The 141,022-nt window shown below is 42.3% G+C and overlaps 14 protein-coding genes and 1 pseudogene across 16 annotated transcripts; all 15 read right to left on the bottom strand.

The window, feature by feature from the left end:
* Window positions 1–10,395: 10,395 nt before the first annotated feature.
* KRT23 (keratin 23) lies at window positions 10,396–22,419 on the bottom strand. Its single transcript, XM_054593894.1, has 8 exons — window positions 22,024–22,419; window positions 17,162–17,244; window positions 16,340–16,496; window positions 15,117–15,278; window positions 14,910–15,032; window positions 12,990–13,210; window positions 12,154–12,185; window positions 10,396–10,762 (listed from the first exon to the last, which is right to left on the bottom strand). Exons 1-8 carry the CDS (start codon window positions 22,417–22,419, stop codon window positions 10,668–10,670), a joined length of 1,269 nt encoding a protein of 422 aa, XP_054449869.1. The 3' UTR covers window positions 10,396–10,667.
* A 16,928-nt stretch (window positions 22,420–39,347) lies between these two features.
* On the bottom strand, window positions 39,348–46,097 carry KRT39 (keratin 39). The gene is made up of 7 exons (XM_054593696.1): window positions 45,630–46,097; window positions 44,502–44,584; window positions 43,692–43,848; window positions 42,665–42,826; window positions 42,427–42,552; window positions 40,921–41,141; window positions 39,348–39,609 (listed from the first exon to the last, which is right to left on the bottom strand). Exons 1-7 carry the CDS (start codon window positions 46,095–46,097, stop codon window positions 39,348–39,350), a joined length of 1,479 nt encoding a protein of 492 aa, XP_054449671.1.
* Window positions 46,098–53,937: 7,840 nt separating this feature from the next.
* Window positions 53,938–58,596, bottom strand: KRT40 (keratin 40). The gene is made up of 7 exons (XM_054593609.1): window positions 58,150–58,596; window positions 57,455–57,537; window positions 57,016–57,172; window positions 56,081–56,242; window positions 55,876–56,001; window positions 54,544–54,764; window positions 53,938–54,037 (listed from the first exon to the last, which is right to left on the bottom strand). Exons 1-7 carry the CDS (start codon window positions 58,594–58,596, stop codon window positions 53,938–53,940), a joined length of 1,296 nt encoding a protein of 431 aa, XP_054449584.1.
* A 5,012-nt stretch (window positions 58,597–63,608) lies between these two features.
* On the bottom strand, window positions 63,609–63,903 carry LOC129086895 (keratin-associated protein 3-3-like). The gene is given in 2 exon segments (XM_054593632.1): window positions 63,609–63,749; window positions 63,751–63,903. Coding segments are annotated over 2 exon segments (294 nt in total).
* Window positions 63,904–71,135: 7,232 nt separating this feature from the next.
* LOC129086894 (keratin-associated protein 3-3) lies at window positions 71,136–71,429 on the bottom strand. Its single transcript, XM_054593631.1, has one exon. It carries the CDS (start codon window positions 71,427–71,429, stop codon window positions 71,136–71,138), a length of 294 nt encoding a protein of 97 aa, XP_054449606.1.
* Window positions 71,430–76,332: 4,903 nt separating this feature from the next.
* Window positions 76,333–76,629, bottom strand: LOC129086897 (keratin-associated protein 3-1). Its single transcript, XM_054593634.1, has one exon. It carries the CDS (start codon window positions 76,627–76,629, stop codon window positions 76,333–76,335), a length of 297 nt encoding a protein of 98 aa, XP_054449609.1.
* Window positions 76,630–84,718: 8,089 nt separating this feature from the next.
* On the bottom strand, window positions 84,719–85,077 carry LOC129086906 (keratin-associated protein 9-3-like; annotated as a pseudogene).
* Window positions 85,078–87,229: 2,152 nt separating this feature from the next.
* Window positions 87,230–87,643, bottom strand: LOC129086902 (keratin-associated protein 9-3-like). The gene has a single exon (XM_054593641.1). The coding sequence runs from the start codon at window positions 87,641–87,643 to the stop codon at window positions 87,230–87,232; it is 414 nt and encodes a 137-aa protein (XP_054449616.1).
* Window positions 87,644–94,740: 7,097 nt separating this feature from the next.
* LOC129086979 (keratin-associated protein 9-3-like) lies at window positions 94,741–95,163 on the bottom strand. The gene has a single exon (XM_054593739.1). It carries the CDS (start codon window positions 95,161–95,163, stop codon window positions 94,741–94,743), a length of 423 nt encoding a protein of 140 aa, XP_054449714.1.
* A 5,879-nt stretch (window positions 95,164–101,042) lies between these two features.
* On the bottom strand, window positions 101,043–101,402 carry LOC129086985 (keratin-associated protein 9-3-like). Its single transcript, XM_054593744.1, has one exon. The coding sequence runs from the start codon at window positions 101,400–101,402 to the stop codon at window positions 101,043–101,045; it is 360 nt and encodes a 119-aa protein (XP_054449719.1).
* A 2,992-nt stretch (window positions 101,403–104,394) lies between these two features.
* Window positions 104,395–104,811, bottom strand: LOC129086980 (keratin-associated protein 2-3-like). The gene has a single exon (XM_054593740.1). It carries the CDS (start codon window positions 104,809–104,811, stop codon window positions 104,395–104,397), a length of 417 nt encoding a protein of 138 aa, XP_054449715.1.
* Window positions 104,812–110,487: 5,676 nt separating this feature from the next.
* On the bottom strand, window positions 110,488–110,892 carry LOC129086984 (keratin-associated protein 2-3-like). Its single transcript, XM_054593743.1, has one exon. The coding sequence runs from the start codon at window positions 110,890–110,892 to the stop codon at window positions 110,488–110,490; it is 405 nt and encodes a 134-aa protein (XP_054449718.1).
* Window positions 110,893–114,554: 3,662 nt separating this feature from the next.
* On the bottom strand, window positions 114,555–115,055 carry LOC129086983 (keratin-associated protein 2-3). The gene is made up of 2 exons (XM_054593742.1): window positions 114,824–115,055; window positions 114,555–114,730 (listed from the first exon to the last, which is right to left on the bottom strand). The coding sequence occupies exons 1-2, from the start codon at window positions 115,053–115,055 to the stop codon at window positions 114,555–114,557; spliced, it is 408 nt and encodes a 135-aa protein (XP_054449717.1).
* Window positions 115,056–119,577: 4,522 nt separating this feature from the next.
* LOC129086981 (keratin-associated protein 2-3-like) lies at window positions 119,578–119,985 on the bottom strand. Its single transcript, XM_054593741.1, has one exon. It carries the CDS (start codon window positions 119,983–119,985, stop codon window positions 119,578–119,580), a length of 408 nt encoding a protein of 135 aa, XP_054449716.1.
* A 5,595-nt stretch (window positions 119,986–125,580) lies between these two features.
* LOC129086978 (keratin-associated protein 4-12-like) lies at window positions 125,581–129,636 on the bottom strand. 3 transcript variants are annotated; one of them, XM_054593738.1, is made up of 4 exons: window positions 129,501–129,636; window positions 129,233–129,454; window positions 125,849–125,962; window positions 125,581–125,702 (listed from the first exon to the last, which is right to left on the bottom strand). In XM_054593738.1, the coding sequence occupies exons 1-4, from the start codon at window positions 129,634–129,636 to the stop codon at window positions 125,581–125,583; spliced, it is 594 nt and encodes a 197-aa protein (XP_054449713.1). The 3 variants fall into 3 exon arrangements, with proteins under 3 accessions (XP_054449713.1, XP_054449711.1, XP_054449712.1); XM_054593736.1 differs by having other exon boundaries at window positions 125,581–125,779; window positions 125,812–125,962; window positions 129,266–129,463; window positions 129,507–129,636; XM_054593737.1 differs by having other exon boundaries at window positions 125,581–125,770; window positions 125,815–125,962; window positions 129,296–129,463; window positions 129,507–129,636.
* Window positions 129,637–141,022: the final 11,386 nt, after the last annotated feature.

Here is a 141,022-nt window from a genome sequence, read left to right as displayed (position 1 = left end):
TAGGAAGGCAGGTGTAAGGGAGAGAAGTGAAAACCTGGTGATTTCATTTTGGTGGTCATTCTTTGCTGCCATACATGTTATATAAACTGTGTACTGAGATTCAGAGTTGCTACTATGGCTTGGGCATGAATTATGAATGTCTGACATTCCTTTATTTCTTCACAAGGCTCTGCTGATCCTTGTCTAACCTGAGCCGTTACCAGAAAAAAATATCGAGTTCAGGCTGAAGTTGCCTCTTCTGGGCAGCAGGGGGAGCTCGTTCTCTTCATGTCTAATAAGGGCTCCTTCAGTTTGGTTGGTGGGTACATAATGAGATCTAAAGGTCATCTGTCTTAGAAATCTGCACATGAAACCTATGTAATCTTATTAACCAACGTCATTCCAATAAATTTAATAGAAAAAAGAAACCCAACTTTGTGAGTCTCTATTACCACCCTTTTTACTCTCTTCAAGTTGGCGTTTTGCAAAAGACAGCATTACTTCTTGGTGAGCAAGGGTTGACCAATCATCTTGCAAAGCATTTGGGAAACTCTACAATTTTAAAAGTAAAAAGCAAAATATATTCTTTATCTGATTTTTTTTCTCTACGCAGGAGTCATCTGGGAAGAAGCAGATCCTTTTCAACCTTTTAAGTGTTTTATTTTACTTTTGATTTTAGAGAGAAGGAAAGGGAGGGAAGAAGAGAGGGCAAGAAACATCAATGTGAGAGAGAAACATTGATTTCCTAAGGATGCCTTTCCTAAGTGCCCCAAGGGACCGAGCCTGCAATCCAGGCATGTGCCCCAACCAACAGTCAAACTGGTGACCTTTCCGTTCATGGGAAGATGCCCAATCAGCTGAACCCCCCCCCCCTCCGCTGGGGCACTTTTTAATCGCTTAAATTATTGCGCCAGCTCTAAACTACCCAAGTGTTCTTGAAATCAGTCATGTTCATGTTTCATGTGCACAAGGGGCCAAAGACCCTTTCCATTCCAGCAGTGGCGTGAAGCCTGGTCCCCTTTCCCTGGCAGAGAGGTTGCTACAGGCGGGCCTTCCTCTTCCTGCTGCGATTTCAGCTCACTTCCTCCCACCCCAGTGGGCAGAGCAGGGGTTGGCAATTTTTTTCTAAGAAGCCCAGATGGAAAATGTTTCAGGTTTTGTGGGTCAGAGTGACCCTGTTACGACTACTCGGCTCTGCTCCTGTAACCCCAAAAGCAGCCACAGAAAACACGGTGGCCGCGTCCTAATGGAACTTTATTTATGGTTTGGCTCTCCTATAAACATCTACAGATACTGAAAAACCAGTTAATACCTTCCACATAGCTGTTATTTTATATTCTTTATAAACGCAAACTCTTTTCTTTTTGTAAGCTCCTTTCTAATTAACAAGGAAATAATCCAATCTTAATGCCCCCTCTGGCTCCACTCGTACTTGGAATGGTTGCCTGGTATCCCTTTCAACTTTCCTGCCGCGCACCACTGACCCCCGATTGGCAGGTGCGGGCTTCCTGTTTTCCCTGTAGGAAAGGCCGTGGCCTCAAGGAGCAGAGCAGGTGATAAAAATCCACAGGCGTTTTTAAGTAGATAATGGCAATTCAGAAGCCACTGTTGCTGGAATTATGAACTTTTAATCTTTTCATTTATAATATTCCTTAATCCATATTTCAAAAGAAAGGTGCCACAGTACAAAATCACAAGCACTGACTGGCCTGAAATATCTCAGGAAAATCTGGTTTCAGATTTTTCTAGGAGTTGATCCAAGAACATTTTTCTTTCTGCCTTTTAATCTGCTGAAAGATACATGAGATGCGTGGAAGCCTGGAAGGCATAGATGCCAATATGCAAAGAAACTCTGAGAAGCCATCTTGTCAAGGGAGCCAGCGCTCAAAGAAGGGGCCATTGTAAGAGCAGCAACTTGAACTTTTTTGTCTACTGCCTGACCTCAAATCCACCTTTGTCCTTTCTCTGTAAATGGGTTCTGTTTCTTACAAGTTTAAGTGGGTTTGGGGGAAACTGAGGTAGCATAATCGCTGCCTACAGTTTTAGTCCCTCTTCATCTCTCTTATCTTCCCCTTCCCCTCTCCACCTCGGAGAGCAAGGGGTTACACACCCCTTTCCGGTCCTTCACAGAACCCCGAGCTGGGGCTGACATAGAGGAGCGGGACAAGAAGTGACTAGGAGGAGCAGTGCTGAAGGTGCTCTTTTCTATTGAGACAGTTTCCTATAAACGTACAACTGGCAGAGGTCACTAGGAGGCGCCAGAGCAAAGCTGGCAGGAAGTGAATTTCTGAGAGGCCCCCAAGCCTCCCCTGCTAGGGGACCCACACAAGCACAGGAGCACCTTTCAGGTACCACCTGGATCCTTTAGTGTGGCAGAGTCCACTTAGAGAGATTTATTGCCAAAGGATTATGGGAGTCTGCTCTGAATCCTCTCTCTGACACTCTATGGAGGTGGGAACAGGGTGGGTCAGCTTCCCTCTACCAGGACAATCCTGGAAGAACATATTTGTGTATCACAGCCTTGGACTCCCTGCCTTGGACTCCAGTCTTCATTGCTCCCCCACTTCAGGTGTCTGTGGGCCCCTCTGACGCAGCCTGCCCCGTGTCTGGACCCCTAGGTGGGTACCTGGCTTGCCTAGCGGTGCAGGCTCCCAGCCGCCGTCTGCCCGCTGCCTGAGGACTCCTCAGGGGCCTCTCCGGGGGCCCTGGTTTTCTTTGCCTGCTGCAGAAGCCGTTGGCAGGGCTGTGCTTGCCATCGGGGTCTTATCTCTCCCTCCTGCTTCCTGTGGCGGGGGAGGGAGCTTTCTCTGGACCTTTTGCGTTTCAAAGGCAGCCTCAGTGTGGTTTGGCACGGAACCCTGGTCTGCTCGCTTTGACCTCTGGTTGGCCCAGGGACAGTGTGACTGAGGTGGAAGGGAGAAGACACATGTGCTGTCATCTCCCTTGGGCCATATTGACCTTAGGTGCAGCCACTCTGGAGGTGGGGGTAGAGGAGGAAGCCAGGGGACACTTTGTTTCCTGTGGAGAGGCCTCTTCTTTCAGAACCTTCCAAGCACCTAACATCGTAGAAGAAAGAAGAAGGGACAGAGTGCGGAGTGGAGTCCCCAAATCCCTACAATAAGGCTCAGCCCTCTGTACAGGCAGGAATGACAGTTAAAGACACCACTTCCTTCCCCAGAGCTACCAACCCATAGGTGTGTAACCTCTTCAACTCACCACGGTAGCAAGTATAGTTCATAAACTCTGAGACGATTATCCTTGTGTGTAGGTTAGCTCTTTCTTTGAATAACTAAACTATAAATGAACTTAGATTTTCCATGGCTTCCCCAAACACTTCCATTAATGAGTTTTCTTGGAATGCCCTTTTTTAGCCTGCCAGCTGATTATTATTTTCAGAGGACACTAATGACACCCCAGGCGCGATGTCTACAAAACCCCACATTAAGGCAGCTTGCAACGCAAACCTGCCATTCAGGTAATGACTGCGCCCTCTGGAAAAACAAGCTGGGGCCTCCCAGGGGAGGCTGCGCGGTGCTGACACTGGAGAAGGGAGTGAGGCCAGTCCTCGGGCTTGGCTTGGGAGAGCCGGGGGAGAGGGCCATGAAGGCTTTTTGAAGTTTTTGTTGGGTGTGGAAGACAATTTCAACAAGGTAGAAGAGCTTCACTGAAGAGACAGGCTTCCTTTTTTGTCTCTCAGCCCAAATCAATTTCCTTATCATAACACCAGCAAAGGTAATAATGATTATGATTACTTACCATGATTATGGGTGACAGGAATTGCAGTTAGGCAAAAGGACTGTTTTGTATAATTAGTTTCCTTCTCTGAAGTTCTGACTTCATGAACTTCCTTATTTTGTCTTCCTAATAGGAACTGGCTCCATCGTAGGCAGGAGCTTATAGACACCTTGAGCGGCCCTTAATTCCAATTCATATGTGCCTTTCTTGAACTCGAAAGAATAATGTCAACAACAGGAATGAAAGCAACCAGTCTGAGCTGGCTTAGCTTAGCGTGGAATAGGATATAACTTTGCAGAATTATTGTTGTTTTTCTTAAAACTTCAGCCATCGTTTGGCCCACTGAATAAAGAAATGGTGCTTCCGGAGAACTTAGGAAGCATTTTATAAGCGAAGATGCAGATGTAAACTCGGCGTGCTTTGTCGTGCTGTTAGCTGGCACAATAGATAACACTGGATGGGCGTTTTTCATTCTCCCCAGTGAGTCTGGCAGCAGGGAGCTCTTCACGGCTTGTGCTAAGGCATGGAGGCCTGGAAGAATTTGGGACATGGTGATCAATCTCCTTAGTTTCCAGACTTCATTCTGTTTTCTACCCTTGACCAGAACGAAGAAACACCTTCTTTCAAGGCCTGGTTTAATCCCGTGTTCTTGTGAGCTTCGCTTGCTCGGAGCAAGGCGGCACTGCGGGGATTGTAGTGACGCCGCCCCTCCTGCCGTGCTTTCCGTCCAGTTCAGCCTGTATGGAGTCTGTCGAGGCTATAGCTTTTCAATGAGACTTCTCATCTCAGGGATATATATCAAATAGCTGGTGGGTTGAACTCATCTATAATCCTGCTGCTCACCTGGTCTGGGGATTGGCAGCCTCAGCATCATCTGGGCGCTTGTTAGAAATGCAGAATCTTAGGTCTCCAAGCCAGGCCTACCAAAAAGCCAGAATATGCATTTTTAAGAAGCTCTTCAGATTATATGTATGCACATTATGTATTGAGAAGCACGGATATATTTATGAGATGGGATTAGATGTCGACCTCAGACTGCGGCTTCCTCAAGTGTTGGAAATGGTAAATGGAAACCTTCACAGTATGTTTTTGTGATGAGACTCTGGATAATATATTTCCAGTGATGACTCTGGAACACTTTGTGTGACTATGGTCCATCTATCATTACCACCTTTTGTTTGTTTTTTTCCTTGTTTATTCTCTAAAGGCATGGGGAGAGAGAATTTTGATAGAAACTAGGCATGAGTATAAGGTCTAATTGGACAGGTTCAGGGGTGAGGTCTTCTGGTTTTGGAACTTGCTCACTCTCCCCTGGTGTTAACTGGCAGAGTTTTAGGCGAAGGCAATGGCAAGTTCAGAGACTGCTTCTGTGCACAGAGGATTGAATTGAAGGCTTGGGTTTGGGTCATGAGCAGGTGGCAGCCGGGTTTGTGTCATAGCTCTTATTGGTAAAAACCTGTGTCTTCCTCGTCCTGAGTATGTTTCTCACTCCCTATCATGTATAGGTATCATGTATATTCAGATGTTTCATTCCTAGACTCTCACCTTAAGGTGAAAACCATTAGCAAGAGTTCATCAAGACGTGTTACCTGGAAGAGAACGGAGAGCCCAGGAAGAGACCCACGCCTTCACGGCCGATTAATATTTGACAAGAGCAAGGAGGCAAGAGCACACAGCGGAGCAAAGACAGTTTTCAATAAGTGGTACTGGGAAAACTGAACTGGTAGATGCAAAAAAATGAAACTAAACCACCAAGTTACACCATATACAAGAATAAACTCAAAATGGATAAAAGACTTAAGTGTGAGTCACAAAACCATAAAAATCCTAGAAGAAAACATAGGCAGTAAAATCTCAGATACCTTGTGCAGCAATATTTTTGCTGATACATTTCCTAGGGCAAGGGAAACAAAGGAAAAAATGAACAAACGGGACTTCATCAAATTGAAAAACTTCTGCACAGCTAAAGAAACCATCATCAAAATGAAAAGGGAACCTACTCTATGGGAGAACATACTTGACAATGATACATCTGATAAGGTTTAAGTTCCAAAATATATAAAGAACTTACAGAACTCCATACCAGGAATACGGACAATCCAATTAAAAAATGGGCAAAGGACCTGCATAGACACTTCTCCAAAGAAGATATACAGAGGGCCCACAGACATATAAAAATGCTCAACATCACTAATCATCAGAGAGATGCAAATTAAAACCACAGTGAGATATCACCTCACACCTGTCAGAATGGCTGTCATCAGTAAATCAACAAACAGGAAGTGCTAGTGAGGGTGCGGAGGAAAGGGAACCCTCGTACCTTGTTGGTGGGAATGCGATTTGTGCAGCCACTGTGGAAAACAGTATGGAGTTTCCTTAAAAAATCAAAAAAATGGAACTGCATTTTGACCCAGCAATTCAGCTTCTGGGAATATATCCTAAGAATCCCAAAGCATCAATTCAAAAAAGCACATGCAAAAGAGCCCATGTTTCTAGCAGTGTTTTTTACCATAGCCAAGATCTGGAAACTGCCTAAGTGCCCATCAGTAGACAAATGGATAAAAAAGCTGTGGTACATTTATGCAATGGAATACTACACAGCATTAAAAAAAGGAAGAATTCTTACCTTTTGTGACAGCATGGATGGACCTGGAGACTATTATGCTAAGTGAAATAAGCCAGTCAGTGAAAGACAAAGACGATGTGATCTCACTTATACGTGGAATCTAATGAACAAAATAAACTTCAGAACGAAATAGAAACAAGCATGGACACATGAAACAGACTGACAGCTGTCAGAGGGGAGAGGGAAGGGAGGTACTGGATGAAAGACAGTGAAGAGATTAGCCAAAGTAAACAGATGCGTGACCCATGGACACGGACCACGGGAGGGTGATTGCCTGAGGGAGGGGGGCTGGGTAGGACTGGGCAAAGGGGAAAAAAGGTGGGGAACGACTCTAACAGCTTAAAGAATTACAAAAGATGTGTTGCCTGTGCTTAGGTTCTGTAAAGCAACTTAGCGAGCGTTTTTGACTTTGTGTGACACAGTAGAAAGAACAGGTACGTTGCGTACAAACTCTGGTTTCACCAGAGTTTTTAAGGTACATGATCAGAGGTCAATTAATTCCCTCTATTTGAGCCCCAGTTTCCTCAACTGTAAAATGAAAATAATAATAATAGTAATACCTTGTGGTGACAAATGTTAAATGAGATTTGGAATGCAAATATTAGTAAAGAAATATTTACTGTTAAAATTTCCTCCAGTATCTGTGTGTATGTATGTCACATGCATGAGTGTAATAGTGTGTATGCATACTCTAAAAATCAGCATAAATTGACTTGTAGTTTTTGTTAGATGACATAATTTTATGAGCTGGCTCCTGATTTAAATTTGAAAGAGCAGTTTTGGCGAGTAGGACAATCCAGGCATTGGTACAACACACACACACACACACACACACACACACACACACACACACACTCTTCAGTAAAACCCCTGAGTGTGGTTAGGTCATCAGATTGTGAACTATGTCAGAGACACTGCCTTTTTTTCCTTTTTGCGTGACTAACTGCAAATATATTTCAGAAACTCTTTAATCCTCTTTAGAAAGATGGTGACATGTAGATGTTGTAATGGAATGAATGAGACGGGGAATGAGTCACACACATGGGAATGATCTCAGATACATAGTGTGTCAGAGACACCAACATTGTTATGATACACAAATAACCAACACAACAGCACTTAGGGGGTATCTATAAATGCCAAAAATCTTAAAAGTATCTATGGACTAAAGACCATACGCGAGCACAGCATTTAAAGTACCCCATTGTGAAGAAACATACCTAGAGTGAAGGGACAATATTCAAGAGCCTTAATGACTTAACAATTTAAACATTACAACTAAGAGCTACCTGTCAGTCATGGCTCTCTTCACCCGTAAAGGCCTTTTCGTTTATTGGGAAGGAGAGCATCGCTTATCTCCTTCACTGCAAACAGATCACCTTTCAGTGAAACTCTTGATCTGTGTGATACTGTGGGCATAAATATTTATAGAGAAGTTGCTAATGTCCCTGGAATGAGGAACTTAAAGACAGAGTCAAAAGGAATCGAAACTCCAAGATAAGAAGGAGAAGATTTACCTGGGCATCCTAGCATGCTCTGGTTAAGAGCAAGGGGCGTCTCTGTTCTCCGAGCTGGAGTTAACACGACTTGCTCCCCGCTGGCTAAAATCCTGGGTGGAAGTTCAGCGGGATGTTCATGGACTAGCCTTAAATCAGCTATTGTCACTGAGCAAATAATAGATTCTAGTATTGTAAATACTTTGTTTTGTTTATTCATTGCCGCATGAAAAATGACCCCAAAACTTACTGGCTTAAAACAACAACATATTTTATTTGTTCATAATTCTATGGGTCAGACATTTAGATCGAGAACTCTGAGGCTGGCTTGTCTCTGCTCTATGATGTCTGGTACCTCAGCTGGGTTGGCCCGACTGGCTGTGTCCCCGCTGGAATGGCTTTGTCAGGGGCATGTCCTGGGCTCCGGTGACGGCTGTTGGCTGGTTCCTCAGTTTTCCTTCAGGTGGCCTCTCCACGAGGCTGGCGTAGACTTGCCCATGTCACGGTTGTCTCCGGGTAAACAAACTGACATGGTAGTTGCTTCCTAGAGGGAGCATTCTGAGAGGATGAGCCTCTGTGTATAAGCGTTTGTTAAACCTCTGCTTGTGTCTTACTTGCTGATATTCCATTGGCCAAATCAAGCCTCGTGGCCAAGCCCAGAGTAAATGGGGGAGAGAAAACCGAGAGGCGAGTCCTGCTGGTATGGATTCATTGGGCCCACCAATAATCACTGCATGCTCAGAAGATACTACTATCTGGTATTGATTTTTTTTTTTTTTTTATTGTGAGCGGCTGAATAGGTATAGTGTAACTATGCTACAATATTGCTCATGTACACAAAAGGTACTTTTGGAATTATGTTACCTTTATCACAAAGAAATGGTATGCTGTATTATTTGAAACAATCTAAACTGTTAAAAAAATCTCCTTGCTATATAAAGTCTGTGTTAAATAATTTATTTAAGACCACCTGTAAAGAAAAGAAAACTATCCCACCAAAGAAAATAAATGGTTATTTTCTGGGTCTAGTATTGTAACTTACCTTTCAGCTTGTCATATTCTTTTTGAATATTCTCTGAAAGACTTTGCTAGCGATGCTCACATTTCACCTTGAGAAAACATGTATATTTTTATGCATAATTTCTAGATTTCAAGACAGATAATAATATCTAAAATAGCAGAGTGAATTGGTGTTGAAATAGAGAAAAAATTTATTTTTAGATATGTTTTGAGTCTGTAGTATCTTATTGACATGAAGTTTGCATAGTAAAGTGAAATAGAAAAAGAGAAGTAATGAAGTTTGATATGGATCCACTCTTTTGCCCCCCACCCCCAAAACATCAAAAGTCTCCACAAAGAAAACTCATTGAAGATGTTGGGGTATTGATTATTTTTGAGATTCTTTGTCGAGATAAAGTTATAATTTTACCCCAGAGAATTAATGTATTTCAGTTAAATCTATAACACATTTTGCAACGATGTGAACATCCTTTGTTCCTTTTGTCTAACTTTAGATTCTTTGGGCATTAAGAATCAGAAACATCAATTATTTCTTAAAGGGGAGACTAATCCAGTTTTTATAGAAGCTCAGTTCAGAAAATATAAAAAGCAGTCCTTTCCAAAAGAGCATCAAAACATAGAGGCAACAAATACATGGGGCACTGCCGGCCTGTTAGATGACAGCGGCATGAAGTTACCGCACTTTTAGTTTAACAATAGTTTCCGGAGCCATGAGAGCTGGAGCTAGACCCGGCCACAGCGATCCAGGGAGCGATCCAGTGTGTGAAAATATATGCCTTCATTGCTCTGGGCCTCAGCCTATTTGTAAACTGGGGGAGTTAGACTAGCCTGTGCCTATGGTCCCTTAAATGGTACTATCCTGCAAGTCCATGTGCAACATCCTGATACGTTAGCAGATATGCCGATTCCTCGCTTCCTGTTCTCCAGCATTGCCGCTCTGCACCAGCGTTGGGACAATGGCTCACACATGTACAATCTGAGAAAATGACATCTTCCTCAGAGGACAGAGGCACATAGTCCCTGCGCTTTGTTCCCTATGCCACCTCAGTATACTACTCTAGGTCCCGATGTTTGTAATCAGATATTGGACAAGTCGCTTCCCCTTTTTGGGTCTTAGTATCATCTGTAATAAGAATTTTTTTTTCTCCTGAATTTCCTTTTCTAGCTTTAACTTCTTTAGGCCCTTAAACTTTTAAATTAATTAAATAATATTTTTTATGTGAGATTAAATAATTTTTGGTCATCTCACATTCTTAACGAGGCCGGCTGAGTCGCCCTTTCGCTGTCCCCTCCCCCCCACTCCCGCCTTCCTGCTGACAAACGTCTAGAGGAGCTCATGAGCCACACCTTGTCCCTAAGTTGTATAGCAGCTGGGTGACAATTCTACCAGGTGTCTGGCTGCTGTGGGCAAGTTCAAAGCATTAAGCTCCCTCTGGATCTTTTATGGACAATGCTCTAGGATCCCTTGTTAGGAGGAGACCACGGGGTCTTGTCTTGCCTTAGGATATAAAAAAAGACATGGTACAGCAGGTATGGAGGTTTATTGGCTGCAAAACAGATACACAATGATGGGACTCTGAAGATCGCAGTAGGAAAGTAAAGCTTTAAGTTCATGAACTCATACTCTGATTCAAAAAGGTCAGCGGTACATTAAGATCATTATGGAACCTCTGGTGAGAGTGTTAGAGAAAAAAGGCTGCTGAGTTTGACAGCTCTAAGGACACCTCCTGGGACTCACCCATTTGTGTCTGGGCAAGGACTTTCCATTGCGGAAACCGAGTTTTTACAACAGGCAGAAACTTCTATTAGCCTCATGCACACTTCTGGATCTCATTCACTTGGGAATAAATTATTCTTCCATTGATGCTCTCCTGTGTGATGGCCTTGATCTTTGGAGCTGCAGACGCTGAGGAAGAGAGCAACGAGGAGGTCACGGCCCTGCTCCTCCCACCACCCCAAGGGCGCTGCGCTCAGCTCCCCTGCGCTCCCTGTGCCTCCCACATGACCGCTAGGCAATATGGCTGTCTCTGCTGGATGCGAAGGACCTCTCCAAGGACGTTATTCTCCCCACCCTCCAGGAGATGAGGGCGTCTTGACAGTGCCATGTTTTAGAGGTCAAGACCTGCACCCTAGGCGTGCCTGATACAGAATCTAGTCACCGAGCACAAGCGCTCAGGGGGTCCTTCCTGCTCACGTGGGCCTTGTAGCACTTGCATGACAGACAGACTCTGCGAGTCTAGAGATGCCCCTCTGGGCACCTTGCTTTAAGATCTGGCCAGCGTGCCATATGAGGGGTGGCAAGACGGCAGTCATGTTTATTATGATCACACTATTCAAAGATATGATTTATTTGAATAAGTGCTTTGTTGACACATCAATCAACTGATTCTAAACCAGAGGGAAGAATTGAAACCATTAACAGAGATACAGGGAGAACTTTCATAAAATCAAACTCTTCAACAGTAGACCGGGCCACCTCACCAGGAATGGGTTCCCCCTCCCTGGGCATGGGTAAGGAGAGGCTGAAGGCCACCTGCGGGGTCTTGCGGAGGGGTAGCAGTCAGCCCAGCTGTTCTGTGTGGGCACTTGAACTTTGCTTCTCCGGATCTCTAATGCCTTAGGGCATTTTTACCACAAACTAATCGGGACATGCCCCATGTTCCAGGCTGGTTTCTTGAGATTTTTCTGTGAGATGTTAAAGGTAATCTGAGAACGTTGAGTTCCCAAGTCAAAGATGTTTGGGAACACTGGGTTAAAGCAAGTAGAACTATATCATTGTTTCTTCCCCCTTCTTGTTCCTTTTATTCACTGAGAAGTGCCTTTTCAATACTTTTTTTTTCTTGAACATACTGAAACACAACATGGCTCTTCATAAAGAGGATAAGCCCTGTCTGGTCACAGAACACAACTTTCATAACACACAACTAAAATTTCACGGGACGCTAATGTTCAAAAGAATATAGCTGGGAAATTATGTGAAACTATTTCCTTGTATTTTCCTAGGAGCTTAGTAAACAGATTCCATTATTTGACAAAGATATAATATTAATGATTATTTTTATCTACTGCTTGCAAAGAATTTTCATATATATTTTTGAGGACAATATTCAGAGCTCACTTAGTTCTGCTTTATCTAATCTGTTAATTTAATTAAAATTCCTTGCTATTTGGGAGTAAAAGAAAAACTGAACACAGGACATTTGGGAGAACACTAAAGATTATGAATACTACAGAGTGGATAAATATGCTCATTTATTTTTAAAAAGTAGGTTCAAACAATGAAAGAAAGTTTTTTACCTTCCACATTCAGCTTAGATTCCTCTGTTGTCCTATAAAAGTCATAAAGATTAGTGTTCACTTTAGCATTAGCAATAATCATAAAAACTTCTTACACTGAACTCATTTTCTTTGCCTGCTTGTCAATTCATACCTCTTTAATGAGGATAATTGTCCGAATTAGTCTCAAGGTCATGAGGTCATGGAAGAGCCCTCCTGGACCCCGAAGGCAGAGAGCAGCACCTTCCGCTAATCCCGGGGTCAGCGGAGTCTCGTGAACCACTTCCATCCTCTTAGCCACCTGAGGCTTTGCCTTCATTGGGATCCTTTCCAGGGTCTGCGTCTGAACCCCTGGGCCTCCTGATAACTTTACGTGTTTTTAAAAAACTTACAACCTTTTTTCTTAGGCATACAATGAATGTGTCCTTTTTGTGGATGGCTATTGTTATTTCCCCAGGTAGTCAGAAGTACCATTGAAACTCTAGATACTCCGATCTCTTATGAACCTCTTCCTGCTGTGGGACTAAAATATTCCCCCAACCTTCTTTTTTTTTTTCGGAGCTTGAATTGTGTGCATTCCCCCTGGGAAACACGAGAGCCATACCTTCTTGGTTCTTTCTTTCCAGAGATTTTAATATATTAGTTTCAACTTTTGACCTCAACTCTCAGCGTCCTGGGAGTAAACCCTGACTAATTCACGCTTGCTGCTTAACAAAATAGGACCTGATCTAAGTATCTTCAGGAGACACTCAACATAACCCTTTTAGCTCTATGGTTGCCAGCAGAACCAAAGGGTAGGTGAATGTCCACACGAGAGCTGGATGCCTTTGCATCCCCCTCTGCCAGCCCTGCCTTACCCTTGGCTCTCTCCCTCCAGCAGCTGGCGGTAGGTGGAGATTTCCTTTTCCAGGTGGGTTTTGATGCCCAGAAGGACCTTGTGTTCGCAGTTCTGCCGCTCCAGGTCGTGGTGCAGCTGCATGAGTTCCTCCTCGTAGTGCAAGATGATCTGTTGCATGTCCTGGAGCTGGCAGGAGCACCGAGACCGCGTCTCTGCCAACATGTTTTCTAAAGCAGATTTCTGAAAGAGGAAATGGTGTTTCTAACATTAATTGGCTGACAGCTTCAATCAGTCAATAATGCATGCTTGCCGAGCAGTTAGGATACGCCAGCCACTCTGCGAGGTGTCTCGGTGGCTGCTGACGATGCAAAGATGAGAAACAGCCTGACTCGTAGGTCCGGGACTCAGGTAGTCAGGGGTTGGTCAGAGTCTGGACTTTTGAAGCCCGTTTTCTTGGCATGAAACCTTTGTGGCCGGATTCCCTTGGCAACTCCACTGCAACCCTGTAGCATTTACTGTTTATGCTACTCATTTGGGTTTGGGCGAATGCTGCCTGCCCTGACTTCTTCCTTACCTCCTTAGGCTGACCTTGGTCTCTGGCCGGATCGAGAACTCCTAGCGGGAAACAGAAACTGGGACTGCTGTCTCTTTGTATCTTCAGAGAATGGTCTCGAGTAGGAATGTCAGATAAAATAGAGGGCACCTCTGTTTTAAATTTGAATTTTAGATGCACAACGAGTACTTTTTTAGTACCAGTATGACTTAAATATTGCCTCAATATTGCATGGGACATACTTATACTAAAAGCACTCTGTAATTTATCTGAAATTCAAATTTTACTGGGTGTCCTATATTTTAATTTGGTAAATCTGGCACCCCTCGTTGCAAACGATGCTTTTTGATTGTAACAATGGTAACGCATCGTCGTTACTGAGGAAGTTCTAAAGGCTGCAGAATGAAGTTGCTGGGCCAGGATACAGAGCCCTGAGTTGAAGTCCCTGCTGGGTTTGGGTTTACCACCTGCTTTGCAGGAGCACATAACTTTGACCTTAAAGAGGAACTCGTAACAGTCCTAGGTGCCCTCGCTTTATCATGGCTGCCAACACTCGGGGGCCCTCAGTGCTCCTGGCCATTAAACCAAATGTCCCTGGTCTAGTCACTCTCCTATTCTCCCAGAGGAGAATTCTCCTGTGTCCTCAAACCTTCCTCTTCCCCATCCCTTCTCTCAGCCCACGCCCTTGCTTCTTAGGTCACTGAGGACATGAAAGCAATGAGGAGGAAAGGCCCCCAAACGCTCCCACCGTCAGTCCCACCCACACCCTTGGATCTGAGTCCAGGCTCGCGTTCCCCTCCTGTCATTAGGCACAAGTTACCTTGACAGTGCAGACTTAGGTGTCTGTTCATCATGCTGATCCCTAAAACGCAACAGTAATAAACCATGTGCGCCCGCAACAGAATGAACTTCTCCCCAAGACCAAACGCAGAGGTGCGCTCAGGAATGATATTCATGTATGATTAGAAGACTCAGATATATTTTTCTTAATGAATTTTGAGTGCTTATAACATTGATGCGCAGCTTCCCTGCCCCCAAAAGATCACGTGGGATTACCACTTAGCTGTGTGACCTTGGCCAATCTATTTAACTGTTTGGAGCTTGGTTTCCTCATCTCTAAAGTGGGGACACTAAGACCAACCTGGGAAGGTTAATGTGAGGATTGATGACATTTAATGCAATGAACTCCCTAGTGCACCACCTGATGCCGCGTGGACATTCAACTACTGATACCTCTTATTATCGTCCTCTTCATGGATATTTTGGATGCTAAGTGGGCAGTGAAAGACGTCTCGAGGGAGTTGGGGAGCTGGGCCCAAGGGAGAGGATAGGAAGGCTTTGTGGAGGGGGCGGTGCCTGACTCAGGGTTTACGAGCGCAGACTCACCCTGTTATGCTGGGCCTGCAGGTCGATCTCCAGGGCCTGGAAGGTGCGCTTCAGCTCGTGGATGTTACTTTGGTTGCTCTGCACAGCTGGTGGTCCGGCAGCGTCCTGGGCCATGGCTGCGGACTGGGAGACCAAGCAAAGAGCGGGGCGTGGGCGTTGGGCCACAGGATAGGGAAGCTTTGGGGAGTTTGGGCACCTTCCTTTTACCTGCTCTTTATACCAAGCATCCAATTCTTGATGCTTCTTCTTTATCATAAACTCGTATTCCTGCCTCATATCTTCCAGGATCTTAACCAGATCTTCCCCTGGCGTTTTATCCACTTTCACATTGACCTTGAAGTCATTTGGCACGTGCTGTTCCTCCATCTCCTGTTTAACACCAGAGAAAGAAAGCGAATTGGCTGTGATAATCAGAAGGAAGTATGTTGATCGGCAGCAGTTAAAAGGATGTTTTAAAAATTCAGCCCATGTTGTTGCCACTGTTTCACTGGTTTGGTTTGGCTTCTCAGTTATTAGTTATTGATGACAAAACATATGAACTTTTTCCTGTTATACTTTTAATATAAAATAAAGAATAGGATCAGGCAGGTAATTGAATGGTCCCTATGATTACTGACTTAATCCTTGGTCGAAAATGTTTTAGCAAGGATTATGCTTACACAGCGTATAAAGTACTCCTTAGCAAATGTTCATGGGTGAAGCGATGACACAGTGAAGAAGCTGAACATTTTGGGATATAGGCTAAAGCTCTTGGGAAGCAGCCCAGTAATCCAAAGCCAAAAGGCATAGAGGCCCTTAAAAATCTCATCGGTGCATTAGGATTGTAGGGCTGACAGCCACTGGATATCATGAAAACCAAGAAACCACAGCAAAGGCTTAATTAACAGGCATTTTTGAATCAGGTTTGATATTTATAATCAATTCTGTTTGCCTAAAATAGGGATTGTTTTTCTATCATTTTATCAAAGCCTTAGGGACTTTAGATGTATGATAACTTCTCAAAAGTTGGTTAAATGTTTCTGAAAATTAGAATTCTTAATTTTTGCCACTAGTGATACACAGCTTGGTTAGTAACCGATTCCCTTTATTCTCTTGTCCCTCAATTTGCTGCACAATAGGTCAATGAAGGGAGTTCAGCCTCATACATTTATTCCTACAGTATCATATTAACAAACAAATCTAGGTAAAGACTGCATGGTAAAATCGTTGACGCAGCTGTTGTTAATTGTGATTGTATTCTGGCTGTTGTATTTGACATTTAAGTAGATAACTTTGGAATTGGAAAAATTAGATGTTCATATGGTGTCTTATGATTATTTCGGTTGAAGGACAATAGAACTGGCAGAGAGATGGTAGTTTTTTCGGTAGCTGTTGAATCACCTAAAAGGTGCAAAGGAAGAGCTGTGCTGGAGGTTCCTGGGGAGTCCTACCTGCTCATGGCGCTTCTTCATGAGGATGAGCTCTTTTCTCATCCCCTCGACTTCTTGTTCCAGGTCTGTTGTGACAATGGTCAGGTCATCCAAGGTCTTTCGGAGACCCTCAACTTCAATTTCCAAGTCTTTCTTAAAGGAGCATTCGTTTTCATACCTTTGGTGAGAAGGAAGGAAAGAGTATACTTGTTGTTGGAAGACTGTGATCTTTGTAAGGATTCACCTTTGCTTAGGGGTGACTTTTTAGGTTTAATGGTAACAAATTAATACATGCTATTTATTCTTTGTATGTCTGTTTCATGCACATTTTTCTATGATGGTGACTCAGTGCTATTAAAAAATAATAACCAGCCACGTGTCCATCACCTAAACTTAGCAACCATTAACATTTTGCCATATTTGCTTCATCTATATTCCATTTTCTATTTTAAAGTAAATTGTAGACATGACATTTCACCCTTAAATGCTTCAGAATGCATGTGTTAAGAAAAAGACATTTTTCTAAGTAAGCATAATAATGTTATTGTTAGTTAAAACATTAAAAACAGCTCTTTAAAATCATCTCATTCTTGGTTCGCATTCAAATTTTCTTACAGCAAAAACTGTGTTTTACTCTCTGATTCGTTTAAACTAGGATTCAGTGAAATATTTATTCTTGTTAGGCCTTTTCATTATATTTTGTAGGACTTTCACATGTGGTTAACGGTAAGCTAAGTTTTCCTTCTGCAAAACTAAAACAAAAACGAGAACAACCCAAAAAACAAAACAAAAACAAACTACCTCCCCCCCCCCAGCTCCCTGGCACCGCGAAGCGGAACTCACTTGAGGCTGAAGTCGTCCACCGCCATCCTGGCATTGTCGATGAGAAGGACGATCCGCGCGTTGCTCAGCTTGCCGTCCACCACCTGTGAAACATGTGCCCAGAGTCACTTCAGCGGAACGCGCTCCACGGGGAGGTGCATTCCTGCCCTCTCGTCTCCCGGGCGCATGGTTTGTTAGCACAGATGACTTGTTTTTCTGGCAGTGGAACGATCAAGTCAATAAATATTTATTGAACTCTTACTAGGTACAAAGCATGCGACTGAGGTCATAGTAAGGATAGATCTGAGATGTCTTTTTTTTCCACATGGAGCTTCGACAGGCTAGGACTGATGCAAATGCTGAAAGGGTGGTGCGGGAAGGGGAAGGGGAGCCATTGTGCAAAATGCCTTTTAACTGTCAATACCATAAATATATTTTACTGTTTTGCTTAAGCTTGTCTGCATTGAAGATGGTAAAAGTGGTTTAGGTTCTGGTGCTTTTCTTATGGTGCCTATGAGTTTGGCTCCTCTAAAGTGAAATAATTATTTTAGATAAACGTAATTCTTCATTGTGATAGCATTCGTGTTTCTGACCTGTGATACCGAGCAAAGTGTCACTTGAAACAAAATATCACTGATGTTAGTTTGTGAAACTGATTGTAAATGTGTTTTATACATTTAAAGTAATTTGAAATATATTTTACAGTATTATGGTCATCACACACCATACTTATTTTTTGTCCAAATAATTACAGTCACATACTTGTAGGTATGTGTTTGTCAATTATGCCATGATGAGAATGCCCTGATTGTAGCTATGAAAATTTTAAGTGAAATAATTCTTTACCATCTAATGAAGCAGCTTAATACACTTTGTATTAGAGCCTCCTGTCAGAGACTTTCACTAGATGTTTATATGCTTTTTTACTTTAAAAAGAAAAATGTTCCAAGTGGCTACCTGAGCAATTGTATATACATATAGGCTTTGTAAATACTTCTCGGGAGTTGTAATCAGAAAAAAAGAGCACGTTTGATATATGTCAATGTCTTCAGGAAAATTTGGTGGAAGATGTCTCAGTCTCCAAAGTATAGTTCTACTTTTGTACCAAATATTGTGCTGCAGTGGAACTGGGAGATTTTCCGTTTACTTCCTGTTACTGACCAAGGGCGTGAACTCGGGTCGGCCTCTCCCCTCCCTGGGCTCCATCCAGCTCCATCAGCTGTTAGATAAGGAGTTTGTGCTAGACACAGGTGACCTTCCAGGCCATAGCTACAAACCTTTGTGATTTTTTTGGAGCTGGAGAATCCTGTGACATTCCATTGTATGTATACAAATAGTTTCTTTATTTAGAAATAATCTTCTTAGGACAAAGTCATACTTGAATACAAAGGCACCTTTTAAAAATCCAGTCTTATTCAAAGCTTCACTGACTGTGTGGAATTTGGCATCACGAACGCACAGTCGCAGGATCCAGGGGCAGCGGTGGCAGTGAGCCCGGGAGGGAACAGCAGGGCCTGGGACCCCGCTCCAGCATCCACGAACCGAGCGAGCCTGCCAGGTGTCAGCTCTTCATTCGTAAAATGGCGAGGACAAAAATTATAATAGCCACTTCTCAAAGGTTTACAAGAATTAGATTAGAAGAGATAAAATAATGTAAAACCCTTAGCATTGTTTAGGCATACTGCAGACACTCTGAAAAATTAGTTGAAACCCAGTTAGCTCAGAATTTTCTTCTTTAAAATCTAGCACTTTAGTAACTAGAGCCAATGCCTGCACTGGATAATCTCCTATTTATATGTTGAGATGCATCCTCAAACTCGGCCTGGTAGGAGAGAGCCAGCCCCTGTCCAACTTCTTCCCTCGGTGGATTCCAAATGGAATTACGACTACTTCCTTTGCTCTAAAAGAGAATCTGTGGTCATTTCCTTGTCTTCCCTCTGCAGCGCTTCTTAGGGACTTGCTTACCAAATGCTTTCCTCTTTTTGCATTATCTGAGCTCATGGGAAATGAAAAGTACCTTCATTCACAAAGGCCCAGGGACCCCGAGGGGTGGTCGCCTTAGTTGTGCACTGAGGTGCTGATTGACATCCAGAGAAACCATTCCCTATACACTCCACAGAATAAAAAGTACCATAATTAATGAGTTACATGGATAATTTACCCATTGCAAAGCCCACATCAACACTGATTCCCCCAGCCAGCATTCTCATAGTCCATGAACAATGAGTTCTGAAATGTACCCGATATGGACCACATTTAAAAACTGAAACTATTTCCCATTGTCGGGGTCACCGATTCAGTGTTAGGACCCAGTCGCAATTCCTGAGATGGACTGAGAAATAATATATGGGGCATAGTTTTTGCACCGTGTCTTATAATTAATCACCCAGGGTCTCCCTATGGCCTGGAGTTCATTCTTTTCTTTAGAAGACTCTAGTTGGTGTATCAATACAGCATCATTTCTCCAGGGTGTGTAATCTCCAACCAGGAAGAGGAAAATAGAATTTTATCATAATCCAAAATGCCAAATAGAGTTCTATTATGAGCCATTTTAATATCTCTTTATGTCCAACTCTGTGCTCCAAAAGGAATGGACTCATTTTTGAACTCATTTACTTACGGACCTTTCAAATAATATTTCATGTCCCTAAGGTGGGGGCAGGAGAGTGCTGTGTCCACTCAGAAAGTTTCACCAAGGCCCGGGAAGGGGTCAGCCCTGGGTTGGGCCTCTGCTTTCTCACCTGCACACAGGGGAGACTGGGATAGAGAGATGACCTGAACTTCAAAGAGTTATTTTCTTCAAACATAGAGAAAATGTAACAACTAGGGTAAGAAATCCAGAAAAAGAGTAGAATTCGAAGTTGAAGAAGCTTGTGCTTCCTATTTAACGTCAGAACCCAGAGTCCAGGGCCGCCTGAAGGACGGGCAAGCTGCTCTCTCCTCGCCATTGGCCCCGTTCCGTTTTCTCGGTCCTGCTGTAATGAATTTAGGCAACCACTTGGTTCAGTCTGCCCGTCTATATATTAGGAATACAAATACCTGCTTCACAGAATGAAACGATGTGTATGAAATATGTGCTGTATAATCAACAGTGCAAATGCAATGCATTATCTTTATTAATGAACAGTATCATTGTTGTATGAGGTGGGCTAGTCAGCACCAAACTGTATGGAAATCGAGGCCTTTGGAAACAGGCTTGGGTTGGAGTCCCACCTCTGGCTCTTTCTAGAGCCTTTGTTTTTCCTTTTTTTTTTTTTTTTATCCTCACCTGAGGATATTTATTATTGATTTTATAGAGGAAGGATGCGGGGGGAGAGAGAGAGAGAGAGACAGAGAGAGAGAGAGAGAGAGAAATATTGATGCAAGAGAGAAACATCGATCGGTTGCCTCCTCTGCACCCCGGCTGGGGATCTAACCTGCAACCCAGGCATGTGCCTTGACTGGAAATCGAACCTGCAACCTTTTGGTGCGCAGGACAACCCTTCAACCAGCTGAGCCACCTGGCCAGGGCTAGAGCCTTTGGATTGCTGCTTCACTCCTCTGAGCTTCGGGTTTTTTCCCCCCAGGGTTGTTGTGAGAATTAAATCAGATGCTATAGAATGTTGCCATCATCGCAGAGAACTTTGGGATGGTACTGATAAGTGTATGAGACACCCAACATGATGCCTGGCATACAATAAGTGCTTATTAAATGTTTCCTTCCTCTCTTCTGTCAGCTAATACATGATTTCACCAGGTCTAATCTCACATTTCTTTTGGGAGTTATAATTCAGCTGTCCATTTGCAAAAGTTCTTCTACTCTCTCTGTTCTAAAACCAAAGCAACTTTATTCATGGAAAAAAAAATATGATGAGGTTTGTTGAGTCACCTTGTTGTTTTTGTACAGACAACCATGTACTATATAGTTAAGGTAATTACACAGTCAGTTATTAGGTTGATTATTCAATAATTAGGGTTTATTATGAAGACTGATTTATTTTATCTTGATTGGTTCTTCCTATGTTCACTCAAGGGTGACTGAGTGTTGAGAAATAATATTGTATAAATATCGGAAACCTGTGATGCCCTTTCTAGATTAGGTTAAGTCATGGTCTTGCAGGGAATATTCTGGGATTGCTTTTCAAAGACAGAAGTTATGTAGCTTTAAAAAATAACCTATGAGTTGACCGGACTCCCTCTATTTCTAGCCAATGTTACGAGATGTCCCAGAAAGTATAAGCTTAACTTTTAAAATATGTGGTTGAAAAGTTATTTATTTTTTGAAGACGTCTCCGCAACACATCCTAACTCTAAGATTCCAAAAGTGATACTCATTTTATTATTTTTTTCTAGCAATACGCCATTTCACAACTGTTACACCGAGAAACGCAGAACGTCTAGCAGACCCCAGGGAGAAGTATTCTGGATGTCACAATGACAGATCTGCTCGTGGAGGGACAGCTTAGAGAGGTGATCTCCAGAAGAGTATGACTCAGCCTTTCTTTGCCAGATAATCACATTGTTGCCAGTTCTCTGAGGCGGAGCTGAACTGCTGCAGTGAGAGAGCCAATGCGCTTCAGCACCTCGTGCACTGAGCATGAGGAATGGATGCCAGCCTTTATCACTACTATCCCATCGCTGGGTCACAAGTGACGCTGGGCAGCAGCTGGTTCCTTAGATTTTCTCCACGTAATTTATGGACAGCAGATTAAATAAATCAAACACTTTCCTAAGTCCAAATTTAAGGTGTAATAAGAAAATACCCTCAGATACCTTTTTTATTCACAACTACTTTGAGCTCTTCTGCCCTTTTCCTGGCAATTGTCTTCTACACTGATTTCCCCTCGCTCGGTTCCCTGGAAATGCACCCCCCGATCGAGCTCCAGGGTCACCCGGGGCCTCACCTGTTCTTGCAGGCTGCTGATGTTCTCCTCGTGCCGGGAATAATCTTGCTTCCTGCCGGGATCTCTCTGTTGATGCCATTTCAGGATGCGACTTTCCAGCTTCTCGTTGGCCTCCTCCAGGGCGCGCACCTTGTCCAGATAGGAGGCCAGGCGGTCGTTGAGGTTCTGCATCATCACCTTCCCGTTTCCGCCTGGGAGGGAGCTGCCTTTTCCAGACCCCCAAGACCCTCCAGGGGACAGGCAGCCTGGCGAGGCGAAGGAAAGGGAGATGCGGACACCCCCTGCACCCCCGTGGACGCTGGGAGCCCGGGGGAAGCCCCCTGGCCAGCTCCAGCCGCCTCCTGCGCCATGGAGGGAGCCCGAGGGGATGTGGCTGAAGTGGTGGCTGGAGCTCATGGTCCCATCTGCGTGTGGGGCGGGGCTCTGCTCTGCTCCCTGGCACCACAGAACTGAGCCGCCCCAGACTGCCCCGGATGGTTTTATGCCCTTTGCTGTGGGAGTTCCCTTCTCTGACAACTGTACCAACAAGATCGTATCATTGTGCAACATGTGTTTCCTCTTGGTCAATCCCAGAGCGCCCCGGGCCTTCACACACACTGTTGTTGTTTAGAGCCACATTGATATACCAGTTTGTTTCTCCCTTCCACTTGTAACCCGGAGGTGTGGCCCATGACATTAGGTGGGTATTAGTCTCAGGTGTCTTTTTAATCTTCTGTGGAGTTTTTCCATTGCCTGTTTATTTGAAAAGGGCAGGTTAGACTCCACGGAAGGGTTCTTTGGTATAGGATAGATTTTCCTTGAAAAAGTAGACATTACACACACAGACATATGTTCTCCTCCCCTCCAAATAAATCCCTGCTCTAAAGGAAGGGTGGGAGAGACTCCCAGCGAAGAGGCAGATCGGAACAGAATCTCAGGCCCCAGAGTAAAGGCACTCGTGCCGAGGAAACGGAGGACGCTCTGAGCATCTGATGCCTTTGTGGCAGTCACTGTTGGATGGAAAGTAATTTCAAAGGAATCATTCTTAAGAGCAAACCCGCAATTATAATTAATTAATAAATGACCGAGCCTTCCACTTTCCAGGTGCCTTTCATCCCCAGCACACCTCAAAACCACACAGCCCTCATCTGCACTCAGGACTTCCCTTGGCTGCGGGGAGGGGTGCGCCCTTGTCCCCAGCCAGCAGCCCTGTCCTGGTGAGCCCAGAAAGCCTGGGTTCTGCGTGCCTGTGACCGGTAGAGAGGATGGAGGGAAACAGGAAATGAGCCATGGGTTGTCTAACATACTTGATGAATCTCACGCTTTGCCTGCCAAGGTAAAGGTTAGGAATGAACAAAGAAATAGTCTGGGGGCAGGGAGCCACGTGCTGGTTATTGGCAACTAGATTTAAAGGGGATTTGGAAATGAAGTGGCAGCAACGGAAGGGATTTCCATTCCTTGGTTCAAGGCAGTAGTGTTACGGAGGAGGAAAACTGAGGCTTACGGGGGGCGGGGGCGGTATGGCAGAGGGCAGATTGTGGGTTAGTAGCAAAGCCAGGGCAGGATTCTTTCTGCCTCACGGTGCTCAAGCATTGAGTTGAATCTTAACAGAATCCTGTACAACATTTCTCTTTGATAAGGGTGATAATGGAACTTCCCAGTTTACATAGCCCTTTGATATATTCTTAACTCAATTCCTACAACTCCTGATGTAGCCAGGCAGGGTTATTGTCCCCATTTTACAGATAAGGAAGCAGGTGGATGAGTCAGAGCTGATTCGCACGTGCGCTATAATTCAATATGTGAATTTGCAGGTCTGCCAGCCTTAGCCTGTGCTGTTTCCCCTGCTTGGAAAATTACTGCCTGCCCTACGCAGGCCTGCTCTTCTGCCTTCGAGATATACTTCAAAGGTGACTTCCTTCCACAATGATTTCCTGAATTTTCCTGCATGAGTTGGGTGTTTCTTCTGCGAGGAAACCCCCGCTTCCGGGTCCCAAGGCCCCCCAGAGGGGCAGGTTGCGTGGTATCCCTACTCCACCAAGGCGGCCGGGGGCTCCCCCCTGGACCCTGCCACCCCTGGATATGCGTCCATTCCTGCTCTTTCACTCAACACATTAGAAACATTTCTAGGAGTTTATTTGAGTCAAGCTGACAACACATGCTGGGGAGCAAGATCCCAAATGCCCCTCACTGACCACACGGTACTGCATTTGTTACACTCCTTTGGGACAGCAGACTTCTTGAGAACGTGGATTATGTCTTCCTTCTTTCAAGAACCGAGCTCTGGCTGCTTATACGTATTTCCTACATCTGTGGTAGCTCAGGAACGAACTTTTCAGAGTCATGACTTCAACTCAGGTTCTCTGGCACCATCACCGGCTGCCCTTTTTAGGAGTGTGAGCTATAAAACCAGAGAGTAGAAAAGGCTCTCCCAGGGGCGAACTAGCCAGCCACCAAGGCAAAATCATTCGTGGTTGCCAATACTGCCTCTAAAGCACACCCAGCTCTGCTTGTCGGCCCTGGCAGCCAAACCTTGAACAAGTCCCCTGGACTTTCCTCATCTCCCCATGTGCAAGATGGAACAATCTTGCCAAGGCTTAAGGAAGCCTTGGGGGTGCTTAGCGGTAGTGCCCCTTTGACGGGTTCCACAGTCACTGACATCTGAGAACAGGAAAAAGAAGGGAGAAAGACAAAAAGAGCAAATGAGAGAAACAGGCTTATTTAGACACGGGGTGGCAAGCAGGGTTCTGATGGACGTAGACGGTTCCTGACTCCGGGCAGGATCGGTTTGTGCTCACATGGACCCCGGCTCACAAATGGGAACATCCGTCTGCAGGATGCGCCAGGGCCAGGCCGCACTCAGTTTCCCATTTGGCTCCTCTTCCTGCTAAAGTGGGATGTTGCCAGTAAAAGGGGATGGATATTTTGCGGGAGAGGTTGGGTAGTGATTGAATGAATGGGGTTGCGTGTGGGTGTATCAGGGATCAGAAGGGAGCCCTGTCAACAGCTGGCTGTCATTAACTGGGAGCACCGGGTGTCTGTGCCCTTTAAAGACCATCGTCCCATCACCGAAGTGTTCCATAGGCGCCCTCTTCTTTACAGTGAGAGAAGAACGGCCAAAACAATCTCCAAATAGATTTTTATTATGCATGACATTTTAGAGCAGATGAGTAGGAGATTGTCAGGCAAAATTGCTATGTCATTATCCTATGATTTGGAGGGTTACATAAAAAGATTAGACATTTATAGAAATAAAACACAGCTTCTGCAGTGACACTGGGTCAGATACTTTATAAGGGCCTTAGTTTATCAAACTGTAGCCAAAGAAAAAGAAAATTTTCCCATACTTTGATTTGTCCAGGAAAAAGAGGCCCATAGACAGAAGGTTCAAGTTAAGTATTCAGTATAGTGTTTCAGACTAGATGAGGAAGGCAAGTCAACTTAAAGTGGCTTCTCGATAGTAGTATTTGTATTTATTGATTGACATTCAAGGAAAAATCATGACAAAAACACACAAGCAAAAAGACTCTTAAGATCACTGTAGGAAGTTGTCTCAAAGGGTAGGTAATGAGGCAACTGTGCTGGGAACCCTTCTTACTTTGATTTTTAAAATTTTTAAATTAAATTTATTGGGGTAACATTGGTTAACAAGATTTTTTATAGGTTTCCAGTGTGTAATTCCATAACACATCATCTAGATATTGCATTGTGTGTTCACCACCCAAAGTTGAGTCTCCTTCCATCCCTATGTATTTGACTATCTTTACTCTCTTCTATCTCCTCCCCACCCCCTCCCTCTGATAAGTACCATATTGTCGTATGTGTCTGAGTTTTTGTTTTTTCTTGTTTCTTCAGTTGTTGCTTTCTGTTTTATATCCCACATATGGGTAAAATCATATGTTTATGGATGATTGGACAAAGAACAATGGGATACTACTCAGCCATAAGAAAAGATGAAATACTGCCATTCGTGACATGGATGGATCTTGACAATAGCATGCTAAGTGAAATACAGACAGAAAAAGTATTTAATCTGATTTTTAAAGTTGGGAAAGAATTAGATAAGTGTGCAGAGGTATGCAGAGCCTTGTAAGTCACCACAAATGAATAGCATTCGGTGTCTTAAGGGAAGAGTTAGGGAATTTGAAGAAGAGACTACATGAGAATAAAGAAAGAGAAAGTAGATTTCAATTCTATATTGACAGAAACCCAAGTCAGTAAGTGTTTAGGAAGGTCCTAATCCACAACAGCATGTTCCTAGCAATTTGGAAGACATACAAAAAATGAAAGACATATTTGCCTCACATACTACACATCAAGCAATATTATCCTAGCACCTGATTCTAAGGAAGATTGAAGGCCCAGGCTAAGGCCAGCTTTTCTTTCATTTCTCAATACTCTGAGCTTACAGAGCACTGTGGCAGGCCCTCCATTAATGTTGACTAACTTTGGTCTAGGGAAGACTATGAAGCAGTAGTGGATTGTGTGAAAAATACTACGTGAGATAGAAATGAGATGAAAAAGACGATTGTGGACAAGTGCAGTTAAAAATGATAAGCTCCCCGGTGGAACGGATTCAACCACTCTCATGGTTGGGAAGGAGCAAGAGGTCCCAGGTAATGGAGTTAGAAAGAGCGGCTGGAAAGGAAAGACAAATCCTGTGGAATTCCCCAAATTCTGGATTTTGCTGATTGAATCCCCATGGTATTTGTAGCACATTCCTCTGACCCCTGTATTTCTTGTAAGCGAGACCTAAGGGCTTCATTAGTCTCAGGTTTACCAGTTTTGGCAAGAGTGCTAGGAGGGAGTGCTGTGTGCTGTGTTTCCTGATGTTCACGCAGTGACAAAATGTCTCACATTCAGCCTGCTCGACCTTCGATGCTTGAGCTCTCGTGGCCCCTGCAACGGCTGGGAAAGTCTCCCAACAGAAAAAACAAGACAGGGCTGAGGTGTTTAACTGGGAATTCAGTGGATGGAGTCCAGGATGTTAGTCAAGTCTTTAAAACTGTATGTAAAATTTTCTCTGCGTGTTTAAATGTTCACTCTTTTGAGGAGAGATTACAGCTTTCATCGACTTTTCAAAGGAGAATATAAACTGAAAAAAGGATCTAATGATGTAAAACTTTAAAGCCTCCTTTTTTTCTGTTGGCCTTTAGTTACCAACAGAATGTTTAGGATTTTCCTATTTCATAGGAACATAATATTAGACTTGGAAATGAGTCACGCTTATCTTCTGTCTCATACCCGTAATTTTACAGACAGACTCACGGCCAGCGACGGCAGAGCTAGGCCTGGCAGCAGGACCTCATTATATTGTTGCAGGGCTCCTTGTTCTCGCGATCATCATTTTTAAAGCGATAGAGGTGGTGCTTGGGGTTCACTAATGTTTTTGCAGTTGTGGGATGCTGATCCATGCACCCGTTCATTTACAAATGGCCGGCCATGTTTCAAATGTTTTCATTACATTTTTCTCCTACCCCCAAACTATGCTTTTTGTCTCTGATTGCATTTTTAGTTAAAGTCCATAACCACAGATAATTACAGTTAAAATCCTCTAATTTAATTCACTTATTTATTTTGTTGAGAGTTTACTTTGGAGATGCTTTGATTCTGTGATTAGAGAGATGAATAAGGTACAGTTCCTGACATCAAGGATCCTTCGGACTGTGGATATAGGGTTTTGTTTTGTTTTATTTTGTTGTTTGCAAATCCAGTACTTTGCCAAATGGCACAGCCTGTTAGGTGAGGGTCTGCTCCTGGATGCTTAGGACCAATTGCTGATCTTTACCTATTTGCACTTTGATTCAGTTGCCAGTTCCCAGGCAGATGTGACAATTTAGCATTATCACCAAGACAGAAAGCCCCATTTTCCTGGTTGTCAGGATCTTTTCACCTGGTGGTAATGAAGTTATTATCATTTGAGTGACATATCTGTCATTTGATACTTGAGTGTAAAGCTTGGAAAGAATGGGTTGGCCTGTCCCGATACTGGAGTCGAATCTCCTTGACCACTATCACCTTCAAAAAAGGAGCCTCATCTCCTCCCTTTTCCCAGTTTCCTTTTCCATCTGACACTAAACCTTTCTGAGAAGGTGGATATTCCAGCCAGATAACATCTTTGAAAGGTGCGTCAGGACAATCTGGTTTTAGAAAAATGCTTTAATTTCTTTTGTACTACCTTTGGCATATCACCAGGCCTGTTGGGTGATTTTGTTCATATAAGGCTATAGAAGAAAAACACATCCCCACTTGTGGGTGGGGAGTGCTAGTACAAGGTTGAAATTATTTCACTCTTCTGTGCTCCTTTTATCATCTTAATCCAAAGAACATGATAGGTAATCAAATAAATCCCTTAAAGCAGGGGCTGTTGTCATGGGTAATCCTTGAATAAACAGCAGGTTAGCTTCAGTGCTCATGGGCGTTGCTTTCTTTTTTACCATTTAAGGAGACATTTTGAGTAACTCGTTTTGGTTTGCTGAGACATTTTCTCATGTCTTGTCTTGGAATCTTGTCTTGGTAGGTTTCACCTTTTAGCGCAGCGTGGTCCAGTAGTGTCAGGGTCAGTGAATGGGAGGGTCCTTGTACCCCAGGAGCCTTCCCCACTTGATAGTTATTGGTGCCTGAAATTCAACCATTTATTTGCTTGGTTCACCAAAATATTGCTTCCTATTAAAAAGAATTTAATGTATTGTACACCTATTCATTTGTTTATTTATTCATTCATTTATTCATTTGTTCAAATTATGTATTGTCTACCTAATCTAAGTGACTGGAGCATAGAGAGGAAGGGGAAAAGTAGGAGGAGAGGAAGCTGGGGACGCCCTTAGTGCTGGGACGCTCTGGGCTTTCTCAACTCTGCTGAGCATTTTGAGCTTCCACGTAAGACCTATGGGAGCCCACAGAAAGGTCTTAAGCAGGGGGTTGCTGTGCCATGATCATATCTGAGTTTTAAAAAGATAAGCCCGGCTGCCTTGTGGAGAATGTGGGAGAGAAAGAGTAAACATGTTGGGGTGAGCTGGCAGGTTACTGCACCTGTGCAGATGAGAGACCATGATGGTTTATTTATTTACTTTTTTGTAGAGGAACGATTTAATGAAATGTGCAGGGACGTCAGAAAATGAACACAGCATTAGTTCTCTGCCAAGAAAAAGAGTGGCATCTGTGATATTACATATGTTGCATTTGTCTTGCTCTACAGGATTATGTCATAAACACAGTGTTTATTATGCTGTCTTAAACTTTACATGTTTGATACATATCCTAATGAGTATGCTTTTAGACAGGAAGTAGAGTAATCATGTATTTTGCAAAAGTATCCTTTTGTTTAAGGCTCTTAACTTGTTTAATGGACAGGTCACTACTATGATGGACTCTGTTTTATAGATGAAAGAATTAAAGCAGTGAAAGGAGGTAGACTTGCCAGTGAGTCAACGGTAGAGGGGCCATGGAACCCAGCCCCTACGTGACATTGGTTTCATGTGTTATCTACAGGTTTGTTGCTAGGTTGTTCCTTTCTGTAATTGTGTGGGATGTTCTTCCTACCTATTTTCCTGTTTATGACTCTCTCTCGATTAGGGAATGAATTCTTGCAAAGTGTATATTGGTAAAAAAAGGAAGAGGCAGTTTTGCACAATGGTTAAAAATGCAGGGTATCAAGTCACACAGTCCTGGCTTGAATCTCGGCTCTGACGCTAACCATCCCTGCGACTCCGGTTAGTTATGAAAGGCTCATGCCTCAGGTCCTGCACTGGCAGAAGGGGTGGTGGCGCGGAAAATGCACACAGAAATCACTGAACACTTGGGCACCTCAGAAATACTCAGTAAGTGTAAATTGTTATTGTTGCTATAAAAAGATGGCCCCCAGAAGGTGATGGAATATGTTTACATCTTCAAACTAGGCATGAGCCTTAATATATACTATCTTTACATCAGTTGTGCTCCCTGAGGCTTGAAGTACAATATGGAAACTTGATTGGTTGGTGGATTTAAATACTCATGACTTAGTTATGTATGCCTCAGTCTCCAGTTTTGGTCTTGCTGTTTTATGGAGATAATACACGAGACCTCTCTCTCTTTCTCTCTCTGATTTTCCTTTGGTTTAATCTCAGGCAGAATAATGCCTTCCTTCCCAAAGCTGTCCATCTCCTAATACCTAGAACCTGTGAGTATGCATGTTATACAGCAAAGGGAAATAGAGGTTGCCGAGAGAATTAAGGTTGCTAATAAGCTGCCCTTATAATTGGGAGATTAGCCCTCATTATTCAGGTGGGCCCAATATCAACACAAGTGTCTTTAAAAAGGGAGGAAAGTCCGTCGGTGTCAGGGGTCGGGGGTGGGGGGTGAGGGGTGGGGTGGGGCGGGGGGGGGGGGGGGGGGGGGGGGGGGGGGGTGGGGGGGGGCGGGGTGGGGCGGGGGGGGGTGGGGTGGGGTGGGGGGGCGGAAGAAGGCGGAAGAAGGCGGAAGAAGGCGGAAGAAGGCGGAAGAAGGCGGAAGAAGGCGGAGTTTGGTGTGATGAGATGGCTGATTTTGAAGATGGAAGGGGACCCACGCCAAGGAGTACGGGCGCCCGCAGAAGCTGGGAAAGGCAGGGGAACCGAGCCCCTCCGAGGTCCTCCAGGAAGAAACTCAGCCCTGTGGACCCCTTGACTTTAGCCCAGTGAGGCCCATGCAGACATCTGAAAGAGAGCACTGTAAGAGAGTAGGTCTGTGTTGTGTTATGGTGATTCGTTACAGCAGAAATAGAAAATTATTAAAGTGTCTGTGTGTGACACAAAAATAGGAACTCTGGTGATGGATTTTTTTGCTGCAGCTTAAATTATGGTGAATAGAAAATGTTTTCAGGTGACTTATAAATAACTTATATGGATTTAATATGGATTTTTAATTATGAGTATAACAGCAAAGATGGTTATGGTGGCCATATTTTATAAACTCTACATAAGTCAAATTATAGGCAGATTTTTTTTATTTGCAAATTGATTTATATAAGAAACCTTGCAAAGTTGTAGAATTTAAATCACATTAAATTAAACACTTCACAAGTTATTTTTATTAAAAAAAATATAAAGTTACATAAAATCAAAGCTTTTCCTGAAGACCCAGGGCAAACGGTCACCTTAGTTAGGGCGGATGCGAATGCCTATGACCAAAGCCTGTCTCCCTTCTGATCTCATCCTGTGTCCACAGATCTTGACCTCCCCTCCTGACCTTCCCCTCGGGTAGAGCTCCCTGAACCGTGGGTTTCCCCATCACTAATTGCTGTTTACTGCATGGACTTCATATCTTTCGTAGGAAGAGATGATGCTGTAACCGGGACAGTAGACGTGAGGCCTGCGATCTAGTCCCACCGAACTAGATTCTGCTCTTTCTGGGTGAGCCTCAAATGACCCCCTGGCTTATGTTACTCTGTGGTCATAATAACAGACTTATTTTGTTTCTTCCTCTTTTCTAATTTTTTCTGTTTCCTCCTGAATTTGCAGACACAGCATTTTCTACTTTTGCTGTGTAGACCAAGTCCCTATGATTTCCCTTCGATTACTAACCCCCCACAATTTGTAGCTGTATGCAGAGTGGTTGGGGATGGACAGGCGCTTCCCCTATCCTGCCCTGTGGCCTTCTTCCCTGTTATTCTCAAGATGAATCCAGACCAGAAACTCCCCTGAAGCCTCAGCAGCCCAGAGTTGCCGGTGAAGCCACAATTTGTTGGAAACACGGACACCTGGCAACTACTGTGTCCACCCTCTGCCGACCATGAACATGGACAGGATTAGAGATGAGACCTACGCTTTGCTGATGCTCCTCCAGTCAAGACCAGTTGGTTTTATGTCTGGCGGAGCCCAGCCATTTCGCGCCAGTCTTCGAGCCATCGGCTGGCCATGAGCCCAGCAACCTAACTGCTGCGGTTAGAATGAAATGAGATGGAAACGACACTTTGTCAGGCCGTCGGGTCTCTAAGGAAGAGCTTCACAGGGTGACACTCCTCTGTAGACAGTCCCAGGGGTCTGCATCTGGTCTTAGGCCGGCAGGTTCGGAAGCCGCCTTTGGGCACCACAGTCAAAGGGATTCTCAGGAGCCAACTCACAGTAACTTAACGCTAAAGGGTCAAATGAATGAGCCCGAATGCAAACTTACTAATTTAACATTAAGAAATGGCTCCTTCTGCAACCATAAAAGTCCCATATGCAAACTGGAGTACCTTCTTTGTGGTAGCTGAGTGTTAGAGAATCCAAACTATGATATGAAGGTTGTTTGGCACAAATGGACAGAGGAGAATGAGGCCTGGAGAGCTGCCCCGACTCTCCATGGGCCAGTGTGACTGTGCCTAGCAAGGCTGCTCCCTGGGCTGGGCTGGGCTGGGTATAATGTGGAGCTACCTTGAGGGCTCACTTTCTTGTGCATGCCATCACGGAAAATTATTTCTTTAACTATTTATGCCTTTGATTGGGCTACAGATATTATACTGTCAAACTTAAGTGATTAAGACCAGAGCATTTAGAGTATAGAAGACATGAATTTGTTAAAATTTTAACTTTACCATTTATTAACCGTGTGACACTGAGCAAGTTAGTTAACTTCTGTACACTTTGGTTTACTTATTAGTAAAGTGGGAATACTAATATTGGGTTGGCCAAAAAGTTCATTTTGTTTTTTTGTATACAATGGCTCTAGTAATGTTTACTTGTCTTCAACTTCATTTGAAACAATTTTGTTAGATTGTACCATGACAGCTGTCCTATTGGAGCGCATTTAAAAAAAAGCAACAAAATTGGTGAATTTTTGTGCAGCCATTTTAGTACTGAAGATGGAAGAAAATATGCAACATTTTCAGCGCATGCTGTATTATTTTAAGAAATGCAACTGAAACACAAAAAAGATTTGTGTAGTGTATTGGGAAGGTGCTGTGACTGGTCAAACATCAAAAGTGGTTTGCGAAGTTTCTTGGTACTATTCATATTTTGGCCAAATGATTCTTTGCTGTGGGGCTATCTTATGCCTTAGAAGATGTTTAGCCGCACCCCTGGCCTCTGCCTACTAGAAGCCAAAAGCAGGAGATAGCTGACACACTTGAAGTATCCAAATCAATAAAGTTATTGGTGAACATGGGAAATGTGTCTTTTATTTTACAGAAAAACCCCCCAACATATGGACTTTTTGGCCAACCCAATAGTACCATAGGGTCGTTGTGAGGGCTGAGCGAGATAAGTCATATAAAGCACACAGCACAGTGTCAGAGGCATAATAGTCAATTGATTTTTAATTGAATAGGAGAAACATTACCCTTTCTACTTGTTGGCCTGAGGGGGTACAGTGGTTCCTGCATGGGTCTAATCACTTTAATTCTGTGTTGGCTGTATGTTAACTCTGAGAGCTTTGCAGGAGGCTTCTTGCTACTTTCCCTCCTGAGCCTGTCCCCCAGCTCCAGGGACATTGGGGCCACGGGAGCCAAGGGCAACAGGCGCTGCACTAGAAGAAGGGCCACCCGTGCTATCTGAACTGCGCTGTCGTTTTCGTTCTTCACAAAAGTGATCCTGTTTAAAGCGCTGGGTTCAAATTGTTCTCACTCCTCCTCCTGGGCCATCTTCACCCTGTTGCCTGCCAAAGAGTGTGAAGACTGTTCTATTATGGGGAGACGTGTTCCATAGCATTCTGGAAAATGGAGTTGGTCCGACATGTGATCATGATTTCACTATGGATATGTATATAAAAAAATACATTAAGTATATACAATTTTTATTTTAAAAAGTAATAAAAAAAATAAGCGTCCTATCCTTAGTCTGGTGCTTTCATTAGTTATGAGGATGGCTTTGTGTGACTGTGCCATTGTCTCACCTCTAGTGAAACACTTGACTGGCTCGAGTGTGATGGTTTAGTCAGTGGAATGTAAGCCTCGCAAAGCAGCCCAGGGAAATCATCTTGCTGCGTTACTGGGCGCTAGGCATGCTCTGAGAGCTGCACGCGTTCATTAATGTCGTCATCTTAACCTTATAAAGTAGATCCTATTAATAGCCCCATTTTAAAGATAAGGAAGTGGAGATAGAGAGGTTAATTAACTTGTTCAAGACCTCCCACCAAGATGTGGCAGGGCTGGGAGCCAGACCCAGCTGGTCTAGCTTCAAGTATATGGTCTTAATCAGCATGTGATTTTGCTCCTGGACCAGAGCCGACCAATGCTCTCTTCCGGCTGTTCTGAAGACTTACTGGGGACCACTTGTACTGAATTTCCATCCTAGTCTCCTTTTCTCCCTCAGGTTACAGAGCTCTCTTAAGTGAGTTGTAATTTTCATTCGCTTTCCACTGTGAGACTTCTCTCTGAACCCACAAAACTCATGTTGAGGTTAGAGGTGAGAAGGGTGGGGGGTGGTTCTTGGAGTGTGGCAGCGAAGGGAGGCACACTCCTATTTTTTCCCCCAATGGGCCAGTGGTAAATGAGCTGACAAGCACTTACTCCCCATTGAGGTGCAGAGAGAAGACCTTTCTACTCTTGCATGCAAGCTGGGAACAGGCAGTTCTCTACAGCCAGCTGGATGGATTTGGAGAAATTCAGCCCAAAGTGTGGTCTCCTCTAGATCTTCTGGGTTATAGAGTTAAGTAACTTTCCTAATGGCCTGTAGATATCAAGTAGGTAAGTACGATCCTCTTCGGGGTAACTCACGAGCCCCTGCTAGGCCCTCTGGAAACACCATAAGGAGATGTGGCTGCAGGGATTTTTTGCTCCCAGCTTAGAAGGAAGACTTTTTTCTTCTTTCTTTTTGGTCTTTAGAGAAGAACACAGAGAAGGGAGGGAGCCCCAAACCTGCTCTCTTTCTAGGAAATAGAGTCTTTAGCCTCAGATATTTTCTCCCGGTAACACCTTGATTGTTATCTTCCAGACAAAGAGGGAGGAAAGAGATTGAAATTGGGGGGCAGGGGGCAGGAAGGGAAGGGAAGGAAGAGAAGAGGCTCAAGAAAACATGTTTAGAAACTTTGCTACTGGTGATACCTTAATTGGGATATTTAGAAACATTAGAATATTACATATTTTCTTATGTGCCTGTGAGTGGTGGCCTATGGCTCAAAAGCATCACCTAAAAAAACTGTCCAAATATGATGCTCAAGTTGAAATGATAAGTCAATTAAATAAACCTTTCCAGTGTTTTCCAATAAGGTTGTTTCCATTTGAACTGGGTGCTTGGATTCTTCCCATGAAGCTTATGAATCATGCATGCACACATTGACCAGATATTTCCAGTCAGCCAAATAGACAAAGGTTTCATTTCCTACAGCTGACCCTTGACTACAGTGTTGAAACAATGCATTCCAGACTCGCTGTCCCTGACACTAACCCATGCGCTGTGTCCGGGGTGCTGGCTGCCTCAGTCCAGGAGAGCTTCCTAGCGTGGGTGGCACTGTTCCCTTCTCTTCTGAGACACTTTCCTTTTCTCCTGAATTTTAATCTTTCTCCCCCCTGCCCTCATTTGGAAAGGACATTTGCTTTTCAAATTATTTTTTAGTATCAATCTCCTATTTTAAATCAAAAGAGAATTAAGATAAACCTTCTCAGGCGGTGAGTAAGATACTTTTCTCCATTGTTTGATAAGTGGAAATTATGGGAATTAGTAATGATGTAAATTCATTAGCTTCTAAAGAATTTTAAGTTCTTTAAAAGACACCAGAGAGAGAAGAGGGAGTTAGAGGATGTTATATCAAGAGGATGCCGTTTCCTATTTACAGACGTAGAAGACTGGACATAATGAGGTAAAGCGCATTAGGGGATGTAAGAGAATCTAAAGATGTTAGATCAGAAAGATGCCTGGTGAGTACCTGAGGTTCAAACTGAGAAGCCAAATGATGCTGCTAAGAACCAGACCCCCAGGCCCCTGCCTCACGGTCCAGTGCTCTTTCCTTCAGACCCAGCTCCGCCTCCGACGACTGCAGATATGATGGGGGATGAGGAGGAGGAGAGAGCACTGGATTCTCTCACTGTCTGTCGTCACGGGCCGGCCACCTTTCTCTCTCGGCCCCAGTTGCTCCATCTTTTGTAAGAAAAAGGCTGTTAGATGCCATCAAAATACCACTCTAATTTTCAAAGAGATATTAGCATTCCCATGTTTACTGTGACACTGTTCCCAATAGCCAAGCGGTAGAAATAACCTAAGTGTCCCCTGATGGATGAGGGGATGAAAAAGAACATGATATGAGTGATAAGGGTGAAAGGAGCCAAAAGGTAAAAAAAAAGAGGCTCCTTGACTTCCATTCCTTGTCGAATGTTGAGCTTTGCATTAAAAAAAAGAATGTGATTTTGATATACACATGCAATGGAATATTATTTAGTAGTAAAAAAGATGGAAATCTTGCAATATGTGACCACATGGATGAACCTTGAGGACATCATGCTAAGTGAAATAAGCTAGTGACAGAAAGACAGTCGTGCATGATTCTGCTATATGAGGTTTCTAAAACAGACAACTGCATAGGAACAAAAAAATAGAGCGGCGGCTGTCAGGGGCTTGGGGGAGGGGAAAGGAAGTGTTGCTAATCAAGGGGTATAGTAAAGTTTCAGTTATACAAACTGAGTAAGTTCTAGGGATCTGTTGTACACCATTGAGCCTATAGATAAAAATACTGTTTCTATTCCTGGAGACTGACTATATAATGTACCACGTACCGTTTTGACCTTGCTGAGGAAATCAAAGTACTTAAAATTCAATCATGTTTGTGTGGCATTGGGCAAGTCATTTAACTTCTCTGCTGGTTTCCTTGTCTTTTAAATGGTAATATTAATAATAGCTGCTTCGTGGTAGTGTTGTGAGGATTAAATGAGTTAGTAATACTTATGAACTTATTGATTAGCCACCCCACATTATAATAGGTACATAGGCATATGGGGAGGAATTGTCTGCAAGTGGTCATCTGTCAAGCTACTGTCAGAACCTAAAACAATCTCAAAAAGACATCAAGTCATCCAGGTCCTTAAAAATGGCCCTTGTCAATGAGAAAGCAGTGGCTTTTCACTCAGCACACATACTTCAGCTTAGAACTTTGTTACAACTCGGATTCCCAGGTGGTAAGGCAGGAAGTCTGGCATAGGGCTCAAGAATCTGAATTTTACAAGCTCCCAGGGGATGTGAATGTAGCTAGAGAGGCTGTGGTCCAGCATAGGGGTGTGTGGGGGCAGGTAATGGATGGAGGACAAAGGGGAAGAGAGAAGCTGGCTACCCGGTCTTTGGAGGGGTTTAAACCAGATCTCACGCTAAGGTGGAGTCACCATGAAAAAGATAAAAGATAGAGAGAATACAGTCCCTTGTTTAGAAATACAAATGGCTTCCGATATCCCTTCTCCTTCTGAGACAGGCATTAGCTAACAAAGGCCACTGTGCTGCACGGAACCGGTGCTTTGCGTGGTTGTCTTACTAGGACTTCACAGACTTGGAGACAGAAAACTGGCATCACAACTGCCTTCCAGGACTGGCACTCACAGACTTCTCATACCTGTAATCTGGTGTACAGGTTAAACGTATGAATTTGAGGGTTGGAGAGATCTGGGTTCGAATCCTGGCTCTGTCACTTTCTAGCTCTGGGAAAGCGACTTACTCTGTGGCTTTCTTATTCAAGGTCACACACACAGGCTGGGTTGAAACTCTGTCCCCAGGTTCCTGAGTCCAAGCCCCACGCTCCTTCCACATTTCCACCCTCCATCTGAGATAGTATGCAATTAAGTGCTACCAGCCGTAACTGGGGCGTTCAGATGAGAGAGAAATTATCGGTAGAAAAGAGACCGCTCTGGGAGTTCTACATTCCTCTGGCGTAGTCTCAGTTGCTACTTGTCTGGAGGAAGTGGATTGCTGAGCTGTGACTTAATGCTTTTGTCTTTGATGTGGGCATCAGTCATCAACTGATACCTGATACATATCCTAAGACTTCAAAAATGCTTTATTGAGTAACTTTGTGGGCTTGATCACAGGGGAGCTTGATCTGTTCTTTGACCTCCAAAGACAAACACTATTAAAACTCCAAAATTGCAACTGGATAACTAATTCATGGAAAAAGAATTTTAGCTTGAGATAACAATGGCATAGTTAAGCCTAGATCTGGGGCTAAAAACAAAGCTGATACAAAAATAACAATTATGTAGTGCTTTTTAAGTACAAAGCAGCATTACACAAACAGTTTCATTTAATCTGCACATTTAAAATACAAGGAAATTAAGTTTGATGAAGGCTCAAGGTTGTGCCCACGGGCACAGTTAGGAAGTGGCAAGTTTAGGACTTCAGGCTTTCTGGCACCACGTTCTCTGATTCGGAATTCTTTACTAAAACCTCTGGAAATGTCAAATAATTTTTTTAGGAAATGACTTAAACAGGCTGTGACCCTCCTGTAGGAAGCTTTGGCAATGGCTGGGCGTGAACAATGTCTCCTCGCTCTAGGGCTGCCTTGTGCTTGCAAGTAGCAATTATTTGTGATTACTTTCTTGCAAAGTTTATGAATATTAAGTCCATTTCTCTCTGGTAGACAGACTGAAGCAGGCAGGTAAGTTATTTTTTCATAATCAGCAGGGTTATGTCTTGAGAGTTCCAGCTACATGTAGTCCCTTGTAAAACAATCAGAACCAAATCCCATTCCCTAAAGGATAGAAAGAGACATAGCGAACATTTAATGAGAGGATCCACGCTATTTCTTCAAAATGCTCCGATTCACTCCCCACAATTGCTCCAGATTTTCAGTGAAGGCATTTGGAGAGCCTTATGGTTCCCGAAGTTTTGGAGAACATGGACATCTTTAAAAATATCTTGGGGAAGATGCAGTATGTAAGTATAGGTACACAGTAATTAGGACAACAGAGTTCAACAGGATTCAGATTTGTGACAATCTATTTAAAGAAATGAAATATTAAAGGACTTTTTCTCTATTCATGCTGTTCTCATATAAGCTTCTTTCTATTTCCAAAGAAGGAGTTAAGAAAGGAAGGTTGTAGCTTTTCACCTTCATGTGCCACAGCCAAAAACAATTCTAGAACTTGTCTGACTGGCTCTAATGAGGAACGTAAGTAAATAAGACCTGAATAAACAAAGAGAAACCTGCCCATCACTTGTGGGCAGCAAAGTAGGTCACCTTCTTGGGCACTTACAAATCAGTGCTCGTTCCTCAGATAAATGTGAAATGTGCTTCCAGAGAATGTCAGCTATCACCACGTTGGCAGCAAAGTCTTGGGGAAGGAGCAGAACAAAAGACATTCTGTCAATGAGGACCTGCTGTGGTAGAAAGAAGCTAAGTACCTGAAGGGGCAGGGGAATTCTTAAACCTTTCTGGCAGGAACAAGTATTGGCCTTTCTTTCGTGAGTGAGGGCCATTTTCATCACCTGGGGAAGTTAGGCTCTGGCAGCCCTGATGATGAAGCAAGGCTGCACATGCTCATAAGAGGATATGACTTTCCCGTCCTTAATCTCCTTGGTGATGGTGCGGATTTTAGCCAGTAGCGGGGTCAGGACTCTGCAGGCACCGCAGGGCTCGGGTGTCGCACAGGGCGCTGAGGATGATGCGTAAACGGGGACTGTGCATTCCATGGCTCTGGCCTTACGGGCAGTGCAGATGGAAGGCTCACATTTGGTGGCACATGGGTCACTGGGAAGCCTAGAAAAAAAACCAGAATTTTACCTGTGATTGCGAGAGGCAAAAATGGCGGTGGTTAATTTTCCAACACATGTCATTCAAAACAAATACTTGTTCTCTCACTTTGTCGTTAGTGGAAGAAAGAGAATCAGACCAGACCCGCGGGAAAGCGGCATCCTAGGTTAGAAGTACTGGGCTGTGTGGGCTTGCACTGCAGCGCGCGGCGGCCCTGTGTCAGCGCCGCGCCTCCAGCCCTCGGCTGGGAGAGGTCCAGCTGTTGTCTACCAGCTGTGCCCTCAGACAGTTCTCCTGACTCTGGTTTTTCCTCTGCAGAATGGATACAATGGGAACTAAACTTACGCGATCCATAGTGACAAGGGACACCTCGAGGGGCTTACTCTGTGAGGAAAGGAAGTTAATCAGATATTTTCTTATCAGAGAGCTAATCACAGTACTACTGGTGGCCTGAACCCTGTGTATGGAAGAGTTCTCAAAACTTCCTCAGGAAGCTCCGAAGTGCCTTCCAGCTGTGTTTATAAGTGCATAATCTTTCGAGAATTGGAATTAGAGGCAGCAAGAGCTCTTTTCAGAAAGCATCATCTTTCTCTGATGATTCGAGGTCCTTTGGTATCTTGTGGCCCCTCAAGGTCGTGGCTTTGGTTAACATTGTGTTGGTGACATAATTTGAATGTGGCAGTTAGAAGAACTCTATGAACAGACTTCATTGGCTATTTTAGAGAGGGAGGTCTTTTTAACAATCGTAACTTTTGCCTTTGGAGTGTTCGTTTGGACTGAGTTGCTTCAAAGAGCTCATGCTCTAGGTTCTTCTGGGTTCTTATTACTTAAAAACATGACAACATCTGTAAAAATGTGTCAAAACACACATATGCACATGATACTTTTGCATCAAGGACAGGCGGCCAGACAGGGGGCAGGTGTCTCAGCCGGGGCGGGTCCTTCAAGGAGAGCAGGCCTGTCCTGTCCGAGCTCATGAAATTCAGACGTCCACCTTGGGGGACAATCTGTAAGTCACCAAGAATGTCCATCTTTAAAGAAACCATTTTTTTCCCCTAGTAATTTTTAAAACTCTGAGAAGCTAAAAAAAAAACCTATAAAGAACTAACCGGGCACATGGATTCCTCAAAAGAACAGCTAAGCTAGACGAGGTTATAAATGTCAGTCTCTGAATGGCACGGCCTGAGAGGGTGTATGGACCCTTCGATCCAAAGCCCCCGTCACTGGTCAGATCAAAGCATCTATCGTCTGGTTGCAGCAATGGTACGTACGTGCGTGTGAGTGTCTTTTTCATAAAGATGTTTTTACTTAACGTACTTGCAGTCTGAGCTCTCCAGGAGGCGGCGGTACGTGGCGATCTCACACTCCAGCCGGGACCTGACGTCCAGCAGAATCTCGTACTCGTGGTTCTGCCGCTCCAGGGCACATCGGATCTCGGCCAGCTGGGCCTCTAGGTTATCAATCAGACCCTGGAGCTGGGTCAGCAGGGCCGTGTAGCGGGCCTCTGTCTCCGCCAGGATGCATTCCTGGGAGTCTCTCTGCCATGCAGGAGGAAAGGAGGATTTAGAACGATGACACCTTAAGCCCAGGTCCCTTGTGGCCTGTACCATTTCAACAGTGGTTCCTTCGTAACAGGTACTAATGAATCTTGAAGCCCTCTTATTATCTCCTAACCAAGTAAATCCAAAAGCAAAATTATCAGCTATACTGAAGCTTGCTTCCCTTTATCCTCTATTTTTTTTTTTTGCTTCCCTTTAAGTGCCACTATCTTTCTGTTTCTCACTCGCTTGATAATCTACCACACTTTCTTACCTATGAGAGAAAAAATATTCTAACTTATTTCACCCGAGGAGTTAAACACCCATTACCATGGTACCCCACGAGTGTCTGTACCTTAAAAAGGAAGTGAGCAGCGTTTAGCCATAAACAATCCCCTCATTGGATCCATTCTTTTATATGTCAAATATGAGTTGAACCTCGGATGACTCAAGTTCCTTCCCGCTCTATCATTCTGTAAGTTTTATGGATAATGGAATTTTAGGTTTTAGTATAACCTATTATTTGCATGATTATCCCACTTTTTATAGATGAGGAATCTGAGGTTCAAGAGCTTAAATGAGCTGCCCCCAGACACCTGACTAGCTGGTGATAAAGCCAGCCTTGGGGCAAGTTCTCCCTAATATCCTTCGCATCAGAGCATTTAAATATTTTTTACTTCTGAGAAGCGCAATCAGCTCTAACTTTGGAACCTGAACTCTGGCCCCGACTTTCTTTCTTTTGTGACTTAATGCCTTAGGATCTCAGTGTCCCCATCTATAAAATAGGTGAGATTGAGTTTGGCTTGGGGAAAATCCCCTCACCTCTCTGAGCCTCATCGGTAAACCTGGATTAATAATTATGCCACCTCCCTCAGAAGGTTATTTTATAAATTTGATAGTTTGTAAAAATGCCTTGCATAAAATAAAATTCTCTTTTAGTGTTTCCCAAAGTGCATTCATGGCTCCTTATTGCAATGAGATATTCTTTATGAAAGGAGTCCACAGTCAAATAAGTTTTGGAATGCTGATACCACTTATCCGCTTCTTGGGGAGGCACGATAGGTATCAGCTTGTTAAAGGCCCACAGGAAAGCCCCTGTTTAACCTTTGTTTAATCCAGCATTTCCCGGGCTTATTTGACCGGCACGTCCTTTTCTGGCCATAGACCCTGTAACAGACAGAGGAGCTGTTGTTCTGAGGGATGCAGTTTGGGAACCACTGCAGCATGCGCGTGTCAGGGGCTGTTGCCATCACTGGCGCACTAAGCTCGGGCGTTTGCCGGGTACCATTCGGTGCTGGGCCTGCCGTTCGACCTCCAGAGCATTCGCGGTCCGTCTCAGTTCGATGATCTCCTTCTGGCAGCTCTGCTGCTGCTGAGAGCTGGTCACCACCTGCTGGTTCAGCTCCTCCATCTGAAACACAGTCAAAGGCTGTGGATATCGTGAAGGAGAACATAGCTGTGCTTCCAGGGCCCCTGGAAGGGCGCTGTCAACGCCTGGGTTTCGCCTTTGCTCCCCTCCCCACCTGTGTGGTGAACCATTGTTCCACGTCTCTGCGGTTTGTCTCCATGACAGACTCGTATCGGCATCTCATTTCTTGCAGAGCCCGATTGAGGTCGACAGAAGGGGCAGCAGTCACTTCGATGTTGAGTCTGTCCCCAAGCTGGCTCTGTAAGGAACTGATTTCCTATGGAAGGAAAAAGAGTGTGAAGTCACTTGGTGAACAGATGACCTCCTTGTGTCCTTGCTTCTGCCTAACAGCAATAATTTAGCTTAATTGCATCTGAAATATAGCCCACAATAAAGGAATACATGATTCATAGTTGCATTTGAGATGCTATAAAATGACTTAAGGCTATTTCAGATATGACTATGTGTTCAAATATGTGCAACATTAAAAAGAAGTGACTAGCAAGGTCAGGGGTTTAAAGAATTTAGATGATTTCCAGGGATGGGTAATGGGTGAGGCAGCATAGAGGTGGAATTTATGAGAGATCATAGTCTCTGATGTCAATATAGGCTTATGCCAATATCGATTTATACCAGTTGTGGGAGGAATCTGTGTAGGGTTGCCTACAAAAAGATGGGAAGCCACCCTGGCTGGTGTGGCTCAGTGGATTGAGGGCCGACCTACGAACCAAAACGTTGCCAGTTCAATTCCCAGTCTAGGGCACATGCCTGGGTTGCAGGCCAGGCCCCCAGTAGGGGGCGCGTGAGAGGCAACCACACATTGATGTTTCTCTCCCTCTTCCTCCCTCCCTTCCCATCTTTAAAAATAAATAATAAAACCTTAAAAAAAAAAAAAGATGGGAAGCCTATGAGGATAATAAAATTGGGTTACTTTCTTCTTCTGGAAAAGCTGGAGAGGACAGTGGAGGCTTCAGACATTGTGTTAGAGACAATGGATCTGAAACACATTGAACCAGTGGTAGTAATAGCAGGTATTGTCAGGGCTAAAAAACAGAAGAGTATCTAGAGGGAACACCCTTTGCCAAGTTCGGTTCAAAGGAATCAGTGTTGTTTTTGGAGGCCTAGGTGGGGTTTTCTCTAACCTCTTCATGGCTGTTTTTAAGGCAAAGGAGCTCCTCCTTCAGGGATTGGACTCGTGCCTCCAGGTCAGCTTTGCCCAGGGTGAGTGCGTTCAGGATCTGCTGTAGGCCGCCGGCATCTGCCTCCACCAGCTGGCGCAGAGACACCTCAGCTTCATACCTTTAAAGATGAGGCACGAAGTGAAAGACATTAAAATTCAGGTGGTATAAATCAGGCCAAACAGAACTTCCTCCTGCATTTTCTTCCGGGCCTCTCATTTACTGTATTTCTCTTATGTATTTAATTTTCTTCAAAGGTGAAATCTTTTGATAAACATCACCGCTTAATTGTTATTCCCTGTGTTTGTTTGCCGGAGTGATGCTGCATTGCTGTTCTTTGAGATGAGGGAATTAATCCTCCTTCGCCTGCCCCTAGAGGTGATGCCGTGTAAGTGGAAAGAACATTGGACATAAGAGAGCTTGCATCCAAGTTTTGGCTCTACCTTGTACTGGTTGCTTGCCTTTACATAAGTAACTGAACCCAATTAAGCCAGTTTTCTCACCTTAAATGGGGTAACAGTATACTTGCCCTACCTACTTGACTAAACTATTCGACAGGTAATCAGATGGGTTTATATGTTAGAAACTACAGGTACTGTATACATGCGAGTGGTTATTAATCTCAATACTTTATTGTACTTGAAGGTCTCTTCTGGGCTAGTGCCATCGTGGTATGGGTAGGAGGGTTAGTAGGCTTGTGGATAATCTTGTTGGGAGTTTAGCGTCAAACGCAGGGTGACTTCTGTCATGAATGACAGTGTTGGGTGGGCTTACTTGGCTCTCAAGTCATCAGCAGCCAGTTTGGTGTTGTCAATTTGTGAGACCAGCCTGGAATTCTCAGCCTTGGTACACAAGATCTAGAATTAAGAAGTTGTACACACAAATGAGACAAACACCAAGATCCTTTCCTTAAAAACCAAGGGGCTGGTGTGTATTTCAGTTAACTGGGGAAGGCTTTTCGTGGCTATGCTTAAGAAGTTTGGGCAACTTTGGAAAATCAGAGTTTTTGTTATTTTCCAAAATGTGAAGCAAAAATTACTTTAATAAAAACGTGAATAGATGTTTTACCATTAAAATATAAGATCCACCTTAAATTTGCATAACATACCATGATCTACTAGAATGTAAACATCTTTAGGGAAGGGACATTTTAGTTCACCAATATGTTCCCAGAGCCTAAAATAGTATCTGGTGCCTTGTTGTTGTGCTCAGTAAATATTTATTAAACTAATAAAACAATGCAAAAAAACCCCAACAAGAATACAGTATTTTGCCGTGTATAACGTATACGTTTTTGCCCAAATTTTTGAGGGAAAAACAAAGGTGTGCATTATACATGGGCAGTACTAAAACATATATGCAAATTATACGTGGGAATCAGTACTAAAACGTGATGCACACTATACGTGGTGAAATACGGTAAGTCCAACACATGTAGCAACAACATGCATATCACTGTGAAGAGGAAAGTTAGGTTTGGTGTGGGAAAAAAACTATTTGAACAATTGGGAGATGATGAAAAAAGCATCAAATGGAAAAAGTGGTGATGGTTAAAATGTGGATAAAAGTTAAACTAGTTAGAAACTTATTAAAACAAAACTCATTTTCTTGGATCCCTGTTTTCTTATTTCTGTTAAAGAAATGGCAGCCATGTGTTGTTAACACATTTTGGCCCCGAGTCACCTGGTTAAAATAATAGTAGAGTATATCTCTGGAATATGAAAAACTATGAATATAACCCTGAATATTGCATCAAGATGACAATTTCATTCAAAACCTTTTCTTACTCAACAAAATCTTTTTCAACATAAAAGGAAGTGAAGATATTAAAGTTTAGCAAATGACTATTGCTTGGAGAATGTCAGTACAAAACTTGATGATACAGGTTGCTAAGAATCTTACCTTCTGCTGGAGCTCTTCAACGATGGTATAGTAGGACAGGTAATCAGGACATATGACAGGACGCTCTTTGTTACACTCCTCCTGGATTCTACACTCCAGTTCAGTGTTCTCTTGTTCTAGCATTCGCACCTTTTCAAGGTAGCTAGCAAGGCGGTCATTCAAGATTTGCATGGTTTCTTTCTCATTGCTGTTGATGCCTTCGCCACACCAGCCGCTATCATCCACAGAGGGACAGGCGCCGAAGTTGCTTATCAAGCAGGTGGGCATGGGACAAAAGCAGGAAGTCGGTTGGCAGCCCCGGGACTGGAAAGTTCTCAGAACATGGCCAGTTGGTTGGCAGCTGTTGGCTTCAAGACCACCACACTGGCAGCTGGCGTTAGAAGAAATGATCCTGAAATTGGTAATCCTAGAGCGGCTTTGGCATGGCGTTGAAGAAGAAATCGTCGTTGAACAGTCCTTGGTATCCATAGTGTGTGCCCAGCTTTGGTTTATTTCAAAGTGTGTGGTTCCTCTGGGTGGAAAGCTTGAGCTATTGTGGCTGAGTCTAAATCCTGAGCCTTTGGTGGCTTTCTCCTTTTGGAAGGACTTATATAGCCTCCCCTCTAGGTGGTGTCACGGCAGGGAGGATGTTTTCCTTTCTAATGTTTGTATCAAATCCCATAGGAACATCTCATTAGTCTGCTCTTGACTTGCCTGAGAAGAGTTACCTGTCTCATAAAAATGTGCATTTAGGCTGTTAACTGAGTTATTACCCATCACAACTACTACTTGTCATTGGACTCAGAGCTTCACACTATTTCTTCAAAGGAGTTGCCGTCACAGTTCTAGCAGCACCCATTATTAAGTAGGTATGAGTATACTGGGCTCATTAAGTCCTTGTTGACCTCTGCACCTGGCATCGATCTTGACCAGGAATGAGTCCATTTATTTTTCCTTTCTTTTCCAGAAAAGGGAAACTATTAATATCTACTAATTATTGGTGTGGACTTAGAAATCGATATTTTATTTTGTCCTCACTGTTTGATTTTCTCGTTGTTTTCTTCTTTATTCTGCCCAATTGTTTCCCCCATTTTTTGTTGTGAGTGTGGATTAAAATGTTAGTTTTACATAGGCTCTTCTTAAAGGTAATGGCTAAGTTTCTGTTTTAGCTTTCCAAGTAGTGTTTGATTGCTAACAAGAAACTTCTTGAAGAAGAGGCTGGTTACCTTTTATTTTTTCCAAAGCCCACATTTGATAACATCTTTAGTGCTCAGTGTTTGCTTTTGGAATTACAATAGCTAAAAATTTGTGATGGCGTTGGTTTATATTTGGCGTTTAAATATGATCTGTTGAAAGGTATGTGTTCTTTCTCAGGAATAGTAACTCAGCATTTTCTTAAGAAAGCAGAGGTGAAGGGGGAGAGGAATAGCAGGGGAAAGAAAGGGAAGGGGCAAGCAGTGGAACACAAATAGAGGACTCATGGGCACGAACAATGCGGGTATTGACTGCGGGAGTGGGGGGGATGGGGTAGGGAAGAGCTATGGAGAAAGAGATGGGACAACTGTAACTGAACAACAATAAATAAGTAAAAACAAGGAAAGTTATTAGTTCCTGATCCTTTATGGCGGTTCTAGGAAAGAATAATTTCCTTGCCTCTTCCAGCTTCTGGGGGCTGCCCCCACTCCTCGGTTCATGGCCCCTTCCGTCTTCAAAGCCTGCAGGGGCAAGGCGAGTGTTTCTCACAGGCGTCACTCCGACACTGACTCTTCTGCTTCTCTCTTCCACGTTTAAGGACTCTTGTGATTATATTGGGCCTACTCATGTCATCTACGATAATTCTCCTATTTTAAGGTCAGCTGATGAACAACCTTACTTCCCCATTGCCATGTAGCCAGCATATACAAAGCTTCCGGGATTAGGACACGAACATCTTTGGAAGCCCATCATTTTGCATATCACACAATGTAAGGAAAAAAACCCCATAATTTATAATAGTGCCAACAGATGTATAGTGTGCAGGAGTAAATTTAGTTAGAAAGGTACAAGATCTACATGAATAAATTGAAAGACATCATATTCTTGACCTGAAATGCTATAGTCATAAAAATGTCAATTATCTCTACATTAATTCAAATTAGAGCCCAATAAATTCATTGCGGTCCCCTCAAAGTGACTTTTTTCTACTAGAGAAGATAATTCTTAAGTTTTATGAGAACAAAAACAAGTTTTATGAGAAAAAAGTAAACAAATTATTATAGCCAAGAAAATTCTGAAAAAGGAAAGCCACAGAGAAACTTGTCCTTTTAGATATTAAAACTTATTTTAAAGCCTCAGTAATTATGTCATTAGACAGACTAATGGAATAGAATAAGCAGTCTAGAAATAGACTCCCAAATAGATTGTGACTTAGCATATGGTAAATGTGACGTTTAAGTCAATGGGGAAAGACAGATTATCACATGTAGTTTGAAGACAATTTTGTATTTCTTGGGGGAGGGGGACAGGGCTGGCAGTGTGCGGTCATACCACACAGCAGGGCAAATTACAAACTGATCAAAGAGTCAAATGTGAAAAATGTAATCATAAATTGCTAAGAAAAGGAGAATCTTTTATAAATTTGCATTCAGAAGGCCTTTCCAATAATGTCTCAAAATTAAGAAAACATAAAAAACATAAATTTGACTACATCAAATAACTTGTGCATGGGTAAAAAATACAACCTACAAAATCAGAAGACAAACTGGGAAAGAATATTTGCAATTACACCACAGACAGTGACCAGAAAGAAAATATGAAAGACATTTTTTTTCAAGTGCCTTAGAAATAGTGCTCAATGTTACTCATAATAAAAGGAAATGTAAATTTAAACTACATTGAGATATTTTAGTTTTCCATCAGATTGAAAAAAATCAAAGTTTGATAACAAATGCATTGTGTTGTGTACAGCCTCTCATTTATTGATGGTGGGAGTGTAAATTTGTACAAGTTATAATAATACTGCAATCAAAGCAGTGTGGTGTTGGCAAATAGATCAGTGAAAAAGAATGCAGAGTCTACAAATTTACTGATGTATATGTAGTCATTGATTTTTGACATTTCCAAAGTAAGTCACAGAGAATAGGAGAGCCTTTTAAATAAATGTTGCTGAATCAGTCATATAACTGTACCGAAGTTAGTACATCTTGAGCTCTGCCTCATATTATATATAACAGTTAATTCAAGGAGAATTAGAAACACTTAAATGCAAAGGTTTTACATACAAAGTTTTTAAAAGAAAATAAAGAAGAATATCTTTATAATCTTGTGTGTAGCACATGGAGAACACTAATCATAAAAAAATGGATTAAACTTCATTATAATTAAAATCTTTTGCTGACTAAGATATACCACTAAGAGGCAAGCCACATGCTGGGTGAAACTATTCTCAACGTGTCTGACAAAGGACCTACCCTATGACCCAGCAATTTTATGACTATATATATCCCCAAGAGAAATGAGTGTATATACAAAAAAAGACTTGTATAAGAAGGCTTTATTCTTATTATCTCAAGATGGAAACAGCCCAACTACTCATAAGCAGGGTAATGGTTCAACAAATGGTGGTATATATGTGTAATGGAATAGCACTCAAAAACAAAATAGAATAAACTACTAGTACTCACAACAGAATGGAAGAACCTAGAAAACAATGTGTTGACCTGAAGAAGTAGGATACAAATCAATATAAATGGTATGATTACATTTATGAAAACTTTAAGAACAAGCTAAACTCCTCTACAGTGGTGGGTATCAGAATAATAGCTGCCTCCCTCTGGAGGAGGCGAGTTGGCTGGGAAGGAGCCTGAGGAACTCTCAAGGCTGACGTTCTACGTTGTGGTCTTCTGGTCTGTATCTGGGTGACTCCTGTGTATGTTCTTCAGACTTCATGGAGCTTCATCCTTTTAATTGATGCAGTTTATTGTGTAAAATTATATCCTGATAAAATATGGTTAACATAAAAATTTCAGATAGACACAGCTCTGTAGCTGTATGAATGCTATTTTGTTTATATGCTTGAATTACAAATGGATCAAATGTTCACTTGTGAAAAATAGAAATTATACATGTGCTAAAAGGAAACAGGAGAATTCTTTTATACATTCAGAGAAGTATACATTTGAGTCACTGCCTTTTTTAGCAAGAAATCAAGAAGCCATGATAAATGGATAAACTTGATGCTACTGTAATAGTGCCAACAATATTAATGAAGTTAAAAAAAATAACAGTGTTTGACATTGTTCATACTTCTAAAAACACAGAGAAAAGACTGGAAGGAAATATATCTAAATGTTCAGAGTGGAATTCTCTGCATTTTATAATGACTGATAAATGGTTTTTTCTTTAAGTTTATATATGCATTCTAAAAATTGAATGCATCGCTTTCAGAATCAGAAAAAAGTTGGAAAACTATTTAATGTTTCTGTTTTGTACCTTTCTCTCCACCTTATCATTTTCCTCCTCCTCTTGTGTCTCGCAGGTGGGGTTTCCTTCTTTCCCCTGACACCTGGCTGCTTTCTTTGTTCTGTGGAGCTGATTCTTCTTTGATTCCTTCGGGGCCACATTTCACCACTTTTACTCTGCTTTTCTTGAATCTTTCACATTTTCTTTACTGCTTGATCCATGTTCCTCTCCCTGTAACTGCATGTTACCTGATCCTAAAACACGTGTTACCTGAACTATGAAGCACTTCCTCCCTGAAGGGAGCTTCTTCCTTCCTTTCGTTATCAAACTTTGGGTAGAGCAGTATAGTCAGAAAAACTTGAGTGCGCCCATCCTCACTCTACTGCGAAGAGGGTGACTAACCCAAGAAACAGACGGATCTAAAATTAACCTATGTCTTTAACATAATAGTTGGTACAATACTATGCAAAAACTGTACAAACAAATGTGACAGGCTAACAGTAATACGAGAGCCCCCAAAGTGGGCAACTTATGTTAAAGATATTTTTCTACTTCAGTTCTACTTTGATTTTGCATAGACCTAAGGTGAAAATATTTTTAACTCTTAAAATACAAATAGAGTAATCATGCAAAATGTTTTATATCATGGAAGGTAGTCATGTGTATCTTTTTGAAAGGAAATTGGATATAGTACATTGGAAATTTTAGATGCTGGGGAAATTGTTAGACAAAATTATTATTTCACCATAATTTTAAACCATGCAGAAAAGAAACCATGAGAAATGCAGAGAACAGGTGATGGGAGGTTTATTTGGTAGAAATTTCCATGTGGGTCAAATTAGTGATTTTATGACACTACAGTATTAAATTTCTCCCCAATCTCATTGTCAGAGGAGTAATGGGATTTGAACACTATTTCATGGGTTTATTTATCTGGGAAATATTTTATTTCAAGTGTTTCCATTACCTTTTATTGTTAAACCAGGAGAGTGCACTGTAAAAAAAAAATCTAGCACAAAATTTTAGGTCTGAAACTTGACTTTTCTTTAAACCTGCCCTGTATTAACTCTTATTATTATGTACTTTATTTCTGAGTGCTCAAAAAATAGAAATAGAATAGAGGAGAACTTTTCTCCAGCTTCCACTGCTTTTTTTTAAAAAAAATTATAGATTCACAGGAAGTTGCAAAGATATGGTTATATCTCACTCAACGATAGTACAATTGTAAAACCAGGAAATTGATATGATGTGTGTGCTTAGTTCTCTGTAATTTTTTTCACATGTATAGATGTATGTAACCACCATGGCAATGAAGATACGCAGCTATTTAATCACCACGAAGCTCTCTTTCACGCTCTGCCTAATTTGTTCTCCATCTATTTTATCATTTCAAGAATGTCATGTAAATGGAGTCATGCAGTATATGACCCTTCAAGACTCTCTTTTTTCACTCACCATGGGGGCCTTCAGATCCTGAGGACATTTTGGTTGTTTCCAGTTTTGGCTATTACAAATAAAGCTGCTATGAACAATTGTGTATTTTTTTCAATCCTTTTACTTTTTTTAAATTGTATTTTCCCATTACCATTTCTTCCCCTTATTTTCTCTCCCACCTCCATCCGCCCGCCCGGCCCTGCAATCACCACACGGTTGTCCATGTCCATGCGTCCTTTTTCTTTGCTGCTCGGTCCTTCTACCCCACAGCTCCCCAGTGGCCCGAGCCCTCACCCTGCCCTCTGGTAACCTGCCCCTATCGTTATATTTGAAGCGAGCTTCTTGTGGAAAGTATTTCGTTTTTTTAATTCACTGTGCCATTCTCTGTCCTTTATTTGTTGTATTTAGATGATTTCTAGTTGCTGTAATTACTGGTATGGTGGGCTTTACATCTGCATTTTATTTTTTGTTTTCTGCTTGTTCCCTCTGTTTTTTAAATTTCTCCGCTTTCTTCTTCCCGCCTTTCTGTGGGTTGCTTGAATATATTTTAGAATGCCGCTTTTATTTATTTATAGCATTTTAAGTTTCATTTGCATAGCTTTTTAAGTCGTTGCTTTAGGTATTACATTACATGTACCTGTATGTAACTTATTTCAGCCTACGGATGCTGACGTTTTGTCACTCCGAGTGAAGAATAGAAATCTTACCTCACATCCTCCTTTTACTCGCTTCTTTATGGATATTTTTTTTCCCTTTTCTGTTTGCAGCTGTTGGTGTTTCTGCATTGTTGGTTCTCCGGTTCCCACTGCGGGATGGAGGAGAAAAAGGGAAACCCAGGAAGCTCACCACAGTGTTGTGCCTTGGATAACAAGGAGTCTAGATGGTCTGGCCTCTTCTTCCACCTTTCAGAGTCTGCGTATGTTTGTATATGAAATTTCCAGGGTTTTTAGTCATACTTAGGAAGAGGAATGGGGATATGTGCCTCTACTTTATCTTTCTGGAAGTGAAAGTTTGCTTTTTATATGTGTGCGAATAATTATTCTTATATCCTAAATGCCTGATAACAAACCAATGTACCTTATGGTATTTTATGCAGCCACTAAAATGATGGTCACAGGAGGATCTTACATGAAGAGAGACTCCCTCCCAAACTGGAATTGTCTTCTGGAGGGTGGGCCCCTTGTAGAACAGGCTTCCCCTGTTAGGTGAGTGTTATAGGAACCCATCTGTATCAGTGTACCAGCTGGCGTTGTTGTGAGAGGCTGTGTTTGGCTTCAGCAAAAAAATTTTTTTGAAGACTCTTTCAATGTGTTTGCCCATTTCACAATGGGTGATTGACAAGCGCACCTGCCCACACTGCACTGAGTGTTCAGCAATTTTGACCAAAAGTGGCATGACCCCCTATTCTCCTCCCTCCCTAGTCACCCGATCAACTTTTTTTTTCTCCCTGAGCAACTTTTTTTGTTTTCCCAGATGAAAAAAGTCCTCAAAGGGAAATGTTTTGCTGATGTGGAATAGGTAAAAAAAAAAAAAAAAAAAAAAACAGCAGAAACACTAAAATGAACAAAAATTGATGAGTTCAAAACATGTTTTGAGCAGTGGGAAAAAAGGTCTTGATAGGAGTGTTGTATCAAATGGAGAGCACTTTGAAGGTGACTGAAGTTTAAACATATAAGAATAAATACACAATTTTTTATAAATAAATTCTGGATTTTTAGCCTCCCCCCTTGTATATCCATTAGGATTGAAAATGCTTAGGTGACATAGCCAAAACAATAGGTCACACAACTATATGTATAGGTAACTGTGATACATTATATAGAAAAACCTATTATAAGAAAGAAAACTTGTAAATTCCCAAAATATTGACAATGGATGTTAAAGGTATGGAATTATGGCTTAATCCCCACCCCGCTTCATGTGCCAAATTGGAAAAAAAAGAAAGGACTCTAATATTTTATAATTAAAAATAAAATGAAATTTATTATATTTTATTTCTAAGTTTCCTCTCAGAAAGATACATACAGCTATCTTTTATGATATTCACATTTTGTATGGATTAATCTCTTTGTATTTTAGGAGTTAAAGAACATTTTTACCTTAGGGTTATGTAAGATCAAACTATTGGCATGGGTTTAGACAATCACCTTGGCATCAAATGGTTATTATAGCAACAGTAATGAGCCACAAAGCTCTATTTACCACGCTAAAGGAATGAAATGTATTTTATTTGACGAGTAGCAGGAAAGCTTTACAGACTCCTAGGATATCACAAATAAGCAGGCAGGAGAGGAAATGACAGAGCAGAAATATACCAAGGATGCTCAGAGGACAGCTCCGGTTATGAAAGCCTTCTTGACTTGACTTTCAGATTTGGATGTCCTGGCGGAAGCCCTGTCTCCCTTTCAGGGCGCTGCTGGCTGCAACTCCACCATCCGCGCTGGGCGTTGAGGATTCACACACAGTGGTTTTCGACTGTGCAAAGGACATATGCTGAGCACGGCTCACATGTGTTGCTTGATGTACTTGTTGTAGAGCATGGGTTACAGGGAAGCCTGTGGAAAATCCGTTTGGAATGAAGCCAAATAAGGGAAAGCGGGATAAAACGTCAACTCAGAAAAAATCATGACAAAATTTGCACTGCAAATTATGTTCTGAAGGACACGCTCTTTGCAGGATGGCGTTTGGCCCCTGCCTGACATCCCTGGACCCAGCATTGTCGCCCCATGCTCACTGCAGCAGCGACGGTCGAATAAAATTTCACGTACTTTCTTCCCTGTGCACATGCCATCTGATGCATGTTCCTGACTCCCCTCTAACGGGAGACAGAGCCCCAGCATGAGATGTTCTATAATGGTGGTTATTCTGCTTTATAACTTTAGAATATTTTTGAACATTTCTGTGGCCATGTGATTAGCGTCAGCTGCTTTTCATCACTTTTAAGATCCTTTAACATATTAGGGAGGTTTGACCTTGGCCAGGTCTTGGGGGGAACAGGATTCTCCTACATGAGCCTCTTTGTAGCTCGAGGCGATTTTGAGAATAGTTGTGTGGAACTTGCCTGCAGTCCTCGCTCTCCAGCAGGCCCCGGTACGTGCTGATCTCGCACTCCAGCCGGGCCTTTGTGTCCAGCAGCACCTGGTACTCCAGGTTCTGCCGCTCCAGGTCGCAGCGGATCTCCGCCAGCTGGGCCTCCACGTTGGTGATCATGCACTGTATCTGGGCCAGCTGGGCGCTGTATTGGGCCTCAGTCTCTGCCATGGTGCATTCCAGAGATTCTGTCTGCAGAAAGAAAGAGTATAAAATGGGCTGTGTAGGATAATCTCTGAGGAAAGCTACTTAGCTTCTCTGAACCTCGGTTTTATTCTATAAAAAGTGGGCAATGCAAAGTACTGATCTCCTAGGACAGTTCTGAGGTTAAATGGGTCAGTAGGTGTAAAGCACTTACAGCAGTGCCTTGGGAATTCTAAGGGCTACGTAAGCGTTAGTTATTGCCACCGCCACCGGAACCATCACAACCTGCAATGTATTTGTGTAGCTTGAGGAGGAGTGGCAGCGCTTGGGAGGAGGCGTCGGGGCTTGTGGCAGGGAGGAGTGGCGTGGTGTGGTGAAGAGAAGAGGCTCTGGGATTGAACCACCGGGATTCAGCTTCCGCTTTGGCTTCTTAAAAATTGCATGGCCCCTTGTTACTCTTCTGAGTTGCAGTTTTCCTCATCTGTATAATGGGGCTTATAAAGGGATTTACCCCGTAAAGTTATCGTGAGGCTTAAATTGTGCCTCCGACAAAGCGAATGCTCAGCTATTATTCACTGAGATATTCTCTACGGGACCTAACGCGGCACACAGTGGCGTTTGACTGGAGCTGAGTGATGTGGTCTTGAACGCATAATATTCTTGTTGCTTGGGTGGAGTGGGCTGTAGCGAAGGATCTGGTTGAGGTGTGGATTCTGGGAAAGTCTAGGGTAGCGGCTGAACGCGAGGTATGATTAGCATTCTTTGTTTTACATCTGATTGTGAGCTTGGAAAATTGGCCCTAATCAAGAGAGTGTTAAAACCCGCTGGAATGCTTGCGTGTCTTTGGCTGAGATTTGTCTCCTGTTCTACTCCTGCCCTTCCTCTCTCTCCTCGTCTCTGGGGGGCGTTGCAGGATCATGCTCAAGCCCCAGGGGGAAGGTCAGCACAGCCTGCTGGGGCAGTACAAGCTGTTGAACTCTCACTTCTGCTTCTAGCTGGTACTCGGAAAAGGCAAGAATATATAACCCTTGCAAACTGGACATTCAGACTTCATGCCATGTGAGCTGTGTGAGTCTGTCCTTTGGGTTATGGAAGAGAGGATGGCATGTTAGGGCCTGATTCTTCAGTGACAAAACAAAGCTCTCCTTCCCTTACACACCAGGCTTTGCTGTGCTTGGAGCTCAATTTCCAGAGCATTGGCTGTGCGTTTCAGTTCCAGGATCTCCGTCTGGCAGCCCTGCAGCTGTTCTGCGCTGGACAGCTGCTGCTGGTTCAGCTCCTCCATCTGAAACACAGGCGTGATTAGAGGATGCAAACAAGGCAGAAGCCTGGAAGCCGGCCATTTTCCTGCTCCAGGAGCTGACCTGGACAGCGAACCATTCTTCCACATCTCTGCGGTTGTTGGCAAGCACTGTTTCATACTGGCATCGCATCTCATCCAGGACCCTGTTGAGGTCGATGATGGGGGCACTGTCCAGCTCCACATTGAGTCGGTCACCAAGCTGTCCCCGCAGCAAGTCGACCTCCTGAAAGTGGAAATGAAGGAACGTCACAGAGCGGTGGAGAAAAAGTCACTTCAACAGTCATGATATCTGATTTTGCTTTAGAGAGCAGTGAGTAAAAGTGTAGGATTTAGTTTCAGGTTGCCCAGAGTGAATCTCTTCATTACTCAGTTTCTTCATCTGCAAAGTGGGTATAATTATGTTCCAGAGAGTTATTATGAGATATATGAGTTACCATGCATATAAAGCACTTTCAAAGTTCTGGGTACATAGTAAGGCCTCAATAAGTGCTAGTTGCTATTATTATCAACAAATGTTCAAGGGGAAAACATACTTTGTTAAATCATTCAGCTTCTCTCTTGTTAGCTTCATCAATATAGGATAATCATACACTTGACATTTTGTCATTTAAGAAGTCGATGGATAGAGAACACTTTAAAAACATTGGTCCAAATATTGCATGAGTTGTTACCCCCTTTTCGAAGCGGCCTTCGCACGCTGTGTTTAACCAGCCTGACTTTTCACACCTTATGGGTTAGAGTTAGGCGTGGCATGAAGCTTCCAAGGAGACAGTTGTGGAGCAGCCTTCTCCACAAAAGCAATGGCAGGTGAAGAGTCTGGCTCCTCTGTTTAGCTCAGAGACATAGGAATGATCAGGCCAAGTAGTAATAGTGCCTTGAGTCATTTTGTCCCAACTTGGCAACGCTGACCCAAGGTCAGCTTATATACACACATGGAATCTCTCCATTTAATTTGTCAGTCTTACATTCTTTGAGTGATTTTGCCACTTTCCTCACCTCTTCATGATTTTTCTTAAGGCAAAGGAGATCGTCTTTCAGGGACTCCACATGGGCCTCCAGGTCGGCTTTGCACAAGGTCAGCTCGTCCAGGATCCTGCGCAGGCCACCAATGTCGGTCTCTACCAGCTGGTGAAGAGACAGTTCAGACTCGTACCTTTTATAACAAGAGAGATATAGCCAGTCAATGCTTACTTCGCTAGACACAGCAAAGCGTGAGGACATACTAACAAATGATGCATGGGCTCAAGGAAGTCACATGCTATAACTTCTTTTACATGACAAATAATGATAAATTTGAGCTTTGCGAGCATTATTAACTTAAAAATATTATGTAGGGAATATCCATGATGTGCTTGTGTGTGTGTGCATGTGAGAGAGAGAAAGAGAGAGAAAGAGATGTAACCATAAATTATAGTCAAATTGAAATTAAACTTACTTTGACCTAAAGTCATCAGCCGCCAGTTTGCAGTTGTCAAGCTGGATAGCAAGTCTAGAATTCTCTGCTTTCGTGCACAAAATCTGGGAAGTAAGTTATTAAGTAATAAATGATTCTTTGAAAGAAGTCTAAATATCTCTTAACAGCTATGCCATTATTTATCTTTGAAAAGTCAAAAAAGTATTAAGTAGTTTTTAGCCTGCTTTTGTTATTAAACGTGCCACTATGTGAAGAAACTGAGTTTCCTGGCAGTTGAACTCAGTTACATTTTTCTCCATAAGGAGTTTGTATTGTGATTATATCCCCATCCATGAAAATAAAAATTCCTCAGAAAGAAAATTATTACCAGGTGAAAATTATATGATTAAAAAGATGACGTTTCAATATCTTTTGTTAAACATAATAATGATACAGTGTTACCAAAGTAATTTTAGATATAATACAGTTTTTCCTCATCCTTTGGATGATAAAGGTAAAGTCTAGAGGTGCGTGCGTTTATTGTGGTTACTTAATAATTAGTGGCAGCCCTGGGTCAAGGCTGTTTCTTGACTTTTAGTCCATTGCCCTTTCCTCTGCCTCCCATTGCCACTCGGAAGTCTCTTTTCCCTGGTTCCTTTCTAGAGCCTCTTCTAGTATAAAGATAAAGCAGATCACAGACTGGGAAGGTGAGGCAGTAGGACAGTGAGACACCAGACCTTTTGTTGGAGATCTTCGATGATGTTGAAGTAACCCTGATAGTCGGGGCACACCAAGGGGACGTCCGCTTCACACTGCTCTCGGATCCTGCACTCCAGCTCTGCGTTCATCTCCTCCAGGCCGCGCACCTTCTCCAGATAGTTGGCAAGTCTGTCATTCAGGAACTGCATGGTCTCCTTCTCATTGCTGTTGAACTCCCTGTCCTTGCACCAGGCACAGCTCCCCATCAAGCACGGGATGTGGCAGCTCCCAGCAAGGTAGCATGGCACCAGGCAACTGGTAGGCAAGAGAGGCCGGGATAGGAAACTAGGGGTCTGGCACCTGGACATAGCACAGGCGCTGGGGAGACAAGTGGTTTCCACCAAACAGGCTGAAGCAGTTACACCATCAGAAACCTCAGCAGAGGCCTCGGAAGAGCAGCATGTTGGGGGACAGTCAGAAGTCATCCTTTTAGAAGTGAAGGATGGAGGTTAGTGGCACAACTCAAGTTGCCTGACTCCCAAAGTCTCCTTTCCTCCTGGGACTTTTATACAGCCCCCAAATGGGTATTTATAGAAGGCATCGGATATTTTCTTTAGCACTGTTGATGCCAGTTTTCATATGAACATTCATTAGTGTTGTTTATTTGCTGAGGAAGTTTTATGCCTCATAAAAGAGACATAACTTCAGGTTACTAAATAAGGACACTGTTTCCATGGGCCAGTAGGATAAAATACTTTTTTCAGAAAATCTTTATAGGAAGCATTGTCTTCTTGACAAAGTAAGGCAAGAAAGAGAAAATTTGGCCAATCAGTGGTTATAGATATAACCTATTATAAATAAGGAAAATAGTATTTCTACAGATTTTGATGCTGTGCATTGAAAACTGTTCATATTTCCTTCTAGAATTAATATCACAACACATTAGATGCCTCTTATCTGTTTGTGTCACCACTATAAAAATGTCGTGTGTGATTAGCCATCTTTGCAAAGCTTTTGTGTTCTTGCTGTGCTCACGTGTTAGAGGAGGGAGGTGTGTACTGGGTTTAAAGTGTGTGTGTGTGTGTGTGTGTGTGTGTAAATGACATCTTCCTGTGTACAAATTGAAAACTCACTTTACAGGATTGATGGGCATAATTTGTGCTCTTCAGGCCAAAGTGTAAATGAAGCACCAGACCTTTTCTTTTGTTGATTATCGAGACTGCAGCTGTGATTTTTAATGTCCTGAATCTTGCCTTCTTCACATTTCCTATGACTCATTTTTAGATCAAGGATACTAATTTTATCCTATATCTCTAATAAGAGTGAAATATAAATTCTAAGTCGCAATCCTTTAGTCTCTTGGAAATCCTCCATGATTTAACTTCAGAGTAGGGCCACCCATGCTAGGGAAGGCTTTTCTTCTGATAATGTGGAGCTGTTGTCATTGATTTATTCATTCATTAATTTTTTAAAAATTTAATTTATTGGGTTGACATTGGTTAATAAAATTATATAGGTTTCAAGTGACCAATTCTCTGATATATTATCTGTATACTGCATCGTGTGCCTACCACCCAAAATCAAATCTTTTCCTGTCGTCATATATTTGGCCCCTTTTACCCTTTATTACTCTCCCTACCCACTGCCCTCTGGTAACCACTATATTGTTGCCTGTGTGTATGAGTTTTTGTTTTTTTTCTTGTTTGCTCATTTCTTGATTTCAGTTTTATATCCCGCATATGAGTGAAGTCATACAGTTCTTGACTGTTTCTGTCTGACTTATTTCAGTTCGCCTGATATTCTCAAGATACAACCATGTTGTCACAAATTGCAGTATTTCATCTTTTCTTAAGGCTGAGTAGTATGCCATTGTATATATGCACCACATTTTCTTTATCTAGTCATCTATTGAGAGACACTTTGGTTGTTTTCATGTCTTGGCCACCATGAAAAATGCTGCAATGAACATAGGGGTGCACATATCTTTGCAATAAATGTTTTCAGATTTTTTGGGTTGCTGAGTCATATAGTACTCTATTCTTAATTTTTTGAGGACCCTCCAGAAAAAAGTACCTCTATACTGTTTTCCTAGTGAGTGTACCAGTTTGCAATCCCACTAGCAGTGTATGAGGTTTCCTTTTCTTCTACATCTGCTCCAACACTTGTTATTACTTGTCTTGTTGGAAATAGCCATTCTAACAGGTGTGAGGTGGTCTTTGTAGATTTGATTTGCATTTCGCTAGTGAAGTTGAACACATTTTCATACGTATGTTGGTCATTTTTATGTCTCCTTGAGAGAAGTGTGCTGTTCAAATTCTCTGCCCATTTTTTAAAAAATATTTATTTATTTATTTTTAGACAGAGGAAGGGAGGGAGAAAGAGAGGGAGAGAAGTATCAATGTGTGATTGTCTCTCGCACACCCCTTACTGGGGACCTGGCCCGCAACCCAGGCATGTGCCCTGTCTGGAAATTGAACTGACGACCCTTTCGTTCATAGGCTGGCGCTCAATCCACTGAGCCACACCAGCCAGTCTCTACCCATTTTTTAATTGGATTGTTTGTTTGGTGTTGAGTTGTATGAATTCTTTATACACTTTGAGATCCACAAAAGACTTTGAATAGCCAAAGCAATCCTGAGAAAAAAGAATGAAGCCAGGTGTATTGTACTCTGTGATTTAAAATTATACCACAATAGTCAAAACAGCATGGTATTGACAGAAGAACAGACACACAGACCACTGGAACAGAATTGAGAGCCCAGAAATATACCCACAGGTATAGGAGCAAATAATTTTTGACAAAGGAGACAAAAACATACAATGGAGAGAAGAAAGCCTCTTCAGTAAATGTTGCTGGGAAAATTGGAAAGCCATGTGGAAGAGAAGGAAATTAGACTATTGTTTGTTGTCATATACAATAATTAACTCAAAATGAATCAAATACATAAATATAAGACCCAAAATAATAAATTACATAGAAGAAAATGTAGCTACTAAACTTAAATCTTGGTCTTGGGAGAATTTTATGAATTTGACCCCAAAAGCAATGAAAATAAAGGCAAAAATAAATGAATGGGGCTATATCAAACTCAAAATCTTCTGCACAGCAAAAGAAACCACCAACAAAACAAAAAGGCAACCAACCAAACTGGAGAAGATACTTGCATTCACTCATTTTTAAAGGCCCCAGTTTTGTGAAAATTAAAAATACTGGAACTAGGAATACAATTTTATAATAAAATATCACTAAATTTGTAAAAATTTCAGCCTCCACCCATCCCGAATTTTTCTGCCCTACTTTCTTTCTTGTATTGTTTTAGAACTCCAGTTTCATGAGTGTGGAGTCACTCAATATTGTCCCACAGGCTTCTTAGGTTCTGTTCATTTTTTTTTCAATTTTTTCTCTACATGGTTTTGATAATTTTGATCTATCTTAATTTATTGACTTTACACCTAATTGGCAGTTTCCAATATGCTATTAAAGCCATCTATTGAATTCTTTAGTTAAGATTGTACTCTTTAGTTCTAGAGTTTTCATTTGCTTCTCTTTAATTGAAATAATTAAATTTAACTTGTTTTTCATTTATTGAATAAAAATGTAAAACTTCACTTTTCTGTTGAGATTCCTTATCTTGTCTACCCTTTTCCTTTCACATCTTGTTCATCTTTTCCTTTAAATCTATGAAAATATTTATAATAACTGTTTGAAAAATCTTATCTTCTAATTCTAACATCTGTATATCTAGGGACCTATTTTTATTGGCTGCTTTTTCTCTTAATTATAGATGATATTTTCTGGCTTCTTCACGGGTCTTTAATTACATCCTCTTTATTCTGGATTTTAGGGAGTCTTGGTTATATTGCAAAGTTTTGAGTGTTGAGTTTTATTTTGAAAGGAAATTGAATGACTAGAAGATCCTTTTGACCCTCTCAAGCTTGGCTTTTTAGACTTCTCTGGGGCAGGTATAATTTGGTGTGTTCTTTACTCAAGATTGTGGTACTATTTTGGTGTGTCCTTCTGGAACATTAATCAAATGCCCAAGGTACTCACAGAGCTTTGTCCACTCTGAATGGGCAGATGGGTGCATACTTCAGTGTCTGTCAGCACTGAATGAATCCTGATTTCTCCATTTACAAATTTACCCCCCAGAATCCACTCTCTGTGAGCCTTATGGAAACTCACCCTGTGTGCACACAGCCCAGGCCTCTACGAGTACTTGGTAAGAGCTTTTACACAGAATTCTGCATCCTCCCTCATACATCTCCTTCCTTTCTAGAACACTGTTGTGCAAATTCCAGCAGCCTAAACTCTATTTAGATATGCCATTTGTGCCTCAACCTTGACATGTTTAGAGCAGAATACAGTGTTTTTTAAATTTCTCTCCTTCTCTGCCCCCTTCTCTCCAACTCTGCTCAGTTGGTGACATAGCTCCACTGCCTAGTCTTTCTTTGACACCCTCTTCTCTTCCACGCTCCTTTGACCACTAACTCCAGCCAGTTTGTCTTTGACCATGTCTTTTTCCTCTTCATCACTCTGCGAGCAATCTTAATTTCTGAATTGTTCTCAATTTTATAGTTAAACAGCACTTTACTAATGCTACTGGTAGAACACTTGTATTTTTTATAATACAATGCCTGACAGTCAGCAAATGCCTGTTAATTGCATGAAGACATGAATGGGTATTATGTATGTATCTGCCTCACCTGCCAGACTGTTGGCTCATTCTGAGAAGGCTCATCTGCACAATAAAATGCAGAACATACAGTAGATATTCAAAAACTAAAAATTCAATAATAACATTATTATATTATTAATTTTTGCATAAATAGATCACCTGGATTAGTTAATATATCATATTTGATGTTCAGTGTTTTCCAGCCTACCTTAAACCATTTTTTGAACGGACAAGTCAGAGAAAGTCTACTTTCATGTATGTCAATAGAGTAAACCACCTTTCAGGCAAGACCATTTAGTTTTTTCACAAGCGTGAAATATTTGGACTGCCACCATTTTCAGTTTTGCAGATGTTCCCAGTTTTTCTTGAAATGCTGATTTTGGAGTTAATAGATACATTTAATAAATTAATAGAAAACAAAGGAATTAAACATTTGTGCTATGCCACAGAAGTAAAATTTATTAGGATGATCATGAAGAAGCTGCTCAATTTCCAGGAAGATGCCACCCGAGACTGAAAATAGAATTCCCAAACACCCAAGGAAAGGTACACTTTAGTATGAAGGAACTGAACAACTTGGGGAAACCCCTAGGCATCCACCTGCTCAAAATGTCCTTGATCACTGATGTCTGCTACATGGCACCGAAAGTCTCTTGGTTTCTTGGTGGTGGCAGTGGTGGCAGGGGTGTTACCAGTGACAGTGCCATCCTTGTTCCACCTTCGAGAGCAAAGCCAGTTAGTTGCAGGTACTGAGACAGGTGAACCATAAAGCTTCTGGGGTGACTGTTTCCATGTCAGGCCCTGAGCGAAGCCGCCAGCGATCAGCAGCTGGGGAGGCAGGGCTCGCAGCAGGGCTGAGTGAAGGTTGTGAGGTTGATGGTCTCCAGGCCTGGGGTGGGCTGGCAGGAGTTGAGCAGGAAGCAGGTGGGCACACAGGGCTGAGGAATGTGGCAGGGCGGGGGGGCAGTTGTCACAGCAGGTTGGCTCCAGCAGCCAGGTCGTGTGTGGGCAGGTGCTGGGCAGGCAGACTCCGCAGCGGCAGCATTTGTCCGAGGAGCAGATGGTGGTGGCGGGGCCGGTGGGGACGCTGCAGCAGCAGGGAACGCAGCAAGCCATGGCGGTGGGGATCTGTGCTTTTTTTAAAAATTTTTATTGGTTTGGTTTCAAAACAGATGAAGTTTCCGAGGTGTGAATGTCCTTCCTCTGAGGTTCTTATATACCCTCCCCAAAGGGTGTTGGTCCAAACAGAGGGCTTCTTTCCTGGTTCTTGTTTACATTAGTGTATCCATTACACTTTAATTTGACATTTAGATGCTTGTAAACAATCTCTCTTCTCCTAATTAGTCTTTATTTGAGTTCCTGGCTAAATGTGAGCTGATTACTCTTGCTATTTGTCACTGGAACAGAAGCTTTATGAGGTATCACCAAGGCTTCTGTTGTTGTGAGACCAATAGCAGCCCCGCAGGGGAATGCTGCCTCATCGTGTGCCTCTGGTGCCTGGGTCTCCTCCCTAGTGCTGAGCGGTCTTCATTCTCTTAACCTTTATCTGTAACAATTGATCTGATGAAGTGTTTTCGTTTTAAAGAGCTAAATTTAATTCTAGTAACTTTCTTTCACCTTTAGGACCTTATTAAAAATTAATTGGTTTTTTAATCATATATAGTTGGCATATCACATTGTATTAGTTTAGTTCGAGGACTTTTGAAGATCAAACTTACATTAATATGGGAAAATACACTAGTGAGAAATATAGCAGACTTTTAAAGCTACCTATTTCATTTTTACTATAAAATATGATTTATTTTTTAAAAATTTGGACAATATAAAAAAGTATAAAGAAAACAAGTCATCTATAATTTTATCATCTACAGAAATTATTAATATTTCTATGTATTGCCCTAGTCACTTTTCTATACATTTATCATTTTATTACATTACTGAAATTATATTGTACCTACTGTTCTGTAATTTGCCTTTTTGTTTAAACATATGTATATTTTCATCATCTTGTATTCTTAAGTATATTTGATAATGTTATTTTTAATATTTCCTAGCATTCATTATATAATTGTACTTCTAAATCACTTAAAAATTTTACATTATTTATTTTATTTTCAACTTTTCTGTATGATAATTGTGGCAATAGTGAACAACTGTATATGTAAATCATAATGCACACTTCTGATTATTTCAGGACAGAAATAATTATTAGGTAGAATTATTGGAACAATATTAATTAACAGTATTTTATAGCCTTTGAAATTCATTACCATATTGCCCTCCAGAATGGTTCTATTTACCTATCTCTTTCTAAATATTTATGTATTTCTACTAACTATGTTCAAGAATTCCTGTTTCTCTATACTTTGGATGGATATTTTATTTCAAAAGTGTTTGCCAGTTGGTAGGTGAAAAATGAAATTTTATTATTATTGTATTTTTCTTATACAACAAGTTAGGCTAAAACATTCTTTTGTATGTGCATTGGCCTTTTTTCTTTCTATTGAGAACAAGCTGTTTTGTTTACTTCACTGTTAAGTGTATGAAAGTTGAATTTTTAGCTTATATCTCTGTACTAAGTAGAATAATAACTTAAGACCATTATACTAATGTTTCAATGAAATTCCTATCAATGGAAAGTGAAGTTATGGGCCTGAGCTATCTCTTCACATTTGATTTTATTCACTGTTTTTCCCCCCCAATGTAATGCATTTTCTCCCCAAGTCACGTATCTATGGTAAGAAAGACCTGGATTCTAGGTCCAGGACACCTACAATTAGAGAAAATGGCTGGCAAGGAATCAATAAATTTCAAATTTAAAAAAGTTCACTACGGCTCTGCTTAGAAGGAAGGATTCAAGATCTCTGCTTGTGTCCCTGGACTGCATTGCTAGATTTATCTTTGTGTGAATATGTGCCAAATTGCTCACCTTTCCACTTAGGACTGATAAATATTTTTCAGTATTTCAATAATATATTAATAGACATTTATCAAGCTCTTACCATGTGCCAGACACTGGGAAAAATGTTGGATATGTAACAGTGAGCAAAACAAATAACCACCCTAGCTCTGATGGAACTTAGAGTCTGGTAGATGATTTATCACACACATAATATATGATAAAAAATTACTGTTGTTACACATTTTGATAAGAAGAAAAAAGACTGGATTCTACTAGCAGAAAAAACAATAAGCAGAAGGAAGTTATTTTGAAATTTTAAGAAAAACGTTACGAAGGGGCCCGTAGTCTCCCACAGTTAAAATTTATGGTAGAAGATACCACTCTCTTGTTTAGAATGCAGGGTGACTTTGGGTCAAGATAGAAAGATAAAGGAATTGTTACTGTTCTGTGTAGAGAACTGACTTAAGGTTACACATTAGAAACAGTTGTAAAATAAGTTTATGATAATAAACTCATCACTTTTATGTAAAAGACTTGCCATAGTTCATTAAAATTTATTTTCTCTGCAGTGGTCAAGAGACCTGAGAATTACTCTCCTTTGTTTATACATTAGGATAGTGAGTCTAAGAGAGGAGAGATAATTTGCCTTAGATGGCCTGGTGACTGACGTGTTAAAAACTAAATATAGGACCTGTTGGGATTGAGCTACCTTTTATGTGGTTTAACATTAAGTTTAAAGTATGTGACAGAGTAACTAAACATATTTTATTTTTAGAAACAAAGGGTATCTTTTTTCCTTTTAGCAAACACAGGGAAAACACCGTGATTTCTGATTAGATGGTAGATTTTCAAGGTGCTAAAAATCTACACCCCCCCCTCCCCCAGCATGTGCCCAGTTGCAATGATCCCATTCTAGGCAGCAGGGGTACCTGGGAGAGTGAAGGCAAAAGCTGAAGATTGGTAATAGGAAGAAACGGAAGTGCAGTATCATTGTTAGGCTCCTGACTTAGCTCCCTCATTGCTTCAAGGCTTCAAACCTCCTCAGCTGGGGAGCCCGCTCCCTGCAGCCTTCGCATTTCTTCTCTCCTGCCTTTTTCATCCCCTTCTCCCCGCCTCCCAGGCGTCCATGAGTTAGGAAGCTGCCCTTCCGTCTGGACCAATTGCTCCCCAGCCCTTCTGCCTCATCACCTTTGAATGCTCAGCCTGGGTAGCTCAGAGCTTTCCCCAACTATTCCTGACCCTGATACTGAACCACCAGATCTGGGCTTCAGCTGCTCTTTGTGTGTGTGTGTCTTCTTGTTGCTCACAGCAGAAGTCACACTGCATTATAATTATACTCAGTCAGCATATATAGAGCATGTAAATCATGATTATAATAACTTCACGAGGTTTGAGAGAAACTTGAGGGCACCTTAGGTAATCACGTCTTTTATCTTTGTAATTCTTAGCATGGACACAGGGAAAGCACTCAAAAAACATTGACCAAATGAATGAGTAAATGGACTAAATTCCTCGGCTGAATCCTGGGTTGTGTCCCAGCTACGTCATTGCTTCAAAGTTCTGTTCATTTAAAGATGTGCTGCTAATCAGCCTGCGGGATCCTCTGAGAGTCTTCCCTGGGGAGACTGACAGGCACACCGAGGACACTTATTTTTATTTTTTACTTTTTAAAATAATTTTTTATTCTTCAGTTATAGTTGACGTACAATATTGTATTAGCACATGCCCAGCTTCAGGTGTACAACGAGTGATTAAACATTTATGTAACTTATGATGTAATCAACCCAATAAATCTGGTAACCATCTGGCTCCGTACAGAGTTACTACAATATTATTGTCTATATTCCCTATGCTATACTTTGCATCCTCGTAACTATTTTGTAACTACCCGTTTGTGTTTCTTACTCCTTTTACCTCTTTCACCCAGCTCCCTAACCCCCTTCCCTCGGACAGCTGTCAAATTGTTCTCTGTGAGTCTGTTTTGGTTTTGTTTGTTCATTAATTTTGTTCTTTTGATTGGCATGTGAGTGAGATCTTGGTAATTGTCTTTTTCTGTCTGACTTAGCTCACTCAGCACAATACCCTCTAGGTTCACCCATGTTCTCACCAATGGCAAGATTTCGTTCTTTTTTTTTTTAATGGTTCAGTATGTTTCCTTTGCCAAGTTAAGGAAGTTTTGTTGTTCTTTTTCAAATAGGCTCTCTATTTCTTGTCTTCTTCTGGCACCCCAAGATGTGAATGTTGATATGCTTGTTATTGTCCCAGAAGCCCCTTAAACTATCTCATTTGGGGGGGTTGTTTTTTTTCTTTTTTCTGTTCTAATTGGCTGTTTTTTGCTCCCTTATCTTCCAAATTGTTAATTTGATCATCTATTTCATCTAATCTACTATTAATGCCTTCTAGTGTATTCTTCATTTCAGATATTGTGTTCTTCATTTCTGACCGGTCCTTTCGTATGTTTTCTATCTCCATCTTTACATTTCCTCTATCTTTGCTGAAGTTCTTACTGAGTTGATTGATTCATCCCCTAAGTTTGTTGAGCATCCTTATAATCAGCGTTTTATATTCTCCATCTGGTAGATTGCCTGTCCTCATTTTGATTAGTTCTTTTTTGGGAGTTTTGCCCTGTCCTTTCATTTGGGACATGTTTCTTTGTCTCCTCATTTTGGCTGCCTACTATGTTTGTTTCTATGTAGTAGGTAGAGTTGCTATATCTCCCAGTCTTGGCAGAGTGGCCTTATGTAGTAGGCGTCCTATAGGGTCCAGTGGCATAGCCTCCTGGGTCTCCTGAGTGGGGTGTTCCAGGTGCACCCCCCATGTGGGCTGTGTACATACTTCTATTGTAATTGAGCCTTGATTGCTGCTGGCATTTCAGTGGGAGGGACCGACCCCAGGCCAATTGGCTGCCAGGACGGCTGAGATGACAGTGGAGGAGGAGCTGTTGTGGGCTCTGGTGTCTGCTGAGTCTGCCCTTTGAGTGCGTTGCATGTGGAGGTGGTTTCATGCTGCTCTGGTGCAGTTTGAAGCTATCTGCTAGGTTGTACTGGCTCTGGGGTCTCCTGGGAGGAGCAGGCCAAAGTCAGCTGCTGCCTCTGCCCTGCCCGGGGCCCTGTGGCATGAGCTACAAAGTGATCTGCAGACGGTTGACACTTGTGCTGGGCTTAGAGGTGCTCTGAAGAAGACGAGCTGCGAACTGAGGCTGGCTGCTACTGGTGCTGGGCTTGGGGTTGCTTAGCAAGAGGAACAGGCCGCACTGAGGCCAGATGCTGCCTGTAGGAGACCTTAGAGAATTTTAGGAAAGCCTGAACTATGAGCCAGGACAGGCCAATTCTATGGAAACACCACTGGAAGCAGCTTGGGTGGGGCGGAGTCTCAGGGAATCACCAGGGGGTGCTGACAGCGTGCGCCAGGATCAAGGAGACTCAAATATGGCGCTCACCTTCTCCTGCACGGGGAGGGCTCAGCAAAATGGCTCCTGAAAGCACTTCTGTTTTGGAGAAAGCTGCCCCTCCAGCTCGCGCCTTAAAGCCAAACAATTCAGTTCCTCCAGTCTGTCCCAGTGCCTTTTGAGCTGCTGTACCAGTGCTGGAGCTCAGAGCAAGCAAGCCCTCAGCAAGTAAGTCCATGTCGGGGCAGGATCTGGGACTCCAGAAGCCCTGTCTCACTCAGCCACAATTCCCATTTGTTTATGCAGCCAGAAGTTATGGGGACTCCTCCTTCTCCCACTGGAACCCCGGGCCAGGGCTCCAGGTGTGGGGTTGGGGCCCTTACTCCTCAGGGTGGGACCTCCGCAGCCGAGATACTCCTCCTGATTTTTAGTCATCTCACGTGGGTGTGGGACCAGCTCCTTCTGAGTCTCAGCCCCTCCTACCAGTCTCTATGTGGTTTCTTCTATATATTTTAGTTATAAGACTTCTGTTCAGCTAGACCTCAGGCGGTTCTCAGAGATGGTTTTCCTGTAGTTTAGCTGTACTTCTGACGTGGTCGGGGGAGGATGTGAGTACCCCATTTATTTACTCTGCCATCTTGACCAGAAGTCACACTGAGGACAGTTAAACAAAGATGCTTACTTAACCACGTTTGCTTCTCCCCCTCCTTGCCCTACCCTTTTCTTTTTCACATGCATTCTTTTGGTTTTAGCTCAGTGCTTCTTCAGATTTTGACTTGTGACTTTATAAATGTGTTTTTTATGTGTATATGTATATATAATATGTAATATTATACATAATATGCCATTTTACAAAGGATAATCTGCAAAAGAAAAATTAAGCAGGTTGATAAAATGAAGTAAAATGGAGTAGTAGATTAAATCATGTTTAATCAGGGTTTTAGTTCTAGTTTTCAGTTTATCACCTGAAAAGTACTGGCATTCCGTTGACTATGGGGTAGAACCTGTGCTAAGAATGGTGGCAGGAAGCGAGATGTATTCCCAGTGCGCTGCTGCTAGGGTTGAGCACAGCAGGGAAAATGAAGGCCCGCTAAATGCCCCGATCTTAGAACTGAGCACCTATCACTTTTAACTTATGAGCCAATGCATCTGTTTCTGTTATACTTGGATGTGATGGTTTTGTTAAGATTCTTATAGTTTTTATTTCTCCTGCCTATTTTGAGTTAATATCATCAACTGCATTCATTAAGCTTCTGGTTCTATTAGTATTGGAGGCTCTGTGATAGAGTAGAAATCATTGGACTTTAAAGTCACACATGCAAGGAACTGAATTCTGGTTTTCTTAGTAACCAACTTGATGGCTTTGGGAATGTTGAAAATTCTTAAGCCTTCATTTTTCTCATCTATCAGTGCTCTTTTAAGGAGTGCATGAGTTAATACAGGTGTTTCACCTGGCAAGGTGTGGGTGAATGAGTGTTGGCCACTCCCAACACTGTATTGGTCTGATGCTGAGGAGAGAAAAGGGGAAGATAAAAGAGAACCAGTTCAAAGTTCACAAGCCATGTGAGTTAGGTGAGTTCCAGCCATTCCTCTCTAATTGATTCCTTTCTTAAAAAAGTAAAATAATCAAATTATCTTTATCTTTCTTAAAAAAATGAAAGAAATATAACAAAAACTCTAACAAACAAAGAACATGTCTTGCCAAAGAAATGAAGTTTATTGGAAAACCCGTTAAGAATTTTTTTCTTCTGTGAAAATATCCAATACAAGAAATGGGATCCAAGAAGCAATGTGACCAAGAAAATGTTGTCTGAGGTCTTAACAGATTTCAATATATTTTGATAATAAATGATACTCACCTTCCCAAATGAACGAAATGATTATTCAGCAAGATATTCATAACAATTTATTTTTATTTTCCATTAAAATGAAAGGTAGGTGTTCCGTATCTGGGCCATCTGGTCTGCCTCAACATCCGATAAACTACCGAGGCAAGTGAATACTAAACTGACAGCTGTGGGTTCTTCATGGTCAGGCCCTGAGCGAAGCCGCCAGCGATCAGCAGCTGGGGAGGCAGGGCTCGCAGCAGGGCTGAGTGAAGGTTGTGAGGTTGATGGTCTCCAGGCCTGGGGTGGGCTGGCAGGAGTTGAGCAGGAAGCAGGTGGGCACACAGGGCTGAGGAATGTGGCAGGGCGGGGGGCAGTTGTCACAGCAGGTTGGCTCCAGCAGCCAGGTCGTGTGTGGGCAGGTGCTGGGCAGGCAGACTCCGCAGCGGCAGCATTTGTCCGAGGAGCAGATGGTGGTGGCGGGGCCGGTGGGGACGCTGCAGCAGCAGGGAACGCAGCAAGCCATGGCGGTGGGGATCTGGCGGTGCTTTGGTTTCTCAGAAAGAAAGATGAGGTTTCTGAGGTGCAAATATCTCCTCTGGCTTTGCAGCTCTTATATACTCTCCCCGGTGGGGTGTTGGTCCAATCAGAAGGCTGCTTCTTTTTGTTTATGCCACTTTCTTCCACTAAGAATCTCTAATCAGTTTGGTATTTTCTCGTTCATTAAGAGTTCCTGCCCTTATTAAAGTAATCATGTTTTTGACTCATAGACTTGTCGTTTTTGTCATAAGATGATTCCATTTTGTCTTTACTGGGTCCTGGTATGCCAATCCTTACGTAAATTATGGATAATCAGACCATATGACAATTCAGCTATCATTTCAGAGTGATATGCTATCATTTCAGCTGTGACTATATGCATCTCAGACATATTTGCCTTATGTATTGATGACATAATTTAGGTTCTATTAAGCAAGCAAGGTGACAGAATGGAATAAAATAAAACCTCTTTTTATTATTTTTAATAAAACTACAGTGAGTTTCCAAAGGTGGTGTCACTAAACTCTTATCAGATGTATCGGCAAATATGCAAAATTTATAAAGAACTTAGAAAACTCAACACCAAAAAACAAACAACCTAATTAAATAATGGGCAGGGGACCTGAATAGACACTCCTCCAAAGAGGACGTGCAGAGGGCCCATAGACATATGAAAAGATGCTCGATGTCACTAATCATCAGGGAAATAAATGCAAATTAAATCCACAGTGAGATACCATCTCACACTTGTCAGAATGGCTGTCATCAATAAATCAACAAACAACAAGTGCTGGCGAGGATGTGGAGAAAGGGGAACACTTTTGCATTGTTGATGGGGGTACAGATTGGCGCAGCCTCTGTGGAAAGCCGTATGAGGATACATCAGAAAATTAAAAATGGATCTGCCTTTTGACCCAGTGATTCCACTTCTGGGAATATGAGGTCTCTCTGGAAAAAGTCCAGTCATTGTTAATAAAACAAGAATGGTTTGCACAATATGGATGTAACCTGGCAGCCAAGGAGACTGGACTGGAATGCACATGTGTCAACAATGATGACTTCACTGTACTAGTTAGTGCACTAGTAGACGCTGTTGAGTAAGTGTGTGTGCCTTGTGGCCATCACATTAAAATTGACTGAACGAGCAGAGAAACGAATCTGCATCAAATTTTGCGTTAATCTTGAACATTCCTCCATGGAAACTATTCGGATGATTCAGAAGGCCACAGCTGTGGGCAACTGGTGACTGGCAGCTTCACCATGACATGTGCCCTCTCATGCATTATGTCTCATGCAGTTTTTTGGCAAAACATCAAATCACCCAGGTGACTCAACTCCTATAACAGCCCAGATTTGGTGCCTGTGACTTCTTGCTTTTCCCAAAACTAAAATCACCTTTGAAAAGGAAGAGGTTTCAGACTGTTGATGAGATTCAGAAAAATACGATGGGGCAGCTGATGGCCTTTGGGGGAACTGTGTGAGGTCCCAGGGTGTCTATTTTGAAGGGGACTGAGGCGTCAGTGTGTAGCTGGATACTTTCTGGACAAACCTCATCTATCTGAAGGAACCCAAAACAGTAATTTGAAAGAACATAAGCCATCCTTGTGCTCATTGGAACACTATTTACAATCACCAAGATATGGAAGCAGCCCAAGGGTCTATCAGTAGATGAGTGGATAAAACAACTATCGGACATTTAAGTAATGGAATACTACTCGGCTGTGAAAAAGAAGAGAATTTTACCCTTTGCAACAGCTGGGAATGGCGGGGAGAACATTACACTAAGTGAAATAGGCCATTCGGAGAGAGACAAATACCATAGGATTTTACTCAAATGTGGAATCTAATGAACAAACTGAACTAGCAAGCAGAATGGGGGCAGACTCACAGACGCAGAGCAGCGTGGCAGCTGCGGGGATGAGGAGGGGAGGCGGGGAGGGGTTGAGCCAAAAGGAAGAAGGGCTCATAACCATGGACAGCAGTGTGGTGGTTGTGGGCGGTGAGGGTGATAAGGGGACTGAAGTAAGGGGAAAATACAATAAAAAATTTAAAAAATTAAAAAGTTGTAGGGAAAAAAGGACAACTGGGGAACGGCGGTTGTAATCGGTGGTGTGGTGATCAGGGCCTGGATTAGGCTGGAGTCGGCGAGGGTGCACGGGAAGATGCCAGGAAGAAGTTGAGAGAAAAATGAAATGGCTTGGTTTTCTATTCTGTTATCAATGATGAATAATTATTAACTTTGAGTAGTTCGTTTTTATCTTGAACTAGGTTATTAAAACTTAACAGAAAATTGAAAATGTGTTGAGTTGCCAAAGAGTCTGCATTTTGATGCAAAGTTAAAGACCCAGCCAGTATTCTTCCTGTTGTGACATTGTTAATCTGTATTAAAGTCTGACTTTAAAAAAAGATGCTTTGCTTTCACCTTAGAAAGGTAAATAGTTTTTTTTCTAAATTCGATGTATACACTGATTTTGTCTTAAACCACAGAGAAAGTGGAGTGACTACGTACAACCAAACATACAATTCAGAGGGTTGGTAGAGAATGTATTGCCAAGTGGCATATACTTTCTTGTGGGTAAATAGAGCCATACATAACCATATTTTTCTCTGCAGAGGAGGCAAATACTTTGGTGAAGTGGAAAGAGAAGGGATTTTGGATTCAGGCAGTTTTAGGTTTAATCCCTCCTCTGTCACTTATTGTTTACGTAACTTTGGCTACTAACTTTCTCAGCCTCAGTTTCCTCACCTATAAAGTGGGGAGAATAATAATAGGTACCTCTTAGTGTTTTTGTTAGAAATAAGTGAGATAATGCATATAAAGCACCTACTTGAGTGCCCAGTAGATTGACCAAATGTTCACTCTTACGAATGAAAGCAGTAAAAGTAAGAAGGTGGGATGGGATTGGTTAGTGACACGGGGCACCTGTTACTTCAAGTGCTTCTGGATAATTTAGGACCATGCAATGTGAAGACTAAAGTGACTTTAGCGGGGATCTGGTCAACCAAGTCATTTTACTGATTTAAGGCCTGAGACCCAAAGAGATCAAGTGATTTGCTCAGAGTCACAGAGGGAGCCCGAGACAGAACCAGGACGAGGACACCGGTCTCCTGGTACCCAGGTGGGGCTTCTGAACTAGCCAAGGGCCCCTGAAAGCCTGAAGGCCCACAGTGGTGGTATTAAAAATAAAGTTGAAACACTTATCCCTTACAGAGGTGTGTAAAAAATCAAACTGCTTTGCTTTTGACTAAAAAAGAGGTACTTGGCCCAGTAACAATAGTGATATTAATCTTAAAACCTCACTGACCACCTGTAAGTATATTTATGAACAAAAATGAAAGAGTGACTGAGTTAATACTTTAAAAAGCCATTTGGGAAAAGATACTTTTCCAAAAAATAAAAGAATGCCTTTTGTGAGAAAGCTGGGAACCCGTGTGTGGCAGGAATGGCCGAGTCTGCCTGTGTCTGGGAGTGCTCTTGTGGACGCTTCGAGTCATTTGATCCTTGCAATAATCCTGAGACATAAGCACAGAAGAGAGTATAATGAGGAAATGGAGTCTGAGAGGGAAGCAAATGGCCCAAAGTCCCAACACAGTTCCAAGAAAACACACAACTAGACTGCATTCTGGGTACTTTTTGCAAAAACCTACGGCCCGTGGATTTTTCCTGGACAACTAAGGGAATGAATTAATAGTCATCATGCAAGTTTTGTTGTAGGAGGAAGTGTGTGTTTTTGCTCCCATCATTGTGTGACTCCTTCTGGTGTATAGAGAAGACTGCACTATAGTCTGTTTTCAGTTTATTGCAATGACATGCTATTATATGTCATTTGGACTAGTTAAACTTCTAAATATAGTTATGACTAACATAAGCCAAGCCTAATTTGAGAAAATAAGGAATACTCAGTAAATCCTAATGTTTGTTCCAAATTCATTTTCCTAGAAGACAACATATATAAAGAAATATATATATATATTTCCCCCAAATTGCATAGTATTTTGAACTTGGAATTTCATTGATGACTATGAGTAAAAGAGTCAAAATTATTCCTACATACTAGCAGTGATCAACTTGTTTCATTGCTTAAGGAAGAAAGAAAATCCATTTGAGGGGTAATGGAAATTAAAATATTTTAAAAACATATTAATCTCTAAACTCTAGCATAGTAGTTGGCACAGTGATTGTCTTAAAAAACAATTTATTGAATAAAAAGATCCTACAAGGCACTTGCCAGGTAGCTCAGCTGGGTAGAGCATTTGTCCCGATATGCCAGGGTTGCAGGTTTGATCTTTGGTCAAGGTACATACAAAAAGCAACCAATGAATGCATGGATGGCTGGAACAACAAATCAATCGCACGCGCGTTCTCTCTCTCTTTCTCTCTCAATCTCATTAAAATGAATAAATAAAAATGTTTAAGAAGACCCTACAAAATGACCTATTGAATTTTTTACTTTTTAACTTATCACAAAGAGCCAGCACCTGATTTTTCAGTGATTCCACCATGAAAACTCTCATCCCACTGGGGGGTAAACTTGGGGGAGTCAGATGACCTGCTGTTCAGGTTTAGGTAGGCATTCTGCTCTCCCTAAGAGGGACCATGGAATGAACAACCACAAGGCCGTATTTGCTAAGCCAGAACGAAGTTTATTAATGAATAGTCAAAATGATTGTTTCTCAGTGAGCAGTGAAATAGCCTAAAAGACAGAAAAAAAGGCCTCCAACTCTCCCCAAAGGAGGAAAGAATTAAGAAGTTGGGCTAATTCATGAATACAGGGCCCAGAGAACAGGGATGGAGTTAGCCTGCTGTGGGCAGTAGCGCGTGTTGAAGGCCGGGCGAGGTGGAGGACATTGAGCAGCGTGTCACTGAGCCTGGGCAGAGACGTGGCTTCCTAACAGCAAGGCTCACAGGGACTTTCACAGCCAGGCTGCACGTAGGTCGTCACATTGATCCCACACAGCCCGGGAGTTGGGTGGCAAGAGTTGAGCAGCCAGCAAGTTGGCACGTAGGTGTCAGGCTGACAGCAGGGTGGGGGGCAGGTGTCACAGCAAGTGGGCTGAAGGAGGCTGATGTCATGGGGGCAGGTGCTGGGCAGGCAGACTCCACACCGGCAGCATTTGTCCGAGGAGCAGATGGTGGTGGCAGGGCCGGTGGGGACGCTGCAGCAGCAGGGAACACAGCAAGCCATGGTGTCAAGACTTGGGTTTTTGCGGGGTTGAGAAGAGAAGACTCTTGGTGTCTCAGTGCTGGTCTCTTCTGCCCTGGCTCTTATATACCCCCTTCCCTGGGCGTCAGCCTGTGAGCAAGACTTTTTTCCCCATGTTTCAGTTTATAGCTATCTCCATAAAACCTATCTAATTACTTAAGTGTTTATTACCTAAGACACATGCCTCACCTCATAAAAGGGGGTTAGTTTGTTTTGTTGTCACATTGGGGCTCTTCACATTGGCTGTCACTGCATGAGCATTTCATTTCAGTCTTCAAAGGCTCCAGGGGATTATCTTCTAATCATTCCACGTTCGTAATGACAGCCTGGCATGCTGGCTGTCTTTGGATCACCCCTGTGTTTTTTGGTCTTCCTTTCAGATGAAGAGATGAGCAGGTTTTTAGATTGTTTTTCTACCAGCAAAGATTGTAGGTGATAATTTTGGCTTTCTGATGGAAAAAGGGATGAGATTTGTAGATTTATTCTTTGTGGCTCCATGAAGCTGAATTTAGGTAAATAGATGGAATCTATAGAGAATGAGATTCTGGTTCTGTGTATGGAAGCACTTTCTTACAGAGCTGTAACAAATCATTTGTTCTTCTTTCCCTTCACATGTGCTTTGAAAGGTAACTTGGCAGGGGCCTGTAGATGGGAGTTAAGATTTACATGCATGACAATGATGGATGTCCTTTAAAATTCTACCCAATCACGTTATGAATTAAGATTATTTATGACCCAAAGACTAGTTGTATTGGGCCACTTAGAAACTAGACAGTGTAGTATTTCCCAAAATGAGCTCTATGAACACCGTGCAAGGAACACTAAAGGGCACTCAGTAAATAAGTTTGGGAAATACTGACTTCTTCACTGGTGGGCCTCTCAGAACCTTTAATATGCTAAGATTCTCTGTGACTTTTCACTACAGAGATAATAGCATGTGTTGTTCTCCCAACTTGCTTGACCATGGATTCATTTTTGTATTGTGGTTTTCATAGATTAGCTTTATAGAGTGGTGTTCTATGGAATACACTTAGGGAGATTCCCAAATTACTCCTAAACCACTAAAACCTTAATAATAAAATTTATATAAATAAAGACATACAATTTAGTATGACATGTTTAGAATTAAACTAGGAAATATATCCGCTGGTAAATTTTTAGATATGTTACTTTGAAAGCCATAAACTTTTATCTGAACCCATGTTCAGATAAAATGGTGCAGGCTCTAAAAATAAATAGAAAATGGCTCAGGATAGAGGAGTCAGAAGTCAAAGGACATGCAAATCAACAAGGTGATGGATCCAAAAGAGGCTTAACATGAAAACTGCTTTCATTTTTGTCATTTTCTTAGTAGAATGATTTTAGATCTCTCTGCTGGAAATTAGCCTGTTGTTCACATTGCTTCGATGGATATCTTTTGTTCAATCAAACAGTCATTGGTTGGGCACCTACTGTAAGTCAGACAGCACACAAAAAATAAAATAAAATAAAATAAAATAAAATAAAATAAAATAAAAAGTAAATAGATTCTTGTCCTGGAGGAAGTCATAGAGAAGGAAAGACACAGAGCAGTGAACTAGCAAATGACCACACAGGGTTGCACGTTCAGGTTTTCTAGGTAAGAAGTGGAGGTACGGAGTGGGAGTTTAGAGCTAGGGGTCCTGACTGGAAGCTTTGGGGAGGACTTTATGAAAAGGGGACATTTGTGTGGGGGCTGAAGATTGAATAGGAGCTTTCCAGGTAGAAGGAGATAGGAAGGGAATTTCAGCAAGTGAAACAGAAGCAAAGTGCCGAGGTATGTTTCTGGGGTGGCCAAAGCGTTGACTGGTGAAAGCACAGGCCCTGGGTCTCCCGCAGGGAGGAGCTGGAGGAGAACAAGGAGAGATGACATTGGAAAGGCGGAGGAGTGCCGCGGTAGGGAGAACTTCTGCTGTGTTTAGTATTGCACACTCAGGGTTTTGAGATACATCCTATTGGCAACAGGCATTAAGTGAAAGGTTTTTGAACACATCTGTGACATGATTGGATTTGTATTTTCAAAAAATTACAGTTTTTCAATGGAGACCCATCATCATCGCCGTTATCATCATCACTTACTAAATAGTAGGTCTCGTGCTGAGTGCTTTATATGTGTTATACATCTCTCACCCCAGGCTTACGATGGATGCGGTGTTACTGTCCTGGCCCTTTTACAGATGAGGGACCTGAGGCACGGGGAGGCCAAGTACTAGTGAGTAAGTGATGGGGCTGGAGTTTGAAACGCAGAAGTCTGGCTCCAGATTCCACGCTCGCAGCCACGGCGCATCTTCCCTTGCCCTCTGGGGGTGTAGCTCTGACCAGCGGGGAGATGACCCTCAAGACTAGCTGCACATAAGATGGTGGGAAGGGTGGGACCAGCATATTGAAGCCTTGAGACCATAAGAGGAGTTGTTTTAGAGCCTATTTTCTTAAGCAAAATACTATTCCATAGAATGGAGACCATCTGAAGGGAGGGGCAGGGGTTGGGAAGCTATGTGGGTGCCCCACGGGGGTGATGAGGAGGGCGTGATTTCTGCCGTGGAGGGTATCATGGTCGGTGGGAAGCGAGCAGAGGGTCCTATCAGGGATTTCTCATCACATCTTTTGCTTTTCCGGGGACCACTTTCTGGGTGGCACATCATTTTCTACCAGAAAACTAATATTCTTCTTTTTAAGATAATTGGAATATCCTAATCTTTTCCTCCACTAATAGCCAGCACTTACTGAATGTATACCATGTGCCAGGCACCATGCTAAGTATTTTATGCGCGTATTTTCTCTTATTTCTTACACCCTTATAAAATATGGAACATTCTTGAATCTGCTTCCTAGACAGTGAAACTGAGAGTAACGATATTAAATAATGATTTAAAGTCACATAGTTAGTGACCCATGGCAATACCTCTCGCTTATTAATAAAACTCAGTATTTTTGTGAAATTAAATATTATATACTTATAGATTGGGTTCATTCATTTTTTTCATTTGTTGATTCGGTAAACAAAATGCCTAGCACCATGTTAGGTGCTGAGCAAATGGAAATGAACAGGACAGCTAAGGTCCCGTTGTCAAGGTGTTCATTCTAGAGGGGGAGACAGAAGAAACACAGTAAACAAATGGATAAGTCAGAACTGCAGACAGTGGCAAGTGCCAGGAGAAAATAAAGCAGTAAAGTGACAGAGAGCGACTGGGCCGTAGTGTGCAGGGAGCCCGTGGGCTTTGGTCCGGGTGGGCAGAGACCATCCGGCAGGGGGCGGGGGAGAGGGAAGGAGAGGGAGTGCGAGAGGGGACGAGGCCAAGGAGGCAGGCAGGTGCCGGGCCGCGTGGGAATGCGCAGGCAGTTCTACAGAGTTTGGCTTTGCTTCTAAGGGCATTGAGAAGCCACTGGATGATTTATGGCAGGAAATGAGGAGACGTGCCTTCTGTCCCACGGAAAATGCACTGCGGTGGAAACAGGCACAACAAGTTGAGTGGTTCAGGTGAGAGGGTGAATGCTGTTGCCGGTGGTTATGGGTGGTAGAGGTTGGCAGGCATTTCTGTGAGCAGAGGTGGTAGGTGGCGCTGATCAAGTGAGTGGCCAAGGACCAGGTTTAGGTCTCAGATTTACTCAGATGAGAGAGGGGACTCGGAGCCCACAAGCTGCCACCTGGGATGGTAGGGAAGGGGTCGGAGATGAGTTCAGTGCGGGGCCTGACACCTGCGAGAGGGAGCAGGACTGAGGGTTTGTGATGCTCCAACACACACGGGAAAAATGTGCTTACTGCTAAGTTCACGGACTGTGATAAAAGGTCACGTTTATGTGTGTTAGTCACGGTTTGCTGTGAGCCTCTGTGTGACTTACCGACACCCCTCTCCCAGCAGCGGGGTGGATTTCTGGGCCGAGTCAGGAGAACCCTCCCGGGTGGCATCGTCCGTCGGCAGCTGAGTCAGGGCTGGGAGGTTTTGCGCTTGAAGGCAACCCAGTTTTCTTTAGCCCGATGAAGCGCTTCATCCCTTCTCGAAAGCATCCTAATAAAAATGCCTGCGAGTAAGAGCATCTGGTCTTTATTTCCTGAATTGCATAATCTTTTACATTTCTGGTAAACTCCCTTAGAATATGGATGGGAAGAAAGAAAGACTGGTATCAGGGACTGACGTGGACAAAACCCCTTTCCCTGCAGAATGTCCGCTTCGCTGAGCGTGCAGGGGGAGGGTTCCGGATTTGGGCCGCATGCGCTGGGGGCCTTCACAGTTGTACCAGGACGTTTTTTCCAGTGTGTGGTTACGGTGGAGTCTGAACCTACTCTTGCCAGTGCATTAGCTGGCCCTGAAAATTAGTCTCAATTTGGATTTCTTTTTTTTTTTTTTTTAAAGATAATGTTTTGCCCCTTGAGGACAGCTGATAGTGGCTATCGTTGTAAAGGTGTTTATGACCTAAAGGAGGTGACCCTTCTGCCTCTTGTCACTTGGTCATGTATGTCCCCATTGCAACATGCCGGAGCGGGCCTCATAGCGCTCAGTCACACGGCACATGCAAGCTTAGCCCCGCTTCTGCTGGCTGGAAGTGCTGCCTATTTTTCCTGGGGACCTTAGGCTTTCAGTTGAATTCTCATGTATTGTTGTACACTACAGGATATGCGGATAGTAGCAGAGAATTACACCCAGCTAAGTAAGGTATAAATATGTGTGTTCACTAAAATGAGCCTGGTAGGGAAAGCAGATGTTCAATAAAATGTGAATCATCCCGAAGGAAAGCATGTTTCTTAAGTCAGAGTTATGGTGGGGGTGGGGGGGTAGTCAGTGATTAGCTACAAACGATCTGCTGTTGGGTCTCCCTAGCAGAGCCCCACTTTACATGGAAGGGCTTTAATAGGAACAGTAGCAATTTCTTAACTACAAAGTTAAGTGGGCCAACCCTGGGGTGTTGTAAGCACCCCCTCCCTACAGGCTTGCCATGAAGGAAAAAAAAGAGAAGAAAAATATGGAAGAAAACACATGTGGTTTCTATAATCCTTTTTTTCTAACTGGTTGCAAGGCTGCCATTAGTATTTCTAACCTCTTCTCCCTCTAGCCCTTTCATTGTTTTCTTTACCTTCAGCCAGGACCTCTGCCCGCTGGGGTTCTTTGCCTGCTGGGAGTGATTTAAATCTTTTTTGAAAGCTCTGAGTCCACAGTGGTACTGTCTTTTTCAGGTTATCAGTAAATGGGTTAAAGTCATATATGTTGGCTTCAAAATCAAAAGAAGCCCACCCAAAGCTGCACTTTTCTAACTGAAAATGGTTCACAGTGCAGCAACATTCCTTTCACCTTGGAAATGAAATCTCAACATATTCTAGACAAGTTGACTCCGAGAAACTTCATGAAGGTGCAAACTCCTTAATCCTTATGGGATTTATCTCCTATCCTGGAGTCCACATATGTTTTACTAAGACATCTAAAGTACTTGCTGTTTCCTGCTCATCAGAAACAATTAACCTGATGTCATCAATGTAGTGGGCAGATATGATGTCCTGTGGATGTCAAGGTGATTAAGATCTCTCCCAAGTACACTACCTCAGAGGGCAGGAGAGCTGACATCGTCCCGAGGCAATACTCGGAAAATCACTATTAGTCATACCAGGTAAAAGCAAACTAGTCCTGATTGTCCCTGCAAACTGAGATGGAGAAAAAGGCATTTTTCAGTCAAAAGCTCCATACCAGTACCAGGGACCCTGTTGGTTTGCTTCATTAAAGACCCTCCGCCTGTGAGGTGACGAACACACAGTGCACTGAACACATGATGTATTATAGAATTGTACACCTGAAGGTTATATAATTTTATTAACCAGTGTCACCCCAATAAATTCAATAACTATGAATAAGAAAGAAAATAGTTACCATTCTTATTTTAAAAAGCTACTCCCTTGTACCTAAATTAGTTTAAAATAATAATAAATTACTATTCTTATAATATATAATAAATAATTTAAAAGGCTTGTCTACTCTTTCCATAGGACAAACAAATATGTAAGTGGGGAGGTGGTAGATATCACCACCCTGGCTCTATTCATGTCTCTGATCACGGTGCTCATTTTCAGAATTCCCCCGCAGATACAGCATCATTTCTGGTTTACTATTCATGTAACAAGGCGACCATCCCGGGTTTCTACTTGGCCCTTCCTACCATTTTGTGGTTCCCTTTGTGTTTTGATAAATCATTTCTCTTTATCATAGGATAGCATCCTATTGAATAGATGTACCAAGGCTTGTTTATTCATTCACCTTTTGGGGAACATTTTGGTTGCTGCCAAGTTTTGGCAATTATGAACAAAGCTGCTACAAACATTCATGTGCAGGTGTTTGCATGGATGTAAGTTTTCAGCTTGTTTGGGTAAATACTGAGGAGCACAATCGCTGCATTGTATGGTGAGCCTATGTTTAGCTTTGAAGGAACAGCTGCACTGTCTTCCAAAGCGCCTGTACTGTTTTGCTTTCCTTCCAGCAATGAGTGAAAGTTCCTGTTGCTCCACCAACATTTTGCTGCCATTTGTTGTTGTCATTGCTTTGGATTTTAGCCATTATAATAGGTTGGGCTCTTTTTTACTCATTCATTTTGTTCCATTAAGAATGACCTTCAAGGCCCACTTCAAAGGTTACCTCCCTTGCGAAGTCCTCCCTAATACTGTCCCAAGCATAGCCCTTGCTGGTCTCAAGGTGATGCCTTTGTTTTTGAAATCCCGTTTCTGATCCTTCTGTCTTCTTTGCAATTTACATAACTAAGATATTACTTTCCACCGCAGGGTCGATCCAAAGCCTCTCCAACATTTCTGAGCGTTTCCAGGGCACTACTGTCTAGGCCTTCTCCTCTCTCTGCTTGGCTCCTGGGCTCTCTCCATCTTCCCTTGAACCAACCCAGACATGAAACTCAGCTCCTTTGCTGGTTTTTGCAGGAAAGTTGACCATCCCAGAGACTGTGTGCGGCAGCTTAACGTTGAGGGATCACTGAGAAATAATATTCATGACTTCCAATGGGATCTCCCCTGCTTTTTTCTCCTCACTCCCTTTCTGAAGCAAGAAATCTCTCTCTCTTTGTCTCGGGTGTAATTGTTTAACATCCTTTTCTTAAGCTTTTGGAGTTGCCAATGCATCTCTCATGTGGCTAAATCTCTTGTAAGTGGTACCATTGAGGCATTGTGGTCTACCAACATCTACCTTTTTTCTACCAACAGCACGTTGTACGTAGCTATTTTCACCCACATTCCTTTTCTTTCTGGATAGTAACGAGTTCAAGGATGAGAATTAATTCTTCATCTTTCTTATTTCCATAGTCCCTGCTTTAGAAGTGGTGGTCAATAAATTTTTATTGAACGAATACACTATATATGGCTTCAGTCTCTTTTAAAAAGGAACAAGTGTACTTCTTACACGTGGGCATTTTTGAACTATAATCAATTCACTCATTTTCTGTTCAAGTGGAAACAATGACCATGATTTTTTTTTTGCCTAGTAAATAACATTTATTAAGAAATGACAGAAGACACTGTAACACAGATATAATTAAAATAGCCAACAGGAAAGATCATTATGATTCCCCTCCAAAAAGGGATGGAGAAGACTAGTCTACTTCTTAGAAGTTGAATGTTGGGGTGAAGAGCTTCCATTCTCTCTGGTAACATCTGAGGAATGTCACTTAGTTATAACTTGGTGGCTTTGATGTTGGACGTTTTTTTAGGTAAACAGTAGCTCAAAACAGATCATAGAGCAGGGGAAAATTAGACTTGTGGACAGTTCTCAAGGATAAAATCCACAATATGGCAGCAGTTTTCAACCCCGCAGGAAAATCAGGAATAGCATATCCAGAGCGATTTGAAGATCGTCAGGTGAGTTCCCAGCACTTCCGTGTCCACTGTGGAGTGTCACGGTATTCCTTGCAGACTGGAATCAAACAGAACCCATTGGCTTGGTGGCCCCTGTAGCAGAAACTCAGACGGAAGTCTAAGAGCTTGTTAGTGGTCCGGGGTTGTTGAGGAAGCAGATTGTTCAGAGACTGTGTCCTGGTCCATTGACAACCAGCAAGCTGGCTTTTGGCAGGCGGGCTAGCAGCAGTAGCAGCAGCAGGCGGGGCGGCAGCTGGACTGTCCGCAGTAGGAGGGGCGGCAGCAGGAGGCCTGGGCGTGGTGCAGCTGGCAGCAGGTGGGGGCGTGCAGCTCACCACGCAGCAGGGGGGCACGCAGGTGCCCTCCAGGCGGCAGTCAGGGCGGCACCACCTGGTGCGGCAGCTCATGGCTCCACAGCCGCCTCCCAGGCCGCAGCCCAGGCCGCAGCCGGCGCCGCCCCCCGTCCCACAGCAGCCGGTCTGGCAGCAGGTTGGCTGGCAGCAGCTGGGGCCACAGGGCCCACAGGGCCCACAGGAGCAGCTGGGAAATCCACAGAAGCTGGTGGTGCAGCAGGCCATGGTGTCGGGGGCTGGGCTGCTTGGAGGAGTTTTGGTGGTGACTTCTATGTCGAGCCTTTTATATATCCTGGCCAGCAGCTATTTATAAAATTCTTAACATATCTTCCCTGTTTTTATTTAAACTCATTCCTCAGTGGGCCTGCGATTGGCTTACATTGAAATACTTATGACACATTGTGAGTAGCAGGTTAGAAATTACTTTGTTTTATAGTTTCATTTGGACTCCTCATATCGGCCTTTTCCCCTTTAGGATAGGTTTGTGGTTTTCCGTCTTCAAAGAGTCCTCCTATGTTAGTCCACATCAACACACTTGCTTTATAGAGGTATTTATCCCACGTGGCCCTCTGTCCAGGCCTCCTAAGGCTAAAGATAATTGTGCTCCTTTATTTTTTACTATTATTTTTTCCTTCTGGATATATAGATTAAGTTCTCTTGAATTTAGGGCATTCGGACATCCATAGAACAGAAAGAGTACCTTCTGTTATGCATAATTTAGTTTCCAATGTACTCCAACATCAAATCAAATTACCATTATAGTTCCTTTTATTTCAACCATTTTGAAATGTGCAAATATTATTTGTGTTTCAGGCCAAAAATCTTTTTTTGTGTGAACTAAATGACAGTATATATAAAAGTATCTAACAAAGTGCTTAGCTTCTGGTAGTACCTTAATGTTTATTGAACATGATATTAGTGGGTGGGGTAAAACGCATGAATCGTGGATGCCTGTATCACTTAATGATGATTAACTAGAACTTTCAAGCTTAGTACCTCTCATGAAGGAGTCCTTCTTATTGTCAAAAGAGACCAGGAAATGCTGAAAATTTTTTCTACAATACATTTAATAGTTGAACTAAGGCTCAGAATAAAACATCTGGGAGTTAAGACATTTTGAAGAATATACTGCCATTAATTTCATTTATTTTATTCTTCTCCAAAATGTACCATCTTGTGTGTGATCTAGCATTACTACTAGTTAAATAATAAAGGTAAGTTGTAGAAGCTTGTAAATAACTCAGAAAAAAACTTGTCTTAATTTTTTTGATATTTTGTCATGTATTTTGTGTATTGCATACAGATACTGAAGAATTGAAAACTAAGTGGTAAAAGGTATTTTTGGTCTAGATTTGTGCTAATTTCTTAAGAGAACATCTTTCAAATTGGATTGCAAAGTGCAAAGTATACAGCTGTTTCATATTCCTAATGCATGTGTCTGACAAATGGTGACGCTGGAACTCACTGGGTATCTACAGAGCTGTTTATCCTACTTTCATTTAGACCAGTGATACACCTTATACACATTTATAGTAATGAAGGTGAGCGTTGGGAGTTGAAGCTTAGAGGTCAAATTGGGAAGCAGTGAGAAGAATATAAATAGGCTAAGGCATAGGAATTAAAACCTAAATGCTCTTGGAAAATAGTGTCTGATAGGATCTGGTAGATATTTTAAAATCTACTTAGTCAGTAATTTTTTTTTTTTTAGATATTGGGCATGTGTGAAGGACAACACATAGTATATTACAGGGAAGGAGGTTTCATCTCGGTAAAAATCCTGTAGCATTGATCAACCTGAAAATTTTAGCTAAAAAGTAACCTTATTGGTTCATACCTAATTGTAATAGATTAGAGCATGTAAGTATTTTAATAACTACAAACATTATTTAATACACAGAACATTTTATTAACTGATGGATGGAAGCATAATGCAATTTGTATTTAATTTTTCTGGTTTAGACTTTTATGTTTATGCCTTAGGATTATTATCAAAATACAAATCCACTCTTCTTGAATTTCAGCTAAAGGTAGACAAGCTTCAAGATAGGAGAAAGAAAATAACTCAGTTTGCTTAGCACATTCAAGCATTTTATTTGAAATTAACAGGGGATATTCAAGGAGGAAGCAGGTCTAAAACTGTGTGGGGACCAAGAGATAGGGAATGGAACAGAGATGTCACTGATCTGACACTCTGATCGACACATGTTTTCAGTGGGCTAGTTCAGCACATTCAGGAGGGTCCTAAGGCTAGTTATTTCTGAATGACTTAGAAACATCACGATACTTAGCATCCACGTAAAGTCAAGCATTTCTTCAGAGATCAAGGCAGCTTTCGTATGTTTCTTCTTTCATTCTTCAGCAATCAGCAGCCTTCTTTTTAACAGATGGGCTGGCAGCAGGAGGGCTGGCAGCAGTAACAGCAGCAGGCGGGGCGGCAGCTGGACTGTCCGCAGTAGGAGGGGCGGCAGCAGGAGGCCTGGGCGTGGTGCAGCTGGCAGCAGGTGGGGGGCGTGCAGCTCACCACGCAGCAGGGAGGCAGGCAGGTGCCCTCCAGGCGGCAGTCAGGGCGGCACCACCTGGTGCGGCAGCTCATGGCTCCACAGCAACTGCCCTGGCCGCAGCCCTGGCCGCAGCCCAGGCCGCAGCCCAGGCCGCAGCCCAGGCCGCAGCCAGCGCCGCACCCCGTCCCACAGCAGCCGGTCTGGCAGCAGGTTGGCTGGCAGCAGCTGGGGCCACAGGGCCCACAGGAGCAGCTGGGAAATCCACAGAAGCTGGTGGTGCAGCAGGCCATGGTGTCAGGTGTTGGGTTGAGAGTTGGGTTGTTAAGATACGTTTATGAGTTTTGGCTGCACCTTCTACATCTGGCCTTTTATATAGTCCCAAGAGACACTGATTTTCCCAATACTTAGCATTTTTCCTTGTCACTAATTGCAAAGACAGTCACTGATTGGCTAACACCCGAGTTGTTTAGAAAGTTATAAATAGCATTGCCTGCTTTGGTCATTGCTCATCAAGTCTCATTATATTTCTTCTTTGCCCTGCGGATCGAGTGAAGGCTCATTATGGAAGCCAATTGCGGCAGCTCCTCTTTTTGTTCGTCATGTGACAGATGAAACTTGAGCCAACCACTGCCCTGGCTGGCTTTGTCGAATATGTCCTTTGGTAACCTTCAGGCAAAGTTGATCTAAACTGAACATTTCTCCATAGGCAGCCACTCAAATAAGGATCATGATTTCATAAACAAGTTGTCTAGACTTGGAATAACTAACATTAGTGTCATCAAAACACGAGCACTCACCTGATTCATCAACATCCAAAAAAGTATGCCTTTCTATGATCAAGACTGTGCAAGCTGTAGGATCCTCTGAGCTCTACTGGGTATTTTTGTCTTTAACCATCAATGAACATATTCTCAACTGAGACCCTTAATGATTTTGGCTTGTAGATTGTTTTCTGACTCTACTAAATTAAAAGTATATGCTAGTAATGAGTATGTATTTTAACAATTCAAACAGTCCAAAGACACACATAGAAGAGTTAATATTTTCCCTCCCTTCCCCAAAACACACACATCTCTTCCGAAACTAGTACTCCAGAAGGTAATCAATATCAAGCTTGGTGTCTATTGTTCAGTACCTTTCTTCCTATTTGTGCAAACATGGACAAGTATATATATGCATATAGCTTCTAATTCCGTAAAGTTGGGGTCTCCTATACATATTTACTTTTAAACAATTGACTTGTAGTAAAATACATATGACAAAACTTGCCATCTTAACTATATTTAAGTGTACACCTCACTAATGTTAAGTAAGTTCACATTGTGAATTCTTTTTATCTTGCAAAACAGAAAATCTATATACGTTAAATAACTTTCCGATTCTCCCCAATCCCTACCACTAAACCCTTGGTAATCACCATTCTAATTTGCATCTTGATGAATTTGACCACTCTTGGTACCTCATACAAGTAGAATCCAAGCACTATTTGTCTTCTTTTTTGTATCTGGCTTATTTTACTTAGCATAATGTTCTCATGAGTCATCCATGTTGTAGAATATGTCAGAATTTCCTTCCTTCTTAAGGCTGAATAATATTCCATTGTATGTATACACTACAACTTGTTTATCCATTCATCCATCAATGGACAGTTGGGTTGCATCCACCTTTTGGCTATGTGATTAATGCAGCTTTTGCTTTGCAAACTGGCCCCCATACACGAAAGACAAAGAGAGACCAAAGAAGGAGACAGACCACTCCATATTGGTAGGTGGCAGGTTTAAAAAGCAAGGGATCCTACTTATTAGGCTTGTTTCGGGTGACAGCAAGACCAACAGATCACTTCAACTGCCTGCCAAATCTTAAAAGTTTAGATGGAGGCTTCAATCGGGTTTAGTCACATACATCATCCAAGTGGTCTCAACAACTCATTGCTCCCTCACGGCTGCACCCTTGAAAACAGCTCCCATTGTGGGAAGAGAAGGCAGAGAGTACATTCCAAGGGCAGGGGAAGGAGTGAGGATCTTTGGAATCCCTGGGTCCAGCTCTTGGCCCAACCAGCGGTCGTTTTCTCTGAATTACCTCCTCCAACAGCTACTGTGAATATGGATGTGCAAATCTCTTCTCAAGAGATTTGTGCTTTCAATTCTTTTGGGTATATGTGTAGAAATGGAATTACTACTTTATATGGTAATTCTATTTTTAAGTATTTGAATAACTGCTTTTTCATAGTAGTTGCACTATTTTACATTCCCACCAACAGTGCACAAGTGTTCCAATTTCTCCACATTCTTGCCAGCACTCGGGTTTTTTGAGAGTGGCCATGGGTGTGAGGTGGTACGTCATAGTGGTTTTGATTTGAATTGTCCCTATTATAAGTGATATTGAGCACCTTTTCGTGTGCTTGTTGATCATTTGTATATCTTCTTGGAAAAATGTCCCTTCATGTCATTTGCCCAACTTTTGTTTTGTTGTTGTTGAGGTTAGGAGTTCTTTATGTATTTTGGATATTAACCCCTTAACAGATATATGATTTGCAAATATTTTCTCCCATTCCATAGACTGCCTTTCCATTTTGCTAATAGTGTCCTTCGATGAACAAAAGTTTTAATTTTGATGTACTTCAGTTTATTTTTTACTTTGTTGCCAGTGCTTTTGGTGTCATATCCAAGAAATCATTGCCATAGCCAATGTCATGAAGCTTTTCCCCTATGTTTTCTTCTGAGTTTTATGTTTTGTATTTAGGTCTTTGATTCACTTTGATTTAATTTTATATATATAAGATAGGGTCCAATCTTTTTTCATGTGCATATCCATTTTGTCCAGCACCATTTGTCCTTTCCCCTTGAATGGTCTTGACACCTGTTGAAAATCCTTTGACCATATATGTAAGAGTTTATTTCTAGGCTCTGTATTCTATTCTATTTGTCTACGTGTCTGCCTTTATGTTGGTATCATACTATTTTGATTACTATAGCTTTGTAACATAGTTGAATTCAGGAAGTGTGATCCCTCCAGCTTTGCTCTTCCTTCTAAAGATTTCTTTGGCTCTTTAGGGTCTTTTGTAGCTCCATACAAATTTTAGGATTGTTTTTTTCTATTTCTGTGAAAAACACCATTGGAATTTAGATAGGAATTGTATTGAACCTTTAGGTTGCTTTAGTTAGTATGGACATTCTAATAACTATAATTCTTTTAAGCTATGGGCATGGAATAGCTTTCCATTTATTTCAGTTTTCTTCAATTTATTTAATCAATGTCTTACAGTTTTCAGTGTACAAATTCTTCACTTCCTTGATTGAATTTATTCCTAAGTATTTTATTCTTTTGATGCCATAGTAAATGGGATTATTTTCTTAATTTCTCTTTCTGATAGATTGTTGACAATGTGTAGAAATGCAACTGACTTTGTAAATTGATTTTGTATCCTGAAACTTTACTGAATACTTTGATTAGTTCTTACTTTTTTTTGGTTTGTTTTTGGCGACATCTTTTGGGTTTTCTATTTATAACATTATATCATCTGCAAATAGAGAAGGTTTTACTTTATTCTGTCTGGTTTAGACACTTTTTATTTCTTTTTCTTGCCTAATTGCTCTCGATAGGACTTCCAATACTATGAAAAATAGGATAGGTGGCTGTGGGCATCCTTCCTCTGATCGTTGCCTTAGAGGAAACACTTTTAGTCTTTCACCATTGAGTATGACATCAGTGTGGGCTTTTTACTTATGGTTTTTATTATGCTGAGGTAGTTTCCTTCTATTCCTAGTTTGCTGAATTTTTTAATCATGAAAGGCTGATGAATCTCATCCGATGTTTTCTCTGCATCTCTTGAGATACACGTTTCGCCCCTCCCCGCCGCCCCCGCCAACTTGCCTCATTCTGCTATGTGATGAAAGCATCGATGGATTTTCATATGTTGAAAATCTTACTTGGGCATGGTGTATATCCTTTTAATGTGCCTTTGAATTCTGTTTTACAGTGTTTTGTCATGGAATATTGCATCAATATTAATTAGGGATGTTGGTCTGTAATTTTCTTTTCTTGTAGTGCCTACCTGACTTTGGTATCGGGATAATGCTGGCCTCATAGGATGAGTTCGGAAGTGTTCCCCCGTCTTTCATTTTTTGGAAGAGTTTAAGGAGGATTGGTTTTAATTTTTCTTTTAGTTTTTGGTAGAATTCATCAGTGAAGCCTTCTGATACTGGGATTTTCTCTCTTGGAGGTTGATTACTACTGATTCAATCTCCTTATTTGCTATAGATCTGTTCAGATTTCAATTTCTTCATGGTTCAGTTTTGATAGGAATTATCCATTTCATCTAGGTCATCCAATTTGTTGGCTTATTCTATACATATTACTACTCATTTTTTAAATGGCTATGCAATATTTCGGAGTACAATCATATCACATTTTATTCAGTCATCCTCTACTGAGAAGTGCTCAATTGTTTTTAGTTTGTGCTTTTGAATTTTAAAAATCATAGAATTTTAAAGTGAAAGTGACTTTATTTATTTATATTACACTTATTGGAGTGACATTGGTTAATATCATCATATAGGCATGTGTCCATTTCTATGATAAACAGGTTCAGAGTTAGATGATTAGAGGTGGTCACATGATGTTGTGGGCTGAACTCTTAAATTAAGAGTTAAATTAATTAAACTAAATAGGCTTCTCAGACTGGTTCTACCATTAAGTGACTAAACCTCAGAAAAGTCACTTAATTCCTCTGAACACTGGTTCATTCACCTGTAAGATGAGATGATCTCTCAGATGCCTCCAGGGATAAAATTGTGTAATTGCTCTACCAGATCGTTCATTCCTTAAGGGCCCGATCTGCCCATGTCTGGTTCACCATCATTTCCTACGTTGTACCTTCTGCACTATCTTGAATGTAGATGCTCAGTATGTGCTTGTCGAATTACAGAGGGAATGAGTGATCAGCAGTGTATGGTGATGATAAACAGCCAAATTTTACCAAAGTCGTTTGTCCATTTTTTTTTCCTCAGCAGTAGCTGTTAGGTAGTGATACCTGAAAATAGTCAGTAGTTAGAATCAAAGGGGCAAGAGGACAAATGTGTCTTCATTTCTGTTCTGTTGTTCAAGGGGTGTTTTCTGGATTGGATAAGGTCTCTTGGTGCCATGTCAGGGAAATTGATTCTTTGCTTACATGTTATCCTTTATTTATGCTTTCTAATTACTTGATCTTTATTAAAACTTGAATGAATAAAGCATTGTAATTTTAACAAAGTAATATTCTTTTTAAATCTTTTTTCACTTTAGTTTTATTGTTGGCACTCTGACAGGTACCCCCATACCCGCTTTGCCCACCTTCGCCCAGCCCCTGCCCCCCTTCCCTCTGGTCATCGCCACGCTGTTGTCTGTATCGCAGTGTTATGTGTATATATTCTTCGGCCAATCCCTTCACCTTCCCTCATCCAGTCCCTGCTCCGCCCGCCCCTCTGACAGCTGTCAGTCTGTTCCATGTATCTCTGTTTCTGTTTCCATTTTGTCCATCAGTTTATTTTGTTCATTAGATCTCACATATAAGTGAGACCATATGGTATTTGTCTTTCTCTGACTGGCTTATTTCACTTTGCATAATAATCTCCAGGTCCATTCATACTGTTGCAAAAGGTAAGATTTCCTTCTTTTATAGGGCCACATAGTATTCCATTGTGTAAATGCACTACAGCTTTTTTTAATCCACTCATCTACTGCTGGGCACTGTGTCTAGATCTTGGCTATTGTAAATAATACTGCAGTGAACATAGGGGTACATATATTCTTTCAAGCTGGTGTTCCGCCAAGAGTGCACAGGCACTTCCTTTTCCTCACATCCTCACCAGCACTTGTTTATTGATTTATTGATGACAGCTATTCTGGCAGGTATGAGATGATATCTCATTGTGGTTTTAATTTGCACCTCTCTGATGATGAGTGATGTTGAGCATTTTCTCAATATGTCAATGGGCCATCTGTATGCCATCTTTGGAAAAGTGTCCATTCAGGTCCTTTGCCCATTTTTAAATTGTATTATTTCTCTTTCTGGTGTTGAATTGTTTAAGTTATTTATATACTTTGGAAATTAACCCCATATCAGATGTATCATTGGCAGACATGTTCCAAATATGGTTGTGTACTCCCTTGCTAGAGAGAACACACAAATGTATGGGGTGAGTGCAGTACCAGGGGGTGGGAGGCGGGGAGGAGAGAGTGAGGGGTTCTTTGTACCCCTGGAATTATATTGGTTTAGGTTTGGGATGGACCAGGTGCTTTTTCAAAATAACCAATTAAACTCCCCAAGTTTTTGTGGGCTTTGACAGGTCCACCTCCCAGTTAGACTAATAGGCCTCGATAGTAAAACACTTCCCCCTGTGCCCTGCAGCAATCTGCTACTGGAGGTGGAAAGGAAGGAGTGCTTATCTCCTTGGTGGAGAAATGCTGGAATTCCATGGAATGTGAAGCTGTAGCTTCCTGGTGAAGCAAACAGACGCATGCTCCCCACTTTATTAAGCTTAATGTCCAATTTCTTTTGCTTCCCTTTTTAGTAATAATTAGCCTACTACCTATGGTAATAAGACCGCATGTAAATAGAAAAGTGTAGTTTATTAGCATACATTACCATTGTTTGAAGAGTGCCTGAAAGAGCATTCCTCTAGCAAATATGAAAAAATAATTCATTCTGGTGCTGGATTCAGGTCCTGACTTCGGTCGCTTTCTGGTTGTGAAAGCATTTTATGAGGTCAGGATATGGTCATACAGCTGTGCCATTTCTGAGGCCCTAGAACTGCATTTGCGGGATCTTTTTATGGGAAATAACCCCTACTGGATCTGATCAAATTTCCTAACATTGTTTAAGAAAAGCAGTGTAGTATAGCAAAACCAGATTAAAATCTTTTATATGACTTTCTAGGAAATAGACACCAAGAGCACACTCAATAAAGAAAAAAAAAGGTATGTTTGCTGCACCAAATAGATGTAATTTATTAGACCTTGGTATGGTCTCCTGTCATGGGAAGTACAATTCGCAGGATGGTGGAATATAGGAGGTGAATGTATCTGAGAAGTACAGGTGGTTCTTCCACATCCTCAGCAGCACTGAGCCCTGGAGCGTGGGATCAAATACTTGCCGAAGGTCAATGCCACTGCCAATCGGTTTTCCCCTCTCTTGAGTCAAATTTGTATTTTGACAGCCTCCGTGGGGAGATCAAGGTCTGTGAGGAAGAGAGGTCTGTGAGTCTCAAATATTTGGTAATCTCCACAGCAAAAGCCCTATGAAAGTTGGAGGACTTGATAGTGGTCCAGGGGTGGTTGAAGAGGTAATTAGTTCAGGGACTGAGTTGAAAGTTGAAACTTGCAGGTTGAAAATCAGCCACTTGGCTTTTTAGCAGGTGGGCTCACAGCAGGTGGGCTCACAGCAGTAGCAGCAGCAGGCGGGGCGGCAGCTGGACTGTCCGCAGTAGGAGGGGCGGCAGCAGGAGGCCTGGGCGTGGTGCAGCTGGCAGCAGGTGGGGGGCGTGCAGCTCACCACGCAGCAGGGGGGCACGCAGGTGCCCTCCAGGCGGCAGTCAGGGCGGCACCACCTGGTGCGGCAGCTCATGGCTCCACAGCCACCCGCCTGGCCGCAGCCCAGGCCGCAGCCGGCCCCGCACCCCGTCCCACCGCAGCTGGTCTGGCAGCAGCCGGTCTGGCAGCAGCCGGTCTGGCAGCAGCCGGTCTGGCTGCAGGTTGGCTGGCAGCAGCTAGAGCCACCGGTCCCACAGGAGCAGCTGGGAAATCCACAGAAGCTGGTGGTGCAGGAGGCCATGGTGTCGGGGGCTGGGTTGCGAGTTGGGTTGCTTGGAGAAATTTTTTAGTTTTGGCGAGAACTCCCACATTTGGCCTTTTATAAGCCTTGGCCAGCTATTATTTACGTAATGCCCACAGTCTCTTCCTTATTTGTGTTTGAACAACTTGTTTCTGAATAATAATTGCCCTGTCCCTGAGTGATTTGTTCCACCTTCTGAAAGCCTTTAAAAGTTGATTTCATTTGGTGTTCAATTAGGATTCTTTACCACAGCCAAGTAGTCATTAGCATTCAATGACTACCTAACCCCTCATTTCCTATGTTTGTTACAATTTGCTCATTGCCCAAAGAATAATTGACTTGTGCCTCATCTTTAAGATGTGTCAATATTACTGAATGCTGACCCTAATAATTGAGCTCTGGGGTCTCACATGACAGTTTATTGCTCATCAACTGGCCTCCAGTGTCCGTAGCTGATGCTCCTCTACCTTCCTTGCCTTCACTTTGCCAGAGAAGCAGAGTGGTTCAGCTGGCCAGAGAGGGATGCTTTCACTGGGAGCTGGGACATGTGGAGGAATTGTTACTGAAAACATTTCTGAAGCACTGGTTTTTGTGTCCACACAGTAGTGAGTACTTCGTTTGTGTTTATTCATTTAATTTTCACAGCAATCCTATGGGGTAGGTATCATTGCTCTTCCTTCTTCCACGTGAGGAAACTGAGCCACAAACAGATATAAGTCATTCACCCAAGTTTACGTTAACAAATGGAAAATCTGAAATTTGAACCCATGCTATCTGACCTCAGGCTCAGCTCTTTAAACCATTAGTCAGCTTCCTTTTCCCTGTAAGCAGGTGTTCTAGAGAAAAATCAAATGGTGAAGACAAGGTGTGAATATTTGCCCTTTTTTTTTTTTACAGGCTTTTGGAGAGTAAAGGGAAGAAAGACAGAGTTTAGGGTGAGTAACATCACAGTTTATTAGAGATTTCTCTGGAGATTTAATTTTTTTAAACTATATAATAAGCATACTTCAAGAAAAACTTAATTGCTAAAAGTTAATTTACTTGACTTGTGACTTCATCAAATCTTTGATTTTAAGATATTCTTTTTTTGTAACAGATTTATTCTATAGATTTAAATGTCCTTTTCTTAAAATCGAGGTACAACCGACAGGTAACATTTATTAGTTTCAAGTGTACAGCATAATCATTTGATACATGTATATTTGTGAAATGATCACCACAGTAAGCTAGTTAACATCCATCACCACACAGAGTTACATTTTTTCTTGTGATGAAAATAAACATTTTTAACTGCATAAAAATCACACTCTTAATACTTTAAGACTGGAGCACATGGCATACTGTCTTGTGTTAGGTGGACACTGTGCAGTTTACTCTAGATGTTGGGGACTAATCCAATGAGCTGGAACATTTATTTTTCCGAATGAGGCAACTGATGGGGTGAAGATGGAGGTTTTGTGTCACTGCAGTGCAGGGAAGCCTGGCCTCCGTGGAGCATGCGCGCTGTTACAGAGAAATAGCAGGTGAAACGCCGCTTCCAGGGTTGGAACCGAATGCCAAGCATGAGTTCTGCTTCTCCAGAAACGTCAGCTTTGAGTTCAGATCATAACTCTTTCCAAGTTAGAACTAAGACGCTTTCAAATCCCACATTAAGTGTAAATTAAAAGGTGTAGTTCTTCGTGATTTTTTTTCCTTCTCCTTTTGCAAACCTGTATCACTGATTGCTTAGCTAACATTTCCCCCTAGAAGGTTGGAAATATGTGGATTTGTTGGTACAACAATCTCAGGAGCTATCTATTTCATTCCTAAATTCAGCAGAGTCCTTGATACCAAAACGATTTATGTTTCCTTGCACAAAGCTCAGATGTTTGAGGAGTTGAAATACATATTGATAAGGACACTGGAGATGGTACCATTATATATCATATTCCCGTTTCTGTGCTTTTTTACTATGGCATTGTTTCCAACATTTTCCTCAGTGCAAAATTGAACTCAATTTTCATGTTTCTCTGGTCTTTGGTTGCCCTTGGAGAATTATTAAAAGTAAGATATTTCAGACAGTGTTCTCCAGAGAAACAGAATCAAGAGGATAAAAACAAACAAACAAACAAACAAACAAACGAGAAAACCCGTCCAGGATATATAACCACAGGAGTGGGCAAAAGTAAGTTTTCAGTTGTGAGTGAACTTCTTTTCAGTTAATAAAGCTATTGTAAGAATCATAACCCTTATATCTTTTTCCATACGAATAACTGTAAACCTACTTTTGTCCACCCCTGCGTATATTTTAATATAAGTATAAATAAATATATTTGTTTATTGTGAGGGAGGGGCTGAGAAGTCCCACCAGACACTGATCCGACCGAGGGCGAGAGCGGGTGGAAGCCTCAGCTCGAGCAGGAGAGCGCATTTCCCCTCCTTTGCCTTTTCTGTTTTACTCAGGCCCTCACTGGATTTGTTGCTGTCTGGCTGCATTGGTGAGGGCGAGCCGCCTTTTTCCCCTCAGTCTGCAGACCAAATACTAATCTCTTCTGCAATAAAAACAGCCCCACAGGCACAGCCAGAAATAATGTTTTAGCTGCTATCTGCTTATCCCTTAGCCCAATCTACTTGCTAGAAAAAAAGTAACCATCACATAACATATGATACTTAACATTTGAGAATTCCACCTCTCTGCCACAGAAGGAAGACTAATCTGAACATTCTTCTACCTCCCCTAAAGAAAAAAAGAAAATAAATTTTTTTTTTGTCCTACCACTTAAATCCATTTCTTCCTGATTGGTTTTCATACAAATGGAGTGAGAAGTTTAATCATTTGTGATCTCCCCCTGTGTAGAGTTTTTTATCCTTTTTAAATGCTGGATACACCTATTGGTGGTCGTCTTTGGGGAAAATAATGACCAGTACCTTTACATTTCAAGGTTTTTAAAATGACTGTGCCCATTCTCCTTGGTTCTAATTACTTCATTTAAGTTATGGTGCCCAGACCATTTCAGTACCATACAAGGGAGAAGGTGTTTCTCTGTTATTCTCAAATTTTTGCCTTCTGTTTAGAGATACTAATGTATTAAATTATTTTTCTTTAAGATGTCAGGGTTCCATTTTTCTAGTTATACGTTTTGGGTGTTCCTCTAATTTCTGAAACTCCATTTAATCGGTTCTCTGCGTCAGTTGCGTCTGTCTTACTTACATTCCTGAGAGGCAAGACATGGCTGGTACACCAACCAAATGAACACCCGCACCTTTTGATCCTAAACCAAGTAACAAGATCATTCTCTTCTCTCCTGAATTCTGACCTGGCTCTTCCCAGTCCTTATGAGCTTAAGCCCTTCTAAGTAAAAGGTGCATCCAGTCTAAATCATCCCAACCTGGAGGGAGACAAAAGAGTGGTAGAGGAGCAGAACAGAGTATTGACCACCTGTTGGAGGTGTTGTATAGGAAGGAATGCATAGGTTGTGCTTTGATGGGAGGCTCTGTCCCCTCAGAAGGGGAACCTTACCCTGCACACAAAGAGCTGTAGGCTCAACAAGCTGTGTATTCCTTGAGCTGTGTCCTTTTTCTAATTCCTATAACGTTGTGCTCGTAGGACCCCATGCCTTTGATTTTTTTAAAAATTGGGGTGAAATTCTCAGAACATCAATTACCATTGCCAAGTATACCATTGAAGGGCATCGGCTGCATTCAGAACGCGTGCCGCCACCTTCTCTCTCCCATTTCAACTTCTTTCCATTCCCGAGAGGGATGCCTAATACCCTTTAAGTTATCACTTCTCATTCCCGGCACCCTCAGCTGTTGGCTCACCACTTTGATTTTAAGATCCGTATGATTTTATTTGTTATAATGGAAACTCCATTATATGTCTTTCATTTCATCCTTGTTTCATTTTAGACCACTCTCTGGAGATTGGATAAAAATGGGGATAGTGTACGCCCGCATCATGTTCATTTGTATCTATCCCTGTAATGGATGTTTATTTCCTACTTCACACTACAGAAGAGAATTGTATAGGTGTTATAAAAACATCAGTTGAAATTCCCTTTTGTCATTTCGTGAAGTACGTTTTGAGGAACACTGGTGTTACAGGGTGTTAGCTGGTGATACCTGAATGAGGATACCCTGGTTAAATCAGTTTGGGAGTGATGGTTACAGACGTTCCGTTTTACAGGACATCTCAGTTCCTTTAATTTTTTTTTTAAAAATTGTATTTGTTTATTTTTAGAGATAGGGGAAGTGAGGGAGAAAGAGAAGGAGAGAAACATCGATGTGTGAGAGAAATATCGATCATTTGCCTCTCGCACACGCCCCAGTCATGGACTGGGCCACAACACAGGCATGTGCCCTGGTCAGGAATCGAACTAGTGACCTTTTGCTTTGTGGGACGACATTCAACCAGCTGAGCCAGGCCAGTCAGGGCCCTTTAACATTCTAATGTGCTTTTTATATATAAAATAGTGGTAACATACGCAACAATATTTGACTATTGAATATTTTTTCTTCTTTGGACATCCGAAGTGACCAATTGTCAGTGTGTCACTTGTTTAGGAAATGACTTAGTGCCCTATGCCTGGAAGGGACATTATAAGAAGAAAAACTCCATTCTCTCATTTTGCAGGTTAGAAATAGATGCCCAGGCAGATGAAGGGATTACTCAAGAATTCATGGATTGTTAGTTAAAGGGCAGGGTCTAGAACTCAGGATGCCTTTACATCATACATATTATTGTAAAATCTTGGGTTTACCGTTCTTCTCATCATGTATTATTCTTTTTATGCCCTTGCTGATAGACAGAATTGTGTACAGGATTATATAGGAATGAAATAAATGGATTTGGCAATGCCCTCAAGAAGCTCAGTGACATAGGATTCCTTTTTCTAAAGCTGATCTTCTGCAGCTCCTAGCCCATCAGCTGTACATTGAGGACCTCAAGAAATAGTTTATAAATACTGATGTATTCTTTTCATCATATGTTTTGGTTGCAGAATATTGGACCATTTCATGAATAAACAATGGAAAACCACCTTTTAAAGATCATTATTAAAAGCACAGTAATGAAAAACCATAGTGCTCTGCCACATTTATTGAGATTTAAAAATCCCAGTGCCCTAGTATCAATAACAAGTGCCAAAGAACTCTCCAACAATGACTTATTCATCAAAGAATGAAAATTTTTATTAAACCCCAAACCCAATGAGCTGTTGAAGTATTTCAGGTGATATTTACAGTAATATATTATGTACTCTTTTCACATTGTAAGACTTCTGTTGATATCCAGGTCTATGAAATATTTTTGATCTTCTATTATAAATTAATTTACATCTTAATGAAATTATGTAGCCATGTGACAAGAGGTCGCAAGCTGGGTTATGAGTATGGGAACTCAGAAGCTTGTTGGGACTCTACAGCAGTTAGTCTGGATGGGCCATCTTCTCAGGATTCCCGTCTGAAGGAGGTTTTCAACACTGAGGAATGCCACTTAGCTATAACCCAGTGCCTTTAATGTGGGGCATTTTTAAACATCAACAGAAGCTCAAAACAGATCACAGAGCAGGGGAAAATTAGACTTGTGGACAGTTCTCAAGGATAAAATCCACAATATGGCAGCAGTTTTCAACCCCGCAGGAAAATCAGGAATAGCATATCCAGAGCGATTTGAAGATCGTCAGGTGAGTTCCCAGCACTTCTGTGTCCACTGTGGAGTGTCACGGTATTCCTTGCAGACTGGAATCAAACAGAACCCATTGGCTTGGTGGCCCCTGTAGCAGAAACTCAGACGGAAGTCTAAGAGCTTGTTAGTGGTCCGGGGTTGTTGAGGAAGCAGATTGTTCAGAGACTGTGTCCTGGTCCATTGACAACCAGCAAGCTGGCTTTTGGCAGGCGGGCTAGCAGCAGTAGCAGCAGCAGGCGGGGCGGCAGCTGGACTGTCCGCAGTAGGAGGGGCGGCAGCAGGAGGCCTGGGCGTGGTGCAGCTGGCAGCAGGTGGGGGGCGTGCAGCTCACCACGCAGCAGGGGGGCACGCAGGTGCCCTCCAGGCGGCAGTCAGGGCGGCACCACCTGGTGCGGCAGCTCATGGCTCCACAGCCGCCTCCCAGGCCGCAGCCCAGGCCGCAGCCGGCGCCGCCCCCCGTCCCACAGCAGCCGGTCTGGCAGCAGGTTGGCTGGCAGCAGCTGGGGCCACAGGGCCCACAGGGCCCACAGGAGCAGCTGGGAAATCCACAGAAGCTGGTGGTGCAGCAGGCCATGGTGTCAGGGGCTGGGCTGAGAGTTGGGTCACTTCGGGGTGTTTCTGCGTTAGGGATGCTTGTCCCACTGGGGCCTTTTATAGGCCTTGGCCAGTTTCTGTGTTTGTGACAGAGAGCATTTTTATCTTGTTACTCTTTAAAGAAGCTTCCCCAGGGCCCTCTGATTATTCGAATACTGAGTTCTTTTAAATACACATCCAAATTGGTTTTTCCTTATTGCTCAGCTAGTATTCACCAGAGGTATTTGGTGATCCTTGGTAGAGTTGTTGATGCTTTGTTTCCAAATAATGCTGTAATTTTCACCTGCCAAAGTGCCTCTCACTCATGAGATGATGCAATTGTGGGGTCATATTCACCAAGACTTAGGTCTTCGGAAAAAATTATTAACCATTTACTGTTATTATTAACCATGTCCTTCATTTAAAGCTGTCTTTATTTTTTTAGATTAATAAGATTATAGCATCTATAATCACTCAGATAGAAATTCTGATAAACTCCACATTCATAAAAATTTATAGATATTTCCAGAAATTGGATCTTTCCCATTTCTATGTGCTCTCCTGAACGTCATGCATTTGGCCTTGAGGAAACCCTCATTGCTCAGGAGGACATATGGAACAGAACTGTTCCATTCCAATTTACTGGGGATATTTTGTTATCACAAATTTAAAATAAGGGCTAACATTCATATCCAGTAATTTGGAAAAAATCACAAAAACCTTAAGTGTAATTTATATTTCTATGAAACATGAAAAGCACTGCTATACAGATTATCTGGGCAGTATTTATTTCTCAAAGGTGGGATTCATTTCAGTGTACACCATTTTATGTAACTACATCCTGCGGCTTATGCAAGGATATCAGACCAAAGAGCACAACAGTTTAAAACCAATAAAAGAAAAGAAAAAGCAGGAACTTGAAAACACTTTTTTTTCTGTATCACAGGGCTTATAAGGCAGATGAGTGATCAAATATTGTTCAATCAAAGAGATTAAAATAAATGTTAGCAAAATAAAAATTGAAACAACTTCTGGTGGTTGCTAAAAGAAAGACTGTGATTTTCCATTTGATGTTTACAATTACATGGGGGAAATGAAAAAAAAAAGCTGTGGCCAAAAAAATGTATTATTGCTGCTGTGGTAGGTTTATTCCTTCCTTCTGACATGAATAGAAGCATCTAGCTTTTATGAGGTAGAGGTGTTGGTTAGTGCAGGGATAGAATTAAAAAGTGATTCATGCCAGTGTCAATAAAGATCTTCATGCCATATGATAACTATGACTGTAGGTATGAAGTTGAAAAATGGTTACATGGAATTGTTACCTATTGGAGATCAAAACTTTAATAAATCATCTTCTCCAACCATTGAATTTTATAGCAACAGAAACTAACACCATTTTGAAAAATAAATAGCATATTTATTAAATCCTATTATGCACGAGGCACTAACGGGTTATGCAGAAAGCAAGATCTAACCTATCTCGTACCTTGCTCTAGTGCACAAATCAGTATAGTATTGATATGAGGCATTAATCAAGAAAAATAGTCAAATATAGATGCATTCAGTCTCAAGAGTTCTAAATTGAAACATTGATGTGATGCAATGAACTACTTTTAATTTCCTCTGAGCATCAGTTGATGTTAGAATACTCTTGAGTCTAGGAATGCCTGCATTTTGGAGAGGTTATCGACTTTTTCCATTCATACAGCCAGTACATAGCCAGAAGCGCTGGGTATAAAACTGTTATCCTTCACTCCTAGATCAGTTCATTTTATTTCATACCATGCTGCTTTCCAGGATCAATTAGTGTTAGTAAAATTCTTTGGCTCCTATTTAAAAAATATAATAGCTCAAGAATGTGAATATCAGTGGAATACTGTGGAGCAGAGATTTTAAACACACACTCAGTAAGCATAAATATGTTAAAATTCTTTCAGGTGTCTACTGACCAAAAGAGTTTCCTCTCGAACTGTAATAGTCACATTTGCTTCCTAATTGTTTCTTGTTTCTCAGTTTGTATTAGTTAATATTCCTTCAGGGTTTTTAGGCCTTCCATACCATTTGTATCTTCTTTGTTGTGTGGCCATCGTCTTAGTTCAGCTTTCAATCAGTTTCTGTATAGTCCTTTTATGTCTAGCCTTTGGCCTTCTGTTTTTATAAGCAGCAACCATAGGAATCACCCCAGTGCCTAACTCCTGTCATGCTATTCCTGCCACTCAGGGCTTTCAACAGCTCCTTAGTGCTTATTGCTTTCAGGGTATACTCATTTAATTAATATTCAAAGCACACAAATTTTCCAAATTTACCTTCCACTATTATTCTACATATATCCGGTGTTTGCAGCCAACTATCTTCTGAACACCCAGTCTATCCCTGTATGCATAAAGGGATACCATCTTCCCTTAGATCTGCACCCCAAAATCTTAACCCTTATAATGTGCTGCCTTCTCTTTTCCATCTTTCTTTTGCTCCCCAGTCAACATTGACTTCTTTGTTGATACCATACAGTGTACTATACTTTTATTTTTCTGTATTCTAATTTTTAGTTGAGTTATTGTCAATTTGATTTACGTTCCTGGAAGTTTCTTGAAAAGGGGAACATTTTTTAGTCAATTTTAATTTATTTTATATACAATACTGTGTGTAACTTGCAGGCGGTAGTCAATCTGCATATTTTTGTTATGTTAAAATTTAATTTAAAAAATAGAATGAATAAGTAAAACCAAAGCTGTGGTTGCTAGGCCAAAGATCAAAAGTTTATTAGAAAACAAACATGCCACTAAGACGTAAGATATAAGATGGCAAGAAAGAAGTTGCTGCTATTACAAAGACTTGAGAACAGCCCAAGTCTTAATGGATGAGTCTGGGTTTCCATGTAACTGCTGGCAGACTTGAGACGTCTTAATGGCTTAGGGAATGTTTGCTGGGTAGAGAAATGGGAGTATCACTTTTACAGAAGGTTGATGGCTTGCTCTAGGCAGTTGGTGTACCATTCAGCAGCAGCAGCAGGGGGAGGTCCTGCAGGTGGTGCGGCAGGGGGCAGGCTGGCAGCAGGGGGGCCGGCAGCAGGGCGCCTGCACGCAGATGGGCTGGCAGCAGGTGGAGGCCCAGCAGCAGGGGCGGCAGACCACGGCCGTGCAGGACGTGGGGCAGCAGGCGATGGGGCGGCAGCAGCCCTCCTGCAGGCCGCAGGGGTCACAGCAGATGGGGCGGCGGCAGGGCTCACAGATGGGGCGCGTGCAGCGGGGCACGCAGGTCACGGGGCGGCACACGGTGGTCTGGCAGCTGCAGGGGCGGCAGCAGCAGGGGTCGCGGCAGCAGCAGGGCTGGCAGCAGGGCTGGCAGCAGGGCTGGCAGCAGCCTCCCCCACAGATGGAGGAGCAGGTGGAGCCGCAGCAGGAGCCGGTCATGGTGGCGTGTGGGGCTGAGTGGGGCGGGCCTGGCGAGAGGAGCTGGGTGTTGTCGGGTGTGAATGTCTTCCTCCCGTTGTGGCCCTTTATATACCCTGGCCAGGGGCTGATGACCCCTCCTGTTTATCTTTTGGCCAATTAAGTAGAATTTTGTTTTGACTAATGGTTGCATTGCTCACGACATACTCATGATCTCATTAATGAACTCTTATTGCACCCTAAATATGGATACATTCATGCTGTTTGTCATCAAAATCCAAGCATCCTTAGCCATTTCTGGTGATAGCAGCTCCTGATGGTCATTTTGAGTAGATAGCACCTGACAAATCCTGGATAAAATGGTTCTGTTGGAATTGCAATTTTAAAAAAGAAAAACATAGTATAGGGGTTTCTAGTACAATGACTATTTTCTGTCTTTGACCCCCAAAAGCTCCCCTGAAAAGCCTACATGTTAATCATGCAAGTATTAGACATGTCCTTCAGTGTGGATTCCTTGGAAGTGCGTATGGCTTGATACAATGGAATGTATATATGCCTGAACAGGACTGTAGCTCATATGATTGTGTGATAAACACAAAACTTTAGTTTTTTAAACCAGGTTAAGTATTGATATAAGGCATCCAAGACTGCCATCCATTTTTTATTCCCTTTATCTAGTTCATGTTGTGCATATCTCTGGTCCTTCTGATCACAGGATGCTAATCTTATCTCTGAGGTATGACTTTTTTTTTTTTTTTTTGCCTAAAGTATCTTTTATTTTTGTTGTTATTCTATTACAGTTGACCCAAGTTTCCCCCTTTTGCCCTCCTCCACCCAGCGCACCCTCTGCTCCCACCTTCAATCCCCACGCTGCTGTCCGTGTCCATGGGTCATTCATCCACGTTCTTTAACTAGTCTCTTCCCCTTCTTTCCGCCATTATGTCCCTCCCTCCTCCGCTCTGGTCACTCTTAGTCTGTTCCATGTTGCCACGCCTGTGGTTCTATTTTGTTCGTTAGTTTATTATTGTTCATTAGGTTCTTCTCATAGGTAAAATCATGTGGTATTTGTCTTTCACTGACTGGCTTACTTCACTTAGAATCGTATCCTCCAGTTCCATCCATGCTCTTGTGAAAGGTAGAACTTCTGTCTGCTGAATACAATTCCACTGTGTAAATGTACCACAGTTTTTTGATCCATTCGTTTACCGATGGGCCCTTGGGCTGTTTCCAGCACCTGGCTATTAAAAATAGCGGTGCTATGAACATCCAGGTGCATTAGTTCTTTTGAATTGGTAATTTGGGGTTCTTAGGGTATACTCCCAGCAGTGGAAATGCTGGGTCAAAAGGCAGCTCCATTTTTAGTTTTTGTGGAAATTCCATACTGTTTTCCACAGCGGCTGCATTCCCACCAACAGTGCACTAGGGTTCCCTTTTCTCCACATCCTCTCCACCACTTGTTGTTCTTTGATTTGTTTACGACGGCCTCTCTGACCAGTGTGCAGTGGTATCTCAGTGTGGTTCTAATTTGCATCTCACTGATGGCTGGTGATGCTGAGCATCTGTCCATATGCCCTTGGGCCATCTGTAGAGACATGACATTTTATATATGACATAAAACATGACATTGTTTTTCTTGTGTATGTGATAAAGAATGATGTCATGAAAGGTGTTTTCTTAATTTACCTTGACATGGTGCTGTGACTAAGAAGTGACAAGATGGAGGTTTTTCAACCAATGTTGCAAACATAGCCAATACGTTGTTCAGAGGAGGTGCGCTGGGAAGCCAGGCACTGTGCTGCCACAGCTCCGCGTGCTGCGTGATGGGCTCGCTCCTTCGGGAAGCACCAGCGGGGCGGTTAAGGAGTTGCATGGGAATAGCCTCATTACCTTTCTGTTTTACCCCTCCTCCTGTTCGCCAGACAGGATTTTGGATCGCTTTAGGATCATTCTCATTATTCAAAAGAATGTGCCTTGGGCCTCAGGAGCTGAAGTTCCCTCAATGGCTTTCAAACATAATTTGAAGTCTTTGAAAAGAATGTAAATTGACTAAACATATAGTCACCATTGGGGAAACAGGAGGGAGAAATCAAGCACAGTTCTCATCACTGGGAACCTTTGACTTGCTCACATTTTCCATTCTTTCTCTTTTCCCTGAATACCCAGGGACAACAGACTGTAACAGTCAGACTATAACACGCAGCAATGATTTTTTCAAAGCAGTAACGAGGACCTAGATTTAAAAAACAAAAACAAAACTAAAAAAACAACTTGTATATTCTGCTTTGTTCCCCACCTAAGTTTACATTGAATAAGTAAGGTGTACATTGTGATGATTTGACATGTGTATATTGCAAAATGTTCACTGAAATAAGGTTAATTAACATATCCTTTACTTCATGTAATTATTTTACTGTTGTTATGATGAGAACATTAAAGCTCTACTTTCATAGCAACTTTCAAGTATATGACATAGTATTGTTAATTATAGTCACCATGCTGTACAATTAGATCCCCAGAACTTGTGTGTTCATCTTACAAGTGAAAATCTGTACCTTTTGACTAACATCTCACCATTTCTCCTACATTTCAGCCCCTGGCTACCACCTTTTTACTTTCTGTTCCTATGAGTTCTATGTTTTTCATTACACATGTAAGTGAGATCATACAATATCTCTCTTTCACTTAGCATAATGCCCTAAAAGTCCATCCATGGTTTCAAAAATGGCAGGATTTTCTTCTTTTCTATGGCTGATAATATTCCCTTGTATGTATGTATATATACATCTATAGATATAGATGTGTTTCCTGCATTTTTAATCTACTTATCTGTCATTAGACATTTAGGTTGAGTCCATGTCTTGGCTATTGTGAATAATGTCCTACTTAACATGTGAGTGAAGATCTCTCTCTCTCCTGGGTCATATGGTAGCCCTGTTCTATTTTTTTTTTTTAGGAATCTCCACGTTCTTTTCCTAGTGGCTGCACCTATTTGCATTCTCACCAACAGTGCACCAAGGTTTCCTTTTCTTCACATCCTTGTCAGCATTTGTTTTTTCTCTCTCTCTCCCTCTCTCTTTTTCATAGTAGCCATTCTAATAGGTGTGAGATAATACCACCTTGTGGTTTTGATTTGCATTTCCCTGATGATTAGTAATGTTGAGTACTTTTTTGTGTACTTGTTGGCCATCTCTAAGTTTCTTTGGAAAAATGTCTATTCAAGTCATCCGCTCATTTTTTAATTGGATTGGTTCCCTTTTTTGCTATTGAATTGTTGGAATTTCTTATTTATTTTGGATATTAACCCCTTGTCAGATATGTGGCTTGCAGAATTTTCTCCCTTTCAGCAGTGTACCTTTTCATTTTGCTGATTGCTTCTTTTGCTGTGCAGAAGCTTAGTTTGATGTAGTCTCACTTGTTGATTTTTGCTTTTGTTGCTTGTGCTTTGCTCCTCAAGGCACATTTTATGATAATCAGTAAGTCTTGTTTCTGGGAGTTAGTTCTTCATAATGATCCCATCCTGTGCAAAGGGACCCTAATCCGAAGATACATAAAACCTCAAGTTAACAAGACTGATTTCTCTACTCTAAACATTTCTGACCAAAATAACCTAAAGAGAATTTCCCCTCTCCTTCATAAAAGATACACAAAGACAGAGTCCACGAGTCCCTCAGTAAGCAATTCTAGCATTTATTCAGTCTAAGACACTCATGCCCACCCCACAACCAAAATATTTCCAGGCAGAGAAAATATGGGTCATGTCTTAATAATTTACGCCGCAGGATTCTGTGATTTGACAGTCGAGGCGAGTCATATGCTATTCTCTGATGCCACTTTCCCTAAAACCAGACAACACCCATTGAAAACTTTGCCACTTACTGGCTGTGTGTCCTTGGGCTACAGGGGATAATAACAGTACATACCAGGGTCATTGTAAACATTAAATGAGATAATATATGTCAAGAACAGTGCCTGCCACTTAGCTTCTTTGTATTGGTTAAGTAATTAAATATACAGGATGCAGCACAAATAACGCCCCTCTTTTATTACAAATTCATGGGTGTGTAATTCTGTAACATAACAATATCACACCAAGCATACCATATAGCATTTTAGGTGAAATGGTCAAATTAAAACTACAAATCATTACACCCATATTATTATCCTACCAACCACACTCAAGCAGGCGTTACTTCTGCTGGACCCTGTATGTGTTCATTTTAAAAATTATTATTAATGAAATATAAAGAAAATGAGTATTATTCCAAGTTACTCTTAGATTCTCTTGCATAATGTTCCATATATTTGTTTAGACAAAAACATACCTACAGCATAGATAGAGGCATGCAGAACACATTTTTCCTAAAAGAAAAGAGTTGAATATTTTATAACTTACATATTTTTTACTTAAATACATGACAGGGCAATTATATGATGTTGCAGGTTTGCAATCTTCAACTATTTTTAACTACTTTGGCATTTCTTCTATATTTATATTGTTTATATTATGTGTAATTTGACCTTTCTCTTATTCATACCTCATCTCCCCAAGTGGATTACAACCTCTTTGAGACAGGAGCCCTCTTTTATTTCTTTATATTCCCACAGGGTGGTCAACTCAGTGCTTTTTTCTTAGTAAATATTTAATAAACGTGTGTAGATTGACAACAATTGATTAATTTGCTTGGACAATGCCATTAATGTCCAATTCCTGAGTACAATGATAAACAGCCCTCATGAGTCGATGTGGATTTAATGTCCGCAAGAGTCAATGCTGAGAATAACATTCTGAATCACAGTCAGACTGTAGCATGTAGCAGGGAGTGCATGGCGTGAGCAGCAGTTACACTTGGCCACCAAGGACGAGACAGTCTCTCTGGGCAGAAGAACTTCACCAAGAGGAAGTGTTTGACGGAAGGGCTTAATGTCAGGGGGCTTGGCTTCTTCTGGGTCTTTTCTGAACACTAGTGACTCTAATTACATTATAGTGGTATTAGTAAGAACTAATCCTTCATTGCTCATTGCTCCTCAGCTTCAAAGTCAGGTGATTGGCCAGACGTCACCTAAGATTCCTTCTACCTCTAGCACATGGGGCTTTCTGTTCTGTACTAACAGGAGTCAGGCCAGCGAAAGGCCCTGTGACTGGGAATTTGCGTGTATGGGTGTCAGCCCAGATGCAGCCTCCTTACTGGTTGTTCGGGAGGTGTTTTGTGTGTCTAGAATAGTGAGCACAAGTGACTCTGTATATGTGATGAAAATATAGCCGTGCCCACCTTCCTTACTCAGCTTCTGTGCCCTATAAATGCCGTTTAAAGGATAGTAAGGAAACTAACCAGACTTAGGTTATTGCCTTAAACAATATAAGAGGACTGTGTGGCATTTTCTTTGAGGATCTCAGGGCAAAACAGAGAGACAGAATCTTCTGAAAGGAAATATCACAAAGACCATGATTTCTATGCTGAGAGTACAAAGTTTATTAGAAAACAGACAACATCACTTGGAGTCACCAAGGTCTTGAGAGGTGAGGGCACTCTTGATCAGCAGTCAGCCTGAAAAGGTGTCTTCAGTGCCTCTTAGGAGCTAGGTTAAAGAGACGAGAAACTGGCTTCTCAGGAAAAGGCCCGCTGTTCTGCAGTGAAGCTAAGGGACAGCAGATGGACCCTGCCATCTACAGGGGGACACTTTGGGACAATGCATGGCTCAGCAGCAGCAGCAGGGGGAGGTCCTGCAGGTGGTGCGGCAGGGGGCCGGCTGGCAGCAGGGGGGCCGGCAGCAGGGCGCCTGCACGCAGATGGGCTGGCAGCAGGTGGAGGCCCAGCAGCAGGGGCGGCAGACCACGGCCGTGCAGGACGTGGGGCAGCAGGCGATGGGGCGGCAGCAGCCCTCCTGCAGGCCGCAGGGGTCACAGCAGATGGGGCGGCGGCAGGGCTCACAGATGGGGCGCGTGCAGTGGGGCACGCAGGTCACGGGGCGGCACACGGTGGTCTGGCAGCTGCAGGGGCGGCAGCAGCAGGGGTCGCGGCAGCAGCAGGGCTGGCAGCAGGGCTGGCAGCAGCCTCCCCCACAGATGGAGGAGCAGGTGGAGCCGCAGCAGGAGCCGGTCATGGTGGCGTGTGGGGCTGAGGGGGGCGGACCTGGCGAGAGGAGCTGGGTGTTGTCGGGTGTGAATGTCTTCCTCCCGATGGGGCCCTTTATATACCCTGGCCAGGGGCTGATGACCCCCAGGGCACAGGGTCACTTCCTTGTTTTTGTTTATTTATTTATGTATCTATTTTTTGAAATGGCACTGGTTCAGTAAGTTCTCTAGACACTTTTTTAGGTGCTCAGGTATATAAAGAAGACTTAGTTGTTTTCCTTATTTAATGAATACTCATTATATTTTGCTATTTATGGTTCAGATATGAACTTAATGACCCTCACTTCAAAGTCTCCAATTATCTTTATAATTTAGTGATGCTTTTACCAATTGGTGTTTTGATGTCACAAAGTAGCTGTCATACTCTTAGGGTTACTTACTAATGGTGGACATGAATTCCCCAAGTTTGAGTGTCCTTTTGCCCTGCTAAGCCTCCTGGGCAAAACAAGTTCAGAAAAATATTGTACTACAGGAATATTTTAAAAGTCATGGTTTGTCAGTAAAAGGAGAATTTTTCACTCTACGTTTTGGAGCCATGGGAATGCATCTTAGTAGATCTCTATCATCGGTGTTTCTTTTTTTTCCCCTCATTTTAAAAGTTTTGGTAAAATACACATAACATAAAATTTACTATCTTAACCATAGTTGTGTGTACAGCTCATTGGCATTAACAACATTCATATTACTGTGCAATCTTTAGCACCAGCCACCTCCACAGGTCTTCCATCTTGCAGAATGAAAATTCTGTATCCAACAAATGCTGAGTCTCCATGACCGCCTCTTTCTAGCTCCTGGCAACCATCATCATACTTTGTTTCTTAAAAATTAGCTTCTTTTTACCCCCAAACCCAGTCTATGGTAACTGCCATTCCATTCTACAAATTTGGCTTTGTTTTTGATCTTAAGATTACGTGCTCATTAATTTTCATAATTATATTTTTTATAGCAAGGTGAATTTCATTATTTATAACCTTCATGATAGCCAGTATCACCGAGTTCTAACTCTGTTCCAAGCATTATGCAAAAGAACTAACTGTGTTACTTTATTCTTTGTAACAGTCTTAAGAGGTAGGTATTATTATAATCTTCATTTTACACATAAGGAACCAGATAAGTGACTTGCCTAAAGTCATATACTTTGCAGCATTGGAACCAATACTCATTCCAAAAACATCTGTGAAAATACTTGTAAGCCAAGGAATCGGGAGATTAGAATTGTGGGTATCACATTCCTTGTCATTAAGTAATGTCTCTTTTAATTAGGAATTTTAACAGTGAATTTAATTTTTTAATAGTTGTTATTTGTGAAATGTCTCATTTTTAGTCACCTGGAAGGACTTTATGTCACACCAACATCTTCAGGAATTGGAAGAATGATCTCCCATACAGCCCTCTCAAAAATTCCAAAACATACCATACGGAGGTAGTATGGATAGTAATAACATTGGACATAATGGGTTGGCCCTGGGGCACTGTGAACCAAGCCACGAGCTATGTGAAGCTGGCAGTCTGCCAGCACGACAAAACCCCAGGTGGCGATCCCAGCCAAAGGTGGTCCCCAGGCTCACTCAGTTATGCCACAATGCCTCTCACTCCACTGCCTCCCCTGTGCTGTGCCTGAGTTTCCTCCTGCCCATTGTCCCAACTGTCATATGCAGTTGTTTTGAAGTGTCAGGGCCTGCAGGAGAATCCTCACTCAGCAATTTTGTAGCTTCTGCCTACGGATTTGCTTGGTTCCGAGCTTTTGCTTTACGGTGAAGTCTCCTCTGGGTCTGTGGTTAAAGGCTCCAGGTTAAGCCTTCTTTTCGCTCAGTCTGCTTGCACAGTCCCTTGCAGCCCACCTGGATCTGCACAGCCACCGTGCCTGACCAGGGCATGGGGTTACTGTGGACGCAAACATGATCCAGTAGTAATGATGAGCTTGGGAGAAAACAAAACAGTCTATGCCTGAGAAAATGTAAGATGAGGAAGTCTCTAGAAGGCTAATAAGAAAAATTCTGGGATGAAGAAAAACAGATGAAATTAGAGAATTTTAAAACTGGCCGTCATGAGTTAGTAGAAAGAAATTGGACTTGAGAGCCTACCCACTAGTAAACTATTAAATTCTTTTTGTTTAAAGATTTTACTTACTTATTTTTAGAGAGAGGGGAAGGGAGGGAGGAAGAGAGGGAGAGAAACATCAATGTGTGGTTGACTCTCATGTGCCCCCTACAGGGGACCTGGCCCCCAACCCAGGCATGTGCTCTGGGAATTGAACCGGAGACCTTTTGGTTCACAGGCCAGCACTCAGTCCACTGAACCACGCCAGCCAGGGCTAAACTATTAAATTCTTAGTAAAGCGAAAATTCCACTGTGCATGTACTGACAAGGTTAAGCTTTTAATATAATGGAATACTTGTTGAGAAACTTATACCATATTTCAAGAAAAATACTTTTCTTCATGAGATGGCTTGTTGTTTTATTATAAGAATGCACATGTCCAGCATGGTTGTAGAGGGGGACAAAGCCTCTCTCTTCCAACCCTTAGAACATATTCAATGCTTCCACAAATACTTTCTGATTATATACTCTGCAGGTCTGTGGGAATCCGGTAGAGAGTAAAGTCAATTAAGAGCCAGGCCTTCACAAAGCTTATCTTGCCTGACTGCCTGAGTTGGGAAGGTAGATATGCCCAAGAATACAGGTAGCCTGTTGCAAAACACTCTTACAGATCAGATGTTGGGAACTAACTACATATTTCTCAGGAAAACAAGAATAGTTTCCTGACCAACCTAAAAGTTTTTAACAGCAACAACATACCCAGTGTGGATTTATGGTATCACTGTTTCAAGTGCATTAACATTGTTTTAATGGTAAAATTATTTGGAGTTCTAAACTGGAATGGTTCCACCTGACATGAATCACTGCATAGTTTTCTAAATCAGGAAACATATGGGGTCCCTGCCCCTTGTCACGTGTGCTGATGAATCATGAGTCCCGTTCATGATCAGAGAGACCTCTCCATTCCTCAGCATCACCACAAAATCTGTGGCTTGAAAAATGAAGGTGCTTAACAAGAGGTGTTCCAAATTATTTGAATTGCTATTAGAGTTGGAGACTTTGCACTGGAATTGTTCCTAAAGCTAAAAAATGGCCATGGAGAATCCTTCTTCCTTTTGTTCGTTTGATTCTGCGTACCATAACTTAAGCCAAATATAAGCTTTTGAAGATTACGATTAATAAGCAATAAAGAGAAACTCATTTGCTTCCCAGAAATAAAATTTTATTATTTTACCACGCACGATCCCAGATAAATGTATTCCTATTCTGGAAAAATATCCTGCCTTGAAATAGTAGAGGAGTGATGATGAGTCAGTGGGGCCAAGTTTCATGCAAGAGGAACTTTGGTCGTTGTTTACTCATTTTATTCAAGCCAAGAACTCACATGATGAAAATTGGAATTTTTCTAAAGATTCTCAAAGAGGGCCAGAAATAGCTGCATGATTATGTGGAAAACGATTAGACAGTTACTGCTGAGTTAGTCTGAAGAGCAAGCAGGTTGCAAAGGTCCTAACTCTCATCTGATGTGGACCTAAGGGGTGGGAAGAGTTTGTATGTTTCTGAACTCTTGGTATGTTTCCTATTGGGCTGCTCAGCAGCAGCAGCAGCAGGGGGAGGTCCTGCAGGTGGTGCGGCAGGGGGCCGGCTGGCAGCAGGGGGGCCGGCAGCAGGGCGCCTGCACGCAGATGGGCTGGCAGCAGGTGGAGGCCCAGCAGCAGGGGCGGCAGACCACGGCCGTGCAGGACGTGGGGCAGCAGGTGATGGGGCAGCAGCAGCCCTCCTGCACGCCACAAGGGTCACAGCAGATTCGGTGGCGGCAGAACACGGCCGTGCAGGACGTGGGGCAGCAGGCGATGGGGCGGCAGCAGCCCTCCTGCAGGCCGCAGGGGTCACAGCAGATGGGGCGGCGGCAGGGCTCACAGATGGGGCGCGTGCAGTGGGGCACGCAGGTCACGGGGCGGCACACGGTGGTCTGGCAGCTGCAGGGGCGGCAGCAGCAGGGGTCGCGGCAGCAGCAGGGCTGGCAGCAGGGCTGGCAGCAGCCTCCCCCGCAGATGGAGGAGCAGGTGGAGCCGCAGCAGGAGCCGGTCATGGTGGCGTGTGGGGCTGAGTGGGGCGGGCCTGGCCAGAGGAGCTGGGTGTTGTCAGCTGTAAATAAATTTCACCCTCTCTGGGCTCTTTATATACCCTGGCCAGGGGCTGATGACCCCGGGCACAGGGTCACTTCCTAAAGCTGTGGTTGCCCATTGAAATGAGAACTCAGGATTGGTGGATTCTGTTACCGAGGCAGCAATACCAACATCACTGAAGGCTGCTTTCCTCTCTTCCTTCTTTTTCCCTTGGAGTGCATACCTGATGATTTATATCTTCAGAGAAATTACTCATTGAATAGCCAGCTTTCCCAGACCATGTGACAAGTTGAAAGTTTGAAGAATCCAGCGTTTTCCAGCGTGGCCTCTATCACACTTTCCCCTTTTTCATCATCCATGACTAAGCACAAGAATAATGTTCACAGGCCTTGATTTCTTGTGATGAAGCAAGAATTTAAAAAAAAAAATGGCTCATAAAAGATGTGTACCAATCCTGCTATGAAAAGAATGGTGCAGCACTTCTGTTAAAATGGCATATTGTTTCTCCTTGTTTATGTGGAAATAAGCAGCAAAATCACTAGAGTGATATTGTTATAGGCCATTAGAGTTGGTGTGTCGCTCATTGTGGCTTATGAGACACTTACTACGTACACAGTGTTGTACTATTTGGGGGATGGATAGGGAAAGGAAATAAAAATAAATTCTAAGTAGTTTCCAATCATACAGTAATTACAAACTGTAGGAAGGTGGGACAAAGGCAGATAAAGCAACTGAAGGAGAAATTTTCATGGGATAGGAAGGCCACACTAAATGTGGGTTTCATTGATATTATGCCTTTTTGTATGGTCTTAGAAATAAAATTTGAATTTGAATTGAGGTATTTCTTACTTTTTAGGCATGACATAAGCTTGTAGTGAGTTCCTCAAAGTATATTGAAAATATTTGTAAAGGAATCAGATGTATTTCTGTAGTAGATGCTTAGATTTGTTGGATGCGAGTTTTGATCGCTTATGAAGGGCGAAGTTGAGCTTCTTAAAAATACAAGGGGAATTAAGTGAACTGACAACTGATCAAATAGCTTTGTCTTTTTCAGCCACAGCTAACAAAAATGGGGTATAGAAAATAAATTTATAATTGGAAGGTCGATTGAAAAGAACATTGTCCAAGGGTTGCTGATGACTGTCAGACCAGATTCGTCTCCAAAGTATGTTCTGTTTGGGGTGACCATTTTAAAATACACTCTTTGGTCCACCATAGTCCTCGTCCTTGAGGTCCTTTGACTTTGTGAACCACTGTAGCCCATCACAGTTTTTGGAAGGCCAGATTTGTGAAATGATTTCTGAGTCATACAGATAAAAGAGTGGCAAAGGTTTAACATACCACAGGCCTCCTGCTGAGTACAAACTCCAATTGATGGTTGACTCCTAATCTTTTCTCAACTTGGAGTCACTTCAAAGTAGTGAACATGTGGTAGCAGTCATCACAAATTCTATCTAGTGAGAAAAAATAAGAGCTTGCTTGATTTATGGTTCAGCATATTATTTGGCTCAGAATATATAGAGACCCAAATACTAGGAATAAGAATATATCTGTTATTTCATTCTCTGCTTTTTTTTTTTTTTTAACTAACAAAAAGACATAGTGCTAAGAAATCTTGTGTTTTCAAATTGTAGGCTGTCAGAAACTTTGCTATCTGAAGTCACCTCAGTGAGAAGGCAATGTCCCACCCACAGTATCCTGGCTGGGGCCATGGTCTCCTTAACACAAAGAAGCAGCCGCAATGTCCAGCCCAGAGGCGGGGTTTCAGGTAAGAGATTTTCAGACATGGCGTTTGCTCTTACCTCCGCTGTATAGCCTCCAAAGAAAGAGGGCCCCACTTTCTTTTCACAGGCCAGTCCTGGTGTTAATTCTTTTGCACAAAACTCTGTTTTGCTTTGAGCCTATCAAAACATCATTTTATGTAATTTCACCTAAGTCCACTGTTTCTCAAAATCCTATAGAAACCTTTTCACTTCCTTCGTTTGGTGGTTCTGTGCTGTGTGGTTTCCTTTGCTGTAGCACGTTAATCGACCTAAGCTTATGGGACAAGTGTTATGTCCCTGGTCTTCATCATGGGGCCTTTTTGTGTCACATCATTCAAATTACAGGATCTGCAAGAGCATAGTTACCAGACTGGGAGCAAGTGAATATTACCCATGGTGGGGATAAATTGTAGGATTTTGTGTTTGGATCAAGAAAGACTGTAGTGTTAATGACTTTTTGTGATGGTGAACCATACCCTCATCTTAATAGCCTCACAAGTTTTACTTTGTGAGGAACTAGTTTGGGGGCCACCGGATGTTAGGAAAACTTTTTAAATTCTGCAAACAGAGTATGCATTCCTTATTCTCCAAAATGATCTTTAAAATACCCTCCAATCATAAGAGTTAGAAATGGGGGTGGGGAAGATTAACGAGAGGGACAGGAGGAGGATGGGGAAGACTAAGAAGGATTGAGCTCTTTCCTCCACTGCTCAGCATTGTGTGACTTAGAGCAAGTGCTATACTCTGCCAGCCCCAGTCTCCTCATCTTGCCATGTGAAATGGCAAGAATCGTCATGGACCATGTTTATGATAAAATCCATACAAACGTGAAAGACAGAAGAGATGGCTGTCATTAATTGAGAATAGTAAATATTTTAGTTGGAAAAGACAGAAAACTCTAGATAATCAGGCAAGCAGTGAGATTTATTCCCGGAATTTAAAAAAGAAATATCTCTCCTAAGTGGTTTGTATATTCATCTGCTTAAAACCAGGTGAGGCTAAACCAGGTGGTCTTTGAAGTCTCTCACAGCCTTGCGCTGTTTAATTCCTCTGGGTGGTTCTGGGTGAGAGGAAACATCTGTCAGATGCATGTATTGTCCACAGCCCTTTTTTGCTCCTGGCGCTTCATTCCTATTCATAAATCCTGTAACCCAGGACTCCTTCCTGTGGACTTGTAGGTCAACTTATAAAGAGCCCTTTCATTACAAGACAGCCTCAATCTGATGATGAAGTTTTTGACCTTCTTTTTTATATTTATTAGAAAATTTGTTTCTGCCAGTGGATGTGAACTGTCCTGGGGGAAAAAAAAAAGCCTTCCCAGAATCCTTTCCTACCCCAGTGACATGAAACGTAACAAACAGCACACCCTATGAGCCTATTTGATGCAGTGATGCTCAAATGTGCAGCAAGGAATATAAATGAATGGTACTGGGTGCTCACTATGTGCCAGGCATTTTACATACATAAAGCCATTTAACTTTCCCAGCAATCTACATTGATGGGTATTAGTTTTCCCGTGTCGCAAATGAGAAAACCTAAAGGTAAGAGAAGTTAAGTTGTACTAGATGCTGAAGTTTTTGCTTTAAGTAAATATATACCTTTTAGAATTCTTGACATAAAGATGATCCCCTTCTACAGTCGTTTGATACAACAAATAGAAATTAATTACCAACTATATTCTAAACATTGATCTCAGTACTGGGATCTGGGATGAATGAACTGGTTCATCATTGAAGGAAGGGAAATAGATCATCTCAATACAATGCCTTATGGGCAGGGGAATGAGCACAGGGTCACAGGATGCTATTGGCAAATGTTAGGGTGCCTAACCTAGCGGGTGTGTGTGTGTGTGTGTGTATGTGTGTGTGTGTGTGTGTGCGTGTGTGTGTGTGTGTCTAGGTGAGGGGTTAGGACAGAACTACTGGAGAAGACTGAGTTCAACTTGGAAATGACTCAGAAGTGGGTGAAGAGGTGGAGGGAAGGGGAAGGGGAAAGGGTATTCCAGAAAAATGAAAGAACATGACAACAGCAAAGACAAATAGAACTGCACGGCACATGTCAGTTACTGCGAGAAGTTTAGTGTTGCTGAAGTGAAACTTAGTGTGGCGTGTGAAGACAGGAACCTAGAGGTATGGGCCGAGGGCAGGCCGTGGAGGACCTGGCGGCATGGGTCCACCGTGTGAGCGGCCTGAGGACTCGCCCGGCCGTCCTGCACCGCCGTTCCAGACTCATACCAGGAACCCTGGCACCTCTGTCTCTCCCTCTTCTGTCTTCTTCATCCTCTCTTTTTCCTTCTTCCTCTTCACTCTCCTTCCTGTTCTTCATCTGCTCATCTGTGTCCACTAATACACCTGCACTAAACAATGAATCAGGTAGCAGGAAGGGTTGCAGGAAAAATTAGTTTATTGAAAACAAGTGAGGAGCACGTTACAAACAATGGTGGGAAGGCATGAGCAACCTCCGGAGTTTGGGAGGTTTGCCAAGTTCCCTCCAGGGACTTTTAGGGGTGGGCGTGCCATTCATGGTGAGTTCTGCTGATGGGGACACCTGGGAACTTGCCCTAAGGTGGAGGTGGAGATCTGCTTGTATATCCAAATAGTAGGATGTAAAAAAATGACTATTGTCACTTTATGGGGGAAAAAATGTGTTTTTCTTTCAACTTGATTAAAATGCAGAACAGGCGTTTAGGCTCCAGTGTATTGATCTGTGGGGACCTTGGGGTTCAGCAGCAGCCGCAGCAGGGGGAGGTCCTGCAGGTGGTGCGGCAGGGGGCCGGCTGGCAGCAGGGGGGCCGGCAGCAGGGCGCCTGCACGCAGATGGGCTGGCAGCAGGTGGAGGCCCAGCAGCAGGGGCGGCAGACCACGGCCGTGCAGGACGTGGGGCAGCAGGCGATGGGGCGGCAGCAGCCCTCCTGCAGGCCGCAGGGGTCACAGCAGATGGGGCGGCGGCAGGGCTCACAGATGGGGCGCGTGCAGTGGGGCACGCAGGTCACGGGGCGGCACACGGTGGTCTGGCAGCTGCAGGGGCGGCAGCAGCAGGGGTCGCGGCAGCAGCAGGGCTGGCAGCAGGGCTGGCAGCAGCCTCCCCCACAGATGGAGGAGCAGGTGGAGCCGCAGCAGGAGCCGGTCATGGTGGCGTGTGGGGTTGAGTGGGGCGGGCCTGGCGAGAGGAGCTGGGTGTTGTCGGGTGTGAATGTCTTCCTCCCGTTGTGGCCCTTTATATACCCTGGCCAGGGGCTGATGACCCCCAGGGCACAGGTCACCTACTTGTTAATTTCCTGGCCAGTTAAGTAAGGATTTAGCATTGACTAATGGTGTTTTGGGTAACCCCTCACCTTACACATATACATGCACACACATCACAAATGTTTTTCCTTTGTTTGTATTGTTTATTCTCACCAAATCTAGACATTGGATTAGATTCTGATGAATTTCCCTTTAAATACTTCTAACTCATAAAAGAGAAAAGAATGTGTTTTCTAAACTAGTGTGGCATCTGGTTCCTTAGCCCTGTGGTCCCGAAGTTATTATTTTATTCATAGACTTCAAAGACTCTCATAATTAACACCCAAACAGTGACACGCCTTATTTACACCCATGCACGTGACAGTAACAGGTAATCGCAGCACTCCAGTGCAAACCAACTGTCACCTGCTTCCCAGATGTCCCTCTCAATTCTCTGAAAGGCAGGTTCTGGGTTTGCATGTGAGGAGGGACCACATGGCACCCTGGATCCCTGCCACCCCAGGTTAGCGCCTCCAACAGGGCCTGGGCCGGCCTGCCTTGACTGCAGAGTTTCCACATTCACCTGAATGCCCTCCTCATCCTTCCAAGCCAAACCTAACACCTGCCTTGATTGTAAAGATCTGTTGCAGTTTTTGTCTTTGTAATTCATTTGGAATTAGTCATCACATGTGTGAAATCAAGGGACTGTAGAGCACGGGTCCCCCCCCCGCCCCGCCCCACCGGGCCGTGGGCTGGTTAGGAACAGGGCCGTGCGGCAGGAGGTGAGCTTGAATGTAATGCGCTTGAATTATCCCGACACTATCCCGCCCACCCCTCCCAGTCTATGGAAAAATTGTCTTCCACAAAACTGGTTCTGGGTGCTGAAAAGATTGGGGGTTGCTGCTATAGGGGACATGTAGTCCTATTCCCTCATTTTATAGGAGGGTCACATGTGTTCACCATGGTCACACAGTGAGGTCTGGGGTCCAGGTCTGCTCATCCCTCGTAAGCAGACTCTTGTGTTTCACCCCATGACAAATCATCTGGAGGGGCCTCAGGACTCTGTGCTGGGTCGGACCTGTGCTCGGGCACGGAGGTTCCTGTCTGAGGATCAACAGAGCTGGACGAAGGGTGTGGGGTGGGGGGGCTCCTTCTTTTCTGGGTATCAGTCTGACAGGGTGGTCTTGCTTCCCTTGGGGACTCACTGGGGCACTGTGTGACAAGCATACACTTGTCTAATTCCACCTGTTGTTATTTATTTGTACCTTCACCCTATATCTTACCTTTTATGATGAGTTCCATACATTTACTTCTTACTAGTGAAGTAGAACAGTTTTCTTTGGATTTGAGTTTAAAAAAAAAATGAAATCTGTCCAGCCGATCTTAATTATTTTCTATGAACACAATGAAAAAAGGAAGGTCAAGAGCTTGCAAACCACCAATCAAATGCTCTTCAATAGCCATTTGTCCTAAAATTATCCCCTTCACTTCAAGGGAGAAGCTTTTGGTTGTTGTCATAGGGGAATTAGTTCTGATTTGCTTCAGTGAGGCTGTGGGAGATATTACAGATGTGAATTATACCAAATTCACTCTCTATATTCCTCATGCCAAGATTTTTCTCTTCACTTTTTTTATAATGAGTTGATTTTTTTTTTACTTTATAGACTAAATAATTCTTTACTAATAGCCTTTTTATTTATGACCAATATTCTGTGTACATTTTTAGCCTCAACAGTCCTTTGAACTAATATCAGTTTTACAAGGAATTTTCTTTTCTTTTCTAACTAGGCCATTACTTGAAGCTTATACCCATTTTCCTTTAAGAACAGTATATAACACTGCACTGTTTTGTTTGCTGATGTTGTATATCAGCTTCCATTTTTCTTCCCACTATGTAAGAACTTTAGGTTACAATTTAGGGAGTATTTGGTATGTTCCAGGGACTGTGATAGGTATCTTTACCTATCTTATTAACCATCATAACAATCAATTGAGTTAGGTATTGTAATCTCCACTATGTAGATTAAGAGTCTGAAGGTTTGTGAGGTTAGCTAATTTGCCCAGGGTTACACAGCTCATAAATAACCAAGTCTGGATTCAACATAAGTGCGTCTGACCCTTAAGCCTGTGTTTTAGCAGACATGCCTACAAAAATGAATGGGGTTCTCTTTCAACTTAACATGATAGGACTTCACTTTGTATTATTTATTAAAGGTTAATTATATCTATAAGCCTAGAGATTTATTCACCTATGTCCTTCAGAAAGTTTATTAGAATAAAACCAACCCTGCCACCAATACTTGGCCACTCCTTTATTTTTATTTTCTTTAGAGAAAACTATCTGCTTAATCTTTTCCTACTGATTGATGTATTAAGCTAGTTTCTCATTGCCACTGCAGTTGAAATAGTCAGCTATTGCTGCATAACAAGAAACCACAAACTCTCATAATATACAGTAACAATGGTCATGTGCCTGCCGGTCATCGGGTTTTGGCTGTTTTAGATTGAGCTTGCCTTCCAGTTATGGGTTGGTTTGGGGCTTTCTTCTGAATATGAGTTGCCAGATTTAGCAAATAAAAATACAGGTAACTCAGGTAAATTTTGACTTCAAATGAACAACAAATAATTGTTTCGTACATTTGAGTATGCATGGGGGCATACTCACATACACATTTATTCACTGTTTGTCTGAAATTCCAGCTCACTGCTACTGACAGCACAAGCCCAGGGGAGCAATCGCTGTCATGCCGGCACATTCCAGGCTTCTGCTTGGGTCGTGTCCTCTAACACCCCATTGGCCAAAGCAGGTCACATGGTAAAGTTCAAACCACAGGGTGGAAGAGTGGGAGAGGGTGCTTCTTCCAGAGGGTGGGAGGGGGACAAAGTAAATATTAACAAAGAATGATCTAGTCTACCAGAGGAGTGAGTCAGTTATTTTAATAATCTTTGCTGTGAAGTTTGGATAAAGACTTCGAGAAAGTCAAATTAGATTGTGGTCACTGGGTCTCCATTTATGGGGTTACTTTTACTCCTTGTCCCCCTTCTCGTCCTGGTCAACCAAGAAGTGTCACTGATTATATAAAGACTGCCCAATATCTCTATAAGAAATTCATGTTGTCAGACTCTATTAGTTTGTTTTATGAGGTGTTTAAAAAAAATACCAATTTTATGAAAATGGCTATTGATTTAATCAAATATTTCATTAGAAATTATATTTCATTGCCTACTGTAAGTACCACTAATTTGAATAACTAACAAACAGGTGAAATCTTCTTTTGGGAAAAATTAATGGTGGACTTCAGCAACATAGACACTAAACTAATATGAAGTCTGCCTCTGACTGCTTATATATAGAGACTGATACTGGCTTAACAGAACTTTCCCATTCTACCTTAGCCCCACACTGGCCAGCAGTGTCTTGTAGCTCTTCCTATTAAGACTTAGATTCTATTTCTCTACTCTTTGCATCTGATTTGGCTTTATGACTTATTTTGACCAATAGGACATGGTGGATGAGTTGAGTGAATGCTACAATCTAAGCCTCAAGAATCCCTGAAGCTTTACCTTTACCCCTTAGAACGTTCCTACAATTATGCAAAGAAGTCCAGTAGAGCCTCCCCGAGAATGACAGGCCACGTAGAGAAGAACCAAGGCACCCAGGAGACAAGCAGCCCCAACTACCAGGCATTAAATGAGGCCACCTTGGGCCTTTCAGCCCCAGGTGAACTTTGAGACAAATGCAGGAGCACGAGTGAGACCAGGCAAGAATCAGAAGGATGCTGGTCAGTGCACAGAATTGCGAGAAATTACAAATCGTTATTGTTTTGAGCTGTTAAGTTAGGGGGTGGTTGTTATGCAGCAGTAAACAACCGAGACAGTCTTTATATATTCAGTTTATTCCTTCACGTGAGCAGTCACCCTTGTGGAGACGTGATCTGGGGGCCCCTTCACACGAACTCCCTCTCCTTAGGTTTGTCTCGTGGCAGTGGCCAGCAGAGAAAGTATTTAAACGGTTGAGAATGTGTGATGCCGTGACATTGCTTTCACTTTAAAATGTTTTGTTTGAATACTTTTACAGACAGTTACAGAACATTATTTTGGAAAATAGTTTCTGATACTGTCTATAACTGTTGGAATTTCAAATTCCAAGTGAGGGGTTTGCAAATCTTGACATTGCTCGTGTACTGTGTAGGTTTCGGTCTCCTATGTAGAATTCTTGCTTCAACACTGTTGTGTTTGCAAAGTCTGTGTGAACCCCAGCTAAGAACTGCTCAAAACTACAAATTACTTCCCATTAAAAAATCCTTAAAAAGAAATTCCATTCTCTCAGGGTGAATATATATTGGAATATTAATTGAGGAGATGCTTGAATTATGAGGCAAATCCTAAGAGACCATACTCAGAAACATACCACACCGTCCATGTGAAGCATATTTCCTTGAAAATACAATGAACTATAACTCAATGCATTGTATTTATTAAATATGTATAGCTTTTTGCATGTCAATCAAAGCTCAGTAAAGCGTTTTTTAAAAAATACAATGAATATGCATTTCTTTTTGGCAGAACTCAATGAGAAATACGGTTTAACCTACTTTGTGATTATGAACTCTGAAAAGTTTTTTGTTTTTTTAAATGAAAGGAATTGAGTACGTTTAAATTCTTTACAGGAGATTTTCCTTCTTTCACTGGCATGCACTCAGAAAATTAGGTTCACCCTTTTCTGCAGAATAGGGCCAGTGTTATTAAGGGGTACAATGTGTCTTAAATAAGAGCTAAAGGCATGAATTAAATCTGTCCTAATTTAAGATATTGAGTACATACATGTGCACATACATGACAGTTTTGATCTAATATCCTAAATTATCTATATTTGATATAGCACTTATTTTCAAAGTGATTTCAACATGGGCTATTCTTTCCATATCTGGATCTAATATCCTAAATTATCTATATTTGATATAGCACTTATTTTCAAAGTGATTTCAACATGGGCTATTCTTTCCATATCTGCCTCATTACTGAGTAAAATGATCATAAAAACAATAGGGAGTGATGCCGATGAATTCTTATGCGTAGAAAAGTTTATTTGAGGGCAGAGAAACAACAAAACATAAATTCATTCTAGGAGGTTGGACTGCAGATCTGAGGGTGTCAAATTAGTGTCATTCGAGGGCTGCAGATAATTTCCATCTTGTTAGAAGGATGATCTGGAGCCCCAAGCGACAAAGGAGAATGAGATTTAGAGAACTAGGACAATCTCTTAGCAGGTGGGATGCAAATTAATACAGAGTTCGTCAATATCCAAAGGAAAAGATAGCAAGGAAGAGAGTTTACAATGAACCAGAATGTGTCTAAGAGTTAGTGGGACAGTGAGCTTTTGGTATCATGGATCCCAGCCCTCTGAATGATGTCAGCCAGGTTCCATGTGTCCTAAGGGTCATCACAGGAAGTGTCTACATTTGTGAGGACAGATGCAAATGGGTTACAAAGAAGGGGACTCAGCAGCAAGGGATGGCACAGCACATGGGGCGGGGGCAGGTAGAGATGACGCAGGTGGGGCGATAGCAGTTGGTGAGGCAGGAGACCTGGCCACAGGCTGGGCGGAGGCAGCAGGAGGGACAGCAGCAGGGCGGGCAGTAGCCGAAGCCACAGCCGCTGGAGCCACAGCAGCTGGGGCGGCAGCAGCTGAGTGAGAGGAGGGGGGCAGGTAGAGATAGAGGGGGGGGCGGCAGGTAGAGATGAGAGGAGGGCGGCAGCAGCCGAAACCACAGCAGCTGGAGCCACAGCAGCTGGGGCGGCAGCAGCTAGAGATGCAGCAGGAGGGGCGGCAGCAGGTGGTCCTGCAGCAGGTAGTCTGGCAGCAGGTGGGGCTGCAGCAGCCTAGGCCGCAGCCCTGGCCAGAGCAGAGGGAGCCACAACAGGAGCCGACCATGGTTTCAGAGGGTGAAGGTTCTGGGTGGGTTTCCAGGAGAGTGAGGTTCTTGAGTTTGAGAGCCTCCTTGGCCCACTCCTCCCTTTATACCCTGCTGAAGAGCTGTTGCTGTGTCATTATTTCCTTGTTATTATTTACCATACTAGAAAACGTAATTATTTAATTACATAATTGTGTGTGTCTAGTTAAGTACTCCGAAATGGAGAAAATAACACATTTCCTTTTTCTGGTGAGTTCCTGTGGTTCCCATGGAAAGAAGTGTCACGTTTCTTTCTTAGTGGGCGTTACCTGTGTTTCTGGCAGATGCAGTGTCTTTTACAAGACACTCGTCACATGACTCTGACGTTTCGTTTTTGAGTGTGATAGTTCCTCCTATCTGTGCGCTGCTATGTGAAAATCATGGTCCTCCCAAGGCTTATGTATCTTTTGTAGTCAAAGAGGAGGAGGTCATGTGCTGGTCAGAGGAAATGCGAGGAAAAAATTAGAATGACCTTTTGGGAAGGAGGCCGTGCCATCGATACCGAGGATGACTGACAGATCCTGTGGACACTTTGAATGGTCAGGGAGATAGTTGGGTGTTTCAAACTCTGTGTCAGATCTTATTTCACTGTCTCCAGCTGAGGTACTTAGCCATGACTCACTCCTTTTAAATAGTGAAAACCATTTTTGCTGTGTGTCTTTCAGGATAGGCATTTACAGTGGGAATTTTCTTTGTAAAGATTTTTTACATTATTATTTATTCTTAGATAGAGGGGAAGGGAGGGAGAAAGAAGGGGAGAGAAACATCGATGTGTGAGAGACACATAGATTGATTACCTCTTGCACACCCTCAACTGGAGACCTGGCCTGCAGCCCGGGCATGTGCCCTGACTGGGAATCAAACCATTAACCTTTTGGCTCACTGGCTGGCACTCAATCCACTGAGCCACACCAGCGAGGGCCATAGTGGGAAATTTTTAATTTATCTTTTGATTGATAACCTGCAAAATGGTTATTTCATGACAGAAACATTTGTTATGTATAAGCAATATTTAAGATTATTAGGCCGTCAATACAAAACTGAAGCTATCTTACTGGAGGCACATCATGAGACATCAAGGTTCTTTGGAAAAGACAATAATGCTGGGGAAATAGAAGGCATCAGGAAAAGAGGAAGACCCAAATGTGAGATGGATTCACTCCAAAAATGAAGCCATAGATGTGAGTCTGCAGGAGCAGAGAAGTGGCCGTTTGGACAGCGCTCATTCACGGGGACACCAGGAGCTGGGGTTGATTAAACAGCATGAAACACACAGGACATTCTCTTGGGTACTACGGGGCCATAACAAATAACCCTCCATCTCTCTCCTATAGGCACTTGAATAAGACATGTATGGGAAACAGAGTTTGGCAACAATGAAAAGAATGGAAATAATTTTAACTAAATAATTAAAATAAAAACACACAATATGTAAATAAGTTCCATATACCCTCCATGAAAGGTGGAAAAATATTTACATATATTATTTGTGAAGTACTCATTATTTCCAGGCATTATGCTGAATATCTTATATTTGTTTTTCATCTTTAACGCAACCCTATGAAGTACTGTGTATTCTTGTTACCCTTTTAGTAGAATAAGCAAAAGAAACTATAGAGAAGTTAAAAGAAAAAAACTTGCATAAGATTAAACAGAAAGTTAGCTTTTTTTAAAAAAAATATTTTATTTTTAGAGTGAGGGGAAGGGAGGGAGAAACATCAATGTGTGGTTGCCTCTCATGCCTCCTACATGGGGACCTGGCCTGTGACCCAGGCATGTGCCCTGACTGGTAATCAAACTGGCAACCCTTTGCTTCGCAGGCCAGTGCTCAACCCACTGAGCCACACCAGCCTGCACAGCTTGTCTTAATCACAGAGCAGCCAAGGAATGTGGGAAGGGTAAAACTTGCGAGCCTTTGCTGAAGCCATTTGACCTTCCCAGAATGTTTCCTTTCTTGTCAGCTCTGCACACTCCTATTCATCTGTCCCAAAACCCAGCCGAAATGCTTCCTCCTCGATGACATTGTTACTAAAAAACGGCTGCGTGCACGTGTAGCTCTTCTCTGCATTGTGCTCCCAATTTAGTGCACTCTGTCGTGTCACGCTATTTACTTCTGCCCTTCCCCCAGTTGCAATGCTGAGGCCCTGACGATGGGAGCTGGGACATTTTGTTTATTCCATCCTGCTCAGATCAGGGCCATGATAGAGGACGCTAGAGGTAAATGTTCGTTGAGAATATGAAGGCTTTGTTTTATGACATAGGGGCATGTAATGGTCCTTTAAAAATATATAACTTTTGACTAATGGAGAAAAGAGGGAGAAATAGTCCAAAGGGATTGTAGTTACATTTGAGAAAAGCCAATTTATTTATGTACTTATTTATTATCTGAATTTTATTGGTGGAAAAAACTCCTGGAAGTCAGAGTTTTAAAAGGTCATGAATTATGTTGAGTCTTCGTAAAACTTTCCCCTTATTATATTCAGGGATACAACATGACTTCAGTTACATTTTTTCCCCTGAAGTCTAGAAAATGATTAGTTGATTTAGCTAAGACTGAAAAGACTTTCTAGAGAAAACTGGTGAGCAGCGTCATTTGACCTCTGTTGGAGGTTGACTAATTGGTGCTGTCTGTCTGAAAGGTGTAGGAAAATACAATTACCTAGGACCCACAAGGGAAACCTTAAAAAAAAAAAATCACATTCAATTTTCAGTGTTAGTACAAAGAGATTTATTTTGGTGCATATAAATAACAAGCTGTAAGAAAATCTTTGCAACAGAATACAAGGAAAAGACCTCATTGGATTTTGATGTCGAAGGAGTTAAAATCCATAGTCCCACAAGTGCTGGGGACACTCTTCAAATTCCAGAAACATAAAGAATGGATGTCCTGAAGGGATGTGGGAGGAACTTAGTTTATTAGGAGAATCTGAATGAAGTCATTTTGAAGGAAGAGAGTTTGGACAGAAGTTAGAATGTGGACAGAGAATCAGTAGGACTGGGGTTTGCTAGGGGACCCAAGACATCAGTGACACATTTTTGAAAAGGAGGGTGTGTGTCTATGGGGAGGGGAGGAAAGGAGGAAGCAGTGTGTTCAAAGCAGAGGTTCAGCAGCAAGGGATGGCACAGCACATGGGGCGGGGGCAGGTGGAGATGACGCAGGTGGGGCGATAGCAGTTGGTGAGGCAGGAGACCTGGCCACAGGCTGGGCGGAGGCAGCAGGAAGGACAGCAGCAGGGCGGGCAGTAGCCGAAGCCACAGCCGCTGGAGCCACAACAACTGGGGCGGCAGCAGCTAGAGATGCAGCAGGAGGGGCGGCAGCAGCCGAAACCACAGCCGCTGGAGCCACAGCAGCTGGGGCGGCAGCAGCTAGAGATGCAGCAGGAGGGCGGCACAGCCACAGGGGAGCCACAGCAGCTGGGGCGGCAGCAGCAGAGATGCAGAGGAGGGGCGGCAGCAGCCGAAACCACAGCAGCTGGAGCCACAGCAGCTGGGGCGGCAGCAGGTGGTCCTGCAGCAGGTGGTCTGACAGCAGCTGGGGCAGCAGCAGGTCTCCAGGCCGCAGCCCTGGCCAGAGCAGAGGGAGCCACAACAGGAGCTGACCATGGTGTCGGGGTGGAGGTTCTGGGTGGGTTTCCAGGAGAGAGAGGTGTCGAGTGTGATCTCCCCTCGCCCTCTGTTGCCTTTATATCCTGCTCAGCGCTGCTGTGACCATGTGCCGGACTTCGTTGTTGTTTATCCTGATTGACAGTCAGTTAGTTTTAGTAAATTAGATAATTGTGTTTGTCTGGTAAATATCCCTATTTATAGGAATGACATTTTTTCCTCTTCCTGTTGTATTATGAGCCATCCAATTGGGATGGGGAATCAGCTCCTATATGTCTTTGATGCGTCTTGTCAAGTAGACCCATTAAATGACATTGTTTCTTTGGATTTCACAAGTGTTCGTTTTCATTTTTCTCTTTAACTCCAGAATAATATGTTGAGAGTGGATTTTATGGTGATGAAATCTCCTCTGCTGTCAAAGAGCAAGTCCCATCCAATGCTTGTGGTAAAATAGGACGGAAGGCCCCGCTCAGAGGGGAGGCAGTTGCTTGCGTGCAGGAGGGGCGCTCTGACTCCCTTCGTTTTCCTGGATTCGCAGGGAGGTGTAAAAGATCCTAACGAAGTCCCTATCTGTTTTGTCTTATTGAGCCTATTTAATGTGAAGCAGTTACAATGCAGAGATTCACTGCTTTTTTTATTTTTTATTAAATCTGTTGGGTTTACATTGGCCGATGGGGTCATATTAGGCTTCAGGTGTGCATTTCTATGATACATGATCTGTGTTGCATTGTGTATCCACCACCCAAAGTCAAATCATCCTCCATCACCAAATATTTGGCTCTCTTTACCCCTGCCCCATCCCCTTACCCTCTTCCCTCTGGAACCCACCATACTGCTGTCTGTGTTTCAGTTATATATCCCACATGAGAGTTAAATCATATGGCTCAGCTTTTTCTGACTTATTTTAGTCAGTGTAATATTGTCCAGGTCCATCCATGTTGTCACAAACAGCAGTATTTCATCTTTGTTAGGGCTGAGTAGTATTCCGCCATATATATGTACCGCATCTTCTTTATCCAATCCGCTATGATAGCAAGGGGGGGCGAAGCTGTGGAGAAAGGGAAACCCTCATTCACTGCTGGTGGGGACGTGGGCTGGTACAGCCACTGTGAATCGCTACTTTTAAACAGCAAAAACACATTGACTTGATGGGTCCTGTTTAAAATTCCTAAGTTATTATTGACGTGTCTGCAGAGATTGGGGTATTACAGTGGAGAGTTTTTTGACCTTCTTTTGGTAGGCGAGCGTACCAAATGGAATGTGTGTGACTGAGGTGTTATTGAAATATGTTTTCTTATATTCTCTTCAAGGAGTGTTTGGGACAGAAGCGGTTAAGCTTGAATCTCTGTCCCCCAGGCCCTTAAACAAGACAAACAAGACCCACACGCGGGCACCTACTGAGGGCGGCCGTTTTCAACCTTTTCATCTCATGATGCACATAAACTAATTATTAAAATTCGGTAGCACACCAACAAAATATATGTTTTGCACATCTAACAAAATAAAATATGTATAATTTTGATTCATTCACACTGGAGGGCTCTTGTTGTGTTGGCTGTTGTCATTTGTGTATTTGACAATCTCAGGGAAAAGAGGTCAGTGCCTCTGACTAAATAGTCAGATGTTGCATGTTTTAAATTTTTGGGGAGCACACTGGTTGAAAATCACTGATTTAGAACATTGTGTAATTAGTAAACAAAATAACAATTATGTATTTAAGTCTACACATTGATGAGATACTGCTAATAGTTACTATTTTGGGGCGCCTACTGCATGTCAGGAATTTTTTTTCTATAATTGTTATTTTGTTTATACTTCACCAGGACTCTATGAGGTAGAAACAGTTTTTCTCAATTCCTTAGACATGAGGTAACAGAAGCTCAGATAGGTTTAAATTACACAGGTCTTTAGGAAATGGGATTATCTCCTTCTCTCCTAAAAGATATGAAGAATGGCAACCCCATGTTATTTCTCATGCTGTTTCATTGCGTAAATATGCTTTCCCCGGTCACCTCAGCAGACTGTCGCTCATACGTAAATGCCCCATCTAGATACCAGCTTACCTGTAACTAATGTCTGTTTTGACATCTACCACATTCAAAATGAATTCTTGCCTTCTTTTTGCTCCACGATATGCCTATAGTCTAGGATATCACACTGTATCATGAATTGGTTTATATCTCTTTTTTTAACCCTTCTATATACCCCGTGAAGTCAGAGACTGTCTTACTCATATTTATAAATATGGTGCCTAGCAACTGCCCTGAGTGAATGTGGAATTTATTGAAAAGACGAGGCATTTACTCCCCATTTTCCTACTTTCGATAATCTAGATAGGTAAGCAGAGGAGAAAGGGCATCCAGACAGGGCGTAATAAGTGGGCTATATTTTGGCTTCTGATGGAACGAATGACTTGTCTGGATGGTCATTAGGATGACCATCCTGATGGATGGATGGTTTGTAGGAGAGTAAAGGAAAAATAACACACCACTGATTGAATGGGGGAATTCAAGGGTATTCTGGAATTTATACAGAGAGAGTAGATATCATATCATCACAAAGTTGGGAGAAAGGTGTGAGCAAATGCCTAGGGTTTGTCAATATTACTTGGCTGGAGCGGGGGAGTGACAGCAGGGGGCAGGAAGTTAGGTGTGGTTGAAGGAGGGGGTGAGGGATGAATGCCTGTCTAGGTCGGTGACAGGGAGGGTGGTAATGAATGTATTGTCAACCACTTCAAAGAGAGTCAACCAGGACCACTTACAGAATGGGCAGCAGAGGTATAAGAGACCTCATCATTAAAGAAGACTCATAATTTAACATTTTTTCAATTCCGTTTTTCAATTGCAGCACAATTTGCAATCATATTTGGAAGGTGAAAAGATAATCACTTATAATAAAAAGCATACATAGTAAAAAATCTGCTATTCAAGTCAAAGAACATGTATATAAAGGACCTGTAGACAAGGACAATGGGAAGGGAAGGATGGAATATGTGTGTGTGTGGGGCGGGGGGGTAGGCAGGGCCAGGGAGAGCAATGGGGACAAATGAAATGGAACAACAATAAAAAAAACAATTTAAACCCACTTATAAACAAAGTAAAAACACAAATGGCTAAATTTTTTTTAAAAACTTGCATTTTATATCAAGACAAAGAGTTTTAATGATCTTAATATATAAAGCATTTCTGCAATTAGATTAGGGAAAAAAAAAGCTGCGACTCTCATAAAAAAAAAAAAAATAGAATGCGACTCTTTCTTTACCATGAAATGAAAATACGAGATACCACACCTGATATCGGACTGTCAAAAATTCAAAATCCGACAACGCTCCCTGGTAGCGGGACTACGTCAAAACAGGCGTCCCCACACTTTTCTCGGGAAGATTTAACAATAGCGGTGTCATTCGTAGCATTGCTATTTGTAAAAACAAAACAAAGTACCAACTAAACAGACAAAAGCCACTAGACACCGTCAGAAGGTCCTTCAATAAGATACTGGTGAATAAACTATCGTTCCTTCACATAACGGAGTAATATTCAGCTGTAACAAGGAAAAAGGCGTATCTCTATGTGCTACCGTGAAGTAACCACCTCCAGGGTTTACTATCGAGATAATAAAGCAGGCAGAGAAAGGTATGAACAGCATTCTACAACATGTCTAAGAAACCAAGGAAACAAATATAGAAAATATATTTGCTTATATTACATTATTTTTAAAAAATAATGGAAGAATAGAGAAGGAGCGGATAAGAAACCAAGAAAGGGGGACTTATGTATCCAGCCAAGATGGAGTTACAGGGGCTGGATTTACCATCCTGCCAGAAACAACTAAAAAAACCCTGGAAATCAGTGAAACAGCGGTTTTAGACATAGGCTGCCAGGCAGGGCAGAACACTGGGGCCTTAGAGCAGGGAAACAAATGGGCTGATCCCCACGATTGTCACAGCTTATAATGTGACGAGAGATTTTGGGGTGCAGTTTTGGGAAGGAGAACCAGGGAGAGCCTGGTGATCACTGTGAGGGAGGAGATGGAGCTGGGGCGAAGGGTGCCAAGGCGGCTGGAATTCGCCAGGCGGAGCAACAGAGGGGACAGGGTGGCACAGGGAACCCCAGAGATCTGCAGAAGCTCCCTCCGAGGACTGGCCTGTGCGGGTGAAGCAGCCACCCAAGGACAGACAACGAAGCCCTCACTCCCCGCAACCCCATAAAAAGCAGAAGAGACAATCCTTGGAGCTGACACAGGGCCAGAAATAGTTCATGTTCTCATGAGCTGGGATGAAAAATCTAGCAATTCATGAGTCCGTGGTCAGAGTACTCCACAGACGATTGCATCAGAAGCGGGGCACGCAATACCAGGTACAGATGGTGTGTTGTAGAAGTGTGCACCGGAAACCTGTGTAATTTTGTTAACCCATGTCACCCCCATAAATTCAATAAAAAGGAAAAAAAAGAGACGTGGGACAAATTTTCCCCTAGATTAGATGTTCCACCTCATGCAGCTTCTCAGCAAGTCTTGAAAGGAGCAAACTGTTAAGTAACTTAATTACATCCCAGAAAACGTTTTCCAGAAAGATTTTCTCTGAATTTTATCCATGAATTCTTGAGAACATTTGTTTTGTTTTCTAATTACTAGAGAGACTGCCAGTGAAACCTCAGCTGTGACTAAGGTTGCTCAGCCTCTCTGGTGAAACTGACAAAGCCATGCTGTCTGTCCTGTAAGTGCAGGTGAAATACAGTTGTTTCAGCTGCACAGGAAATCTTAAAGAAGAGTACCTGGCTCTGAATTTTCCATAGAGCAAAGTGGTGCATTATTTTGGCATAGAGTTATAATGGGAAAATTTGGGGAATAAGGATTATAAAGGGGCCCTGGCTGGTGTGGCTCAGTGGACTGAACACCAGCCTGTGAACCAAAGGGTTGCCAGTTTGATTCCCAGTCTAGGGCACATGCCTGGGTTGCAGGCCAGACCCCCCAGTTGGGGGTGCGTGAAAGGCAACCACACATTGATACTTCTCTCCCTCTCTTCCCCCCTTTCTTCCCCTCTCTCTAAAAACAAACAAACAAAAAAAACCCAAAGAAATCTTTAAAAAAAAAAAAGAATTTTAAAGGAGAAGCTTTGTTGGACAATTTACAGAGAGAGACTAAAAATCTGTAATGTAGAAATACTGAAATCAGAATTCATTTCCTTGAGCTTGATGATCTTGTGCCCAAAAGTTAAGAAGGAGAATTTGGGGAGAACTGGACAATACAACCGTTGGTATGTTATAAGCAAATTCACCCCTGGATGAGAGGGAGCGGCCCAGCAGGAGTAAGACTTGGGCTGAGGCCAAAATGTGCTCACAGAGTCAGTGGGCCTGTTGTGGGCTCATGAAAATCATGACACCCAACTCAGTTGGGCAGCGTGAGCCTGTACCTACTGATGGTTAGCGCAGAAGGAGGGTTTACATCTATGAGGACAGAAGAACACAGGTGGTAGCCACAGGAGGGGGAGTTAGCAGCAGAGGCCAGGGCACATGGAGGTGGCACAGGCTGGGCTATGATAGCAAGTGGTGTGGCAGGAGGCGGAAGCTGGGCGGCGGCAGGCGGTCCTGCAGCAGGCGGTCTGGCAGCAGCCTTGTCCACAGCGCTGGTCAGAGCAGCTAAAGCCACCACGGGAGCTGACCACGGTGGCAGAGGGTGGAGTGTAGCTATTAGAAGAGGGAGGCTTTGTGAATTTGGAAGTGTCTCTGCTCTCTGTCCCCTTCTCTGCTGCTGCTGCTCTGTCCAGGTCCTGGACCATTTTCTAGTTCATTTTTCTAGAAAAATATTAGTTTAAAATTAGATCGTTGTGTTTTTCCGGTTGAATATTTTAAGATAAAGAAAAATAAGATTTCTTTTTCCTGGTGCGGTAAGAGTTTCCCTCCTGGCCTTCCTCGGAACCGTCTTTCCTACCTTCTTGTTTGTGAAGAGGGCCCGTCACATGATGCCGTCACCAGTGTTTACCTGTGGTCTCTGTATCATTCCAGGGTGCTGTTTGGACCAATTATTCTCATCGCACCAAGATGTCTTTGATGTTAAAAGAGAAGCAGAATCATAATAGGGAATGGAAAGAAAAAGATTCATCTTAGGAGTTACTTGCGTGCAACGAGGAAGACAGACCTATCTGGAAGACACGAGCCCTCATTAGATAGTAGACTCTCTGGCCACTTCAAAGTATGTGGGAGATACATACTTTGAAACTGTTGCTAATGACTCACTGTTTTTAAATACTAAGGGTCACTTGGAGCCACCTTGAAGGCACTCTCACTGGCTTAATGTGGAGCAGTTTAAGCACCAAAATGGATAATGGTGGTAATGGATTTTAACTCATTAAATAAAATAAGAACCCATGAGTCCATACTGAGACGAATTAAATAAATATTTTTAAAAGGAAGATAAAAAAGTTATCTAAGGCAGTAGAATGCCAACTAACAAGTGTAGAAGAAAAAACAGTTATCACATCATCATTTACAACCTTTATAATAAAATGATTCAAATAAATATTATCAGTGGATAACTATTGGGTAGCAGTTTGATGGAAAGTAGGATATTTGCACACCTTCAAAATAGTTCCCATTGATTATCTATTAATTTCAAAGGAAGACATGCTAACTTTACTGTGGAGAAACTTGAGCATAACCTTAACCATGGGATCAAAGCTTAGCATTATTAATAATTGGACAAATTGACAAGTGTCTCCTTAAGTCAAACACTGAAAAAATACATCACTTATGTAGTATGCCTCTCAAAATGCATCACCTGAATCTACTTATGAGGAAACACAGACTAGGAAATACTCTACATAATAGCTGGCCAGTTCTAAAAAATGTCAGAATCATCCAATATAAAAACAGACTGGGACTGTGTTTCAGATTCAAGGATACTAATAAGATACAATATCTAAAAGTAAGTCATGGATATGGTAAAAATTTATCTGTAGGACATTAATGATACAACTGGCAATATTTAGATATTAAGTATATATTAGTTAATAGTAATGTATCAACATTTGATTTAATTGGTATCTGTACTGTGGTTATGCAATAAAACATCCTTAGTCTTAGGATACAAGTCTATCTGTATGTAAATCATATTTTTATCTACCTTCCTACCTTCCTACCTGTCTACCTACTTAGATCTCTCTATTGGAAAGAAAATGTGTCAAAATATTGAATCTAGGCGAAAGCTATACGGCATAAGGGAGTTCTTTGGCACTATTCTGTAAACTTAATTTTTTTCAGAAATAAAAAGTTAAAAAATATCAAAAGGGATTGGGATTGAAATATCTTTTTTTTGCAGTGTTAGTATATTAAGAGTGAGTATTTTTTCCTTTACTTATTAGTAAAGTACATGATAAATTTTACTTTATTTCTACCCTAAGAACACTTTCTTATATTTCTAATCAATGCCATAAATCTTTCATCTTCTTGGATCCTTGAAAATATAAGACTTTTGGCAACATGGCTGGTCAAGTTGATATGGACAGGTTTACCTTTTGGTACAAGCAAATAGAAATTCTTGAAAGATAGCATCAAAATATTTCAATGACATAGCTAAAGCTGAGAAATGTGAAGAAAATTTTCATTTTCCAGATACAAAACAGGAACTCAAACTGCAAACAGTAGCTGATGTCTGGGGGCCTAAGAAGCTTTGATATCTAGTTATAAGCTCTCAGAATTGGAGGCTGAACAGTGTGGCAATGGCTGAGAGTAGGAGGCATAAGGGAACTAAATGGTAATAGAAAAAAAATACAATAAAGATTAAATCAAAAAAGAAAAAAGAAGAATTGGAGGCTGATAGTTAAAACTCATGCAGGTGCAAGAAATGGGACCTCAAGCTATCACAAGACAGGGTTCAGGATAAAGTTTGTATTCTTAAAGTGATGCTTGGCAAGTAAAATAGGGACAAGAAAGCTTTAGTCCCTCCCAGAAGGTATTGCAAGTGGTAATCAAGGCTCCTGTGAACATCGAAACCACAGTAATGCGACCAAGCTCTCTGATTGACTCTATATGCACATGAGGGGATCTCAAGGTGAGAAACTGACTATTGCAACGTAATGAAAGTCCTTGGAATTATCAGAAACACAAGTAAAAATCATAACACACAGAAATAACTCCGATACAGAAAAACTTAGGAAAGCATTAACCATGAGAAGAGGTTAAATAAACCTCTAAGAAATCACACATTGACTGTATGGGATGTCTGTAGGGGAAGATGTTATAAAATACACAAGAAAATAATCCACCATAAGTAGCACAGTAGACATAGGAAAAGGGAGTGTAACCTTCAAGACCTTAGATAATTGAAGATTCTGAAAGAGACTATAAATAAATTAGGTTTCAAAGAGGTTCCTGAATTTGTAGCTCAAAGTTTTTCATCAATTTTGTCAAAGTGCCTACCACGGTCTCTCCATTTATAGCTTCTGCCCTGTTCTGTCTTCCTGGGACTCCAGCTTACATGAGTCTTAGACCTTTTCACTGTGCTCCATAGGTGTCTAATGCTCTTGTCTATATCTCTTATTTTTTTTTCCTCTTACTTCAATGTGCATATTTTCTATTTCCAACGTGCTCTTCCTCTCTTCAGTCTGTCTGACCCGTTAAATCTAATATTCTATTCTGTCTAATCATTTACTGAATTCTGAATTTCAGTATTTTGAGTTTTTTAGTTCTAGATGAAATTTATTTTCTCATCTATTATTTCAAACATATGAATCTAAACATAGTTATTCTAAAGATAGTTTTAACGCCTATATATGCATCACCTTGGAATCTACTTCTTTTTTTTTTCCCTTCACCTTGCTTTTAGTCATTTGATCCTTTATGTTCTGGCATACCCGGTACTTTTTAAAAAATTGGATGGCAGACGTTATGCATGGAAAACTTGAGATGCTTGAAGTGATTTTATCTTCCACCTGAAATGGGCCTTCCATCCTGCCTACAAAAGTCAATTTCCAATGCTCAAAAAAATGCCATTGTTACCTTCTGAGAGAGATCTGTCTGGTGCTCGCTGCTTTGTCATAGCGGGTGGTCGAACCTGTCCTTTAATTTCTCAACTAGCCACCCTCTTTTGGACCTTGCGCTCTACGAGTGCCTTCTCGCTTCTCTGGCTGGTCCTTTCTGGTCCCTCGTGTTTGCTGTTGCTTCTTATTCAATTTACAAAGGTTGGCGTTTCCCATCACCCAGGTCACCTATGTCTTCGCTCTCAATACTTAACTTCCTGTGACCCAGGAAAGCACCTACAGACCCATGGCATTAGAAACCACTTTAGGCCATAATCACAATCTAAATATTTTCAAATATGTAATTTACTAGGAATTTATACAGTTATGAGATATGAGGTTTAGATGTTTTTAAATTTGAGATGACCATAGCCCAACACCATTTTTTAAGCTGTACATTTTTCCCCAGCTGATTTAAAGTGCCACCTTTTCAGATACTCTATTTCCTTATGTATTTGGGTCTATTTCTGGGCTCACTTTTCCTCTCACTAATGGAACTTTCACTCACTTTTTCATGCACTAGTACTGCAGTCTCAATATGAACTTGCTGTCAGTGGTAATCAAATCCAAGGCCACCCCACCAGGTTACGGCAATATGCTAGGGAACTGAAATATCCGAGCAGCCAATCATTGACTGTATCCTGGGTTCCCTGCCATTAGAAAGTAAGTTGCCCCCGGCTGGGCTCCAAGACTGACACTGTGAACAACGCATTAACATGCCAGTTGTTCTAGGCTTCTTGCACTTCCTGCAGCAGGGGTGTCCAACCTGCAGCCTGCGGGCCGCATGCAGCCCAGGATGGCTACGAATGCGGCCCAACACATATTCGTAAATTTACTTAAAACATTATGAGATATTTTTGTGATTACATGTCACAATATATTTAATGTGTGGCCCAAGACAACTCTTCTTCTTGCATTGTGGCCCAGAGATGCTAAAGGGTTGGACACCAAAAATTCTTATATATTAGTTACAGCTGAAGCCATCAGAGCAATGATTTTGTTTAATCCCTGAGTTCCCTGTTAGCCTCTAAGAACTGTCTTCCCAATACACCGGCCAGACAGGACTGTTAAAATGAAGTTCAGGGGAATTAAAACTCTTGCTTCAGCTATTTCCCTCATCGGAACAGTCATCTCTTCTTGTTCTTCTGGGGTTCTATATTGCTTAGTACCTCGAAGGGCTTGAGCAATTCCAGAGGTGCATATTTAACATGGCCAAGATTTAACTCACTTAAAATCCATCTCAACTGTGTATTCAGGTACAGCTGATGGGACCACAGAATAATCACTCCAGTCATGCCCTCCCATTCATAACTATTTCTACCTTGGTTCCCTCTACCACAGTATCTCCAGCATCACTTTTGGACCATTTGGAACACCAAAACACTCCCTGATGGACGTTACTGCATATCGCATGCCTCCACGTCATAATCCTCAGAGGTTTTGCCTGCTGCTTCTTGGCTAACTCGCTCAAATCCTTGCATAGCTCTTCAGGCCCAGGGGTAACTACTTCTTGTGTTATGAGCCCTGGGCCTTGTTCCTGTATGCTCTGTCTACACTTTTGTAAATAGTCCTTTCATTGCCCCGCATTCAGTGTACCATCTTTTCCCTCTGTGACCCAATTCTTGTAAAAACAGGAAATTATAAGCCTTATATTCTTTAATACTGAAAAAGGCAATATAAAAACCTACATTCTTTGATTTAGCTCTAGCTAATAAAGCACAATGTTAAAACCAGAGCCTGCATGCTATAATTAGCAGTTACCAAAGAAGAACATGGGAGGATAAAAGATTTGTTAATTCTAGTGTGTGAAACATGGCAGAGCAAGTTGAAAGCATGAAGCTGGGAATGTCCGTGAGACACTTCTGTGATATGCTAAGACTATAACACTCAACTTTTGTTGGGGAGAGGCCTGTTTTATATCAACCTCTATTCTGTTTGCCTTTTGATGCCTTAGAACTTTTTTTAAACTTTTAGAAATAATAATCAACTCTTTTTACATTTATTGTTTAGAAATATGACAGCTAATATATACAACTCTGATATATGCAAAATTTGAATGTAAATATTTTTAATATACTTCCGATTATGAACCAAAACTTACAGGCCCTTAAATTTGTATAAAAATGATTTTACTGTATATATTGAGACATGTTTTCCCAGCTAAGGAGGATCCTTCTTACCTCAGTTTTGGTGATAAAACTGAGTCTCAAAGAAATATCCTGCACATGAGCTTTTAAGTAAGACCAAGCAAAGTAGGAAAAGCCTGAAATGGCAGAGTGACACCAACAAGAAGGTAGCAAACTTCAGGAACATGGGAGGCTAAAATGATGAAGGAGTTGTGTCTTGAAATACTAAAAATTTGAGTATCTATTA

Source organism: Pteronotus mesoamericanus, unplaced genomic scaffold (assembly GCF_021234165.1).
Source record: "Pteronotus mesoamericanus isolate MK-2021 breed Mesoamerican mustached bat unplaced genomic scaffold, CSHL_Meso_final scaffold_476, whole genome shotgun sequence".
NCBI classification, from domain to species: domain Eukaryota; kingdom Metazoa; phylum Chordata; class Mammalia; order Chiroptera; family Mormoopidae; genus Pteronotus; species Pteronotus mesoamericanus.
Note: the sequence above shows the minus strand (reverse complement) of the source record. Positions and strands in the feature narration are given on the sequence as shown.

Excerpts from the sequence above, each read along its gene's own strand:
- LOC129086985 (XM_054593744.1), bottom strand. The coding sequence starts at position 101,402 with ATGGCCTGCTGCACCACCAGCTTCTGTGGATTTCCCAGCTGCTCCTGT.
- KRT40 (XM_054593609.1), bottom strand. The coding sequence starts at position 58,596 with ATGACTTCTGACTGTCCCCCAACATGCTGCTCTTCCGAGGCCTCTGCT. Across the intron at positions 57,173-57,454 it reads GCTGATGACTTTAGGTCAAA|GTACGAGTCTGAACTGTCTC; the intron begins GTAAGTTTAATT and ends TTGTTATAAAAG. Across the intron at positions 56,002-56,080 it reads AAGAATGGTTCGCTGTCCAG|ATGGAGGAGCTGAACCAGCA; the intron begins GTCAGCTCCTGG and ends CCTGTGTTTCAG.
- LOC129086981 (XM_054593741.1), bottom strand. The coding sequence starts at position 119,985 with ATGACCGGCTCCTGCTGCGGCTCCACCTGCTCCTCCATCTGTGGGGGA.
- LOC129086978 (XM_054593736.1), bottom strand. The coding sequence starts at position 129,636 with ATGGTCAGCTCCTGTTGTGGCTCCCTCTGCTCTGGCCAGGGCTGCGGC. Across the intron at positions 129,464-129,506 it reads CCCCAGCTGCTGTGGCTCCA|GCTGCTGCCGCCCCAGCTGC; the intron begins GCTGCTGTGGTT and ends CTCTGCATCTCT. Across the intron at positions 125,780-125,811 it reads CCTCCTCTCATCTCTACCTG|CCTCTCACTCAGCTGCTGCC; the intron begins CCGCCCCCCCCT and ends ACCTGCCCCCCT.
- LOC129086902 (XM_054593641.1), bottom strand. The coding sequence starts at position 87,643 with ATGGCCTGCTGCACCACCAGCTTCTGTGGATTTCCCAGCTGCTCCTGT.
- LOC129086984 (XM_054593743.1), bottom strand. The coding sequence starts at position 110,892 with ATGACCGGCTCCTGCTGCGGCTCCACCTGCTCCTCCATCTGTGGGGGA.
- KRT39 (XM_054593696.1), bottom strand. The coding sequence starts at position 46,097 with ATGGATACCAAGGACTGTTCAACGACGATTTCTTCTTCAACGCCATGC. Across the intron at positions 43,849-44,501 it reads GCTGATGACTTGAGAGCCAA|GTATGAAGCTGAGGTGTCTC; the intron begins GTAAGCCCACCC and ends TCATCTTTAAAG. Across the intron at positions 42,827-43,691 it reads TTAAAAACAGCCATGAAGAG|GAAATCAGTTCCTTACAGAG; the intron begins GTTAGAGAAAAC and ends TTCCTTCCATAG.
- LOC129086979 (XM_054593739.1), bottom strand. The coding sequence starts at position 95,163 with ATGGCCTCCTGCACCACCAGCTTCTGTGGATTTCCCAGCTGCTCCTGT.
- LOC129086983 (XM_054593742.1), bottom strand. The coding sequence starts at position 115,055 with ATGACCGGCTCCTGCTGCGGCTCCACCTGCTCCTCCATCTGCGGGGGA. Across the intron at positions 114,731-114,823 it reads CCTGCAGGAGGGCTGCTGCC|GCCCCATCACCTGCTGCCCC; the intron begins GCCCCATCGCCT and ends AGGGCTGCTGCT.
- LOC129086894 (XM_054593631.1), bottom strand. The coding sequence starts at position 71,429 with ATGGCTTGCTGCGTTCCCTGCTGCTGCAGCGTCCCCACCGGCCCCGCC.
- KRT23 (XM_054593894.1), bottom strand. The coding sequence starts at position 22,419 with ATGAGCTCCAGCCACCACTTCAGCCACATCCCCTCGGGCTCCCTCCAT. Across the intron at positions 16,497-17,161 it reads GTGGACGACTTCAGCCTCAA|GTATGAAAACGAATGCTCCT; the intron begins GTGAGTTCCGCT and ends TTCTCACCAAAG. Across the intron at positions 12,186-12,989 it reads CTGGAGGGAGAGAGCCAAGG|GACAACAGAGGAATCTAAGC; the intron begins GTAAGGCAGGGC and ends TGACTTTTATAG.
- LOC129086897 (XM_054593634.1), bottom strand. The coding sequence starts at position 76,629 with ATGGCTTGCTGTGTTCCCTGCTGCTGCAGCGTCCCCACCGGCCCTGCC.
- LOC129086980 (XM_054593740.1), bottom strand. The coding sequence starts at position 104,811 with ATGACCGGCTCCTGCTGCGGCTCCACCTGCTCCTCCATCTGTGGGGGA.